The 121,149-nt window shown below is 37.8% G+C and overlaps 16 protein-coding genes and 1 long non-coding RNA gene across 37 annotated transcripts; 9 read left to right on the top strand and 8 right to left on the bottom strand.

Moving 5' to 3' along the window:
- Positions 1–210: 210 nt before the first annotated feature.
- On the bottom strand, positions 211–3,764 carry LOC113687838 (uncharacterized). 4 transcript variants are annotated; one of them, XR_011814636.1, is made up of 6 exons: positions 3,455–3,762; positions 1,725–1,874; positions 1,304–1,517; positions 930–1,042; positions 559–838; positions 211–454 (listed from the first exon to the last, which is right to left on the bottom strand). It is a non-coding gene; the product is annotated as an uncharacterized lncRNA (long non-coding RNA). The 4 variants fall into 4 exon arrangements; XR_003447795.2 differs by lacking the exon at positions 211–454 and adding an exon at positions 1,146–1,227 and having other exon boundaries at positions 514–838; positions 3,455–3,764; XR_011814634.1 differs by lacking the exon at positions 211–454 and having other exon boundaries at positions 514–838.
- Positions 3,765–4,303: 539 nt separating this feature from the next.
- On the top strand, positions 4,304–7,066 carry LOC113743452 (uncharacterized). The gene has a single exon (XM_027271459.2). The coding sequence runs from the start codon at positions 4,695–4,697 to the stop codon at positions 5,994–5,996; it is 1,302 nt and encodes a 433-aa protein (XP_027127260.1). The 5' UTR covers positions 4,304–4,694; the 3' UTR covers positions 5,997–7,066.
- Positions 7,067–17,090: 10,024 nt separating this feature from the next.
- On the top strand, positions 17,091–23,888 carry LOC113688573 (uncharacterized). Of its 3 annotated transcripts, XM_027206434.2 has the most exons (12): positions 17,091–17,140; positions 17,249–17,655; positions 17,779–17,862; positions 18,382–18,456; positions 19,045–19,125; positions 19,571–19,710; positions 20,247–20,504; positions 20,736–20,910; positions 21,002–21,085; positions 21,239–21,455; positions 21,766–21,962; positions 22,967–23,888. In XM_027206434.2, exons 2-12 carry the CDS (start codon positions 17,449–17,451, stop codon positions 23,159–23,161), a joined length of 1,713 nt encoding a protein of 570 aa, XP_027062235.2. In that variant the 5' UTR covers positions 17,091–17,140; positions 17,249–17,448; the 3' UTR covers positions 23,162–23,888. The 3 variants fall into 3 exon arrangements, with proteins under 3 accessions (XP_027062235.2, XP_071905524.1, XP_027062238.2); XM_072049423.1 differs by lacking the exon at positions 17,091–17,140 and having other exon boundaries at positions 17,378–17,644; positions 17,734–17,862; XM_027206437.2 differs by lacking the exon at positions 17,091–17,140 and having other exon boundaries at positions 17,379–17,644.
- A 6,672-nt stretch (positions 23,889–30,560) lies between these two features.
- On the top strand, positions 30,561–35,356 carry LOC113687905 (NAC domain-containing protein 21/22-like). Of its 2 annotated transcripts, none has more exons than XM_027205434.2 (3): positions 30,561–31,032; positions 33,269–33,543; positions 34,716–35,356. In XM_027205434.2, the coding sequence occupies exons 1-3, from the start codon at positions 30,861–30,863 to the stop codon at positions 35,217–35,219; spliced, it is 951 nt and encodes a 316-aa protein (XP_027061235.2). In that variant the 5' UTR covers positions 30,561–30,860; the 3' UTR covers positions 35,220–35,356. The 2 variants fall into 2 exon arrangements, with proteins under 2 accessions (XP_027061235.2, XP_027061236.2); XM_027205435.2 differs by having other exon boundaries at positions 30,566–31,032; positions 34,719–35,356.
- A 2,686-nt stretch (positions 35,357–38,042) lies between these two features.
- Positions 38,043–40,290, bottom strand: LOC113743531 (uncharacterized). Of its 3 annotated transcripts, none has more exons than XR_011814633.1 (4): positions 40,062–40,290; positions 39,541–39,705; positions 38,438–39,042; positions 38,043–38,268 (listed from the first exon to the last, which is right to left on the bottom strand). XR_011814633.1 is itself a non-coding variant. In XM_027271577.2 (4 exons), exons 1-3 carry the CDS (start codon positions 40,288–40,290, stop codon positions 39,307–39,309), a joined length of 438 nt encoding a protein of 145 aa, XP_027127378.1. In that variant the 3' UTR covers positions 38,043–38,268. The 3 variants fall into 3 exon arrangements, 2 of the variants coding, with proteins under 2 accessions (XP_027127378.1, XP_027127379.2); XM_027271577.2 differs by lacking the exon at positions 38,438–39,042 and adding an exon at positions 39,307–39,350; XM_027271578.2 differs by lacking the exon at positions 38,438–39,042.
- A 390-nt stretch (positions 40,291–40,680) lies between these two features.
- Positions 40,681–46,563, top strand: LOC113743530 (DNA repair protein recA homolog 1, chloroplastic-like). Of its 5 annotated transcripts, none has more exons than XR_003461122.2 (13): positions 40,681–40,926; positions 41,654–41,745; positions 41,864–41,939; positions 42,397–42,588; positions 42,799–42,928; positions 43,045–43,130; positions 43,216–43,341; positions 43,720–43,820; positions 43,900–43,956; positions 44,415–44,477; positions 44,555–44,631; positions 45,445–45,517; positions 46,061–46,179. XR_003461122.2 is itself a non-coding variant. In XM_027271575.2 (13 exons), exons 1-13 carry the CDS (start codon positions 40,681–40,683, stop codon positions 46,172–46,174), a joined length of 1,308 nt encoding a protein of 435 aa, XP_027127376.1. In that variant the 3' UTR covers positions 46,175–46,563. The 5 variants fall into 5 exon arrangements, 4 of the variants coding, with proteins under 4 accessions (XP_027127376.1, XP_027127375.1, XP_071905522.1 ...); XM_027271575.2 differs by having other exon boundaries at positions 42,397–42,459; positions 43,720–43,824; positions 46,061–46,563; XM_027271574.2 differs by having other exon boundaries at positions 43,720–43,824; positions 46,061–46,563.
- Positions 46,564–46,758: 195 nt separating this feature from the next.
- On the bottom strand, positions 46,759–48,133 carry LOC113743532 (photosystem II 10 kDa polypeptide, chloroplastic-like). The gene is made up of 5 exons (XM_027271580.2): positions 47,892–48,133; positions 47,658–47,716; positions 47,494–47,549; positions 47,251–47,303; positions 46,759–47,028 (listed from the first exon to the last, which is right to left on the bottom strand). Exons 1-5 carry the CDS (start codon positions 48,040–48,042, stop codon positions 46,934–46,936), a joined length of 414 nt encoding a protein of 137 aa, XP_027127381.1. The 5' UTR covers positions 48,043–48,133; the 3' UTR covers positions 46,759–46,933.
- A 316-nt stretch (positions 48,134–48,449) lies between these two features.
- On the bottom strand, positions 48,450–52,955 carry LOC113743434 (uncharacterized). 4 transcript variants are annotated; one of them, XM_027271438.2, is made up of 9 exons: positions 52,796–52,955; positions 52,534–52,633; positions 52,203–52,383; positions 51,417–51,489; positions 51,120–51,299; positions 50,118–50,215; positions 49,831–49,919; positions 49,541–49,714; positions 48,450–48,913 (listed from the first exon to the last, which is right to left on the bottom strand). In XM_027271438.2, exons 1-9 carry the CDS (start codon positions 52,845–52,847, stop codon positions 48,742–48,744), a joined length of 1,119 nt encoding a protein of 372 aa, XP_027127239.1. In that variant the 5' UTR covers positions 52,848–52,955; the 3' UTR covers positions 48,450–48,741. The 4 variants fall into 4 exon arrangements, with proteins under 4 accessions (XP_027127239.1, XP_027127240.1, XP_027127241.1 ...); XM_027271439.2 differs by having other exon boundaries at positions 50,118–50,197; XM_027271440.2 differs by having other exon boundaries at positions 52,534–52,658; positions 52,796–52,923.
- A 3,420-nt stretch (positions 52,956–56,375) lies between these two features.
- Positions 56,376–60,837, top strand: LOC113743402 (cold-responsive protein kinase 1). Its single transcript, XM_027271391.2, has 7 exons — positions 56,376–56,717; positions 57,573–57,704; positions 57,913–58,028; positions 58,122–58,332; positions 58,867–59,104; positions 59,387–59,537; positions 60,260–60,837. Exons 2-7 carry the CDS (start codon positions 57,632–57,634, stop codon positions 60,653–60,655), a joined length of 1,185 nt encoding a protein of 394 aa, XP_027127192.2. The 5' UTR covers positions 56,376–56,717; positions 57,573–57,631; the 3' UTR covers positions 60,656–60,837.
- A 1,594-nt stretch (positions 60,838–62,431) lies between these two features.
- On the top strand, positions 62,432–68,603 carry LOC113688028 (uncharacterized). Of its 2 annotated transcripts, none has more exons than XM_027205607.2 (9): positions 62,432–63,716; positions 64,456–64,585; positions 65,446–65,936; positions 66,258–66,338; positions 66,428–66,526; positions 67,059–67,172; positions 67,252–67,335; positions 67,480–67,551; positions 67,900–68,603. In XM_027205607.2, exons 1-9 carry the CDS (start codon positions 63,396–63,398, stop codon positions 68,158–68,160), a joined length of 1,653 nt encoding a protein of 550 aa, XP_027061408.1. In that variant the 5' UTR covers positions 62,432–63,395; the 3' UTR covers positions 68,161–68,603. The 2 variants fall into 2 exon arrangements, with proteins under 2 accessions (XP_027061408.1, XP_027061407.1); XM_027205606.2 differs by having other exon boundaries at positions 63,258–63,716; positions 67,056–67,172.
- Positions 68,604–70,477: 1,874 nt separating this feature from the next.
- Positions 70,478–72,852, bottom strand: LOC113743442 (uncharacterized). 3 transcript variants are annotated; one of them, XR_003461104.2, is made up of 3 exons: positions 71,788–72,852; positions 70,842–71,166; positions 70,551–70,752 (listed from the first exon to the last, which is right to left on the bottom strand). XR_003461104.2 is itself a non-coding variant. In XM_027271447.2 (2 exons), exons 1-2 carry the CDS (start codon positions 72,829–72,831, stop codon positions 70,618–70,620), a joined length of 1,179 nt encoding a protein of 392 aa, XP_027127248.1. In that variant the 5' UTR covers positions 72,832–72,852; the 3' UTR covers positions 70,478–70,617. The 3 variants fall into 3 exon arrangements, 1 of the variants encoding a protein (XP_027127248.1); XR_011814632.1 differs by having other exon boundaries at positions 70,870–71,166; XM_027271447.2 differs by lacking the exon at positions 70,842–71,166 and having other exon boundaries at positions 70,478–70,752.
- A 6,180-nt stretch (positions 72,853–79,032) lies between these two features.
- On the top strand, positions 79,033–82,770 carry LOC113688129 (probable protein phosphatase 2C 6). The gene is made up of 5 exons (XM_027205805.2): positions 79,033–79,689; positions 80,026–80,412; positions 81,151–81,268; positions 81,440–81,663; positions 81,908–82,770. Exons 1-5 carry the CDS (start codon positions 79,387–79,389, stop codon positions 82,445–82,447), a joined length of 1,572 nt encoding a protein of 523 aa, XP_027061606.2. The 5' UTR covers positions 79,033–79,386; the 3' UTR covers positions 82,448–82,770.
- A 5,430-nt stretch (positions 82,771–88,200) lies between these two features.
- Positions 88,201–90,315, top strand: LOC113688130 (scarecrow-like protein 18). Its single transcript, XM_027205806.2, has one exon. The coding sequence runs from the start codon at positions 88,432–88,434 to the stop codon at positions 89,824–89,826; it is 1,395 nt and encodes a 464-aa protein (XP_027061607.1). The 5' UTR covers positions 88,201–88,431; the 3' UTR covers positions 89,827–90,315.
- A 6,473-nt stretch (positions 90,316–96,788) lies between these two features.
- Positions 96,789–105,421, bottom strand: LOC113688128 (peroxisome biogenesis protein 5). Of its 2 annotated transcripts, XM_027205804.2 has the most exons (15): positions 104,852–105,421; positions 104,173–104,301; positions 103,962–104,088; positions 103,673–103,866; positions 102,931–103,179; positions 102,343–102,465; positions 101,907–102,074; positions 101,452–101,636; positions 100,747–100,993; positions 99,419–99,503; positions 99,091–99,200; positions 98,712–98,936; positions 97,958–98,023; positions 97,393–97,487; positions 96,789–97,314 (listed from the first exon to the last, which is right to left on the bottom strand). In XM_027205804.2, exons 1-15 carry the CDS (start codon positions 104,969–104,971, stop codon positions 97,236–97,238), a joined length of 2,202 nt encoding a protein of 733 aa, XP_027061605.2. In that variant the 5' UTR covers positions 104,972–105,421; the 3' UTR covers positions 96,789–97,235. The 2 variants fall into 2 exon arrangements, 1 of the variants encoding a protein (XP_027061605.2); XR_011814631.1 differs by lacking the exon at positions 96,789–97,314 and having other exon boundaries at positions 97,413–97,487; positions 97,958–98,043.
- An 837-nt stretch (positions 105,422–106,258) lies between these two features.
- On the top strand, positions 106,259–110,119 carry LOC113743245 (COP9 signalosome complex subunit 6a-like). The gene is made up of 9 exons (XM_027271208.2): positions 106,259–106,723; positions 106,867–106,955; positions 107,684–107,777; positions 108,447–108,508; positions 108,591–108,669; positions 108,802–108,894; positions 109,071–109,171; positions 109,377–109,432; positions 109,796–110,119. The coding sequence occupies exons 1-9, from the start codon at positions 106,414–106,416 to the stop codon at positions 109,875–109,877; spliced, it is 966 nt and encodes a 321-aa protein (XP_027127009.1). The 5' UTR covers positions 106,259–106,413; the 3' UTR covers positions 109,878–110,119.
- A 900-nt stretch (positions 110,120–111,019) lies between these two features.
- Positions 111,020–114,217, bottom strand: LOC113688607 (F-box protein At-B). Its single transcript, XM_027206481.2, has 4 exons — positions 113,936–114,217; positions 113,383–113,588; positions 112,731–112,821; positions 111,020–112,603 (listed from the first exon to the last, which is right to left on the bottom strand). Exons 1-4 carry the CDS (start codon positions 114,119–114,121, stop codon positions 111,224–111,226), a joined length of 1,863 nt encoding a protein of 620 aa, XP_027062282.1. The 5' UTR covers positions 114,122–114,217; the 3' UTR covers positions 111,020–111,223.
- A 431-nt stretch (positions 114,218–114,648) lies between these two features.
- On the bottom strand, positions 114,649–117,297 carry LOC113688513 (putative 4-hydroxy-4-methyl-2-oxoglutarate aldolase 3). Of its 2 annotated transcripts, none has more exons than XM_027206341.2 (2): positions 117,068–117,297; positions 114,649–115,278 (listed from the first exon to the last, which is right to left on the bottom strand). In XM_027206341.2, exon 2 carries the CDS (start codon positions 115,274–115,276, stop codon positions 114,776–114,778), a length of 501 nt encoding a protein of 166 aa, XP_027062142.1. In that variant the 5' UTR covers positions 115,277–115,278; positions 117,068–117,297; the 3' UTR covers positions 114,649–114,775. The 2 variants fall into 2 exon arrangements, with proteins under 2 accessions (XP_027062142.1, XP_027062141.1); XM_027206340.2 differs by having other exon boundaries at positions 114,649–115,284; positions 117,068–117,295.
- Positions 117,298–121,149: the final 3,852 nt, after the last annotated feature.

Below are 121,149 nucleotides of genomic sequence, written 5' to 3'. Positions count from 1 at the left end.
GTGATCGTATCTAATGTAGCGTAATCTTTTAAAATTATAGTAAATTTACCCATATATTAAGTTTCGTGAGTTTCAAATATATTTCGTATCATTCACAATATGGATTTACATGCACATTTTTTTATGAAACTTGCTTTTAATTGGCAAATAGTATGTAAATTATTATAAAATGTCATTTATGATAATCATAATTTTTATAGGTGAATGGAATAGGTGCAAGATCTTGATACTGTACTACAACACAAATTTGGGGATAAGTACAAGTTTCAGGCATCGTCATTTGAATTTGACGAATCTCCTAACATTCCTAAACAACCGAATGGGTAACTTTCATTAATGACGTTTTAAAGCCTAAAAAACCGTGTGCTGAGTATTGTATAACATGAGTATTTGAGTTGCTTTTCGAGTTCTGCTCATCAAGTAAGCCAGTCCAATTTGAAGTAAACAGCAAAATCTACATGCACAAGACATTTGATATGAAATTGGTATTTCAAAATAGGAGAAAACGGCTCATTTTGAGCATCAGAATGAATCTAACTTTTAATAATTGATACTTACGCATCAAAATTAAGCTGGCAGGACACTAGATATAGCTATCTAAGCATGACAAGATTACATGGCCAAGAACTGAATTTAGAGCACAAAGACTTTGGCTTCAGAAATCTGAAGCAATCAAAAGGCTAGTAACTTGATTTGAGAATTTGATCACCAGCATCAAGGGCTCTGATATCACTATCAAAAGCTTCAGTTTGGATTGACATTTCTGGTTTACAAACCCAAGAGCACTTGGATGCTAACAATATCTGAAATTTGATCACCAAACTTTTTTCCAAGCAAGCTGAAATTATTCACATTAAAACAAGTAAACACCAGAAATTGCAAACTAAGGAGATTATGTTCAGATTTACAATCAAAACGCATTAAACTACCTTCGAAGAAACTTAAATCATCCTAAAAGCTTTGAGCAAAGACGTGCAAAAACATTTGTACTCTCTCAAGAATAAAATTCCTTAATGGTTTTGGCTGAAATCTGGTTCATTCACTACAAAACCATCACAAGATTTGTATTAAAAAAAGGCCACAACAACACATAATCATAGCAAATAAATAACATAAAACTTAGGCGTGAAGAAGGAAAAATGTACCTGAATACTTTTCATCTCCTAACAAGCTAGTGTTTTGTACATGACTTTGGATTAATGAAGGATTGCATGCCCACATTAATGCCTATACAAATGCAAATAGAGCACCATTATATTTCATGCCTTCACACAAAAATAAATAAAAGCAAGCTATACATTACCTGACCAGGAGGAATGATCTGAAACCAATTACTATCCATTAATTCCTTATTGCATCCATGCTGTGAATCTGATTGCAATAGGCCATCGGATGATCCTATCAGATTCAAATTTACATTCTCAACATAATTGGGTGCCCCAACATGATCATAATTGTGAGTTTCATATGCATCTGTGCACACTTTAGTACATTTTCGTCTATCATGTCCAAATGACCTGCGGGAAAAAAATTGCCAAGCACAATCCATAAACAATAAGATTGAATTTATAAAGGCGTATATGAAGTGTACATATATAACTAACATTTTTTGCCTTCTAACATAAAGCCAATGAGTGGATGAAATTTAGCATTGCTCATTCATATCTGGTTTTGCAAAGCTATTCTAACCGTAGAATAAGTCAATTTTAAGAGTAGGTGATTACTTGCAATTTTTGCATCGTCTTCGCTTTCGCTTGTGAGTGGACTGTTTTGCCTTTTGTCCCTTTGTAGCAACAACAATTGGACCAAGAGAAAGTATGGACCAAAGTGGAAACCTTTGCCTGGGAATTCAATCGTATCGTTGGAATTGAGAACTAAATAAGAAAAAGACAGATGACTTTAAAGAGATAGGTGATACCCGAAAGTGTTTCAGGAACCCAAAACCGTTTTCAGCAACCCAAAATCATTTTTAGAAACCCGGTGATTTTTTCACTTAAATATGTACATTTTTTACTTTTAGTATTAGTAAGTTTAGTTTAAAGATAAGTAAATTTTGTCAAATAATAAGTAAATTAAATTACTCAAAGTGTAAATTTCTATTTCTGACTAAAACTTATCTTTCAGGCATATACTTACTAGTTTGAATTAAAAACTTACTTATCTTCTCGACTTGGCAACCCGTTTCTTTGCTAGGTATTTTATGATTAGAACTCCATTCTCTCTATATTACAAACCATCATCAAACTAATTGAAAACCTCAATTCTCATATAAACCATTCATCTGAATTTTGTTCCAATCAACCCATTCAACAGATTTATGTTCCAGTCTAATCCTAATAATATAGCAATGGCATTAACAAGCTATTTTGACTCTCCCGGTAAGGGTTTACGTATTAGTAATTTTTTAGGAGGAAGATGAGTTATTCACATGTCCAAAATATCGAAACAACCAGCATAATCTAATCCTTAGTTCAATAAAAGTCACAAATTTGCGGGTAGGTAGATTAGATTATGTTGAATGCCTTTGGCTCTTTACAATGAAATTCAAAATTTTTTCTCATGACAGAGCAAAGACGGTGATATAATTGATTGTGTCTATATGTATCAACAACCAGCATTTGACAATCCTTTCCTCAAAGACCACTGGATTCCGCAGGTTTGCCCCATGCAACACCATTCAAAAGAAAAATAAACAAAAAAATGCAAAAATATGAAGTATGTATAACACCATAATTGATTGATGGTCGGAAACTGTTCTATGAATTTTCTCTCCTTTCCTGACTGAAGAAAAGGGAAGATGTGATTCTACAAAATCTACATGTATCATAGGATGGTAATAAGAATTGCTTCTGCAACACAGATTTACAAGAGTAATAATGGCCAAATTTCCGTGGCATTGCAGACGTTACAATGGAGTAAAAAATTCAAGAGGCTGATAATAAATTTCCATAGAAACAACAGATTCGCAACAATGATTCTAGATCAGTTCAGTTCAATAACATATGCTCCATCAAGCGTATCAACTTAGAATTCCAAAACGGGAGAAACCTCTCTTGCCTGAAGAATTCAAGTTATAAAGCTCATGTTGAGTTACTAATATATTAGTAATTCTCACCCGCACAGAGTAGCAATCACAACATACAAATTTCTCTTTGACATTTCACCAAACATCTTATATGCATTCACAAATTAATCACATTTAACTTAAACGCCTGGTCTCAAGTCCTTTCCTAGATGTTTCACATGGCTATTAAACATATTTTACCCGTAGACAATCAAAACTACAACCATTTCCTAGATGTTTCAACGGACATTTTCGGGCCCAAAATTGCAATAAAATCTTCAAATTCTCAGCCTTGATTTCCCAAGAAAATCTTGACAAACAAAACAAATGAAATATAAATAAATTACAGCAATATAATCAAACGATTTCAAGAGAACATGATGATCTAACCTCGTCACTGCTATTTTTCATATGCTCTTTGGCTGGCTACCACCGTCGCTAACCCTTTTGTTGTGTTTGCATATGGCAGCACTCAAACCCAACCGAACGATGAGAAAGGATAGAAGCAAAGTGTGAACTAAAGATGAAAATTTTGAAGTGAGAAAATTTATTCAATTGTAACAAAGAGAAAGTGTGGATCAAAGTGGAAACCTTTGCCTGGGAATTCAATCGTATCATTGGAACTGGGAACTGAATAAGAAGAAGGTAGATAACTTTAAAGAGAAAGGTGATACCCAAAACCGATTTCAGGAACCCAAAACCGTTTTTTTACTTAAATATGTACATTTTTTACTTTTAGTATTGGTAAGTTTAATTTAAACATAAGTAAATTTTGTCAAATAATAAGTAAATTAAATTACTCAAAGTGTAAATTTCTATTTCTGACTAAATCTTATCTTTCAGGCATATACTTACTAGTTTTAATTAAAAACTTACTAAAGTTAATATTAATTATTTTAATATAATATTTAAAAAGTCACTAAAAGATTTGATCTGTCACTAAAGGTAATAGAAACCTATAATAGCAGGTTTCCCTAATATCGTTACCATAACTATAGGCACTGTAGCACTGTCCTATATATATATATATATATGTGTGTGTGTGTGTGTTTTATTATATTGTACAAAAAGCCAAGAGCAGGGAACACTTTTGTTTGGAGCGTAGCGGAGAGCCATATGCCACGTAGATATCAGTTTGACCGGATTCACCCCATTCGAACGAGACTAGGGACCCGCTGTACCCTCTTCCTATTTATTTTCATTCACTCGATAGTTATGTGACTCCTTCTCCAATAGACGGTAGACACTAGACACTAGACACTAGACACTAGACAGACAACTACGCCATTAAGATTAAGGGGGCATTACACAGTGACAGTAGCACTCCTGCCTGCGTTGCCCCATTTCACTATTATCACTGCTGCTGCGAGGCTAGCTAGCCAGTAGCAGCACCACCACCCAAACCCATATCAACTCCAACCCTAGCTCTCTACCCTCGTCTCCCTCCAGTCTCTCTCCCTCTCTCTACATTTAATATATTCCGCCTCTCTCTCTCTCTCTCTTCTTCTCCTTTCCCATTCTCCATTTATATGTGATTTGCGCGATCCTGCTTACTGTTCTCATTTCTCGGATTTTTTTTTTGGAGTAAGATATAGAATAGTAGTTGTACTTTGTTGCATGATCGCCGGAGATGGCGTCAGCATGCGTCAATAAGATTGGAATGTCGCCTGAGAAGAAATTCCTGGACTGTCCTCCGGTCAAGTATCCATCCTATGGTTGGCTAAGTCCGAGAATCTCATTTAGCCGAGAGTTTCCGGACGACGATCCCTCCGCCGGAGGAGCCAAGCCTCTTCCGGCGGACAAGGCTGGAGCGAATAAGGATAACGCCCAAGTATCAGATCCAGAACCTCCCTCCAATGATTTCGCTGATTTCGAGTTCCGACTCGAAGATCCGGTAAATATGCTCCCCGCTGACGAGCTGTTCTCCGACGGCAAGCTCGTGCCTCTGCAACTCTCCTCGATCCGCCCGTCGGAGGCCGCAACTCCGGCCGTGAGGTCGCCGGACACGCCGCAGCTTCGTCGGAGAGGCGAGATCTCTGCTACTGATCCATGCTTGTTCTCTCCTAAAGCTCCCAGGTGTTCGAGTCGTTGGAAAGAGCTTCTAGGCTTGAAGAAACTCTACCACAGCAGCACCGCGAATAGTAATGCTAATAATAGCAGACAGCAAGAGCATCACAAAGCGACGCCGTCAACTAGCAATGCTAACACTCACCGGTCTTTGAAACATTTTCTTCACCGAAGCTCCAAGTCATCGTTGTCGTCTTCTTTGGATTCATCCTCCTCCTTAAGCCTCCCATTGCTACGAGAAACTGATAGCGAGTCCGTTTCTCTATCCTCGTCGCGCTTGTCGCTCTCCTCCTCGTCTTCGGGTCACGAACACGATGATCTTCCCAGGCTTTCTCTAGACTCGGAAAAGCCTACGTCGTTCCGTTCATCAGCGCAAACTCAGAATGCTAATGGTAACGCTAACCCTCCTAGAGTACGAGTTGTTAAATCGAGAGCATTATCGGCTGAAAACGCGGTAGCAATGCGGGTCGGGCGAAGCCCCTTGCGGAGACCGCCTGAATCTACAATTCGTGGAGTTTCAGTTGATAGTCCCAGAATGAACTCCTCGGGAAAGATTGTGTTTCACAGCTTGGAGAGAAGCTCCAGCAGTCCAAGCAGTTTCAATGGTGGACATAGGTATAAGCATAGGGGAATGGAGAGGTCTTATTCTGCGAATGTCCGTGTTACTCCGGTTCTTAATGTTCCAGTGTGTTCGCTTAGGGGCTCCTCAAAATCTGGTGGTGTCTTCGGGTTCCCTTTGTTTTCTTCTTCCCAGCCGAAGAAAGAAGGAGGTGGTGGTGGTGGTTCCACGAATGGTGGAAATGGAACAGGGAATCGAGGACAGCTGAGTAATGCTAGTATTAAGAGCCGCCCGGATCGAACTTGAGGGATTTGGTTTGATCTTGTTGGGGTAAAATTTTTTTAAACCTTCTTTTTGTTGTTGCCTTTTTTGTTCTGAGTAATACTAGTTGCCTTTTTTAGCTTTTTAGCTTTCTGAGTTCGAGGGAGGATCCGCAATGACTTTTTTTGTAATGTTGTTGGGCCGATGATACCGCCACCATTTGCTTAGTGGGTTTCATCTGCGATTATAGACAGCTTGTAAGTTGTAAGACCAGACCAGATCACATGTACATATGGGGCGTGAGGAGGAGGGTGACGACGAGGGACCTGATTTGATTTGATTCTTTTCTTTTTTTTTTCTAGTCATGCTAACTCTCAAGCTGATGAACCAATCAAATATTGGGTTTTCTCGAATATTATAATGAGTCGTTAGCTTCTTCGTAGTATATTGTACTGAAACTGAAAGCCATGCGGAATCTCTCTGTTTCTTTTTACTTTTTCAAAAGGACCCCTTTTCCCCTTCTCAGTTTTCATTTCACTCGTGATGTGGGATTCGTTCACTACTTGGTTCTTTTGTGCTGCTGCTGCTGGTGGATGCGGTGAGGTGTTCAGCACGCGCTTCCCGAGCTGTTTGACTTGACTGACCATATGTTTAATCTCAAAAATTTTATTCTTGTTTCTCGTGTAACCCTGATGTGCGTTGCAGCATATGGCTAGGCTAGCCGGTTAATTTTCTCGAAGCAGCATTATGCTGGTGGTGCGTGCCGCTACTATCAATACTTATGGATGCAGATACATTATTCATATTCAAATAGCTTGCTAATTCAGAGGCTGCCAGCTTTGTTCATCATCTCTTTCCACGTCGTCGGTCTGATCCCCACTCCCTTATTTATTTTTATTATTAGCATTCTGAGAAACACACTACTTTAAATGCCCTGTAAATCGATTGAATGTGAATACCGGCCTTCGGCTTCTATATCTTTTCATGTTAAGGCAATTACTGTGCCAGGCACCAATGATCTAATGATTTAACACTACTACTACTGTCAGCTTAGTAATACGTACTACTGTGAAGTTCATTTATGCTAAAGAAATTTAGGTTGTGTTTGGATTGCATTTTTCGTTATTTTTCATGGAAAAATTACTGTAGCGATTTGATATATGTGAAGGAAAAAGGTGATAAGGAAATATGATCACGGAAAACGATTATATTTTCTGCTGCCTTTTTCTCATTTGACTGCTTTTTATCACATGTTAAAGGCAAAACGTATGAATTAAATGAATGGGCCTCTTTTGCTGAATCACTAATATATCACCTAAGACTCGCAAACCAGTCGGGAAGATATTACTTTACCGGTCTGGCGGATTTAATATGCAGATTCTCAATAAATATCGATCTATCATTTTCTCGATGATGCGTTTGGGCATTTATTTACTGGATTACTGGTTGGAGGAAGACGGATATTTATTGGAGCTTTTATTTTTATCTTTTTGGTTGGCATCTACCAAATGCTTTTCTTTGCGTATCATCTGCACTGCAAATTTTGTTGACATGGCTAAATTCCGATTATAATCGTTTCTTTCTTTAATACCGTAGGGTAGACATCTGAAAAGTGAAGGGTTTAACCCCAAAAAATATAAAAATAAAAAAAGGGAGTCTATTTTTTAATGAGCTTTTTTTTTTTTTTTTTCAACAATAGATAATAAACACACCTTTTGACGTATTAGTATTTGTTTTCTTTAGACATTGTCCGGTGATGAAGTAACGCACCCACTTTAATTTTGCTACGAGGATGTATGTTCGACCAAACTAAAACTTGTTTCCTGAGATGTATCCTCAAAACTTCTTTTCAGCATTAAATCTGCTTAATTCCCTCTTTTTTTATTTTTATTTTTCTAGCAAGGGAGTGGAACGTAAGAAGTGGGAAAGGGGAGGGGAAATTTAAACTCAAGTACCTCTGGTTCTTGTAACTTCAACTTTAATAACTGGATCAAGACTTTCTTGGCTAATCTGCTTAATTCTGTGTTTACAAAAACTATACGACCCTGTTTGACAAGTGAATTTTTTGGGTGCTTGTCTAAAATTTTATTGTAATTTACTGTAAAAATTGTAAAAAAAAATTATTTTTGAAGTGCGTAAATTTATGGATATTTTGAAGTGTATAGTTTAAAAATTTTGAGGAGTTTTTTGATGCTACTGTAGTTAAAGTTATTAAAAAACTTGTAGCAGATAAACTTGGTCAAAAACTTACTTGCCAAACAGGCCCTATATATATATATATATATATATATAATGGGGCATATTGTCGTGAGTTTGGCTAGCTACCGGGGCTTGGGAGGATGGGACTGCTCACCGTTAAGCTGGTATGGCGGCCCAGACTTAAATGGACCTTTCTTGTATCTCTCTTTTGACGGTTTTAAATTTGATGGGGTCATATCCATACTTACGGTGGAGGAGGGTATAATAGCTTTGTCCATGTGTAATAGAAGGAAGGCAATGAGAGCAACATCTGAATCAAAGGGGGCGGAGTGGTGGTTGGGGACTCGTGACTGGGGACTGTAGAGTGTGGACATCAACTTGTTCAATTGTCGTTGTCTCCCAGCTCCTCCGCTGTGTGCGTGCATGCCAAACATTTAGATGTGTGGTATGGCATCTCCCCTTCCCAAATAGATAAAACACTTGGCGGAGGAGAGAGCTGCCCAGTGGCCACTGCATTGGATATCTATCATCAGCAGCCCCCCCCCTTTTGATTTGATGTCTAACCGGTTATGTGCTATGCATTTCATTTTGTGTGTAGAATCTTTAGATTTAGAAAGGGCCCTTTTTTTTATTCCAAATAGTAGTACACGTTGAATCGTTTTGACATGTCTACTTCAGGTGGTTTTTTTTTTTTTTAAAAAAAAAAAAACTTCAGGTGGATTGGAAACATGTACGTACATCTTGAAACAGGAATATGTATCTAGACGAACACTTGATGATGAAAAGATAAATCTGTTTAGTAATGCTACTGATAATCATCATCAGATCCTAAATCAAATTTTCGCCTTCCTATTACTACTTACTATGCTGTCTTCGAGCGCTCCCGCACAATTGCCGTTACCGACGGATCCGACTAATACTCCATTTGTTTACCATTTGTCCGGAGTAATAAACGTATTTGTTCATCCATACCTCTCACAGTCCAGCAATCTGCTCATGATTTATTTGAATGATGAGTTTTTGGCCATTTCTTGGGGGCCGGACCTCTATTTGTTGTCCTTTTCTTATCCCATTTTGGGAACTGGCTTCGATTCTTCGACCACGGGGCGACGGGGCATCATCCTCTCTCGAGATGGTTTTATTTTTATTTTTATTTTTTAGTGCTGTGTCCGATATTTTGCTCCCTTCTTTCCTCTGCCCGCCGGTGGCCAATGTGGTCATTTCCCTTCTACTAGCATTTTCCTGATTAACTTTCAGGTGCTGCCGCTAAACATGTTCTTGAGTCTTTAAATTAGGAAATCATCATAGTCAGCACGATGATGACAGTGAGGTGGGATAGAATTTAAGGAGCGGACGAATCTATTGGAATTGCTATTTTTAGGATTTTTTATTTTTTATTTTTTAGAAAAAAAATGTACTGTAACGATTTGATATATGTGAGATAAAAAAGTGATTGAAAAGTGTGTTCACGAAGAAATTAAAAATTTTCAGCAAAAAATCACAATCCAAACAAGGTACAAAAAGATCCTTTGGAGATTATGCATGCCATTGCTATCCAATTGTGGAATAAAAGAATCATTTAATGGGGATGGAAGTGATCGATGGTGGAAGGAACAATATACTCCAACAAAGACAACCAAGTGATTGTGATCTTCTAATGGATGATATTGGCTGTTTAGGCTTTCAAAACAACAGCAGAGACCTAAAGGGGGAGAAAAAGTTGTGGAAATGATTGTGATCTAAGTAATACGAAGTTGTTTAATGCTGAGGTTTTGGAGACAGGCATGCAAAAATGTTGCTGGTGAAATGTGGAGGAATGGGATAGGATGCATGTTGAGTTGAAATTTCTCAAAAGCAGTAATTATTTGGAGAAAACAATAATTATGCTAATAGCATACAGTCCGGCGATCGTCTCAATTATGAAGCACAAATCCGGTACAGGGAAAGCAAAAGAAGCATCATCAACTGTGGAATATTTCTCTGTCTGATTTGTTTGGGTATGTCTCTTCTGGGTCCTCTCCCTTCCCTTGTGAGTTTGCCCATCTCCAACGCGGTTACTTGCTCCTGCAACGCTGATATTAAAGTATAGTAGTAGCAGTGATTTGTAGCAAGAGTAGTAGTTGTTGTTGTAAATTAATCATACTTAAAAAGTAGTGGAGTATTTAAGTATGTGTTGTAGGCGTGGGGCACAGGGATGTTGTCTTTATTTAACAAGAATAATCCAGCACCCAGTCAGCCTTATATTTACAGCATTCTCCTCTCCTTTCTATTTTTATTCTGCTATGTACAGTGATTGTCTCCGGCTCTAGGGCTGTAACCCCCCTTTCTTTTTTTGTTTTTTTTTTTAAGGATTTTTCACTGTGCTCTGTTTGGATCCAGACTTTTTTGAAAAACAATTTTTTCATCTACAATGTTATAGTAATACATAAACAAAAACAATTTCAAAAATACCATATACATACAATATATAAAAAAACAACTCCAAATAGATAAAAAAAATACACAACTACCCATCACTTTCCACCACCACGGTCACCACCTTATCGCCACCACCCCCACACCCACGACCCTTTCACTCTCCGTTCATCTTTCCTCCCTCTCTCCTCCTCCTCCTTTTTTCCTCTTCCTCTCTCTCCTTCTCCTTCCTCCTTTTTTCTTTCCCTTTCCCCGCTCCCCAATTTCCTTCTCCTCAACTGACCGCAACCTTCCTAGTCACGATCAAATCTGATCGCCACAAAGACGGTCATGGTTAGAGTGGTGGCTAAAGTCACAGCCACCACCCGCGAGCAGGAGAGGGTTTTGGGGTTGGGGGGGAAGGAGGGGAGGGGGAAGAAGGGAGAGGAAAGAAGGAGGAGGAGGAGGAGGAAATAGAGGGGAAGAGGAAAGGAAGAGAAATGAGAGAGGGGGAGGAAAAAGGAGGGGATAGTGGTGGGACGTGTAAAATTTTTAAAAAAAATATCCCAAAAAAATTGTAAATTATAAAAATATTCAAAAATATATTTTAAAAATACCTCTAAAAACAATTTAAAAATATCTACAGTAAAAATTTTTCATATACACAGTTACAGTAAAATGTTTTAAAAAATAGCTAATCCAAACAGAGCTTTATAGTTTTTGAATACTGATTGATTTATTTAAGTAGTACCTGTACGTAAAACGTAAACTCGCTAATGCGGAGGAGGATCTCGGAATCAGGGGCTCCAGAGGGCCAAAAAAAAAAAGGAGAGAGAGAGAGAGAGAGAGTGCTCGTGAACTGTCGACTCTTTTGCTCAGATTCCCAACAACCACAGGCCACACTATTGCTCTTTTACCGTAAGGCTCCTCTTTTTTTCTTTTTTCTTTTTTTAACAAATAACAAAAAAATGGAGAAAAATTACTTGTTTTTCTATATAATTTTTTTTTTTGTGTATAAGGATATTCATTGACTCACTCTTTTCCAATTCTCTATCATTATTGCTAACCTCAGGATACACAACCTGCATTTGCTATTGGCCTGACAGTTTCGAAACAAATGAAGGAGCCCTCAAATTTGCGAATAAATCCTTAATTTGGTTGCAATAATGTGTATGTGTGTACATGGAGGAGGAGGGAGACCAATAATAAGGTGTGTGTAGTCGGCAGTCCTATCAACTATTAAGTGAGCGAGCGAGCGAGCGATTGAATGAAGACAAATATATTCCAAAGCTACGGTACCTACTAGATCAAATCTCTCTCAATGTCTCTTTTCTTTCTTGTTATGGTCGTGACTCTTGACTGGACAGACACAGCCAGCTATCTCCTCTCAGGTCTCTTCCTAACCAAAACCAACTTTTACTATTTTCAGACTGGAATTCCTCAGATGCGAACGAATTAGATCTCCATCGTATCTACAGCATATCCCAACTAGCAGCACATATGCCCTTTATTTACTTGCATTCTTGCTACCAGATTAATCAATACCAATTTCTTTCTTTCTTGGCCACTTGTGCCTCTATGCGCCATTGGATTCTTTTGAGAATCGGATTTACAGCCTTTTAATTAATATAAAAAGGATTAATTTCATTTTGCATCCTTCAACTGTAACTTTATTCCCACTTTAATCTTTAAGATCCAAATTAGGACACTTTACTCCCATGACTATATCTTGATTCTAACTTTAGTTCTTGAACTCTGAGTTTGGGCATTTTAATCCCTAAACTATAGGCTGATTCTCACTAATTGTTTCCTAAACTCCTTTTTTTTTCTATAGTTTTATAATTTTTTGGTTATTGATCAATACGATTTTCTTTCTATACCCTTAGAACATGTTTCGTTAGTTTTGATGATTTCATTAACATTTGTTCGTAAGCGGGATTTTATAGTTCAGAAATTAAAGTGTCCTAATTATGATCTAAGGATCAAATTAATAATTGAGATATAGGCCCTATTTGGCAAAGCGAGTTTTTGCCAAATTTGTCTTCTATCCCTTTTTTTAACAACAGTAATTTCAAAAAACTTCTTCAAAATTTTAAATTACACACTTCAAAATACCCAAAATAAAAAAAAAATCCCTTGCTCCTTTCTTCTTCCACCTCAACCTACCACCAACTCCGTCGCTGGCCAAGATCAGCCAGCGCCCGGTTCCGGTGTCGACAACCACTTCCGGTGCCGGCCACCTCTTTTTTTTTCTCCCTCTCTCTCTCTCCCCCTCTCTCGCCACCTCTCTCCCCTTTTTCCCTCCTTCGCCACCCTCTCTTTCCCCCTCTACCCGATCTAGTCGCGAGACCAAATTGTAGCCAATGGAAGGGGGAGGAAAGGGGGAAAGGGAGAGAAAAAAGTTTTTCATTTAAAATTTTTTTTCTACAACTTTTACAGTAAGTTACAATAAAATTTTAGACAAACATCCAAAAAACTCATTTGCCAAACAAGGCCATAGTCGAAGGATGTAAAATAAAATTAACCCTAATACACATAAATGCAAGGAATTTACAGGTATTAGTAAGCCAACTTGCATTGCCAAAAAAGGAAAAAACATTTGCATTGCCAATGAGAGAATTACAGTTTTGGTCCCAAATATTTGAGACATGAGCACTTTTAATCGCTAAAGTTTGGATTAAAACAAATGTAGTCCCAAATATTTTAGTATGCAATTTAGTCTTAGTGGTGTATTTTTACCGATTATTATCAGAATTAGGTCAAGTGCTGGCATTTAATTTTATGAAAAAGTCGTAATCTATAATGAAAGAGACTAATTACTGAGATGTTGATCATGTGAATAATTAGCTTTTTAAGCCTAAATTTTTTTTTCTGTTAACCAATTTTTTGTATTTATAAGCTAAAGACTAATTACTTACATGATCATCATGTGAGTAATTAATCCTCTTATACTACAAATTATAGTCAGCGACATTCTTTTTTCCAAAAATTGATTGAACGTAATAGCACATGACCAAATCGATTAGCAATTAGAAAAAATCAGTTAATAGAACAAAATGCGTTTAGACATTGAAACTAACATTTGCTTTCATCTAAATTTTAGGGACTAAAAACGCTCACATTTCAAATATTTGGTACGAAAACTGCAATTGCTCTTGTAAAGATTCAGAGTTTTGATGTCCCGCTCGAATTCACTTGAATATTCTAGTGAAACAAGTGAATTTGTTGCAGAAGACAAAAGAGTTATGGACAGACAATTGGAACGTTTATGTTTTGTGGCGCATGCATTGGGTTAGAGGAGAAGGAGGAGGAGTGGCTTTGGCGGAGCTGTCTTTTGTTTGTCAATGGTCATGACTCATGTGCGTTACAGTAGCTAGCAGTAGCAGGAGGAGGCTACTGTGGCTCAGTAGAGGTCCCCTTGCTCTATATCTCTAGCCCACATCACTACAGTTGCGGTATCTCCCGCCCTCCACCCCTCTTCTTCTCTTCTCCTCACCTCTCAGTTTTCGTCTCAGGGCATTTGGAGTATTTATTTAGTTTGATTTTGAATGTGTCTCCATTTGGCCCTCCCTCGTATCGTACGTCTCCTGATTCCTCCTCTCAGTCAGTCGTCACGTGACCGCCCCTTTTGCATATAAGGCTGTCTCATCTCTCTCTTTTTTTGGCTCCATATTATTCCTAGTTCCTACAATGCAACCACAACTGGTATTAATGGTGACTAATCTCCCATTACTTCTTCGGCTGATGCATATATTTCCAGCGTAACTACTCCCTCCCTTTTTTTATAATTGACGTTTAAGAAATTTGCTCTTAAGTACTTTTATCTGTCTTTTTACTATCCCCATGCAGCATTAATTATTTTTTCACAATTTTACCCTTTTATCTCTCTTTTTCAATACAGGGTTCTTAATTACTACTCCTAGTAATTATTGCTTCTCTTTTGTAACAACCATTTAGTATTCTAGTGAGAGAAAACATTTGTGAATTGGACAATTAATGAGGGTACAAAAGGAAAGTAGTGTATAGATTTAAATAATGAAAAACTTTTCTTAATTGGTGTGCAAATCCTTAAACGTCAGTTATAAAAAAAAGGGAGGGAGTAGTTAGCATTATTGATGCGCACGAGATACCGGGTAAGATGAAGTCATGTGTTGGGTCTTTCCTATGGATCGTTTTAAAAGAACTTGAAAAGATACTTTGAACGTCTTGGGCAAAATGCATGAAAGTTGATTCAAAATATCTCATCTTGGCCATTGATCCATTTTTAGAGTTAACATATATATATTGTGCCAATCCTGTTAAATTTTACTTAGCTCTCTGTTAGGTTAGGGTGATACGTGCATACTCCTGATTTGCTTCACAGGCACGCTTTTGCTCATCAACACGACACATCTCTTGCTAAGAAGCAAAACAAAACTGTGTTGATGCCGATGGATGGCCTTTGAATTTGATGGAGCGGGCACGGATCGAAAGTGAAAGAAACACAAATACCACTCGTAAAGGTTGCTTCGGCTCGACACAACATTTTTTGCAACCTCGTATTTCTTTCTGTTGTTAGACTCCTAAATCATCCATACACAAGACGAAGAATGTCCAACAAAAAGTTTTGTTGGAATTTTTTTTTTTTGTTTTGTCGGCTCAATAAATAACGGGAAATATTTAACTCCACTGCTCTCAGTCTCCGCATGCATCAATCAATTCTTGAATTGACGATAATGAGAGAGGGAAGCCTCTATAAAAAAAAAAAAGGAGGGAGAAGGCCGAAGGGCGGGGTCCTCTTACCGTCCTATGTGCTTAGCAAGTACTAGTAGCATTAGATTAGAGCAGATCCCACCGTTAACGCAAACAGAAAAGCTTTTTAAGGACGAAGCTCTAGCGGCGGGGACGCCCTCCGAGGCGACGGCGGCATCAAAGCACCCAATGCTTTACCGAGAATCAAAGGCAAACATATAATAGAATCTGGCCCCTACCCCGAGTTTATTAAATAGAATCGGGCCACAACCGATTGGATGAAAGAGTTTATTATTATTTGCATAAAAAAATAGAAACAAAAGAAATAGCAGTACTTGTACTTGTTAAGTACTTGTGTACGTACCCAGCACAAATATTAATAAGTCTGTTACGAGTAGACTCATTCCACCTCATCTCTACGGTCTTTGTCGGGAAGTAGTAATACTGCTCTGTTTTTTGTTTTGAATGAACGAGTGCCAGTAGCATTACAATGCGAAATCTATTGGACTACGCTACTTTGTTCTTGATTACCACGTGCACGGTTCACATAGGCGTAATCTAGCTCCATCGTTCGTAGCCTCTTTTATTCTCTTTAATTTCTTTTTATTGTTGGGTCCATAAAAAAAAGGGGGAAACTATCCAGTTTGGATCCTCTATGCCACTATTCGGTGTCAAATTCAGTGTCAATCCCACTTATCACGTTATGGTAGAAGAAATTTAAATAAACAACACATGATAAATTAAATAAATAGGACACTTGGCACAAATATAGAAGTGGCACTGAATTGTCACTGAAAAAGTGGCACTGAGGATCCCGTGTGGAAACTATCTACCCAAGATCCCCGAAACTATTTCAATTGTACTCTTTTGACCCCTCAAGAATATATTATTACAAACATGTCCCTCAACAAAACTGTGTCACGTTTAAGGACTTTCATCAAATGTAACTGTTAGTGCTGATAGAACGAGGGATAAAATTTACCAAACACAAGAATTTCTTAAAAGTAAAGTATATAGAGAACCCTCAAACTATTCTGCTTGCCAAGTTCTGGTCTTAATCTAAATTTTATCTTGGAGTAGCTACCGAACAATTGATAAAAGTGTATACTTTCAATCATTTCGGTCGCTTCAGTACGAAGTGCAAGTCGGAACTAAAGAACATTTGCATCCACCCACTTAATGTAACTGTCATAACTAGAATCTAAAAGGGTTAAGAAGAAGAATCCAAAATGGTTAATGAAGTGAATTCTTCGTCGTAACCATTCTAATTCTATTTACATGGTTTTATTAAGTGTTTAGACAAAAATACCCTTTGGTTCTGACTGCACTTATGACTAAATTTGTTGGAAAGGTTGAAAGTACACACTTTTAATTGTTCAGGGGTTACTCTGAAACAAAGGGACCCAAACTTGGCAATAGAAATAGTTAAAGGACTTTGTATGCACTTTTATCCCTCGTTCTATTGGCATTGACGATTAAATTTGAAGGAAGTTCTTATTAAACATGACACTATATATAGTCAAAGGGTTCGTTTGCGACAATATATTGTTGATGGGTCAAAAGAGTACAATGAAAATAGTTTATAGGCCGGGCAAATAATTTATCCTGAAAAATGAAATAGCAATAAGAGTTTGACTTTTCCAAAGAGCTGATTATTGAGACACCAAATTACGATTATAGAAGTACAAAATAGAACAGAAAAAAAAAAAAAAAGTGACCATGAATGTGAGACCATTTAGTGTTGTTGATATAGCAAAATATGTTGGTACTACACCAATTCGTCACCCTATACATTTGTCTTGGGGATAAAATAGCAGTACAGCGGGGAAGGGATACACACCAATTCGTCACTGGGAACGACAGAAGTGAGGGCTTTTGACAATCAAATTACTAATTTCACTTCATGATCAATAGGTTAGTATGTCACTACCAATTAAGTTGAGATGAATTTTTTTTTTCTCGACATGTTGTAGGAAATTTTTCGAAAGGCTTGGTAATCTGTAGAAATGAAGCCCAATCACAGTGGAATGCGTTGTGGCCCAGGAATCAAATACATCAGCCCAACAGCCCAAAAAAACAAAGAACGGATCAAGCCGGATTTAGTTACTCATTTCTGGTTTCGCCGCAGCTGGTATGTCCGGCAGGGGACGGAGAAAACGGCAACGGCAAGAGCATGTTTTCGTGCAAGACAGCAAGTGAAACCCTAGAGTGGATTAACGCAGTCATAGAATTCATTGAGCCCTACAGATTCTTGATCGATGCCCACGTCGTTAATTTCTTCAAGGACGGCCTCTGGGAAGCAGTCCCCAAAGACTGGATGGATTGCCTTTCCAAGGATCCCATCCAAAATCTCCTCAGTATTCCCTCCGGTCTCGTTCACGTAACTCCCTCTATATCTTTATTTTTTCAGATTGAGCGAGCCTTTTCTTTTTTTCGTCTTTAAACTATTATTTAGCAGTTACGATGGAGTGAGTATATTGGTTGGCTGTGGACTTGTTGGCAGGATCACTGGCCGGCTTCCCTCAAGGAATTCGTGCTTACTTTAAAGTCTCTTTCTCTTCCTCGTGACCAAGCTAATTTGTTCCAGGTATCTTTATTATCTTGTGCTAATTGTTCCTTGCCTACTTACTACTACTATATTTTACCTTCACTAAATATGCATGCTACTTTTCTTGCTTTATTCATTCCGAAGCTAATATTTTTACTGCATTATATAGTTTTGGTGTTTCTTTAAGATTTTTTTTTTCAGCTGTGTTCAGGTTTTTGCATGTTTTAGCTGGTTTGCTTTTCATTTTCTCACATGTACTTTTATTGCACGTTACTTTTTTAGGGTACTTGTTGGAGTTAAATGTGACCTTTTGTTTTTGGTCAAAATAAATATGACTTCTTGGGATAGTAGATTTTGCTAGTGATGTACAAGGGAACATACTCCAACATGGAAATGGTTATCAAGAAAAGAGTTCTTCTAGATGCGAATGTACAATGCTAGCAGTGCTTCGTCATGGAGACTGAATTTAGGAACTTTTGTTACTCCTATTTGACAACCCTTGTAATTATTGTTTGGAGAAAACTATATGCTAAAGCATTATTTCTGTGTTTCTTGCAGGAATTTCCTGGTCTGGATATGACTTCATTGAATAATGTTCTAGCTCAAGGCATGAATCGTAAGAAAAAACATGAAGTAGGCAAATGCAGTTTTCAGTCTTTATCTCCAGTTTCTTTTTTTTTTTTCTATTTTAGTTGCATCCAGTTTTCTACCTATCAACTTCGTTCATCTTTAGGCATATCTAATGGTTATGTTTTATGGGGCTCTGTTCCTTCATTAACTCTTGTTTAGACTAATAGTGATGCTATAATTTTGACAAACTGTCTGGTCACTCTTCTGCTAAGAATGGTACTCTAGGAATTTGCTATACTTGAATTTTGCATAACATTTTCAGTATTATTGTGTATTTTGAAGAAGTACTGGAGCTTATTATTCATGATGAAGCTTCAAAACAAAGAATTTAATACTATTAGTTGAGGTTGAAATATTGTTTACTCAGTAGCTTGCAATTCAGAATGATTTTCTTTTAGGTAATTTTGTGTTACATATTTGATGCTGTTTAAAAACTTCAAATTTTACTCTTTATAGAAGTTGATTTAAAATTTCCATCTATATGCATATCTCATTTTCTCGTCTCTGTTTTTGCCAACTTTCTATGTGTTGCATCATTGTTTGGCTTGTAGAAGTTGGAGACTCATGGGTGATGTTATTTCTTGCGAGCAGATTGAAGCTGTTGCTGCAGTAGTTAGTTCAGTTGCAAGGAATATTGGATCCACTAGAGTAGTTGATGTTGGTGCTGGACAGGTGCCAATCCTTTTGTATTGTTATTGTTGTCCATGTCTGGAATATTGTCTAGCACGAGTAGAGAAGAAACATGCTTCGAAAAGTTAATATACTTTCCTGTTATTAATCTATTGGAGTCCGAAAGAATGAAAAATAAAAAATCTCTGGTAGCTGGATCTTTTTGTTCAAAACAACTAAGAACTAGATGCATATGTAATCATTGAAGTGAAAAGGCCAGTTTAGGATGTGTCATGACAGGTTATAGTTATGAAAATTAGTTCATTGCAATAAAAGGTGTGAACAAGTGTTTTTCTGAAGTCATACTCGATCTGGATTCTTTTGTTCAGCAGATGGAGGATTTTGTTTGATATTGTTTCTTGGAGCTATTTTTTAGATTCAAGATTATTAAAAAAGAAGTAATTGTCTGTAAACTACTTTTCTCACATATTAGTCATTCATTTGCTAGGGTTATCTGGCACAAGTACTTTCTTTCCAACACGGGCTTTCTGTGTATGCAATTGATGCCTGTTTGCATCACGGGAAAGTTACAGATGCAAGAGCTGAGCGAGTTAGAAAGTATTATGCTTCTAAGATGCGCAAATCAGGGTAGGTGGTCAAATTGTCTACATTTTCCATACCTGGTGTTGCATTTATGTATTATGTTGATAAGCTTTGGGTTTCCTCTTCATTTGCTTTCAGCCATATGTGAAGTTTTTCAGTGTCTTAAACAGCTCCATTTAACAAGTTCTTTTATAATGGATATACATCCTTATGCCAATATGAACCAGATACGATTCATGCGTCTTGGAGGTCACCAAGCATACAATTTTTTGTCCTGAGAATTTGTTTCCACCAAAAGTTGGTAATGAGCATCATCACTAAACACAACTTTGTCATTCTGTAGAAATGTTTCTGGAATAGGCTCTCAACTATCTAGCTAGTATGTGTTGATTTGTCTATGGATGTGGATGGTTAGGTCATGGTATGCCTGGTGCTCAACTTGGTTATATGTCATGCCTATTATGCTGACAGGCCTGCTGGGGAAAGGAGGTCTAGATAATAATAACATCTTAAAATCTGTCTGATGATTGAAAATAATTTGTCTGTACATTGCACTTCTCAAAGTTTCATTCTATTGCCAGATTGGAAAGCAGAGAGTTGAGCATCCCGAAGACAGTAACATGCCAGGTGCTGTCTGCTAATATGCTGAATAACTTGAGTAGCTCCTTTATTCAGGGGGAACATGCAAAGAAGCCAAATGTAGTAAGCGAGATTATGTCTGAACAACGTGAAGGACCTCATGAGAGTGAATTGCCTTCTACCTCTGATGTGTTTTGCAGCTCTTCGTTGATCCTTGCTGGACTTCATGCCTGTGGTGATCTTTCAGTGACAATGCTAAGGTGTGCCTCCTTTTTTTTTTTTCTTTCTTTTTCTGATATCAAAGATTTGAGGGAAAAAAGAATATGAAAGTGTTGACACTTAATTAGAGATGGAGCATTCTCCTTTCCTCTCTTGTTAGTCTTTTCCTGTAGGTTTTCATTGTGGGAAATCAGTCAGACTGAAGTTTGTTATGATCCTTGAGTATCTATATTATGTATGTTTTGCTTGACTTGATGTTTTTGTGTGATAAGGACATTCTTGGAGTCCGACCAAGTTAAATCTGTCATTAGCATTGGGTGTTGCTACAATTTATTGTCCGAGGATGATAGTGACAAAGCTTCTTCTGTCTGCGGGTTTCCAATGAGCAAAGGTGTTAAATTTACAGGCTTTGCACTGGGGAGAAGTGCGCGTGATCTTGCTTGTCAGGTTTGTGCTTATCATGTTTATAACTTCTGTGAAGTTGTTTTCTCCAATGTTCTGCATTATTCATACTTTTTAGTTTCAATTCCTTTATCAGAGTGCAGAAAGGTGGAAGTGTTTGGGAGAATTTGCTGGCCTTCATAATTTTGAGTTGCATGCTTTTCGTGCTGCTTTCCAGATGGTACTTTCTTTTAAAAAGTTTTCTTTTGTTTTTGCTTTTGCAGCAAGTGATCTAGTAATCCTCTAGTTTACTGTACCTAATATTGGTGGTGGCACTGTAAATCTCATATATTAGTTATTGAGTTCCATTGCTTATAGATATGTCATTTTGCAGGTTCTTTCACAATATTATCCAAAATTGTTGATGGAAAGTCCTTCCCTAGGGCGTCAAGGGAAAGCTTTACGCCGCCAACAGCACCAGAAGATCCTGGAGTCTAATTTGAGCTATGAAGAGCCTAAATTCTTCTCAGCTTCCTCATCTACAAACATCTCTAAGGAAGGAAGTCGGTTTGCCTTTGCTTGTACTGAAAGCAGAGATACTGAGAAAAAAGGTAAACTACGTTAGAGATACTCATTTTAAGCTTAACTCATTCTCCATTTTCCTTTTGAGAAATAGATCCTCTTACATGTGCATGCCTTCACCGCATACTATTGAAGCAGTCAGTGTGAGTATTCTAGTGCTTGTAGTGCCAAGCACTTGCTACATTAAGTAGAGTAGATTAATCATGGTATGCCTGAGCTGATTACAGTTTATCGTGGATGTAATTTTCACACCATAGAAGGTTTTGGGAGATTGAGCAAGAAATAGAAGGATGCTGGTTACATGCTTGTAGTTTCACTTGGTAATTGAATGATCTCCAGTTGCAGGTTCATGCTGTGATATTGATGGCCTTTCTTGTGAATCTTTTGGTGAGAGTTCCATGAATGAAGAGACTAGTTCTTTTGACAGATTCTCACTGTTTTTGGAATTTTGCCACTCTGGACTAAACCGTCTTGGCCTCCATTATTTGTCGGACATAGAACTTCACAAAGTGTGGGAGGAAACAGAACCATTTTCTGTAAGTTGCTCTTCTACCTTATCATATTTTCTTAATATCCTCTGATACGATAAAGATCTCAGAAACACAGTCACTGGAAAATTTTCTTTGTGTGAGATGACTAAGAACTTTAACTCCCAGGCAACTGTCACATTTTCTCCTGTACACATCACATATCTAAATCTGCTTAATAAAAGTTAAATGCAGTGGACATATATATATTTAAAAAAAATAGAAAAGGTAGAGGAAATTAGATATGTTTCCTATATACAGGCTAGGCATCACTGCTTGTAAATTCTCTGCTAGAGAAAGGATGTCTGGCACTTGGCTGTGTGCGAAAGATGCAACTTTTTGATTCCTGGTCAGTAGTTGAACAGCCATTTTTCTTTTTTTTTTTTTCCATCATGAATTCAAACTTTTTAAGCATGGAATTGGCTCATGTGGATCTTAGCCTCACCAAAAGACTGAGAAAGGCGTTGGCCATATGACTGATTTGCTACCATTAATTGAGGCATTGGTTATAATTTCTCTGATGGAGAAGTACCCGGGCTCGATCTTTGGCCAGAAACAACTAGAATAAACAGTATTCTCGGTGCATACTACATACACAAGCTGAACATTCGAGGCTGATTTTAAATGAAAATTTTGCCTAGAAATGAAAAATTTTTTGCCGTGAGGGATGAAGTTTGAAGATAAGAGGTTAAAGAAGGAGAAAGGGAAGTATCATCCTCATGGCATCAGGTTTAGAGCTTTAGTTTTGGACAGATAACTAGAAGTAATGCTTCCAAAACTTTACTGTGACTATAAATCTTGCACTTGCCTTCAGCAATGAGCATCATGTAAATGTTAGGAGAACTGTAGGGATCCTAAACCTAATAGGACCGATTCCTTCACCAAAACTACATTTAGCAGATATGGGAACCTATATTTGTCCAGTTAAACTTTGCAGTGAGGTTTTTTATGCCATTTGTTTCTGCCTGATGTGTAAGCTTATTCAAGTCTTGCAAACTGCGAATTTTATCCAGGTATTAATTGGACCTTACTGGTCTCTTCGTGCTGCTTTGGGACCCGTTCTGGAAACTATTATTCTGCTTGATAGATTGTTGTTCCTCCAGGAGCAAGGCAGTATCGTAGAAGCAGTCATGTTACCTATATTTGATCCTGTATTATCTCCAAGGAACGTCGCTATAATCGCAAAGAAAAGGACGACACCTGTGTAGATTGTAGGGAGTTAAACCACCAATTAGTTCCTTGAATCATCCTGGGCTAGTAGTGTTATATATACCTGTGGGGATAATGCACCATAAAGTTGTATATGTATCTTCTCGTGTAGGGCTGGAAATGAGGTTTTGCCCATAGGTGCCGCTTGAACATTTGGAAACCTAAATCGTGATTCTGAAATGTATGCTTTGCTTCTTAGGAGGTCGAATTGAAATCATTTGCTTTTGTGGAAGACAAGCTAAGCTGGTTTAAAGAGGAAAAGTAAACAGCAAAGATTTGCGTTTGTGTAGCCCGAGCGACCCCGGTTAAGTTAGTGTGTGGAATTGCCCGAGTCTCGTGTCATGCTATCAGAGCACTAAAGAAGTGGTTTTGGGGGTGACACTGACACTAGTATTAAATATCTTGTTGGCCGGCCTTTGATGACAGATTGAAGTTCATACAGGTGACATTCTTTGGTGAGATGCTTGCGGCTCCAGTCAACTGCTACCTCGACTTACCCTAATCTAAATAATTCGCATAAATTATATTTGCTTACATGTATTCAAACTTGACATTTGAGCACTCCTTTCCTCTCTTCTTCTTGCCTCTTTTATCTCTTGTATTTTCCCACTATATTCCGCGAGTATAGTTGTATTTTTCTATTATATTTCACAAGCAACTGTCACGAGCATGACTAAGGACCAAAAAAATTCAAACAAGTACCGTGATGCTTGGAACTTTACGTGAGATTTTGTTTGCTGCCTTCGCATATGGTTCATGCTGCTCTTTTTATTATTCTTTTTCCCCGTTAGGGTAGGTTCTTGAGGTGTTTGAATAGCCCCTAGTTTGCTGATCCTGACGCGGACTTTCCAAGAATTGAACCATACGAAGACTGTCTGGTTCCAGGAACCTATAATGTCTGCTCCAAGAATGCAAGTGACGTACATAAGAACTGAGCCCCATTTTAATAGCCTTGACTTCCTGATAATCGTTGAAACCGTAGTGCTTTCCTTTTCCGGATTAGGTCTCAATAGAGATGAAGTCGGCGGATAAAACGGTTGTTTGGAAGCAACTCTTGGAAAAGAGAGAAGGTTTCTGATGTCACCCTGATGCCATGGTGAAATAAAGGTTGGGAAGGAATAACAGCCGGGGACTTGGTCGCCGGATCTTGTTTCATGATTACTGACCCCTAATGCCTGAGGAACTATATATATATATATATATATATATATATATGAGCTTCTTTACGTCCTTAAATTATGAACTAGCAATTCCAAGTTCTACAACTGCTTAATGACTCGGCGCCGTACGTCGAAATCTAGTGCTCCACTCGCATTCATACCACGATGCGCTGCAGTCGTCGAGACGCAGTTGCTTATGTTCAATCCATCACCTAACAATTCTGATTCGTTCGTTCACAGGTTCTTCTTGTTCCAAACAATTTCTGAATGTTTGAGAAATGACTGACATTATTATTATCAACATTAATAGAAAAATAAATTTGACATGGTAAAAGAGCACGACGGTCATATGGTGGAGAGTACTAGTACTTTTTTTTATGTACTTCCGAGAATAGAAACTTCCTCGTTCAGGTCAATCTTGGTTAGACAGAAATGTCATCCAATGCCCCGATGCCCTCTTCGCTTCTTGTAATTGTACTTCCTCTTTTCAATTTCTTTTCTTCTTTCCTGAAAGTTTTCCGGTTCTCCTCGATCTCATCCTTAATGAAGATGAATTCGTGGGTTTGGGATGACATGCAATAGCAACAGATGTCAAGCAGTATTACGGTACACACGATGTTTATCGTTTTTGTAGGATAAATATTATCACTTGTTCAAAGTGGTGGCCCTGGGTGAAGATGACCGCTGAACCATCACTGCTAAAAATTCCAACATAAATTGCTGGATTCAAAGTACCCGGTACATGATACAAGAAAGAAAGGAAAAAAAAAAAAAAAAAGACGCATCACCTTCAGCTGATTATACATACACTCACTTAAATTGTCAAAACTAACCTTGATGTGTATGCGTAGCACCATACGTACTCACACGTCTTCAAAGTTACACTCGACATTTCATTGTCAGTAGTATTATTGCAATGGATGATAGCGGCCGCACTAGAAGAAAAATCTGAATTAGTGGCTCTCTCTCTCTCTCTCTCTATATATATATATATATACTGTAGTTTTGTTTGCGTGCAGTGCAACAAATCAAAATTAATCCGACAAAACTTAAAGGAAAACAGTTTCCTGCGTTTACGGAATGAGTCTTAACCACACAAGTGACCAGTTATTTAACTCGTTAGAATTAATAATGTAGTACTTACTGAGTATATCTCATGCTTTAAGTTTAAACTAAATAAATAAATAAAAAAAACTACTTGCAATTGGAAATCTGGAGGTTGGTGAATGTATGGTAACCTAATCATTACCTCAGACCTGAGCGGTTTCTTTCTCAGTACTTTTGTTTAAGACTATTTTGAGTGCCTTAGAAGTAACTGTTCCCGGTGTTGATATTTTGGATGATTTCTTCATTTTTGGAATTACTTATTCTGGAGATGTCAATAGCTGTAAGCTGTAGTATAGGCTTCTTGATTTGATAGTAGTTTTGGCGCGCGGGAAGTCAACCGAAGCAGCTGCACAAGCAACAGTGCCATCTCAACGGATATAAAAATTTCTTCCTTTTTTTTTTTTTTTTTTTCAAGTCGGGAGATTTTCTCACGCAGAGAGGGCATTTTCACAAATATATTTTTCTTCTTCTTTCCGAACAGACATTCAACCGGGCATGTTTTGATTGGAAAAGGAAAATAACAAGAAAAGTTTTGGCCCACGAAGGAACCCTAAAAAATCACACCTCCCACCATTTTGGCTGTAAAAGTCCTAGTATCCATAGTTGTTCATGAATTACTTGTACTTTACCACTTTAGTATGACAGGAACAAAGGGACTTACCTACAATCTATCTAGAGCTACCATCAAAATTTTGAGACAGATGATTTCTTAAGAAAATTAGAGCTGTCTCGTTGGAGCCCCGTTGGAGTGAGGGTGGGCAGTTATCCCCCTCAAATCTAATAAAACTATTTAACGCAAAAAAAAATATTTGCACCCTCTTAAAATTCTCTCCTTTAGTTGCACTGCCCCATTAGATTTAAGAAAATTCTTTTCTGTATATAGATTATCTTCTAAAGTTTTATATATTCCCTTTTCATTCTACATTGACCTCCTAAAAAAAATAAAAATTTTTATTAATTACTTCTAACAAAAATTTTGGACACATCTCAAAATCAAAATATGTAGTATATATATATTTTTATATAAATCTAAGAGCATGATTTATATTGAAATTGACAATTGCACCCCTTCAATATACGTCCTGGCTCTGCCACTCACCTCAATCCTCAATAATCAATATCGGGTCGTCATTCTTTGAATGAAGAAGTGGCGGTCAAGCCGATCACTCAAACTTTACACAAACAAAATCATGGGTGTCTTGTCCAAAAGCTGGGGTTTGTTTTGTAGTACCACATTTCCCGTTGCCGGTAAAATACGCAACTCAAAACGATCTAGTGGATTGACATCAGCCCATTTTTCCAGCTTTGCGATGTCTGAGTCAAACCGATAATTACTGACCCAATTGTTGGGCTGAATCCACCAAACAAACCCCATCCGCGGATCGTTTGTCCATTATCCACTATCTGTACACTGTTAAAATTTTGTTTACGAGGTGCTTGGGAGGTGGTTTTCAAGAGAAGAAATGAGTTTCAATTGTATATAGGGAAAATCGTGCAAAACGTCGTCATTCGCATTTCATTAAATGAACTTTTTTGTCCTTCAATTTTAAAGTGTTAAATTTATGTCCCTTGCAAATTCAAATTAGCAAAATTTGGTCCAAATCTAAGTTTTTGACCACCTTTTTTTTTGTCTAAAATTATCACATAACTTACATACAATCATTTTTCATCTAAAAAAGAGTTGGATTTCATTTTTTTAGTGGCAAAAATAAATATAGATTGGGTTAAATCTCACTTTTTTAGGAAAAAATGAATATAGTTCGGGTCAAATTCTACTTTTTGGAAGGCAAAAATGAATATGAATAGGGTCACTTGTTTAACTACAAATGAGATCTGACCTTTTTGTTCTAAAAAAATGATCATGTATGAGTCATGTGATTGATTCAGGGTAAAAAAAAAAAAAAATCTAGATTTAAACTAAATTTTATCGACTTGATTTTGTAAGGGACATAAAATTATCATTTTATAGGTGAAGGTGAGAAAATTCATTTGATAAAGTGTTATAGACCGTTTTAAATGATTTTTTTTCCTTATATCCATACGTAATGTTTATTTAAAGTCAATCAGAATCAATTAATGAGTGTCATATATTCCCTTCTATAGGTTTCATGATTAACTACTAAGGAGAACAGTTTCTCTTAATTATGACGGCTTCTTAATATATGAAGGGGATTCATTAAAGACAATCATATTGGTAATTAAACTCGTATAGTAACAACAAGTTTTAACAATAAAAGTACTCTATTTTTAATTATTTGATAGAATTTGAAGACGTATACCCAGTGGCAGGTTTTTACTTTACTTTTTTTTTTTTTTTTTTTTGGGGTTTTGTAGGTGTGAAATGCATGGTAGTTAAGTTACCGAAACTGATTAATCTTCTTTTCCAGAATGCATGCACGTCCGTCGTATCTATAGAAGTTGTGAAATGGTGCATTTGTCATCTGACCTCCGTCCGTGCGTTTGTCTTCAATCTCAGTAGTTTATACTTTATACCCTCCCTCCCCATGCCCATGGCCATGGTGGCCACCATCCTCAGCTTCATCTGCATTATTTTTATTTTTATTTTTTGTTTCAATTTTTTATTGGCCTCGTTTATCTTCTCTCCACGTGAAAAGTGAAACTGGGGGCTACCGTCTTCATAAGAATCCAAGAATCAGACATGCATGGTATATTGCACTTAATTAGCAGAGAAACTGAAGGGGCCGGGGACTGACTGACTCATGATTTGATACTAATAACTTGTATCTCTTCAAAGACGAATAATGAAATATGCAAGACGAGAAAGGTAGGAACAAATCAAGCTCCAACTGCCCACATTGGACAACAGATTCCCTCTGCACTCCTACAAATATTCAAATCATGCTCATCCGATTAAGACAACCACTGGCGTTGATTAATTATTCGAATGAGATAGTATATTGCATTTAGTCTTTGCACACAAGAACAATCAAATGGGCCTAATTGATTTCCATACAGGAGTAGGACTCCTGTTTATTTAACTGCATGCTGCAGATTAGTATGATGATGATATGGAGTACTGCTTCTAATGTTGCATAAACTTCCAAAATATATCCTCCAAAATGTCATCCTTCAAGATGGACGTATGGTCATACGTACAACAAACGGAGTAGTACGTGGGGCAATGTGTGTACATGGATGATAATGGATGGACAAAATAATAAGCACGCAGACTGCTTGTTTTATTGAAGTGCCAACTGCCAATTCTGTCCATCCCATGTTATTTTATATAGGGCTAGACACTTTTTTCTTTTTTTTTTTTGAAGAAATAGGGCCAGACACTTAAAAGCAGTACGTACGTTTAACCCGGTACAAATTAAAAATCTTTTCTGCCACTATAGTATATCCATTATGTACTTAATAGTTATGGTATTAAGAGCGGATGTGATTTTTGTCTACTAGTCAAAGATTGAAATCCAAAACCCTAAAAATCTTGGACTCAAAATTTTTTTTTTCTTTTAGTCGTAACGGCACATCTAACCTAACATAACCTACTCCTACTCCTAAGGGGGGAATCTACTCTATGGGATGGTCCAACTAAGTCGGAGAAACCTGACGGAGACTGAACTACCATCAGACCAGACGGGTGCACCACACACTCGTATGGATTTAGAACGAATCTCATATTGAGGCACATTGATGGGAGGTAAGGTTTGAACCCTTGACCTCTCACCCCACAATTAATGTGGTGCCAACTCCTCTAGAGGGTGTTGGTTTGGATAGGCCTATCAACGGGCCGGGTCCGGGCCGGAATTCATTATTCCGGACCCGGACCCGGCACACTATATCGGATCCGGATCCGACCCGTTTACCCGACGGGTCTTTTACTCTATGTTCCGGGTCTACTCGAAAAAAAACTAACAAAATTTATAATTCCTAACAAAAATGAGAAAAAAACATATATTTATAAACTAATTTCTAACTAATACAAAAAAAATCAAATAAGAAAAGAAATCAAATTAACCTTACTCAAATACATCACCCTAATCAAATTATGTTGATTAGGATCCGGGTCCAATTATATCGATTACTCAAATACATCATCCTAATCAAATTATATTAATAAATATTTATATTTTAAATTATTAATCCATTTATATCCAGATCCAGATCCAATACGGGTCGGAATACTATATTCCGTATCCGACCCATTTTTTTTTGTTTGACAAAACGGATCCGGATCCGGGTCCAGGTAACGGAATTAAATCCCTACCCATACCCGGATAAATTTGACGGATCCGGTCCGGGTCCGGGTCTAGACCCAGACCGTTGACAGCCCTAGGTTTGGACTCAAATCTTTACTGTAGGTGAATTTCTTCTATCTATATATATGTTGATTCTGCGATAAAATAGATAGGATAATTGAGAGTCCCTAAACTATGTCAATTATTAATTTTTGTTCCCTTATCTATTTTAAGTTTCGAATTAGTCCCTTGACAATAAAATGCGTTAAATTTTAATCCTTTTGCTTATCTCCACCGTTCGGAGCTGATCAATTTGTAGAGATATATCAAAAGATCAAAATTTAACAGTTTTTACTATTGAGGGCCTAATTTAAAATTTGAAATAGCTGAAAAGCCAAAAGTTGAGTATTAAAATTGTTTAAGAGGCTTCTAAGGTTGTTTAGCTAAATAGATATTGGATTGCGAGTGAAATCATCTCTTACAATAGAAATGTATGTGGCTCAGTTTGTACAAGATACCATATCAACTTTAACGTGGACAAGGAATTAACCAAACACACCCTGTGGAATTTGGATTAAAGTTTCAATACTCAATTTATCCAAATTTTAATTGACCTGAAATTAAAATAAAACCAAGGTTGCCTTTGCCTGAAGAGATGGAAACTGGAAAGCAGCAAGCAACCCTGGAATGCTCACTGCCCTGAGGAGGTACACCTCAGCAGGAAGGAGTTCTTAGGTCCAGCCACGTCATCAACCCACGTAGGAAGAGCATCCTCCTAGAAGTTCACGCACCTCGCTTACACGGGACGGAATAGCAGTTGACTCGTCCACTTGATCTTTTTTTTTTTTTTTCTCCCCTTTTAATTTGTGTATTAATAGCTGCTTAGGAAAGAAAGAAAAGAATGAAGTGGTGGGATTCTAGGCTTGGCTTATCCAAGTAGACATAGAATATTTTTGCAAAAAGTAACAAGACTATATATCCTGGTAATACTAATTAGGTCGCAGACTTGCCCACGAGCCACTGACAAAAGCCAGCCAGTGTGTTTATTTTATCTCTTAGATATCTGTATAAATATAGATGGTATCTTGCTAGAAATCCCGCATTCTTCTTCTACTAATATCTCACTATATTGGCACCGTCTTCTCTACTGAGAACCCCCTCTGTCTTTTTCTCTTTCTTCCATCTCCCTCTAAGGGGTTTTCAAAAAAAAAGAAAAAAGAAAAAAGACGATGATGATGAATCTAAGCATGGTGGAGGCAAAGTTGCCACCAGGGTTCAGGTTCCACCCAAGAGATGAAGAGCTGATATGTGATTACTTGATGAAAAGGGTAGCATGCTGTGATCAACCTCCGCTCATGATCGAGGTTGACCTCAACAAGTGTGAACCTTGGGATATTCCTGGTCAGTTCTATTCTTCACCCGCTGTCTCATTAATTACTCCTCATCATCTGATTCCTGTTTGATGATTCATGTTAAACAGTGTAAAGTAGGGTTTTGATTATTTCCATGATCAGCACTTTGAATTGTTATGGTCAGTTCTTTTTCTTGCCTCAGAAAGAGCCACTAATCTACTAGGACGACTATCATATGGTCTTTCCAACTTCTTTAGGATATGTTGAAGTTAGTGCTTTACGTTGGATTGTCCTCTTTGTGAAGATAATGAAAGCTACCTGGTTGGTCCAAGAAAAAACACGGAATAATACCAATAAATGTTCCGCACCTCGCGTGATAGCATAGCAGACCATCTTGTTTTGGGAGTTAAATATCCCGGCCAAATGACCTTGTTAAGAATAATGTCCGTCCAACAACATACTTGTAGTTGCACAAGGCAAATGAAGTTCCAGATACGACCATGTCTTTCCTGCTGCTTTTGCACCTTGTCATAACTTGTTATTCTTGTTTTGTTAGGCAGGCACATAGTAACATATCATTTTTTGGGATGCGTTTACAAATGGTACAAGCAACAGATCCCAACAGTAATAATTTTGCTGCCATGGTCTATAGTTTCTTCCACAAGAATAATAGGAAATTTAGTCAGACAACACATAACTGCATAAATTTGTATCAAATAAAAAGTACTAGTACAGTACGTGTTTCTGTGCTCTTCTCCACGTGCCCCAGCAAACTAATTGCGTCCAATGATATATGCCCATTTGCTTAGTCGCTTAGCGCTGCTTTCTCATTCAATCACCTTTTTGAGGAAATTGACAGTTATTTTGTATTGCATAATATGCGTTTATTCAACTCGACAAGCAGTACTGATACTTCCTAACCAATTCAAAAGATAGTGATGGTGACTGGAGATAAGAATTCAAAAGCCAAAGTCATGATATCTTCTACAATTTTCTACCTCCAGGGGTTTTCACTAACATGAAACACCAACCATACGCGTGTGCAGTGCCCACCAAAAATTAGCCACTTAATTATTCAGGTAGAGGAATAAGATTTCATGACCCTGAGATTGTGATGTTGGAGTAATTCTTTCCCCTACGTAGTACTGGGGTGATTTTAAAGAGGCTTGTCTTCCTCGAAGGCACACACCACTATTATCTTTAAGAATATTACTGTTTATCCATTTATTGTAACCATCTCTAAGATAGTTGACACTACATATCTTATGTGATGAAAAGTCAACGATTTAAATCTTACTTTCCATCAAAGTTGTTACTTAATGTAATTTCTCTTATATTCATATGGGTGCATAATGCACCCGTATAGCGGATCCGATAGTAATTCAGTTTCGGTCGGTTCTTCGTGACCCAACAAGGTTATCTCTCCGGAATAGGTTAGACTAAGAGTGGGAATAGGTTTATATGATGACAATCGATAAAAAAAAAGAAGAAGAAGTATTCCTAGTTATTTTTTCTAGCTACCCTCTTGTGCCAATAAAGGCTGCTGGTAGTACCTAGAGAGAGAGGAAGGACGAACACAAGAAGTGGGAATTGAAGTACAAATATTCGAGGACTAACATTTTTAAGAAGGTTAAACACACACACACACACACACACGTACACAAAACCTAAATACTTAGTTACAGATAAGAGGAAATCAAAGCCCTGTACTAACTAATCCCAGATATATCGCACAGTACTTACCGTATCTGGTCACGCCTGGCTATCTCATGCCGATAGGAACATCGGTGGATATGGGTAGAAAAATTTGATCATTTGAGCTAGCTAGCTATATGGCACTTCAAGCAAATTGCCATGTTTCTGTCGATAAAAAAGATATAGATAATCCCGCATTAATCATTCCACTTGCACATATGGCCTATGGAGGGATGCGTGGGGTGCGTTTTGGAGATTTTGACACTTTGGCTTCCACCCGTAATCACTGGAGTGGGCGAAGTTGAGAGATCATTTTCAGGGTTCATGTGGGTTTCTCAGCTCTCCGCCAAAAACAGTTAGTCGTCGTGATGCCATAGCTCCTTTTTCCGCCACTTACTGACGCGTCTTTTAGCAAGTGGTATTTTTCGTCCCCGTTACATCGTTGCCCCTGCTATGATGTCAGTGAATTTCTCTTTTTACCTGTCTTGATTCTCGCTTTTATATTTGATTCATGTCCACATTTTTTTTTTTTGCTTAGATGATTAATTTGCTTATATCTTTAATGGATGCATGGATTGGATTTGGAGCAGAAAATGCGTGTGTAGGGGGGAAGGAGTATTATTTCTACAGCCAGCGTGACCGGAAATATGCAACTGGATTGAGAACAAATAGAGCTACGTTATCGGGATATTGGAAGGCCACCGGAAAAGACAGGCCGGTGCTGCGCAAGGGTACCCTGGTGGGGATGAGGAAAACCTTGGTGTTCTATCAAGGGAGAGCACCAAAGGGAAGGAAAACTGATTGGGTGATGCATGAGTTCCGCCTGGAAGGTCCCTTTGGCCCTCCTAAACTCTCCTCTCCCAAGGTACTCTTCTTCCCCTTTCCTTAAATTTTTTTTACTGGAAAAAGGAAAAAAAAAAAGAGGTGAGAATTAGAAGTCCTTACTTTGACAATTTACCATACTGAGGTTAGTTAGTAATTTAGAATAATATTTTTTGTTGGGTTATCCGAGTTGTCAAAATTCTGGACCTAGGGCTTTGCCGGCTGTTAAATTTGTTGGTTTCGTGTGAGGTCGTCACTTCTTAGTAGCAGCGGGCCTACTGGCTTGCCCTTGTGGGGTTGACATCCCACATCGGTTCTTGGGAGGGGTTTGGGGTTGGATTTATAAGTCCCTGGGAGGACCTCAAAAGTTGCCGACTTTTGAGGTTTCTTCTGGGATTAGATTTATATATCGAACTTTCGTTAAAAAAAAAAAAAAAGGTCAATAGCCACCCTCTGATTTTATTACTAGTATATCTCGTCTTTTCTATGAAGTTGCTGACATCTGACTCGGAATCTTTTTTGCGCTAAAAAACAGTTCTGCAAATAGTTTTTGAGAATTTCTTATTGGCACAGCATCAAAATTTTGTCTCATCAGTTCTGACAAAGTCAAAGATCGATGCTAGACTTGCAAGTACATAATCCTTAGGAGTGCCCGTGTTTGTCTATTATTATTCTCTTACAATAATGCTCAAGATGCAAAACATTTTATAGTACGTACCCTGAAATTCCATTATGCTTCCCTAATCCTTATGCGCCGGAAAACTTTGGCTCTTTGCTTGCTCGAAGATTTCCCAACCCAAATAACCCATGATTAAGAAAGGGAAGAACGTACGCATTATGTATCCAAAAACGAATGGTAATTAAGTTCAACAAACTTGATAAAAGAATTTTTGTTTTGAACAAAGTGAAGATAATTTTGAAACATAAATGGGAATTTTTACGAGTCCATTAGACGGTGTTAAACTAAGTTGACGTAATTAAGCTTCATGATATGAATACAAAATCCTAAAGACGAGGAGGAATTGCTCAGGAGTCAAGGTGCTGAAATTTGCTTCAATTTGTTCATTTTCCTAAATTCCAGCTACCATATTTGTCCCTTTTTCTTCACGTCTCTCTTATTCTCTTTTGCATGCGTCTTTCTTTTCAATTAGTATAACATAATATTATAAATAGAGCTAAAATATACTCTATTTTTGCGTTCGTTTTGCATGAAAGCAGGAGGATTGGGTGTTATGTAGGGTTTTCTTCAAGAATAGAGACAATAATATTATTGCTGCCAAACAAGATATGGACATGAACAGCTACGATGGTGAGACTAGCCCTTCACCTTTGCCCCCATTAATGGATCCCTACTTCAAATTCGGCCAAACTCAGACCAATACCAACGAGCACGAGCAAGTGCCCTGCTTCTCCATTTTCTCATCCGACCAAGCCAACAACAACAGCCAGCCCTTCTCATACCTCACCCATATGGACCTTCCCAACTTTTCCACCAAGAATATGCCCACTTTTAATTTTGGAGGTATACCAGATTTTGGAGCATATTTCAGCTCCTCTTGCTGTGAACAAAAGGTCATAAAGGCTGTCTTGAACCAACTTACGAAGCTGGAAAATGCCTCCCCAAACGTCAAAGGCTCTCCAAGCTTTGGGGAAGCAAGTACCTCCGACAGTTTTTTATCTGAAGTGGCGCTTTCTACCATGTGGAATAACCAATACTGATTCACTCCAACGCTGCGGAGCTGGGCCGGGTCGTTCCGGGCCGGTGGGATTATTTTTTTACAAATTAAAATTAATTCCATTGCTCTAGGTTATGTACATACACACACATATATATATACTACCTGGTTTTTCTTCAAGTATTAATATCTGATATGTGTGGGACAATCGAAACAAAAAAAAAGAAGAAGATTGAAATGAAACAAAATCTGCAGATATTTTATCTTTGATCATCAATCAGACTATTTCATTAAATATAGAAACACCAACAAGAATTTTTTTCACGTCACCTGCAAATTTCATTATTGGTATATATATATATATACGTGTGTGTGTGTGTATATATTATGTGTATGTAATTTTTAATAAAAAAAAGTAATTATGTGTATATATATAATGTAGCACTAATTATCTATAGAATAGTTGATTATAAAAAACAATTGATTATGTATTTTGGAATAAGCAGACGCATAGGGTGTGCCAAAAGCACTAACATGTATAAATCTTGTCACCAAGTCTAAACTCACGATCAGTTTTCCAGAACTCTGATTCCTCTTGAGTTCTTATGATTTCGGAAACCTATTTGCTATCATTTCTTGGCAGTTGCGCCGGAAAAGATAACTACAAATTAATGCCAAAGCAGGTTGGATAAGAACTGAGACCTTCACCGGTCAACTTGCATGCACTCAGCTTGATATTGATAGCTTTGAAGAAGGCCTTTACGTGCGTTGCTCAACCCCGTTGACAGAGAGCAGCGATCGAGCACAAGCACACAACGAGTTTGAATTGGCAAGGTTTTGATAAATAATGGTCAATTAAAAGAAATAAGGCTGCATACAAAAATTTCGAATTAACAGAAATATATGCACTATACGTCTTGGGTGGCCGAAGCAGGCACGTAGGAGAAGCAAAGGATCCATTTTAGTTAGCGTTTGGGGATGAGAAGTCAACCGTACCCGAAAAACTCTCCCGGTACTATATCTTATTGCTCCATGATTCGATTCCCTAAAAGAAAATGCCAAAACATCAAAGCAGACAAAAAAAAAAGAAAGGAAGAAGAGGGAGAAAAACGTAAACAACTCCTGCATATAAAAAAAGTACAACTACTAAATGATGGATCACCAACCCCGCATATTTTTCTACGTTTTGATGGATGGCTTCAACTAAAATCTCTATGCTGCCAAACATAACATATACTACAATGCTAGATGAACACTAGGGTCAAAAGATCACAGAAATGTTTAGGACTGTCAACGTTAATTAGTAGTGGTATTGATTGATGTTTTCTTGATCGCCGGGGGAATAAAAGTCTAGCTAAGAGCCCTTTCAAAGAGGTCGGCTTGTTTCATTTTCACATGGATAAACCCAAGAATATGAATCCTTAATATGACCAGACGATCAAGGTAATTACCCCCATAATGTGGTCTGTGGTCTGTGGTGTCTTGGATCTCTTTTGTTTACGAATTCCACACGGGTGTCAGCCACTGAACATTAATTGATGTTTACTTTGAAATCGATAGTTGGAAGCTCAACTAAACGATGGGGACGGCTTGGTAAGTCTCAAGTCATCAGAAGAAGAAAATAATATAGTACTGTGTTTAAAATTAGTTAATGGAATTGATGGTGCATCAGCATTGCATATAATTATATTGTGACAAAGATATAAGTGATAGAATTAGGTTAAGGTTTGGAGCTAAAAGTCTACTTAGAACCTCAGTTTCCCATTTCATAAATACAACAGCCCCCGAGCGCAAGGGATTTGTGAAAGCAACTTATTACCAAACTCGCAGAATTATCGGATTGGATGCAAAGAAAGTGTTGTCCATTTTTCCTTTTCTTTAAAAAAAAAAAATTTATTTGGGCCCCCAGTTATCCTCCTAAGCAACAGGAAGATTGTTTCCACTTGATTGATTATTAGTGGATTTTCAACTAAACTCATGGCGAAGCCTCGACAAGTAATGTTCCTCAGTTTTCAACATCTTACGTTCTTGTGACCGAAAACCTTTCTTTTGCTAGCAAGTTATCCGCCCCCTTCCTCCCCCCTCCCCAACCAAAAAAAAAAAAACACACACAGTCGTTGGTATTTTGAAGGATTAAGAATGCGAGTGGCATTCAACCCGAGATTATGATGACTAATCTATGTTTAATTCAACAAGAAGAGGCGGGTGTGGGTACTCAGGTGACATCTGCATATTCAAATGTCAAGTTGAAATGCATCAGCAAGACAAGAAGGCAGGTTTTTTAGTTCATTTGGTTAAAGTCAAGGGCGTTCTGAAATGAAAGAAATAGTACTAAGAAACTACTTGTTCATGCATGAACTAAAAAGAAAGAAGCTTTTTTTTAAGTTGTTCTGCGATTTCAACATATATTTGGAACTAAACTTCTTGAACGTTTAGCTCAAGTAAATGACTTCAGTCCCACCAAAAAAAAAAAAAAGCGTGTTGATCGAGTTCTAATTATTTCTTGCTAAGCTGATCTTTTCCTAAGAATTGCGCATGTCATTTAATTTGTTCGACATCGAAATTTCCTGGTGATTGCGCTAATCATTAAAATTGTTGGGCTACTTAAGTTGTCCACAGGACCTGAGCTGACAGAATAATTTCGTCAGGGCTCGCAACATCTGGCCTCACCTGGGCCACGGGCCCAAGATTCTACGAAAGCACAGAACGTATACGATTCCCAATTTACGCGCCCTTGCGAATAAAGCCCATTAGCATCAGAGTTAAAGGAAAGTAGTAGCAGTTCGAGAGTCAAAGGGGGTATACCACGCATGGGCATTGCATTGCAGACCTCGGGAAAAAAGTCAGACACAGAACCATAAAGCAGTATAAAAAGACCCTGTGCATTCAAGAAACTAGGGGACAAATCTGAGGCCCTGTGCATTCAGATCATCAATTTCAGAAACAAGCCTACAAAAGCAATCTGCTCCAAATTTCTGAATTACATTAATTGTTTGTCCCACAAAGTATCCACCATGACAATGTAGCAGTGAGCGATGAACGTCAGATGTAGCTTACTTAATGTGATCCCCCGCTTTCTGTTAGCACTTTCTCTGCCAGATGCCATTGAGCAAAAAAGAAATTGAAACGTTGAGCAAGCTTTAACAGTTGATGCAAACAAAAGCTTCCAGTTAACAAGTGCAAAATGTAACAATTGGTACGTGTTTGAGAGAGCACAAGGTATTATGGAATTAAACTCTGTGAAAACAAACAGATGATTACCATGTACGAAAAGATAAGCAGAGTAAACTAGTCAACCTTTTCCCACCCTATAAGAGAGGTTAAGAAAAGCTTACCATCACATAAAGTTATTAAAAAAAAAAAAAAGCGTTCAGAAAAAGGCCCTTTTGGTGCAAGGATTCCTATTAGTGACACCTTTTGCTAAAGAATTTGAATGCCCACTATAGACCGCACCAACATATGAAACCGAGAACTGTCCCCCATACACTCCTCAAAGGGAAAAAAAAATTTTGAAGAAGGAATTATTCAGCATCCATCACAACCAGGTCAATATGAAGAACAAGAATCTGTCACAAAGGTGGTAGATAAATGCCTTTGGAGCCAGTGTGATCTTTCCTTGTTTGATGGAAGGAGAATGTAAATAGGAGAAAAGGTGAATGCATAGGAAAAAACGAAGAGAGAGCTTATCTCCTTATGCTTCAATTCTAAACTCTCCAACTTGGACGAGTGGGGGATAATTGACCTCCAATAACAAAACATCTCATGCAAAATAAGGCCTCTGTGTGGCAGTAAGATAAAATTGTGAGGGTTCCAATGTCCTTCTCCTCTCCATTCCCATCAATCACCTCTTCGTGCAACATGTTTTCCTAAGTAGAACAATTACGTCAGAAGCAGTGCTCAACCAATCTGAAGGAAATCTATCATATCGTTTCTACTTGTTTCTTTTAAGTCCAAATCTGCAAGTTTAATATTATCCAAACCTCACAGCCGACTTGCAACCAAAGTTATCCAATGCCACTCGAAGGAACCATTAACTAATGAACCAGACAAAAGAGACAATATAATGCAGAGAGTTCTGTGATCCATGGGTGCCAAAACAACTTGTAACATCCCATTGTTGAGAATCTCACCTATTCAATATTTGCACAATGGGCTGTAATGAACATCACAGAATCTATAAAAGCAAAAAAACATCATGTAAATCTGATAGGAGTGCTTAAAAGCTTGAAATGTCTAAAAGCACGAAGCTACAACAGTAAAATATGTTCCTCTGGTAAACGAATGAATCATGGCATTTCCAGATTGATGCATCTTAGCAAACAAATTAACATATAAAAGTGAGGTCCAGCAAGGAAGAACACTACCTTGGAGCGAGGCAGCTGACAAGGTTCGATCTATATTATCAATGCGGCGCTGTATGGACTTTAAAACTGAATTTAGAGATGTAAACCTTTTCCTAACACCAGAAATTCTGGCAGCATGCTGCATAACGAAAGGCAATGGTGCATCATCTAACAATTGATCAAGCTCTGAAAGTTCCCATTATATATAGTCAGTAAAATCAACTACTAAATTCCTATAACAATTTTAAGGAAAAAAAAAACCCACCAAAATACACGAAAAAGGGATAGAGTTCACAAACATGTACATAAAAACAAAAGCTAAATAGCCCAGATGCCGGTAACACTCCTCCAAGAAGTAGCATGAGCAATTTATTGCAATATGCCATAGTGAAACGAAAAAAATAAATAAATAAAAGGCAAAAGAGGTGCAAGCTGGGCAAAAAGATAATTAAGCTAAAACTAAGGGCAGAGGTGGGGTTGTTTTGGGGGAGAGAGATTTTGGAGAAATGGGGAAGGCGAGTAGAAAGAAAAAAAGAGTGAACCTGCAGTAAGACGATGGAGGGCGAAGGAGAGTTGATCTTGGCTGCGAAGAGTGTGTTCAGCTCTGTTATCGAAATCTTGAATTATCGTAGAGATCAAAGTAGAGAGACACCTTCCCAGTGAAGATTCTTCCGAACTTGTCCCTTCATTCCCATCATTCTTATTGGGTGAGGCCTCCTCCTCCGCCGACATGGACTCTACCAGGTGTCCTTCCGGCGTTTCTTCCGCCATTGTCTTCAGAGTTTTCTTGCAATTCCCAAAATTTACTTCCTAGTTTCTCTATTTCTTTTTCTATTACCATACGTGAACCTTTTACTCCCTCGTACCCCTTCGCTTTAATTGCATGAAAACCCTTATGGTTTCCTCCTTTTATGACTTTGCCCCATATATTCAGTGGAATCTCTCAACTCTGATACGATGATATCTTTCAAGGCCCCAAAGTCGAAAGGCTCCAAGCGCCTCTCCCCCGCTCTATAAACGTCGTCCTTCTCAACTTCAACGCTCAATGCTCTTCTTATGAACCCCCCTCTCTGTGTCAGTCCACTGGCAGAAAGAAAGAATCTTTACTAGGAGTATTATTTTTGATACGTAAAAGAAACCAGACTAAATTGGACTATTGTGATGGAGTTAACCTTTTACTCAATAAAACCCCAAGTTTTATCCTTGAGTGATACTAGTAAGAGGTATTATTCGTCACTTTACACTTTGTCTCGTAAGAGTTGTTCATCTCTTCAGGTATCTCAGAGCTCTTCTATCCTTCCCATGAAGCAGAAATTAACCCCCAGACCTTTAAGGGTTCGCTCCGAATATGATGCTAAAGTCAATGGAGCTCTTTCTGCTGACTCTGATCCTCGTTTTCTTGACCGGGTCTGTCTCAAAATTTCTTCTCTTTTACTACTTCATTTTTTTCTTTAAATGAAATGCTTTTACTTCTGTAATGTTAGTATGTTGCGGGTTGGAGGCAAAAGTTTCAAATAGGAAGTCTTTCGAGATAAAAAGACTATTCTTTGCTCAAGAAAAAAATTGATTTTTTCAGATGAATATCATAGTTCGTTTCTCATTTTTAAAGTGGCAACGTTTAAAAATGAAAGAGGGAGACTTTCTTGTTCCTTACAGCTGATGCTGCAAAATTGGGGGTACAAAGGAGTTCATTTTATATCTAAAAATTATCACAATTGTAAATGTACGGCAAAATGAGCTTCTTTTTGTGTTTGTTTGATACTCTGCTATTCTGTCTTTCTGAATGATTATTTTCTCTGCTTTCTTCTTGGTGAAGTGAAAGATACCTGCTTCACAGTCAAATGGCTTCTCTATTTTGGGCTAGGTTATTTTAGAAACATATGTCCTTTCTATAACCCATCTCATCATGCGTTTGGCTTCTCATCAGTGTTTATTACCTGATGGAATATTTCAAACTACTAAATTAGCATTACTTGGTCTCTGAGTAAGGTTGGCTTTGAAAACTAACGACTTAGGAGTGCTTAAACCTCATGCTGCCAATTCATCTTGACAAAGTATAGATGTAAACTGTTGCTGCACTATGTGGATTAATGACGGCTTGGTGCTAACTTGATTACTTAAAACATTTTTCCAGCAAAAAGCATTGGAAACAGCAATGAATGACATAAACAACTCATTTGGGAAAGGAAGTGTTACAAGACTTGGCGGTGCAGGCGGGGCCTTGGTGTATGTTCTTTTATTTCATAAACAAATCTTGATCTCACATTACCTGTACAAAGGAAGAGTCAAAATACTATGACTACTGCAAATATATAAGGATCTTGGTCTATTCCTTTGGCTGCAGTGAAACTTTTCCAAGTGGCTGCTTGACATTAGACATTGCTTTGGGTGGTGGCCTCCCCAAAGGGAGAATCGTGGAGGTCTTACATTTAGTACTTTTTTTTGCTGTTTTCCATCTAATATTGCTGTGGTAATTATTCGTGTATATGACTTATGTCAAGGATAACTGGTTACTTTCTTTTAGGGATGAAATCACTACCAAGTGTTCTTCTATGGTTATCAATATAAGTACTTATACTTGCCCAAAAAAAAATAAAAAGAAGAATCCATCACATGTAAATGACATCCACATGGATGTTGCTTCTACTTACCAAGAACATGTATGACACACCACTGCAATACAACCAGAATTTAATATAAGTATTAAGTGCAGTGTCGTGGTGACAATTGTAGAATTTCTCACATTAATTGCAGTAGAGAATGCATCCTGTATAACTTTCTATTTGGTAATTGATAGCAATTGTTGAGTCATTTCCATCTAATTAACTTAATCATTGTATTTTTGTTCTTGACATCTCTAATTATTTTGTATCTCAGATTTATGGACCGGAAAGTAGTGGAAAGACCACTCTTGCACTCCATGCAATTGCAGAAGTACAGGTACACTGTGTATCTAAATTGCTATTCTGTACGTACATGAACTATGCAGGGACAATCACAGATGTACATTCATTGCTGGTTTCTCCCTTTCCCTTTTTGGGTTGGGGTTGGGAATCAAGGCTGGAAAAGGCGAGTCATTTTACTATTTTCATATCTGAAGTGCCAGTTTAGTGAACTGGAAAACAATACAAGATTAAACAGCTGCTCAAAAAATCAAGTAGAGTGATTTAGTTGCCCTTGGAAGGTAGCTCTGGGGATGATTTTATTAGGTCATATTTCTATGTTGGGTTCTTTTCTGCCTTACGACCAAATGAAGTTATTTTGAAATTGAATATGCAGAAGCTAGGCGGTAATGCAATGCTTGTCGATGCTGAGCATGTTTTTGATCCAGCTTACTCAAAGGCATTGGGGGTAGATGTAGAAAATTTGATTGTCTGCCAACCTGATAATGGAGAGATGGCTCTAGAGAGTAATTTCTTTCCCTTGTTAACATTGGAAGAATGAAAACCTTTGCGAACATTTTCTGATGATTGAGCTTCAGCTGTGGAGATGCACTTACTTTAGTTGAAATATGTCTTGTCTCAGTTGCGGATCGCATGTGTAGATCTGGTGCTGTGGATCTCATTTGCATTGATTCAGTGTCAGCTCTTACCCCACGAGCTGAAATAGAAGTGAGAAACATGCTTCTCTTTTCAACTTTAGAACCTGATAATTTGTCACCAATGCCTTCTACTTAGTTCATTCTTCTCTGCATAGGGAGAAATTGGAATGCAACAAATGGGTTTGCAGGCAAGGCTTATGAGTCAAGCTTTGCGTAAAATGTCAGGCAATGCTTCAAAAGCTGGATGTACTCTTATTTTCCTGAATCAAATAAGATACAAGGTATTTCCTTTTCTTTATCCAAAAAGTTTAGGAGGTGGGGATGCTATCCCATTCCATAGCTACAGCACTTCACCGGGTTTGAGTATTACATCTCACCTTGATGTTTTCCTGACTTTCAGTAACCTTGGTCATAGACCTGGGATGATGGGGACCACCACAACTGCTGTCTTCTAGATAATTCATATAGTTGTTATCAGTATGGATAGCTGTTTTTCTCAAAGTTTAGGCATCCGTAGTATTACAAGCACCTAAAATATCCGTATCACTGGTTAATTCTAGTTCAGTTTCATATAGTGCTGCACTCATTATTTATTTGCAATCAGCATTTTGATTTATTCTGTGCATCTCCATTTTATCATCTCTTCTTGGTTTAATCAGATTGGTGTATACTATGGAAACCCTGAAGTCACTAGTGGAGGGATTGCTTTGAAGTTCTTTGCATCAGTTCGACTTGAGATACGGCCTATTGGGAAGATAAAGTCTGTAAGCACAAAATCTATTCAACTGATTTGTGCATTATCCTTGTCTATTCCAGTTCTTTCTGACTTATTGTTGCAGGTCAAGGGAGATGAAGAGATTGGTCTTAAGGTTCGTGTACGAGTTCAAAAGAGTAAGGTGAATATTTTTTGTTCTATTGCCTTAATCGAAGTGCATAATATTTGCTGTTGGATAAATGTCCTTCATAAGCCAGCGTTAGCATGATTTGCAGTTCTGCTGATTTGAGTAAAATCTTTGTATTCAGATTATATGTTTACATTCTCGCAATTAAGTTTGTTAGAGAACTGATAAACTTCGGAGTTGGAAAAGTTTGTTCGAATTTTGGTCCTCCATATGGTTGTAATGTGTGCTTGGTTATGGAACTTAAAGTTATAATGTAGCTAAGGAATGATGCTTTACTTGGTTTAACATGTAGCTAAGGCATAGTGCTTTACTTATGTTCAACCTGCTTAATTTCTTCTCGAGGTAATATTGACAATTGAAATAGTTTTCCGAATCTATATGAACTGCCGCATTGCTCAGGATTTCCAGCTCTGAAATGTGCTTGTCATTTAGCTGAGTAGTCATTTTTGTAGGTTTCGAGGCCTTACAAGCAAGCTGAATTTGAAATCATATTCGGAGAGGGTGTTAGCAAGTTGGTATGCCTTGCAGCACACTGCACTTAAATTATATGTGTAAGATTTTCTCTTCCTTCTGATCTTCAATTTATCTGCAGGGTTGTGTTTTGGATTGTGCTGAAATAATGGATATTGTGCTAAAGAAGGGCTCATGGTATAGCTATGCGGATCAGAGGTATGTACTTTGCATCCATCAAGGGCATCACTTCTGCAAAAATTTTTTTTTTGGGGGGGGGGGGTGTATTCTTGCATGAATTTTGCTGTCTCTAAGTGCCATAGGAACAAAAGTCTTTTCTAGTATCTGCGTTTTATGTCTACTCTGACATTCTGGCAATTGATTTCTGTTTGAGTTCTAGATAGGCTGGATAGGTGGTATATGATCAATCACGGCAGATCCATTGCTTATTTTTTCATGGTGTTGCGATGATGCATTTTAGATGTATGCATTACATGATTGCTTTTAATGATCCCTTCTGTTTCTTTACTGGCTAGAGTATATATTTTGGGACATCCTACTATCTTGGTTAGAAAAGTCTGGAAGTTTTGAATTCAATTAAAAGCAGTGTAGTGACTCTTTCTGTCACCATATTCGATGCCTATCATTTACTAGATAGCACTATGGTCCGCCAATCTTACTAATAGTTTTAGTAATATAGTGGGTAGACTTTGACATTTAGTGAGATCACCTTCTGGCCCTTCAATTCTCATCTTGAAGTTGGCTGTCAGCTCATGTTAGTCTTTAGGACAATCAGATTATCAGATTTAAACATATACCGTGTTTTTGTTATTGTTTTCAACTGTGTCTTGTACAATGGTTTCAATAGTACTGTATCAGTAAGCGCTTGGGCTCAATATTGAGCTCAGTTTGTCTGATTTTGAGTGCATTAAAGTTTTGCATTCTCAAAGAGCTTAACTGGATCTTGTTATTTAACGGGCTTCATTTTTGTATTGTGGCTCACCGCAATTTTCTGTTCTATAATTAACGAAGGTTGGGGCAAGGAAGAGACAGAGCATTACAGTACTTAAAAGAAAACCCCTTACTGAGTGAAGAAGTAGAGAAGGTGATGTACTCTCCTCACACAATGTGGATATTATTCTGGAGAAAAGTGCAGATTATTCAAAATGTCTAATCAAACAATGTATTGGTTTATTGTTACGCTTGAGTGCTATGTCAAGTAATAAAACTTAAAAAGCGTTTGTAGTATTTATTAGCTCATAAGATGAAATAGATATACAAATATATGGGATGTTGTGCCTAAGATGATTGTTTCCCTGTTTGGGCTTTGCGGCAGTAATATGATGAACAATAAAAAGTAAACAGCACTGCAGATCATCATTTGTCCATGCAAAATGAAAAGGGAAGCAGCTTTATAACTTTTTCTTGCAGAGAGCAAGGATGCACCAGCTTGGATTGGGAGTTGATCTAATGACCTTGCTTTCACAATAAAGCCTATTCAATATCAGCCTTGCCTTTGGGTCTAAATGAACCTAAAAATTGCCAATGCACATTTCCTTTTGAGCTTCTAAGGATACCATTATTTGTATCCATTTTCCATGCATTTATTAGAACTCTGATGTTATGAACTTTCATTTTTCGAGTGCAGATGGTTCGCTCTGCCATGGCAGAGGGAGTTGGACACGTAGGCTCATCTTACATGAAATTGACACCTCCACAGCATGAAGATGAAGATATTTTCCATGAGATGCAACGACAATGATGAAATGCTTCACGTTACTGAGATCTGGATGATTGGATGGAAGAATTGAGAGCATAGGTTACATTGTTCCATGACAAAACAATGTGAATTGGTGCGGTTCACGTCAGTCGGTAAAGGCTTACAGGTGACGGGGAGAGTAACAACTTGGAGTTCATGCTCATATGAGATTTGTTTGACAATGTAGACGTATTTTGTCATCAATTTTGGGGAAGAACAAGTTCATTTAGTTTAGTACCCTAATGAGGAATGTACAGTTTACTGGGACTTGGAGGGCATTGAGGGGGTGCTGGGAGGGTTACATGTTGTAATATTCATATCCTCTTTCCAAAGACAGTTTGAACATTCGCATAAAATTTTTAATGATATTGAGTGAGCAAGTTTTCTTTACAGTCTCGTCTTCCTTCTACCCTCATTGGAGTTTGGAAATGCATTGAGCTGTTGTTGTGTTATATAATCCCTATATGCAACTGAATGGAGCAATGAGAAGAGGGCCTAACGAAATTGCGGCAAGAGATCATTTAGATTTTATGTCAATCATTAATCAAAAGTTGGTAAACTCAGCTGAAGTATGCCATCTGAACCAATTAGGAAAAGATGCTAATCACACATCAGAAATATCATGGTAAAAAAAAGTATGCTTACATTTAACATGACACAAGCTGAAAACGAGTTTTGATCCCACAAAATATATGATCCATGTTTTTGGGAACAATTCCTGGATACAAGCTATAATGTCACATGGATTACAGGGGCAATTGTCTACTGTACCAAAGCACTGGTGTTGTAAACCAGTAGAGCACCTCCTGCCAGAATGCCAGCCAGGGTAACTGCCCAGATTGCCAGGCCAGTGCTACCTGTATTATATTTCAAAATGGATCATCACATCTCATCATCAGAATATTCTTTGTTTTTCCAAAGAAAGGGAAGAGGATCAATGAGGATTAAGAAGGGGAATGATCATAATATGTTCTTGTCTACGAGGTTATAATAAATTCTCAAAAATCAAGAGTCGTATTCTCTACTCTCCTCCACCTCCTTCACTATAGGATTCATGTAAAATTGGTAGCTAATCTTACCGCCAACATAGACGTCACCGCTTGGAGACCAGTCCTTCGTGTCGTAGATTGGACTGCATTTTGTTCAAACGTAAAACATGTTAGTATCTCTATAGTGAAATATCGTGGTTGGATAAACTAGTTGTTTGTTATTAAAAAGAAAGAAAAAAACAACAACAATTAAATCGTTAGTATCATCATAAACGCGTTTTTCAATCACTTTTTTATCTTACATCATCATATGCCAAGAAATTTGACCCTCACCTGTATCCGTCAACATTGGCACCATACTTGTCAACAAATTGGTAAACGCCCTTTCCCTGAACAAATGCCCGAATATCAAATCAAAGGAAGAGATGCATATGCAGGTTGTAAAGAAGGACAGACCACTGATTTTTAGACCAGTTAGTAATAATAATAATGTTTACCTTTCCTTTCCTGCCAGAAGCATCGAGTCCATCCCTCAAAGTCATACCTCCGCTAATTCCTATTATTATAACATTCCGAATACCATCTCAATCAACCACTTGACATAATAATGATGAAACCATTTGTTCAGAAACAATTACACTACTGTTTACTATCTTTTCGTGAAGCAACTAGAGGGGGCTTGTAGTAATTCTTTAATCGCCTGATTCAGTTGTAGTGAGATTAAGACTGACCATAAGGTGTGTCGGTCTTGATCTTCCTGCCTTTGGCTTGCACTCGGAAAGCTGAGGTTCTTGCAAGTGAAGGGAGGCCTCTAACTGCTGATTTCTCAGCTGTGAAAACAGCGGGCTTAAGGCTCAACGAACTCATCACTGTGGTTGCCATTTCTTTTGCTGCTGCTGCTGCTGCCGCCTCTGCCTATAAATTCCTTACAAGTTATGACAAGATCTCTCCTGCCTTCAAGCGCAAGAGTTGGCTGAAATATGCGCTTGTGGAAGAATCTTGCTGGCTTTGGTGATTGCTATGTTCACACGTGGCATAGCTCTTATGGATTGGTTTTGGATATGGCATTACAGCATTATCAAAATGGAAGCCCTCTGCACCAACCAAAAAAAAAAAAATCTATATATATATATATATATGTGTGTGTGTGTCTATATACATATATAATTCAAAAATTGAGGTGTCTCTTTCAATGTGTTCACTTCCAAAGTACACAGCAACCACCAGATTTGTCAATCAGCCATTGGTTGTCGGAAAGATTATTATGTTACTTCCAACTGGAAGGATCGGAAAAAGAAAATTAATGTTTTGCATTTTTCCTAATTTTCAGTTATCTTTCTAGTTTAAACCCAGAATACAGAACAAAAAATCAGCAATATTTACCCAAAAATCCATTTATTGACTATTACAACAAGAGTACGGGAATTACTGCTGCTGATCTTCTGTGGGATCAATCAGATACATGAACAATCTTTCCAATAAATATTCTTCTCCTGCCTCAGCCATATAAGACATATGTCGATGATGATGATGAGCGGAGTTTATGTTGTTATTGCAACAGCCAGTCAAGTCATGTTTAACTCACAAGGAACCGAGCAGTTCAGTAAACTTTGCAGCCGCAGCTATGCCACTCAGTATTGCACCTTCAACGTTAGGGCTAACACAGAAGTCACCGCACACTGCTAATCTCCTGTTTCCGTTCCAGAGACACTTCTCCTCTGCTGCTATGCTTTTTGCAGGAAATGCACTTCCCCTGTCAAGTAATAGCACGCAGCCACTCTTGGAATGTAAACATTCTGATGAGAAGTAGAAACAAAACAAACTAAAATATGCTTATTTTTCGTCAATCGGGTCAATGGAGTAATCCCAGAACATTCACACTCCCAACAACCATTTGATCACTCACACGGATTTTAATTAATGCATCTAAAAGAGAAGTTTCCCTTCCCTCCTGAAAGGTCACATAAAGAGATCTCAAAATCTATGCCATTGCAAGAAATACGAGTTTGGAGCAGTTACTACGACTAGATTAGACGCATCAAAATCATTTTCTCCGCCCGCTAGGGAGAAAAATTACTAAGTGCATTGCACACATTATAGCCTGTATTCAAAATTTTGCCTCTGAAGACATCATCTCAAGTTTTTTTAAAAAAAATAAACTGAAAGAACAAGATCTCCTGTTCAAATCCATAAATTTTTTTTTTTTTGGGTAGCAAAAAGTGAAAAGACAAATTTACCTTTAATTTAAACATTATTCTGCTCGTTTTGAAAAGAGGGGAGTGAGATTGCAGCCACATGCCATATCTTATGCAGCAAAAGCTGCCATTTTTTAAAAAAAAAAAAAAAAATCATCAATTTAAAATTGAGTTTGAATACCAACCATCGGTGAGCTTTCTTGAAAAACAGCTGAGATATATCAAGTCCAGTGCCTTTAAATTCTTGAACAAGTTCTTCAGCTACTTTTGCTAGTATTGCATTAGTAGGCCTTTGAAGCCCTGTTTGAGCAATGATGTTCTCTGCATACTGTGCTGTTGAATGCAGCACCCAACGTTCACTTCATATAAAGACAGAATGAAAGAGAAAGAAAACGTTAAAAGCACAGTAGTAATGGATTTTGAAACTCAATCACTGTTATATTCGTAATCTTCTCACATTTAAACTCACACGTACCTAGTGATTGAACGCCCAGGCTTGCTACTGTCACAAAAAGCCCAGCTTAAGTTTTCTGAATTCTTGAATGAAAAGCCCTTAACTGGAATCTGAAAGTCAGTAGAGAAAACGATCAATGATCCAGAAGTTATAAATAAGTTCCAGCAGATATGGTAGGTTTGGACTTGTGAAATGTTCTAATAGGAGTCGAACCAGACAAAAAGAATAGGGGAAGAGGACAAATAAATATTTGTATTGCATCAGCAAAAGCCTGAAGAATACCATCAAGGCGGAAAAGAAATTCTCACCGATTGCAAAGGCCGTTCAAATGCCAGCATCAGAGCAAAGCATGAAACAACAGGAATTTCTTTGACCTTCCAAGCTATTTCTGGTACCATGCTCAAGTCTTAGAAGGTAAGGGAGAGAATAGAGGGGAAAGGTCAAAGTATTTGGTTAATCTTTGACAGAAAACTACCTTCCAGTTAAAGCAGACATTTTATCTAGGGAAAAAATCACAAACACAAAGCACCCACATGTAAATAGAAATGACATGCATAATGCAACCAATGGAAAGTTTAAATAGCCACAACGCAACCATCATTCAACAAATAAGGTGTAATGAGCTAGTTGAACCCTGCTAGACACAAAATTCCCAGGCTAAAAACCAACAAAACTTCAAATTAGTCAACTAAGTGGAAACCACAGATTAGCTTGATAGTCTACCAATAATAAAATTGAAGATTCAGGAATGTATAACATATATCTTAAGGAAAAATTCTAGACTTTCCTTTCCTTGATGCCTAGTAATAGCACAATGTAGTTAAACGTTCCAAGCATCAGAATACAACGCATACATTACATTTTGGGAACAAAGTATGTTTAATTATATATAATTTGTAAGGCATCAAGTACATGAAATATCAACGCCATCAGAAGACATCGAATAGGTTATATCACCAATTTTTCTGGATCTAATTAGAACAACAAATTCACTGAAGGAATATAAATTTCGCTTTACAGTCTACAGTACTTAAAGAAAACGGAGTCAGTAAAGTAAAAGAAAAACTACTCTGCTCCTAACTCTATGCTGTTTTCTATTATTTTTTTCTCTTTGACAATTGAATTGAGTCACTACTTGATGTTCAATGAGAAGTTCATCATAATTAGAGAAACAAGAAAACAAAAAGCATCACAAAAAAAGAATCATAAGACATTTTGACAAGTACGTTCACACATTATTACCAACAACATTTGGTTCAATACATACCTTAAATCATGAAATATGTTTAACTAAAAGGAGGAAGACATACCTAAAGGAGGTTTTCTTCCAGTTGCTGTTGTGAATCTGGAAGAAAACATATTCTTATCTGATGTCACCACTCCCTTAAATTGACCAAGATCTTGTCCATCCAAACTGGTCAATGACCACAAATCCTCATACTCTAACCATTCAACCTTCCCAACACCCAATCCAAAACAACTCCTCACTCCTACACATTAAGTCTGTTCAGTTTGAAACAAAATGATTTACTTTTTTAGTTAATGTCATTTTTTTTTTTGACAAGTATAGTATTTCAGTATGAAACAAGTTGCATCTTATCCATTACCAGGTTCTGAGGATAAAGCTCGGCAGATGGAGTTCATTCCTGGGATTCCAACATATTTCTGATTTGATTCTTCCTACATTAAACTAAAAGATTTAAGAACATTAATTTTTGAGCTATGATAACAGGACTTTTACTTCCTAGGCATTCATGCAATCTGCAACTGTATGAAGTTTAGATGGATACACAAGAAGTTAATAATCACAATGCCTCAAGCTTGTAAATGCTTGCAATTCGCGATAAGAAATTTACACAGCCTATGAGTTTGATGATGTAAAAACCCTAGGGAAAAAATGATCTTAATGTGACTAATCAAAGAAGGAAAATTTAAAGAAATACTTGTACTGAAAACCACATTGGAGAAATGAGCGAATCAGCAGAGGGTACTCCAGATCACTACTTTATGTAGTTTGAAGTATTCTGGGAGGATTTATATAGGATCTTAATTAAAAAAAAACCAGTTCCTAAAGACTTGATTCCCTGGGCAAGAGATATGTCAATTATGTGGTGTTCTTCTATCATGTTGACATTTAGTTAGCTAAAACATGCACTCACGTGAGAAAAAACAAAGACTAGATCAACTCCAATGTTTAGCTCACATGTTAATATTGTCTTAATTAAATAAATCCAACAACAACAATCATAGAGAGCCAGAGAACACAATTATATGAAACACATTTAATAAAGACAATACAAATGCAGATAAAGTATATGTTGAAGAAATAGACAAGTGCAGATAAAGTGGTCTCGGGAAGCACAATAGGAAAGTGATTAAACAGAGTGAGAGACCTCATTGCTAACGAGAAATTTCTTGGAAGTGCAATCAAAAGATCCAAACTTTTCATTCCAGGGAGCAACAAAGCCTCTCGATTCCCAGTCCTGAACAAGACCCACGACCTCAGGATTGGTGACAGTGAAGTAAGGAGCACCATGGTCGAATAATAGCTCCCTCCCATCTTCGGCCGTTTCTCTATCGGGTGTTGATAATTGACCCATCACCCGAAAAAAAAAAAAAAACACTTCTTGTTTTATGTGAAGTAAAACATTACATTTGCTAATGGAAAGCAATGGATGGTGGTAAGAAAGGAAAAAAAATATATATATATATATATAATTCCACCTTCTTTGAGACATTCGGCCACCTGGGCCTCTACCAGACTCGAAAATGGTGACTGAAATTCCATTCTTGGCCAGCGCCGATGCACATACCGCACCTGAGACTGCAAGACATCTATCCACTTACTTCTGAATTCAACAATTATTACACTAATTCAATGCAAATTAGTAGTGCAAAAAAAGAAAAGAAAAGAAGCATGTTTTATTGGTTAGTAGCGTAGTAGGCTAGTGATTTCAATATGGAAGAGAGGAGGGGAGATGCCTACTTCCGCTTCCGATGACAGCAACCTTGGTAGCAACACTGGGACTAGTGGTCATAACGGCAAGCCAGGAGCCGGTGTTGTTCCAGTAACAGGAGGATCGTAGCAGCCTCTTCTACACCCACGTGTCTACTTATACACCTTAATACACTCACTCACATCTTAAAAGCAAATTTATTACGAGGATTGAGTGTACTTGGACTGTAAATTATTTCGATTAGTTTCTGAAAAAAGTACTATAATGTGATGTATTGAAAAGTAAGGGGAGTACCGTGCATCGCGCGGCGTTTGGTCACTGTGGTAGAGATAATTTTTTATTGAACAAATAATAATACATTTCAAAAAAGAAAAAACATCAAATATGATAAAACTAATGATAGTGTACACAGTTGTACACTTTATTTTATCAATGCTTTTACAATTTTATAATTTCTAAAAGATCCTTACCAATGTCAGTTGAAAATTACCCAAGTTGTTTCAAATAAATGAATATCCTTCAATTGTTAGTTATAACAACGTGTTAATAAGTTTTGTGTTAATTGCATAATAAAAGCCACATTTCAATTAAATGTGTCTATAACACTATTTTAATAATTATACTAACATATAAATTTATATGAGTTATACTCGATGCAAAAACAGTTGCAAAATAATTTCATATTTCAGAAATATCCAAATGTTTCCATAATTCAAAACTTTTAAATGTATCAAAATGAAGGTATTTTGGTAAATATACCTAAACACGTGTTGCTCTCAATTGTACAAAAAGTTAAAAAAAAACTACACAATATTCTACATTCTCAAAAAATTCCTATGAATGCCGTTGAAATTCAAACCTATTTCGACCACAACTCATTCTTATATAATATAAGGAAATAATTAAAAAAATTGTGTTGATACTGTAATCAAAATTAATTTTGACAAACAAATCCACTATCGCCCATGTCTCTTTTTTTTTCCCCCTTTATTTGTGGGTTCATCTACTTGACACCTTGAAAAAGGCACCTCTTGGTTGGTGCTGTTAGTAATAATGATATATGTATATTGACTTCCTTCTCTTGCTATTTGTTTATTTATTTATAGATCAATACAGTCTTAATTATCTATTAGTTATGAATCAAGAAATTTATTTCTTATTTAGGTTACTGATGTAGTGATGTTACAGACTTTAATTACTATTCGTCCAGAAGCTTAACGACCATTCTTTGGTTAATTGCCGTGAAAAAAAGAATCTTCCTAATTCAACATGACAACAACGTCAGTTTATTTGCAGCTTGGAACATGAAATGGAGTTTTCACACCATATTATTCTTATTTTTCAAATGATCAAGTCTACCAGTCAAAAAAGTTGTGTCTCTATTTAATAATTATCCTTATCAGGGTGACCAAATTATTTTGAAAATGTCTTTACACACCAAAACCAAAAAAAACAAAAAACACGCGCTGCGCGCACACACACAATAATTGTTGACTTATCTGCATGTCATTTCTAATAAAAAATGTGACGGAGGGAGTAATTTTGATTTTCTACGGAACTAGAGGAATGTTTACTTGGCATCCCATTCACTTATCATTCCAATTTGCTGAAATCTCTCTATTTAAATTGTTAACATTCAAGTTTCGTTTCGTTCCGTCCCCCAACAGTTCAGTCGGTCACGCTTTTCTCTTTAGGGGCGTTGTCCGGCCTTGAGCAACCAAGATTCGAGTTTGCCTGGAGTTACCGTGTTCGGAGTGGAGTGGGACCTCCTCTCTCGGACCGCAGGGAATTAGTCGGGCCCCGTAAGAATTGACCCGGACACCCTTGCGTCGAAAAAAAAAAGAAAAGTTCCGTTCCTCTTTTTCACACTTAGCAGTTAGCAGTGACCTTAAAATAATTTGACCAAAATGAAAATGCCTCGTCCAACTCCAAAGATGTACAATATTTATTGGTGACTAAATAAAAAACACAAACTGGGATTTATTCGAAATTCCGATGGATTTAGCATGTCTTGCCGCTCATTCTGGGCTGTAAATTCCATTATTGACAGAAAGAAATAGAGTGCTTTCCCCGCGATCTTACAGGTCTCATGCAGCTCTCTTTTTTTTTTTTTTTTCTTTCTTTTCTGGGCCATGCTTTCCTGCCAGAAATTTCCGTGACACCTCATAGGGCTGCGAATTCAATATCTGTCTGCCATCCCGGTCAACTGTGATCCGTACCTTTTCCCTTTCATAACTCACAGTTTTTTGTATGAGTGTTTCGATAAATGGACTCTGCGAAGACACTTCAAAAGCCGGCAACTTTTGAAGTGCTCCGCAGCACTTAACTACTAAACCCCCCAAACCCCCCCAAGCGATGTGGGAACTTAACCCCAAGTGATCCGTACCTTTTCCCATTGAAACTTTTCTTAAATGTCCACCTCCTGGAACGTGACGAAATGGCCACGTATACGGAGGGGCAAACGGGGCCGCCTCGTGTGTATTGTCATTTTTCTACAATTTTTTTTAACATATTTTTTTAATTCTTTTTTTTTTTTTATCTCCCATGCATCAAAATCACTGCAATATGTTTTTATATTAAAACTTCAAAAAATTGCATTTCAAACGGACATCTTTTATCTTATCTTTCCTCTTTTCTTTTGTAATCTGCCTGCCTCCTTTAAACTATCTATTTTGCTGGATGATTTGAGAATGCTGTAATGAACTGAGGCTAATAAGTAATAGTTAATTAAAATATATGTTATTAGATCTTTTACTTACCCAAAAAAAATCATGACGAAATTTTTTTTGTTTTTGTTTTCAGTTCAAGTAGAAGAGTTTGATTTCAAGACCTTCCCTCTCCGCTTTCTCTTCTGAACAATCCAGTTCATCTTTTCCTCGTATCAAGATATGATGATTGTGTCTAACATCATACAGCTACAGTACAAAATCTTTCTCAGCATTTAATGTTCCATATAGAAAAACCAACCTTAAAATTTGGTGATACTGATTGAATTTACATGAAAATGGGGCAGGACGGTTGTCAGAGACAATCGTTCCTGCAGTGGACGGCCATGATTTGATCTCAAAATTTTATGCGGCTCAGATCACATCTGGTAACTCGATTTTCACGTCAAGTGTGAGGTTCACAAAAATTTGTTCTAAAATTACGTTGTGTGCAAAGAAAGCTACATCGTGTATAATTGATGTTATTTACAATGCAAAATACACAACGGGCACAAACGATTGCCCCTTGTCCGAATTTACATGTATGTATTATAGTAGTAGTAGTGCCATTTAACACGGGCATAGGCAACAAATTCCAAAGGATGCTTGTCCGAGGCTGTACAATTCGAGTCTCTCTCACTACCATTTCCATCTGGAGAATTACTGCGTACTGCCACGTCCTAGTGTGGATTGGTGAGTTGCGTGGCAGAAATTAGAGGGGACTTTGACCGGGTGTACAAGAATCAAATCAATAGGGAAGCATGCAAGCACTTTAACTTGGAAAGTTGGGAGTGACGCCTGAGTTGACTTCTTACGCGCTACTCTTCCGTACAGTTACGCGCCTCTCTTCTTTGTAGCCCCCCCATCCCCCTCTTCCACCCTGTTTTCATCGCTCCTCTTTAACAGCAACTGATAGTTTGATTCTGATGCGACGGAAACCAATCGTCGTCCTCCACCACCTCCTCGGCTCCTTCCTTCTACTACTGTACTTCTGGTCTATGGTCTTTGTATTTGTGTGGGTGCACGTACAAGCGTGACAGCCTGAAGTACCAACACGCACATTCCCGACATATATTGTATGGTAGAAAGCAAAGTTCAGGAATCAGACGGAACCTTAGAGGGCTTTAGGAAGACTTTCGATTTCTGATATTTCAGGATCTCCCTGCTGCTTCTTTTGGATTTTAACCTCGTGTCGCGGCATTTGGGCCCCAAGTTCTTTCCTTTGCTCTTTTTCTCAGCTTATCAGGTACTTGTCTCATCTGGGCTTCATTTACTCATTTTTTTTAAAACTTTGGTAGTGAATCCAGGGGGTTTCTTTCTGTATGCCTTAGTTGGAATTCATCTAGATTTTACTTGATGCTTGCCAGTAACAACTGCTACTACCGAGTAGAAATGATTCTGGGGTATAGGTGGTAATATGGGTACGATCAATGTATAGGTGCCTGATTTTTCAACTTTTGTTAGTTGATCGTTCGCCTTTATTTTGGCGAGAACACTTGAATTCTAATTTATTCTTGAATTGCAACTATTTTCGGGGATCGTGGGTTTGGTGTTTCTCCTATTAAAGGGACCCCATTACATTTCTCTTTCTATGGCATAATCTCTATAGAGGTGGATTTAGTAGAAACCTGGTCTTTTAATACCATGGAAAATGTTTTGGGGCACCATTTTATTAGCAGAAGTTCTCCCATATAAATATGCTGAAAAGCTGCGGCTGTCCATCTCAGACTTGATCGTTTTGTTGTCTTTGGATTTTCTGTGGCTATAAGTTATGATCCTTCAGCATTTTGATACCTATCCATACTAAGGATCATGCAAAATCAAACTAACCAATGGTTAATTTTATCTGGATTAACCAACTAGCCAATGGTTGTTACTGTGTGATTTCTTTGCAGCATAAAATTTTTCGGCTAGTGTTTATAAAACATTACTTGCATCTAAATGTTTACTGTCTAAGAACAGTTTAAAACAAGTATTCTTATGTCCATAAGCATAAGGGAGTATACAAGAGAAGTTTATGCAATACATTGTTAGTTTGCTAACCTTCCAAGTGCCCTTTGCGTGATTTCCTGTATTCTGATTTGACTGGCTTTGAATACAGTTTCTTCTGGAGCAGCTATATTTTACAGAGAAGGCAGATAATTGGCCAATCATACAGTCATGACTTGCTTCCCCTGTTTATTTGGTAGAAAGTTGGATTCAGCAACACACCGCTCGGTTGAGCTAGATGATGGTAAACAAAGTACTCTTATTCAGATAAACTGTCCGGGACTTTCAAACAGATTGTGTTCTTCCATCCTCCACCTTAATTTATGGACAAGCTAGAAACTCTTTTCTAGTAGCTGTGCCTGCATAAACTAGCAATGCCATGCAACACCTTAATTTATGTTTCTTGCTTGTCCATTTATGAATGAACCTAATAAGAGTGGACTCATGAACAGAGCTCTCTGGCATCCAGAACGTCACTCTTTACACGTACAAGGCGATGAGAATTGCCACTGATGATTTTAGTCCAACCAATAAAATAGGGGAGGGTGGATTTGGTTCTGTCTACAAGGTAGAGAAACTCCTTTTGATGTGAATATATGTATGTACTTTTCCTTTTCGAGCCCCCGTGTCACAGTTTTACTGATATATCCTCACTTTGTAGGGAAAGCTCAGAAGCGGCCAGATGGCTGCCATAAAGGTTCTTTCTACTGAATCGAGGCAAGGAGTACGTGAGTTCTTGACTGAAATTCAAGTGATTTCGGAAATACAGCACGAAAATCTAGTGAAACTTTACGGTTGTTGTGTGGAAGGCAATCACAGAATTTTGGTGTACAACTACCTAGAGAAGAATAGTCTTGCAAAAACACTTCTTGGTAATGTTACTTTTCTGTTTCTGACCTTCAAGATCTTGTGCTTGCAATAGGAACAATTAATTCCCATCTGTTGACTTATAAAAAGCAGTTTTAACAAGGCTTATCCTTTTTGAAATGTTCTTATTTTACGGAGTACAAGTTTATTTCTGGCCAACCATTCATGAGTCCAAGAAAAGAGCTTCTTTGCCCATCTCTCACCTATTAACAGTATGCTCCAATATGCTTGCGATGATATATCCTCATTCGGTACCAAAAGGACCCGTAATTTGATTGCGTTCAAGTCTGTAACCTGTGTATTTAAAAATAGTTTTTCATTCTTGGGCAGCAAAATGAAGTTTACTTAAAGCCAAAGGACAAATTTAGAGATTTCAAATTCTTCAAAACTTTTGAACACGTGCATCTAAAGCATGGAGCACTGAATTATTGAAACTTTGAGCAATGAATATCTTACACCGGTAATTAAAAATTGTTTTCTTCAGTCTAATTTTCTCTGAAGCAGGATTGGATCTAAAGGTCTTGAATGTTCGTTTCCAGATGGAGATTACAATAACATCCAGTTTACTTGGCGAATAAGGACAAAAATTTGCATCGGAGTTGCTAGAGGACTTGCCTACCTTCATGAGGAAGTGAGACCTCATATTGTCCACCGGGATATCAAAGCAAGCAATATACTTCTAGACAAGGATCTAACACCTAAAATTTCAGATTTTGGTCTTGCAAAACTGATCCCTCCCAACATGACTCATGTCAGTACACGAGTGGCAGGGACCATGTAAGTTTTGAAACAATCTCTTCATCCTTGTACTGGACCTATGAAGGTTCTCTTTTTGAGGATGTCAATCCTGGTTTAACTCTTATGCATGAACATCTAGTTTTGTGAGGATTTGCTCCCCCTCTAAACCTCTAAGTGGATAAAGATGCCTAGATTTATGGGTTTTGATTAGTTATCCTAGTTTAAACCATAAGACTTTGAATGTTATTATCCTTCTTAGTGAAATCGGGAACCATTTTTTATGACACTGAGTTATTAATGTCAGCTATATTGTCGTTGCAGTGGTTATTTGGCGCCTGAATATGCAATAAGAGGCCAGTTGACACGTAAAGCAGACATTTACGGCTTTGGAGTTCTGTTAATTGAAATAGTTAGTGGAAGATGCAACACCAACACAAGACTTCCTATTGAAGAACAGTATCTTCTTGAAAGGGTATGGTTGTTGAGTCACTTCACCTTTAGGTGATCTTTTACACTTTCATAATTGCCATGTATGTTAAAGTTATGAGCAAATAGCATCAGCAATGGGTTGCTGCTTGATTCTCAATTTCATTGATTCCTATTTTTGCAAGTTTTTGAGCATTCTTAGAAGTGAAAACAATCTGATAGGAGCATAAAATCTGCTCATGGACAAGTTTATAGTTAGCTATTTTAAATCGTCAATCAACCTTAATTCCTTTTCTTTTTCTTTTTCCCATGGAGAAACATCATTAATATTTCTTTAAGCAGAGGAAACATAGGGAGATTGGATTTATAGTTAACAGAGTATGTCTGTGATTGAAGCCAGATGAAGAGAAAGGATATATATTGGCAAGAAAATTTGTAGGGTCGCTTTATTAATGCTTTATTTTGTTCCTTGCGATTGAGGGAACAGAATTGGAGTTGAGTGGCCCGGATCCAAATCCCTTGTGTGGTTCTGAGTTAAACAAGTAGAAGCAGAACTCTTCTGCAAGTTTGTAGGGCCCCTTAAACTGTCAACAATTTGTTGCAATCCAAACCCTGTATTTGTGTAATTCAGTCGAGTTCTATTTTTCCAAAACCAGTAAGTTCAGTGCTTCAGAAGTAGAAGTCTCCATTTACAGGGTTATTTAGTATTTTCATGTTCAATTTGAGTTCAAGCTGTTTCTCAAGTTCAACATTGGATCTGTTTTGCAGACCTGGAAACTATATGAAAGAAGGGAACTAGTTGGGCTCGTAGATACAGCACTAAACGGGAATTTTGATGCCGAACAAGCATGCAGATACCTGAAGATTGGGCTTCTGTGCACTCAGGATGATCCGAAGCTTCGACCATCCATGTCCAGTGTTGTCAAGATGCTAACAGGTAAATTAGATGTTGATGAGCATAAGATCACGAAACCAGGCTTAATCTCCGACTTCATGGACCTCAAGGTCAGAAGCAACGCCCCTAAAGCTAAGCCTGGAAGGGATCATACCCCCGGCAATTATGCATCCTCTGGCTCCGACAATCTGGATACCACAAGATTAACTTCAGCAGCTTCTTCTCAAGCAACCATGACGTTTACTTTTCCATGCACCCAAAGCATGTAAGCTTAGGGTAACCAAATTGAAGAGGTCGTTGCATTTTCTTTCTTTATTCTTTTACCATATTGGGTGAGTGAATTTTATTCGTTACCTCGTCAAGATGTGTATTGCAGTGGCAATTAGATGATTATTAGATTCCACCCCCACCTGTTTCATGTATGTACATATAATACGAATTTTTGGAGTCAGCTCCTGCCAATGCCAAACGCATATTAAAGGAAGAGGAAAGCACTGAGTCGTTTCAAAGCAGAGTTAGAGAGTAGCCCATTGTGGAAGACATGGACATGTTCTCATTTTGGCATGGGCCTTCCCAATTTATAGCTTAATAATAAGAAGAGATGGTTGGCAAAAAGTCGTGTGTTCGATTTCGCTACTGATGCAAGAATTGTGTTGGCGGGCAAGTGATTTATGATTTCAAGAGTATGTCCTGACCTACGTAACGATGATCAGAGCTAAATTCACTTAAATTTTTATTTATCTAAAAAAAATCCTCTACCAGACTAGGTTGTATGTGAGAATACGAACTTCCTAGAGCAAGGGTTAGGTTTAGGAGATAAAACAAAAAAAGAGGTGTTGAGAACCGTTTTGCAACACTGTCAAGGAAACATTTCAAATCTAGAATATGAAACCTGCAAGTAAGGTGCATACGGAGCGAAAATGGTGAGAAAAACAAAATGAAAGGACGAGAGTACAAAAAACTGGCCTATGGGCATCTCGGAAGTCCTTTCGGTTGTTTCAGATACACGCTACTCCACAATCAAAGGAACGACTGCAAATCCCTAGTAGTAGTGGTAAGCCGAGCCCGGCAGGTAAGTGCATATAAAAAAAAAACCCCACCGGATTATACAACTGATGAAGAAGATGAAGATCGATCGATTGAGATGACAAATTCTTCAACAGCACGAGGCTATTACCGTCATCATATCAGAAAAATTTAACTGAGTTGTTACCTGCAAAGTGTAAATTGCCTTGAATATATTAACAGTCTCGTCTTGTTGAATGGTTTGAATGTGTGATTTAATCCGAGTCGTGGAGTCGGGTCGAATGGTTAAACCATTTATTACCCAAACGAGAAACCCACCCACCCCAGTCTACAGCTGGGATCTTTGGGAAGGAATAGTGGAACACCTAACATAACTTACTCAAGGGGGAAGAACTACCGGCCTATATTTAATGGACCCCACCAAAAAAAGTTGCTCTTTCTTTTTTCCTTTTAAATTATTAAAAAATTATAAAGGGCAAAGCGAGAACTGGGCCCCACCTTCTCCCCATTTGGATTATCATTATCCATCATTAATTTCTCTCCCAGAATAAACTAAAACAAAAAGACGGTGGATGAAAGAAATAGAGTATATTACTGCTACTGCCATCTTGCGAGTATATTCTCCGCTTGTATCTTCTTCTTCATTCTAGTGCGACCCTGCCTGATTTAGTTGCTACTCATTCTTCATCACTTCTTTCTCTAATTTCTCTCTCTCTCTCTCTCTCTCTCTTTTTTTCATTATTTGGGCATTTTGGTTGTCTTCTTTAGCAAACCATTTCTTTTTTGCTGTGAGTTCCAGTTTAGCTGTTCTCTTGGTGAGGATGAAATCATTTGAAGTTCATTTCACTTTTCTACGTTCCGTCCTGTACAACCCAAAAATTTACAGTACTAAATAAACAGATTATGCTGGTAAAAACTCTTTGTTTAATGTGAACCAATCCCAAATGCTCTCTCTGTTTTTTCCTTTTTCCCTTTTTGATGGACTTATTAGTGCTGAAGAAACGAAACAAGCTTACATTATAGTGTCACTGGCTCATTCCCCCCCCCCCCCTTCTCTCTCTCTCTCTCTCACACACACACACACTCAAAAAACCACAGTGGGGAGTGGGGTATCTTTTCTCTTTGAAGCTTTTTAGCGTTTGTCTCGTGTTATTGGGTACTTTCTTTTTCACAAGCATTCTCTGATAAATAAAGCTAGGGTTTTCTGATTTCTCACAGGTAAGAAGGGGCAAAAATCAGGTCAATAAAGCCTCAAGAATCAAGCTTAGCTTTAGGGCTCCTTCCCGTCCAAAAAGAAATTTCTTTTCCCCTTTTCTCTCACCTCATTGTCTCTCTCACATCACCCCTCTTTCCGTCGCTGCTCCATCTTTCACATGCAGATTAATTAGTATGTGGAACTGTGTGTAGGTTTGCATGCAGATGTGGGCTGTCTGATCCGTTGTCTAAGATTTTTGGTGTTTGAGGCTCTTGATGATGAAATTGTGTTGTGGCTGTGAAGGAGTTTTCTGTTCAGGGTCAATACTGTTTAGAAGATACTGATAGTGAAAATGTGCCGGTAAAGTACATGGTAGAATATTGGGGTCTATAATTTGCCTTTTGGGAAACGTAGAGGTGAAGCAAGTTGAGTGTTTTGCTGGCCTATTTTTAGTCTTTCAACACTTGACTGCGTTAAATGCTTCCTTTATCTGCTTGAACATCGTATATTGTGGATTTTTTCAGAAAATATTGTGAATTCTGAACTGGGTGCTGCTGTAGTTTGTCGGGATCACAGTCTACTTTATAGTCCCATGGGTAATTTTGCTGCAACAGCAGAGCAGTTCTGCAAGGGTAAACAACCATTTATGGATTTCAAGTTTTCTGGGTTTTGACTAGTAAGACATCTGGATTACAGTTTGACCCTTTTTTGGGGATTTAAGTACAGGATTTGGTCTTTACTACTTCTGTCTGTAGAAAGTAGCATTGGTTGAAGATTTTCTATTTAGAATGGAGGATATTGGGCTGTTTAAACAAGTTTGGAAATGGTTGCAATCCAAGAAAATTTGTTACTCTGTTGTGAGAACAACAGCCAGCTGTTTCCGAGACAAGATTGGGATATTTATAGAGAGGCATTGGCCAATGGTTTGTTGTGCGTGTGCAAGGCTGGGGAGACTGATGTTGCTTTTGTTGATTCGATGGAAGGATTGTGGAGTCAGAGGATTTCGGTCGTTTATCGGGCTTGGTTCGGCAGCTTTGCTTGTTATCATGTGGAGTTGTTTTCTTAGTTTGACATCATTATCGTGTCTTGTATATGTCCTTCTTAGTATGGTATATCTCCACTTCTTGAAACTTCTTTTCAATTGCTCAGTTTCATTTCGGATCTTCTGGTTTTTGGCGAAGATTAGCAAATTTTCCTTTTCACACACACACACACATACCTTCGATGGGCTTGCTCATTACTAAGAGTTTGTTGTTCTAGATTGCAGTCATGTAGTAGCAGTTGCTGGATATGTGAGATTTGTGTTATCTGTATTGTAGTGTATGCTAATTGGGGTGTGACACGATGAAATGGGATTGAAATTAATGATTTGATACTGATACAATCTTTTGATTCAAATAAGGAAGAATTTGACCATCTCAATGGAAGAATTTTGTTGACTTCGATCGTGTCTGTAGAATAAAAAGGAAGGTTTGGAATATTGCAAGTACATGGGAATAGTGCATTTCTTCTATTTTAGGATGACTTGAGTTCACTTAGCTATAGATTTACATTGATATGTTTAGCTACTAAATTTACCCAAATTTCTCATATTGGCACCTTTTTAATTAATAAAGATCCTTTGACCAATTTTTATTTGTAATTATGAGCGAAATTTTCTAGGAGTATTTTATCTGGATGTAGATTTAACTTATCTTCCTTAAATCACTGATAGTCTTTTGTTGCCAGCTGGAGTGTGGACTTTTTATTTCCTTGTAACTGTGATGAAATGCCTGGGTAACAAATTTTATGGATTCTCTTTTGGAAAGACTCAGAAGCAGATACTAACAGTTGCTTATGTATTTTCAGGGAGCTGCTGGGATTGCTGTACAATACTTGGGATATACTCCTGGGCTTTTCATTGTAGGGCTTTTTGCCATCTTAATTTTGTGGATGTATGCAAACTTTTGGATAACGGGTACATTGTTCATTGTTGGAGGTATGTCGTGAATGAATGATCAAAGAATCCTAGTAAAATGGGCATACATCCATGGTACCATATGCATATGAATATTTCATTCTCTTTTCTTGTGTTCCCGTTGTGCCCCTAATTCTGCTTGTGTCTGTAGAGAAAATTGGATCTCTTCCTCAGATTTTGGGAAAGACCAAATGATGTATACATAATGAATGTGGAACCTCTATGTTGACTCCACTATCTGATTCATTGTTGATCTGTCCTGTAAATAAGTTCAATTTTACTATTGGAAGGAGCAAGTAAAGCTATGTTTTTGTAGGTTAAAAAAAATATGTACATACTGTTCTACTGTACATGAACTGAGTTTTTAGCGTGTTAGTTTAATTTTTACATGGTATGGATGATTTTTTAACTCAAAATACATGTCTTGGGGCCATACTGAGGGAGGGTGTGGCAAGTTATTTAAGTCGTATTCTGGCTTCTTACCTCTCTTTTTTAGTGTGGAAATGATGTATAGGAATTGCCTCTTCAGAGGTAGCAGACAAGCGTGTATGTGAAGCTTGGAAAGTATGCTTTTGTCGTTTATTGATTTTCTATGGTCTGTGCATGCTTCCGGGACATTAATATGGGTATAGCTTTAAGGAATTCCATAGAAAATATAATGGAACAATATCTTGTTTTCCACCTTGGATCTAGTGGTCATAGCGTTGTTCAACAATACCTCTGGGTTGTGGTCTTAATAAGGCAGCTCTGCTTTTGAGAGTACAAATATGGCTTTTAGCTCATGGTTAAATTATTCCAGCGAGTGTTTACATGTATTTGTATGGTTTCTCCCGTCTCTTCTCTGCATTATGTTGATCTAAGCGTCTTTTTGGAAAATGCAGGTTATCTGTTTTCTCTGAATCATGCTCGGCTGGTGGTGTTGATGGCTATGATATATGCTATGTATTGTGTGAAAGTTCGCGTTGGATGGTTTGGAGTCTTTCTCTCAATTAATCTTGCATTCTTGTCAAATGATGTGTTAAATTACGTGCTTCAGTGTTGTGATAATTTGAGTGAAAGTGTGCCCATTGAGGAGCAAACAAAATCTGAGTCATTCACAGAGGATGGCTTCTCTACAGAGTGTGAGTATTCTGTGCCTGCTGATGAACCAGAAAAGGTGCAGTCTTGTAAATCATCCAGCAAACCTGCTGTGGCATCATCTTTGGTCAACAAACAAAAAGAATCTATGGCCAAGCAAGTTATCAGAGAAGATGAAAATTCCATTATTGAGATGAAGCGGATTTTAGGTAGTAACAATCACTATGAAGCACTTGAGTTTCCTCGCAACAAGAAAGTTGACTCTATTTTGTTGAGGAAGGAATACAGGAAAAAGGTAAGGTGCTCTAATTACTCGAAGTTACTTTTTGCTCTTTGTTGCCTCTTTCTTTTACTTCTTGCTGGATGTATAGTAATTCGAATTCTGCTGATATGGCACACTGTAGTAGAATTAAAAGTGCAACACTAAAATTCATTTGTAGGAATAAAATAATGATTTATATGCGATTGAGTGAAGAGTCTTAGAAGAGGCAGACAGGGAGTTGTTGTTCATGTACATTGTTTGATCATCATTTCTTTACTTTGTTGATTTTAGATCCCTTGTCTCATCAGCAATTCTTTCTTGTCTTTTTTTATTTTTCTGGGATATTCTGCACAGGCAATGCTTGTTCATCCTGACAAAAATATGGGAAGTACACTTGCAAGTGAATCCTTTAAGAAGCTTCAGTGCGCCTATGAGGTTATTATTGAGCATGAAATTTGGTATCAAAGATAAAAAATTTTATTGGTTGGTTTTCCTTGCTGCTCACCCATGGCCATTATGTGCAGGTTCTTTCTGATGCTGTGAAGAAGAGGGACTATGATGAACAACTTAAAAAGGAAGAATCGAAGAGTGTCATACAGAGATCATCTAGCACTTCTCGTCAGGTATAAAGTTATTGTAATCTTCCCTATGCCTTTTAGAGTTTTTATTTTTATTTATTTGTATAGTTTTTGTGGGAACTGAACAGTCTGAAGTTATCTACAAAAGAAACTGCAAAATAAGAACATATCGACTATAGATGAGATAAAGATGAATGATTTATAAGTGCTATTAGTAAGGCCATACGCTGTTGATGCTACTTTCTCTTTGCTGTATAATCTATACTTGCTGAGCTCTAGACTTTGGCTTCATTTACTGTCTGTTTGGTCCGTGTCTTGGAGGCAGAGGGGATCCAAGCAATTAGTTTTGAATGCCTACAAATTAAGTCAGAGACACACAGTAACCCACGTAATGAGACACATACAGAAAGGCACTTACTGTTATTATTCATTTCAAGGGCGACTCTTAGGAGCAGCTTCCTGGTTGATTTTTTATGCAGCCAGCTAATTAAACTGTAGCAGCTTTTTAATTTTTGCATTTGCAAACTTCAATCTCAAATTAGTGAAAAGCATTCTAATCATGTTTGGCAATTAGCAGGATAGCTCTGATTACTGCTTGGAAGAGTCAAGACGTATACAGTGCACAAAATGTGGCAATTCACACATTTGGGTCTGCACAAATAGGACTAAGGCCAAGGCCAGATGGTGCCAGGTTGGGCTGTTACAAGCAATAAATATTATGATCCTTGTGTTTCTTGTACATGTATAACATGGTAGTATTTTGTATGCAGGATTGCTGTCAATATCATCAAGCCAAAGATGGCGATGGATGGGTGGAGTACAAAGGATCATTGATATTTGATCAGCCTCGAAAGGTATTTATCATCTAAGGACAACTTTTATCTCCCGTACTTTAAATCTGATCTGATGATAACATTTTGATAGGCTTTTTTTTTTGGCCTAACTGTTAAAAGCAACAATTTGTGCTAAGCTTGGCATGTGATTTCTTGATCTTTCAGGTGGAAATACCGCGAGCTTTTGTCTGTGCTGAGAGCAAGATCTTTGATGTATCAGAATGGGCCATATGTCAGGTCAGCGTCTAGTTTTACATGCATGTATATAAATCCAGGCTGAAACATCATATTCATATGTACGTCCTTTGTAATGTTTCAGTTTCTACTTTTAAATTTTTTCCATTTTCCAGACACAGCTCATCTCAAATGAACTTCCAGTTTTAAATGGTAGTGTACTCTTAGTGGTGCAACATAACCTTAACCTCAATTTTTGTAAGATCCAATCTATATGTTTCTTACTTAGTGTAAGGCTTGACTGCTGATTTCTGTATATTCCTGTATTATTGTGTAATGCAATTACCTTAAATGTTAAGATTACAGTGATATTGCATTATGAATATATAAAAAGCATTATATGACATACAGGGAATGGCTTGTAGACCCAATACACATCGGCCAAGCTTCCATGTCAACATGGTTGGTTTGGACAAGTCATCTCAGAGATCCAATTCTAGCAGATACCCATGGGATCTGGATGCCGAGGTGATGGACGAAGATGAAGATTTTGAGCTGTGGCTTCAACAAGCCCTGGCTTCTGGACTATTTTGTGAAACTTCCAAGCGCAGAAAGAGCTGGAGTCCCTTTAAGTTGCATCACAGAAAGAAAAGTTGGCGAAGATCATCATGAATGGGAGCTCTAAAATTGTTATTAACCCCTAACTTCCTGCAACAATGGCCAAGCACCACCAGCAACAATCTCCACCTTCAGCGCTAGATTTAGGAGTTAGAATGGGAGTAGGATATTGCAGGTATTTTAATTGCAGTGCAGAGAGCTGCCAGAGAATCTTAGTGGAGAAGATGACAACAGCTGTTGGTGGCAAGGAAAAGTCTGAACAACTTGTTTTGCACGATCATTTATGTAAATAATTGATAACTTTGTTGCGGGATTTCTTCTGTTGGAGATGTCAGTTTTGGGAAGATACAATTGAGCTGACAAGGAATTGATTCCAAAGGGCAAAATGAAAGGGATGCTTTCTTTGTACATGTAAATGCAACCTGATAGCTTTGTACACTGCCAGTGAAATAAAAACATGAAAAAAGAAAAGAAAGTTGACTGAGATTAATCTCAAACTGGGATGGTTGCATTTTAACTACGTTTGAGATTTGTCATATATCTCTCTATCTCAAAAGTGCCCAGGCACTCACTGATCTGCTCACAAAAAATTACTGTATTTGGTCAGCTTGCAAAAAGCTGCGATGTCGTATTCTTACTGTCTGTGTAATGCTAATAGATTTGCATTTCTAAGCTTTTGCAATAAAATTTGTGCAGTGGTTTGCTTCTTTGGCTATATATACTTTAAAAAAAAAAAAATTGCAATCTTTAAGTAACCTGTGTATTTCCTGGCTCTTGAAACAGCACAAGGATGAAGGCTTTGCTTCTTACAAGAACGTATATTTATATCCAAACAGGCAACACAAAGTGGAATGTAAAGGTCAAAAGTGATTGCAGGTAGGAAAAGATCACAGAGGCAGCATTCGTGGAGTGAATCCTTCTAAGCTTCTCGAGGGATGGAGCAAACGCCTAGGTTAACGTTGAACAACTTGTGGTTTTACGTTAATCTCTTTACAAGACAATGGTACCCTTGGAATGCTGCCCATGCTTTAGCATATTAGCGCTTGTATCGTTGCATGGTTTTAGTGATAGAAACGCTTAGAAGGGGTCTATCTGTGAATATTCACTCAGATAGCTTAGGTGACCGCCGGGCATCGATAGTTATTGAATAATCTGGCAAACAGGCAAAGGTCGTACCTACCTGTACGAGTCTAGTTACCGCTAGTTGACAGTTGCATTTTTTTCAGTCTGTCATCAACCCTCTATGGGGTATGGTGGCTAAAGTTGAATGGCGATCATCGATATCTCCGGAGGTTGTTTAACGAACGACTCCGCGTCCAACCAACAACAACCATCATCTAACTGCAGCAATTCCATGCAAACCACTTGAATGCATGCTACGCTCTCAAATTCAAGATTAAACTGCTCGGACAATATTATTGTTATCCTATAGCGAATATGGTCATCTAACAAAAACGATTGACTGCCACGTACTGAATTTTCTAAACAACTGATTGAAGTCATAATCAAACTCCACATATGTTTAGTATGCACGGGAACCCCTCTATATATTCTTGAACCCAATTGTCTTGCTACATCATCCATCAAAGTTGCATATGTTGCATCCCTGAATAAGTTCTTCAAGGCTCCATTAGAAATACAGGCAACAATGGCAAGGATATACTCTTGCATTTTCGTGCTTGCTGTTTTGCTCTTCTCTGGCAGCCAAAGCTCCGAGGCTGCTCGTCAACTGCTGCAGACAACACCAGCAATTCCAGGTCTACCCGCTATACCATCACTTCCCACCATCCCAATACCAGGCTCAATTCCACCACTCCCATCCATCCCCAACCAACCTTCCATTCCAACAATCCCCGTTTCACTGCCACCGCTGCCTTCTTCAATCCCAAGTATTCTCCCAAAGACTCCTTCCATTCCCGGCTTCCCATTTCCATCTCCACCACCTTCAAAGTAAGCTGTGGCAAGAACATTTCATCCTGGTTGACGTGCAGAATTGCAGCACTCATTTGTTTTCGAAAAATATATTGCCGGAGAAAGAGTCACTTATATAGTTGTCCTTTACCTTTTGTTTGTGGGCAATAAACTTAGGTGGTTGTGCCCTAGTCCTATTAATCGTCTTTTATGTTTTCTCTGTGTTCTCTCGTCATTATGGTTCAGTGATGTCCATGATTTTATTGTGGTCTGCCATTGTACTGCCTTTTCTTCCTAATACATGCCTATGACAGTTTCATAATTTTAGCTTTATGCATTTTGATTCCTTTACATTTACCCGAAGTTATTCAACTTGTATACAACGAGTGCATTAAACTTGTCTAACTTTACATTTAAAACTGAGCATAACTTTACTTAGAGAACTAATGAGCCAAAGTGATTCCAAGTCAACTTCGAAATGAAATCATTAAATGGGTAGACGCTAAACATGGTCCTATTCACACGGATCAAAGTTATCTGAAGAGGCTTTCAATAAAAAGATCCTAGAAACTTATCACAGACAAGTGCTTGTATCAAAACTTATCCTGCTCTATAGCCAGTCACAAATCTCTTGATCCCCGCAAAATCTGATGCAACTTTAACATCACAGAATCTCCCTTCTGATTGACTTCCTATGCAGTCCACGAGAAAGTTGCTCTGTTTTTCACCATTTGTCTGCAGAACAGCAACAAGGTTAAGGGTCAGCAACGAACAACATGACTGTTAAGTGTAGCAGACAAAAGTTCTGGACAAGACATGTGTACATCGTGTATCATTAGGATCCATACTGACTTGTATTCTCCACTCAAATAGTTTATTAGACAATGCCACAAGAGGAAACAGCATTCCGGAACTTCCAGACACGATAACCATCAAAATTATTTGTAAATTCTTTTCACTCTTTCATACTCCTCAGGTAAGGATACATTTCCTACTGCAGGTATTAAGTTGCGTCCGATATAAAAGTTCTTGAAACAGGTGTCTCACAGCAAGCCATGTTAGAGAAAACAAATCTGGAAATCAGAGCAGAGAAGCAACAAAAGGTAGTTCAAAGGATTGCAATAACCCCTTCAAAATGAGTCCGTCTTCCTGAAATTAGCAAGAGCATTGGATTCGTCATGAGTCTCAAATGAAAGTTATAAGAATCTGCATTTTCCATTCCAAAGGAGAAACCTCAAGACCTCGCACAGACATTGAGCACTCCATGACCCGAAATAAGCAAGCCCTTCTAGTTCTCATCCTGCCGGAGGTGCCTATAGGAAATCTAAGCAACGGTCCTATCTGGTAACCAGGCATTTCAGGCAAATATGAGTTGCAACAAGATGAACCTATGCTAATTAACCACACCTACTTGTCTGAATGGATTCAATCCGCTAGAACATTTCTGTAGACCGATTAAAACACCTAACACAGATATATAACAACTATCTGTCTGAAAGAGGTCAAAAAAAAAAAAAAAAAGTTGTCCAGTAGCAATAAGTGGACGCATACATGAGGCACACAGTAGTAAAAGAGAAGAATGCAACTAATAACTAGAAAGTCTGTTAAAGTGCATGTACAGGCAAACACAGACTAAGCACACGGAAAGAGAACTGGCAGACAAGTCAATGACCACGAGGCCTCTGCTCCGTACGAGTACAACAGGAAAGTGCAAGATTTGCTGATATCAGAGCATGGTAATTCTAAGACGCAAAGGATGAGAATTGGTACCTCAAAAGCGAAAAATCCACCAGGTCTTAGCATAGAAGCAGCGCCATTACATATATGGAGAAGGTCATTCATGCCATCAGCACCACCATCAAGCGCAAGTTTTGGTTCGTGTCTACCTACTTCAGCTTGTAGTCGTCCAATATCTTCACTGGGAATATATGGTGGATTACTAACAATTCCGGCAAATTTTCCTTCATCATCCTTCAGAGGTTCAAACCAAGATCCTTGCTTTATTGCAACTCTATCCTGCAAAGAGTACCTCTGCACATTATAAGAAGCAACTGCTACAGAAACAGGGCTTAAATCAGTGGCAATGACTCCTCCACAAGAACCCAAAATTCTCCCAATCCCAATCGCAAGCGCTCCGCTCCCGGTCCCCAAATCAGCCCACAACCCTTCCCTCAACACCTCATTCTCTTTTGTCACATCACTGACAAAGTCCACAATCAGCTCAGTCTCAGGCCTTGGAATCAAAACCCCTTCTTGAACACTCAAAACCAAATCCCTCCAATGCTCACACCCAACCAAATACTGGAATGGCCTTCTCCCCTCAATCCTTTGATTCCACAACATATAAAGATCATCCAAACATGCCCTCAATGGCACCACTAAGCTATCATCGCTATTATCCGATAGAAGTGTAATGGGGTCCTCGAGCGAATCCTCAATGAGCCAGTTGAGCTCCCTGTGCAAGAGGGCCGAGTCAGGGCCGTTGTCTAGGTCCAAGAATTTTGTCCCAACCGAGGAGGCTAAGCCTCTTGCCCAAAGATGCCATTTTTTGAGGTCTGATAAGGTGGCCCTGTAATCTGCTGGGTTGAGGAAGAGGGGAGTCTGAAGCCTAACCGGAGTGGGTGCAGATGAAATATTGGAAAACTTGAGGGGTTGATTTGGAAGACTGGGTTTCAATCTGGAGGACAGAGACGCCCGCACGGAGCTCACCCTCATCTTCTTCCGCTGCGCATAGGCGCACACGCACACCCGGTCATATTCAGCTCCAGCATCGAGTCTATGGGCGGTCGATAATTGGGCCAGCCCATACTTCATGAGACGCAACTATTGACATTGTACTTGGGCTTTGGTAGAGGCCCAATTATTGAACAGCAAATATCAACCTATGCAATAGCCAATATTTGTTGTACATTGGCAGTTAAAATAAAGAGAAAATGACATGTTTCATCCCTCACTTTTCGTAAAAATATTCTTTTCGTCTCTCACATTTAAAACGAAACAAATTGGCCCTTCACATTTAAAAATCCAAACTTTTACATTATCGAAATAAACTCTCAGTTGTGAATCAAACCATCTAACAACCCGGTTACAAATTTTGGGGATAGAATTGATAGATTACTTGCAAAAACATATTTCCAACAAATAAATTAAAACAATTTAAAAATCTTAATTAATACCCATTTGCTTCTTCAAAAGAACGAAACATTGCTAAAGCTCTCAACTACTAAACCCTTAGTGCAACAAAACTGAGGAACATGTCTGAGGGTTCAGTGCTTGAGAGCTTTAGCACTATTTTGTTCTGACGAACATTTGTGTACATTGGCGGTTAAAATAAATTCCCAACATGTTGTATTTGCAGCAGCGCTAGCTAGTTTTTTCCGCCTCATCCTCGATCTCGATGCCGCTGCCATAATATAATCCTTTGTTGTTGGCTGTCTACTATAATAATTGCTCACTTCACTGAAAACGACGGTTACAAATATTCATCAAAATCCTTCTTAAGACTATTTCAACTGTTTAGTTTGCCTTTTACGTAGATTTTGTTAGGAGGTCGACCTCGGCCCGGTATTATAAGCTACATACCCAACTTCGACCTTATTAAATTACGATTGACGTTAATTTTTGAGGCGTGGGAGCAACAGTGGACAGAAACATGAAAAAAAAAAAAAAATTTATTGCCCCAAATCATATCATAATTCGTCGGTTATTGATAGTTTTTTGTGGTTAAGAATAAAACTTGAGTAGGTCGATCACCACAAGCTTATTGATGCGGTGCTAGTATATTATTTCATGAAGATCTCAATAGTGTTTGTCAAATCTGTCTTGCCAGTTTTATACGATGACATTTCTCATCTAACTCTCAATGTAATTAGCCTGGTAATTAATTATACTTCTATTATGGCATTTAAAATAGGGCCACAGCCACAGCGCATGATGTAGCATGCGTCAACCAATTGAGAGCAAAATTGAAGAGAACCACGTCCACATGTTCATTGCTTCTACTATATACTATTATTTTTATTTTTATGTTTTGCAAATTCCCCTCATGCTTGTTAGTATGGAAAAATGTTCAAAATCTTCTTCACATTTTGCAAAATAACTTTTTTCGTCTCTCAATTTTAAAAGTGCACTTTTACATCCCTTGCAAATTCATATTGATCAAATTTGATCCCTATCTAGATTTCCGACTAGTTTTTTGTTGGAATTCATCACCTGCCTTGCACTTGATCATTTTTTAAGGAAAAATTTATCAAATCAAAATTTACATAATCTGATCTATAGTCCCTCATATTTCATAAAATGAATTTTTTTATCCCTCACATTTCACATTTCATAAAATGAAAATTTTTCATCTCTCATTGATCATGTATATGAATAACTTTTTTTTAAACTCGTGTATATATCTATTTACTTTCACTTGAATAATACGAATAGCATGTAATATATCTTTATTTGATTTCGTCTGAACGTACTGTTCAGGTGAAATCAAATACATATATATATATGAGTTTAAAAAAATTGTTAGTTTTCACTCATGTTCATTTCTTTTTACTCAAAAATTGAAAATGAAGAAGACATTCAATCCTAAACATTATCAAGTATTTATATCAAATTAAATTTGGATAGAAAAAATTAACAAAAGAAAAGTATGACAAAGAGAAGTAAGTAATTGACACTTTCAAATTTTAAAACAATCACAATGTAAGAAATTCAACTATTGGTCTTAAAAGTGGCGAGTAAAAATTTCAAATTTAAACTGTAATTTGTTAGCATGACTATAGAATTCAAATTATGACCGATTAATTAGATGGCCTTATTACATAACTCAATAAATTAATTATTATCAAAAGAGAAATGTTACAAATATTGAATAGATTCACATGGTAAAATCAAATATATATATATATATGGGTTTAACACAAAATTATTAGATTTATACCTATGTATATATCTATTGAATAGCATATGCACAATTACAATTAGTCTATTTAGGTGAAATCAAATAGAAATATATTACATGCTATTCGTACTGTTCAGGTGATATCAAATAGATATATACATGGATTTTAAAAAAAAATATTTGTATTCATGGTCAATGAAAAAATTCATTTTGTGAAATGTGAAGGATTAAAAATTTTATTTTGTAAAATGTGAGGGACGAAACAATTCATTTTGTGAAATGTAAGGGATTATAGATCGGACTATATAAATTTTAATTTGACAATTTTACTTCTAAAAAATGATCACATGTAAGGCATGTGATGAATTCCGACCAAAAACTAGTCGAAAATCCAGATAGGAATCAAAATTGATTAATGTAAATTTGTAAGAGATGTAAAAATAAATTTTTAAAAATGAAGGACAAAAAAAATTATTGAATAAAATATGAGCTACGTTTTAAACGATTTTCCGTATTAGTATTATCTTATCATTTCTCTCCAATCAGCAACTAATGAATGGTCTTGAATCTCGATTACCTGCCACGGGACAAGGCACGGGTCGTTGGTTGCAAGCAACGAGTAACGACCCTATTTATTTATATATTGGCGGTCCTGGGAAAACCAATTAGAACTGGATTTGTAGTATTTTTAGCAAACTTCTTTGCACAAAATGGTGTGTTATGCACAGAATTAACGACGATAGAATCCTTGCATACTGGAGAAGGAGTTCTGGTGTTATATTTTTAAACAAGTGAGATTAAACCGGCAAAGTATCTAATTGTAATTGTGTACTTTAAAATATACTAAACTAATTGTAATCGTGTACTTTGATATAAACAAGGTATATTAACTGGAGCCCATCCTTTCACTCGCCTAGAAGAGCAACAACTTATACTGCTGTATAGAAATTGCGAATTCTTCAATGTCAGCTGAAAACAAAAAACATTTTGATATAATCACAGTTAAGACAAGTTTGAAGGTTGAGATACAGTAGCAACTTATGTCCCGTGCGTTGTTTTTTTTTTTTTTTTTTTTTTTGTTGACACAGGGGTGTCCGGATCAATCCTTACAGGATCCGACTAATCTCCTGCGACCCGAGCCCGGCGCTCCAACCCGACCAAGGTACGATAAGTGCATAGGCGTCCCCATAGCGCAGTTTCGAACCCGGAACCTGAAGGTCCCAAAAGAACGCTGTTACCATGTGGCTAAACCCGCTGGGGCATGTCCGGTGCGGTGCGTTGTTGTACTTTTTTTTTTTTTTACATTATTCTCTTTCCACCACGTTTCGGGTTTGTGGGGTTTCTATTTGAGAGTTTCTTGTCCGAAGAGATCATATTAAAAAAAAAAAAAAAATCATTCCTAGAGAGTAATGAATATGGGTTTAGCTGAGCATTGGATTCCGTCGTTGTTTTCGGGTGGGGAAGTGTGGGATCTTGGATACAAGTGAGGTGGACGTTGGCGGATCATTTATTTTGACTCCCCACCCAGCTGTTTAGTTTTATATATTTGTCTTCGTCATTCAAATTACTATTCCAACTCCCAATTTCTCAACATCATCAACGTAGCCATTGTCTCTTTCTAGCGTCAAAGGATAACAAATAGATTTTTTCTTTTGTTCTTCTTGTTGTATAGGGAAGAGGGGGTGAAAGGGAAGTAGGAAGATTGATATCAAAATCAAATGCCCTTCTTGAACGAGGAACCACGATCTTAATTACAGTGCACGGAACATGAAATGCACCCAATTGACCCTATCTGGATAGTGCACACTACAAATGAGAAGTTGTATGGTCAGTTGTTCACATCTGTTTTTTTTTTAAAAAAAAAAAAAATTCTTTTTCGTACAGGTGCAGGGAAGGATATGATTTAAGAAGTAGAAAGGGGAAAAGGAAGTAATCCGTTGTCCACATGCTAATATTCATAGAATAAAATAATTTAGAGTATATTAGCGAGCGAGAAAAGATTAAGTGAAACCTTCAATTAAATTTTCGGATATAGAAGAACGGAACTAGTCTCCTTCTTGTCATATTACGGGTTTTGCCCTTTTTTCTTTGAATACGAATGCCTAGTCTTGTCTATTCATTCTTCTTTGTAACAGAAAATTTTAATCTATTATACACTCATGATTTATACACTATCGCAGTCGAATACCACTGGACATATATGTAACATTTGGATGAAATTCAAATTTAAATTAATTATCATGTATTCAACCGTGATAATATGTATACTATTAGTACATAGAAGATTATCTTACAAGGATTTTTTCCTTGAATAAATGAAGAAAAAGTGAATATTTAATATCATGCTAGTGAATTTGTTTGGATGAAAATTATTTTGTCAAAATTTATTTGCTTGCATCATCAACATATTTTTTAACTACTTTTTTACCTCGCATAAATCACATTAAAAAATTGATACGCTTTTTTTTTTTTTATAAAAAAAAATCATACTATCTAAGCACACTCGTTTAACTCTGGGTAAATCATTAATCACATCCCAAAGTTTAATGGTGCGTATTAATTTATTGCATGGTGGAAACGAAATTAAAGTGGTTAAATAAATAGAGGAACAAGTGGGGACACAAACAACAAAGGTGGTTGGGATCATTTACATCTTTTCCAACAAGAAGATGAAAAACAAACATCACCATTCACCACCTCACAAGTCACAACGACAAAACAAAGGCTAAAGCAACGGTTGACCCATGCAACCCCTCCTACTTCAATCTCCCCTTCATGCGCGGAAAGACTTTAGTCGCACAACAACGTAAATATTTATATATTATCACGTGTAGCCCCGCTGACCAGGGTCCCCCACTATAAATTACTAGTAGTACAATAAAGAAAGACGCAATAATAAAATTACAATTACATCCCTAAATTTAGTTCTTCTTTATAACTATGGGGATCCCTGTATGCACTAGCCTTTTTAATTGCAATTGCCACTTCTCAAACTTGGTATGGTATGCAGTGCATAAAATGTCATCATGAAATGAGCCCGAGTTCATTATATGACGTATGAAGAAGAGGAGGCCATTTTTATAACAGAAAACTTCAAGACAGTATATTAGTTATTGGTCCTTAGAGAGCAAGAAATGAATAAATTGAAGTTGAATTGAGCTAGAACATGCTCGTTCGTTCAAAATTTGGTTCAATCAATCAAACTAAGAGAAGACCAAATTTCAATGTAGGGTAACTTGTCAAGTTTAACTTAAACTTCATACTAAACATAGTGAATTGAGTCAAAAGGGAAAAGAGACTGAGTAGGTAAATCTCAAATAGAACCTTAAAAGTGGAGACCAATAGAAGAACGTCCCCCTCCTCCTCTTTAAAAAATAAAAATAAAAAAAAAATGCATATACACACACATCGGATCAATTTACCTAGTTGACGTTGGTATAAATTAAAAATCATGCTAGTAATATTGTAGTGATAGGAAAGTCATCGTAATTGACTAAAAGCTCTGGGAACCACTGGATTTGGCTCAGTGGCCACCAAGTGGGACTTAAGTCCCTTTTTAAGCTGTAAGTGAAGGTTCAAATTTCACATGCAGTGAAAAAAATTCAAGGGTAGTGCTAGAGCACCCCTTTGATTTAGTAAGGTCTGTGTGCCTGCTAGTCCCTAATACATAGATTATATAACAGTTATCGTCTTAATAAAAAAAAAAAAAAAGACTAAAAGCTATGGGTGATCGGCGTAATTAATCCTTTTTATTTATATTACTAGTAATTACAAATCGAACTGCAGTTGTTCAAACTGTAAAGAAGATCAGAGACAGAACCACACGGGCCCCGCTCACCCACACACACGAGGACGAGGGGCCATCTCCATTTTCAAATCGACCAAAGCTACAGAGTACAGAGCATCCTAAATTCCTCAACAATTTTAATTCAAGTTCAACAATAAACACCACCCCGCTCTCACCGTTACCACTCCAATTACTCAACACACACTGACACACTATAACACGCCAAAAACAAAAATAAATCTGATTTGCAAAGCCAAAAAAAAAAAAAAAAGTCTTACTTTAGTAGTAGTAGTAGACTGACTACCAATGGCAAAATCCACACCTACTCAGCCCTCACCTTTTTTTTCTACTCAGCCCTCACCTGATCCTTGCAAATCCCACCTCCTCCTGCTCTCTCTCTCTCTCTCTCTCTCTCTCTCTCTCTCTCTCTCCCCCTCCCGCCCGCCTCCTCCTTTATCTATCTGGCATCCCCTGTAGCTCATCATTTTTCTTTCCCTTTTTTTTTTTTTATCCTTCTTTGATGACTAGATATTCCTCAATGTCAAATCTTTCAGGGTTTTCCAAACAGCTCTTATCACGCTTTATATGATCAATCAACAATAGAACTGCCCCTAAACAAAGGAGGCATATTTATACATATATGTACGTTTATTTTTTCGTTATTTAGAAGAGAAAAATAAAAATGGGAATTTGTTATTCATCAATCGGGAAAAAGAGTCGGGAGAGGGAGTGGAAGAGTAAGAATGATGATGCTGCCAAGATTGATTTGATGTTGAGGAAAGCTAACAGTGGGTCCACTGATTTCGTCTCTTTTATTAGCAAGATTAGTGGTGGTGGTGGTGGAGGAACTGCTTCGGCGGCGGAGGAGCGTGCCCTTCATCAGATTCCGGGGAGGTTATTTGCCAACGGTGCCAGCTCCGTCGCCAGCTTATACACCCAGCAAGGCAAGAAAGGGACCAATCAGGATGCCATGATCGTTTGGGAGGTCTGTTCCGGTCTTCTTCACTCCCATTCATCGCTGCCTTTAGCTTCTTTCCATCTCTTTTCCCATACCCAATGATTATACTCCCACCCCATACATACATACATACATACATACATACATACAAAGAAGGAAACTTTATTTATTTATTCTAAGAGAGGAAACTTCATTCACGCATTGCGTTATAAATTGGTAGGAATTACATTTTCAGAGAGAGTTGTTGATGGGTTCTGGTTTTTATTATTGGTTTCTAGTTCAGAAACAGAGGTGTATTAATTATCATGATCGATTTTTTCTTGTCGGTCATTTTATGACTTGCTTGGAATGTTTCTGCAATAGAATTTTTGTTCGAAAACCGGCACGATCTTTTGCGGGGTATTTGATGGTCATGGTCCGTATGGACATGTGGTCGCGAGGAAAGTTAGGGACTGTCTACCCCTATTGCTGCGGAAGGAGTGGGAGTCTACTACTGCCAGCACTGCTGATCAAGGTTCTGGCAAGATCGAGAATGGAGACTCTACAGGAAGCACTCACTTTGATGAAATCTTGGATGATGAATGCTGTGAATTGCCAGATAATGAGGCTACTGAGAAATTCCCCGAAATTCATCAGCTGCTCAGGAAGTCCTTCTTAAAGGCTTTCAGGCTAATGGATAAGGAACTAAAGTTGCATCCCACAGTTGACTGTTTTTGCAGTGGAACAACTGCTGTTACCTTGGTAATGCAGGTAGTCCAAGTTCCCAGTTTTGATGTTCGTATCTGACTTTATTGACGAAGCGTTTGCTATATTGAATTGCTGAAGGAGAAACACATATGCCCTGTTTTGCATAATTGCTGAGATCCAATGTAATTTGGATAAACAGCCAAGTATGTATGTAAATAAGGCAGTGACAGGAAAAGGGTTAGAACCATTATTTTTGTATTTACAGGGCAAAATTAAGTTCTGTCTCTACTGGTTCAGTTCTTAATTAGACACAATATTGAAATTTGATTGTTTAAACATGTATTCAATAACTATGCACTACTTTTCCCTGACATGAGCCCCCTTACTTTTGCTTGTCATTGCATATGTTTTTTGACCTAAATCAATGTTCTTCCTCATGTGAGCTGGACCTTTGTCGAAGTCCAGGTTATATTTCTTTTCCTCATTCTTTTGGTCGAGGTGGATACAAGGCAGTTTGCAGCTAGTGAAATAACGTACATGATTATAGTGAATTTTGTGGGGTCAGTCAATCTAGCAATCTTATGCAATTTATCATTGCTTATTCCTCAGAGACTATCTTACTAAAAAATTGTTGTTCTGGGACTTACTTTCTTGCCCTCAAACTATATATTGCAAAAGGCATGACAAAGAGGCTGTAAAATTGTCTATTTCCCTTTATGACATGATATCTTTTCGGTGATTGCTTTTACAGTCTGTAAGAAACTCAGGCTAATCAAATACGTATTGCAATTTGATTCTTAGGGCCAAGATCTAGTACTCGGAAATGTTGGTGACTCAAGAGCAGTATTGGCTACCAGAGATAAAGACAACTCATTGATGGCTGTACAGTTAACTGTAGATTTGAAACCCAATCTTCCTAGTATCTCTCTCTCTCTCTCTCTCTCTCTCTCTCTCTCTCTCCATGTTAATTGAAGAATTTCACAAACATCAAGTTAATGTTGATGAAATTTAAGTCAAAACTTGTCGAGACTTGTTCCATAAACTTGGAAATTTCTGCAGACTTGAAATTTTGTCTTCCATTTTCAATCAGGAGAAGCTGCTAGGATCCAGAAATATAAAGGGAGAGTTTTCGCCCTGCAAGATGAGCCAGAGGTGGCCCGCGTATGGCTGCCCAATAGTGATTCACCTGGTTTGGCAATGGCAAGAGCTTTTGGAGATTTCTGTCTGAAGGATTTCGGTTTAATTTCTGTCCCGGATGTTTATTACCACCAGATAACTGAGAAGGATGAGTTTGTGGTTCTCGCCACTGATGGGGTACCTCTCTCTTATCGCCTTAAACTGAAAGGGAATTTGTTAACACCAAACTTACTGAACCTGTGAAGTTAGAATCTTAGAATTCTCTCTTTCTTGTTCATTGTTGTGTGGAATTTTGATTGGTTGCCTGGTTTTTTAAGGTTTCCCTTTATGTTTTTTTTTTCTTTTCCTTGTCTATTATCACTCAGTGCATCATGTTATTTATGGTGATAAACCCTTGTATCGGTAATTTGTTTTGATGAAGGTCTGGGATGTCCTTTCTAACAAGGAGGCTGTGGATGTTGTTGCTTCTGCCCCTAGTCATGCTACAGCAGCAAGAGCTCTTGTTGACTGTGCTACTAGAGCGTGGAGGCTCAAATACCCCACATCAAAGAATGATGACTGTGCTGTTGCCTGCCTTTTCCTCGAACATGTAGTTTCCTCTAATGCAGCTCAGGCACAAAATGGCTTGATAAAAGAACCTGAAGAGGAAGCAACAATATTAGCCGGCACTGGTGATTCAAGGATTTGTAATGTCACTGATGTTTCATCAGCATCTCAGGAAAATCCAATTGAAACTTCAAATGCCGTGGGAGAGATAGAGCAAATTGTCGAGTCGACAGAGGAAAAGCCTCCAGAAAAGAATCTAGGTCAGTCTAAAAGGAGCCTAGCTGAGTGCCTTTCGACTGCGGAGGATGAGGAATGGTCAGCCCTTGAAGGCATTACCAGGGTTAATAGTCTTCTCAGTCTTCCAAGGTTCTTGTCCATGGATAAGAGATCAGCCAGTTGGCGAAAGTGGTTATGAAATATCTCTCAGGTGTTTGATCAAAATGAAATGTTTCGGTGGCATGGTAATTCTATTGCAGCTAGTTTTATTCTATAGTACAAGGTACATGTGTGATCGGATAGGGGTAAGAGTACACCTTTTTGAGCAGCCAATGCAACTCAAATGTATCGTAAAAGATTGGATGGCTGGATCTCACGAGTTCAGGTTCCCAAAAAACTAGTGTGTTGTGTAATTGCTTTTTAGTGTTGAATTTACAGTGAATTGGTAGGAAATTTTTGTACTTAATGCTGATTTTTTTTTTTAGTTATTGCAGAAACAGTGTATATAATCTCTTTTCTGAAGACTTTTTTTTTTTTTTTTTTTTTTTACATTTGACATCTTCAATCTTGCCCTCTATAGGTATGCAGTAAACTTTGCACTGCACGTGGTCAGTCCACGTTAAGACAATATTGGAACGAGATTGATTAATTTACTTCTCCTTTTGCCTCGCCTCTCACTTCTCCAAAGTTCCAACTTTGGATTAAATAGAATGCAAAAACAGTTGAAGATTAGATATCTGGCTCTCTCGTTCGTTTGCTACATATGAATTTGTGGCTTGAAGTAAATCCTTGTCCTCCGAATTAAGGTGTTTCAACAACTCCGAGTAGAAAGAAGGATGAATTGGGTGACACGGGAAAAGGAAGGGGGTGCAAGTGAGAGATTTCTATTTCGATACCTCCCACTTCAAGGGAAAAAAAAATTAGGGATGGTATTGTGATTATTCCTTTGTACCGGGGTCTGCCCGAGATATAAGCTGGTAAAGAGGCCCAAAATCATTCGGACTCATCGAAGGGACTCGTTGTTGTGGACTTGTGGGGATTCATTTTTTTTTTTGAGAGAATTGTGCACAATTTCAAGCCCTTGCAGTTGAAGGTCGGGAGTGGTAAAGACAGGTGTGTAATTATTCAGTGAAATAGTGCCAAGATCCAGCTTACGACTATAAAATTTTAAGCCTTCTCTTGAACGGAAAGTTGATAAAAAAAAAAAAAAAAGTATATCCAGAGAACTTAGGTTAGTTGCCGTTACGAGCAACATTAACTTAATTCTAATAATGTCCCTTAGCCCCTTTAAATTCTCACTTGCCCCTTTAAATTCTTCTAAAATATCAAGCGGGGGGAGTCGGTGATCATTTATCCACCATAAAGACAAAAATGACGTGACAGAGATTTTAAGGGGACCCTGATGTCTCCCTCGTACTAATTAGTTTTGTGTATATCAATTCAGGACTCGCTACAATAAAAATGACTTTTCCTGACATGTCAATAAGGACACTTTCTAATTTGTGTCATTATAGCAATCCTATCATGACACTTATTATTAATTTGAAAAATGTAAAGGTGAGATGGTACCGTGTTTAGGTCGAAGGATGATGAATAACATTTGCTTAAACCAAAAATTGAGTACGATGGTATCAAAGCAGTAGCTGAGGCCAATAGACAGATGATCTGAAATTAGAATTTTCGTTGCATAAAGTCGCTTACGAATCCAATGAGCCAAGAAAGAGGCGGTGAATGTGATCGCTGTAATATTCTACTAGCAACTAGCTATATATCTATATATATATGCGTATCCCTTAAACATAAGTTTGTTTACCGGTAAACTGAAAACCTCGTATCTTGCTTGGTGTGTGTGTATATATATATATATAGAGAGAGAGAGAGAGTGCTAATGGTAGTTGTGAATGTATTCTTCCCTTGACAAGAATTTGGTTGAAAGCTGCATGTAACCACTATGCACAGACTATGACAAAATGCGTAACCATCATCATGTCTTGAAGAAAGAAAATAGATAGTAGTGTATTATTAGATTTACTTTGTCTTTTATGAAGCCCGCATATACCTACTATGACTATTGTATATATACAATACCTTCCTATTGTCTTGGCTGAGATTTTACTACTTTGATAACATATCTTTTCTAACTTCTTCGTTGATCGGCACCGTTCCCATTCCCATTCCCTCTCTCTCCCTCAGGGTTAAGAACAAGAACGGATTTTGCAAGTTAGGTAATTTGCTGAAGCAAATATACACAGTGGTAATAAATGCTCTTGAAACACAAGAGAGGTAAAAAACGGTGGACTTGTGAAAATGTCAAGTCCAGTGAGTGCAGCTTTTCTATGCTTGCACTCCAAATTTATGAAGGGACAGGACACTCGCTATTTTGCTTTGATGAAGGAAGGGCAATAAGGTCAAGGCCGCCCAACACAATAGAGACTGCATGCGTGATTTCTCCACCTGCAATTTTCTTATTTCAATTTGTTTACAACATATATATCACATCGAGTCGATCGGTATACAAATATATCTCCTTCTTCTTCTTCTTTTTGGCTTGGGTTCATACTCAAATTACCAACTTAAATCGAAGAATTTGACAACATGAAAGTTGGTTTTAAACAAGTAAATGTGGTCCCCGGATTATTCGTATCTTTCCTTGATAACATAATACTACAAATTTTGTTGAAAAAGAAGCGAAACTACAAGATACTACTCTTTGTCATGTTACTCATATATGAACCAGGCAAAAAGGATCTGTCCTTGGAACCTGAAGGGTTTTCCCCATGTTACTACTCACTACTACAAGTGGGATGTAGGGGTGAAACACCAAGCTGCTTTCCTTTGGACCAATGACTTCACTCTCACTGCTATCATTTTAATAGTATAATTTTCATTTATTAGACTATATAATAAAACAAATGGTGAAAACTGTTTCCAAAAATGAAGCTGGGCACCTTCATTTTTTTTTTTTTTTTTTTTTTTTTGCGTCTGATCCCAAGTAAGAAGAACTTAAATGCTTGCAAATGGCTACATCAATGAGGTTGGATTTTGAGACTATCAATGATCTTCAGTGTCTGATCAAGGTTCAAGAAAGCATGAGCACAAGACAAGGACGGGCGGCTAAATTTTGTACACAGCAAAAGAGTTGAGCAGCAAAAAGGCTTGCTTGTGACATTAATCAAACAACTCCCATAGACAAATAAGAAAGCACGCAAAGTACGTACATACATACCTATATACCTATATATATATATATATAGTAGTAGTAGTAGTTTTGTAGCTGATACTGGGCAAAATTGTGCACGTATATACGAGAGTAAAAATTGCGCGCGGTCATAGGTAGGTGAAGATGATCAGTGAAGAAAGACTTGTATTGTCACAAAGTAGACTACTTTGTTTCTTTCCTGCTGCGGGTGCAAAATGCTTTGGGAGTGAGGTGTGAGGTATTGCAGGTTCCTAACCCACGTGAGTAAGGCAGTCATTTTTCCAATATACAATCCTATCTGCAAACCTATCTATCTATCTATCTATCTGGAGATTGAAATGAAAAGCAAAAGCTATAGATATCCAGGCAGAATCCAACTATGAGACAAATACGGAAAACTAGAGAGTACGTGTGTGTGTGTGTGTGAATAAGGTCGGGGGTGGTGGGTGGGATCGTAGCATGTAACTTTCGACACATTTAAGGCTTTGCGTGTGGATTGCTTGCTGTAGAGTATAGATAGTTGTTGTTGGGTGTGGAAAACTGTCCAACAGGGCCAAGTGGCTGGTGTTTTGGGAACCAATAATTATTATATCTTTAAGGTTTTACTAGAATTTAGATGAGTGCATGGAGACAAATGAGAATACAATTATATGACATTTTAAAAATTAAAATGAAAAAAGAGGCCATCAACATACACAATAATTACTCACCAGGCAAATATATATTGAATGAAAAAAATGAAATGCTTTTAGCTAGCAATAATGGTTTTGCTTGACACACAGCTGAATTTGTATATTTGACCCCGGAGGTTCTCTGAATTCAAAGAAACCTTTTTATTCGGTTTCGACGGTTACCTTTCTTTCTTTTTTTTCTATAAAGAACCCGCAACTGCTACTATCCGAGAAAGAAAGAGAGTGAGAAAGAGTACGCGCAGCACTGATTAATTAATAAAATGTTTCCTTTCAGTACATAAAATGTGTTATCCCGAGGGAGGATGATGACTTCATAGAAAGTGTAATGACCAGCAGCATTCCCAGTTACTTGACACTAGCTATGCCATCTTTTTGGTTTTCCCAAATAATTCCTCCATCTTCAGATTTCTGCTTCGCCAAAGCCCTTCAGCCCTGCCCGTCCTTGGACCACCGCTTGAGCTCAACTGTACCACGCACACTAACTAGTTTAATTCGATCTCCTCTTTCGGAAGGTGATCTGATCGATGTTATCTTGCGCGCTGGTCGTTCTAATATTCAATATGTTAAGTAGATTTAGAGGTACGCAGTCCAAATTAATGATCGGATGATTAATTCCGTACTTTATGTTTTACCAAAACCTTTGTTTATTTATTTATTTATTTTTCTTGTTCAAAGAAGGCTCCGAGTCTCACCAAGAGAAAGAGAAAAGGAATGGTTGAAAATATTTTATGGTCATTTAGCTAATTAATGCAAGTGAGTTGGTTTTTAAGAACAAATTTTTTTTTTTTTTAATTTGAAAAGATGCTCTTCGTTCTTACAACGCTCAACTAGCTAGCTATGAAAATGCTGGATCGACATCTCATCTCATGTCATACCAACTAAAATACATTAGCATTTGAGAAATTAATAATGTGAAATGGAGATTCACTTCGAAAAATTTCAAGAAACTCTTTTGAAAATGAAGTTCGAATTTTTTTTTTTTTTTTTTTAGAAAAAAAACCCCCAAAAGGTTTGTGGTCGGAGTTGACGCCCTTAGGAAATTAAGTGGAGATTATGACAAGAAATTGCAACAATAATAAATTTATGCTTATTAACAAATACTATAGGATTTCGAAAGTAGTGGGATATGACAAAACAAGAGAGTGGCATGTAATTAATTTGGACGGATATGGCAATAATGCTTCCATTTTAGATCAAAGCGTGTCCCCTATTTGACTTGAATCTATTTTTTAAGAAAAAAAATTTTACATTACTAGTAGTGTAAAACCAAAAGCATATATTTAAGAAACGTGTATAGATTAACAGAGACGACAGTCACTTGTAATGGACCGAGTGACGCATGCTGTTAACAAGAAAAAAAAATGTAATTTTCGTTTCCTTTTTTCCCTATTATTTTGCAATTTTTTTTTTTTTAGATCTGAGGAAAACTGAAAAAAGGAACAGATAAGATAATATTGAGCAGAAAAAAGTATAGAGACACCGTCTGAGAGTACAGTATCAACCTTGAGATATTTATTCTTAATTGAGGTACGTAATCAACTATGCGTTTAAATAATCACATTTGCGAACATCTCAATATAAAATATCAGATAAATTGTTTTTCCTCTCATAATTTTAGGCCTAAAACTAGGGTTAGGGGAAAAAAAATATCAGATGGAAAGGAGCTCCTTCATCAGTTTGTACTTAACATTAATTGGCTTGCCTTTTTTCTGTTTTGTAAATGGAACATATATAGATGTCTAATAATTTGATGACATTTTAGCTTTGGGAAGCAACCTGCATGTTTGTTGACGGGGAGTCTTGGGGATTTCCTGTTTCTTCTTGAAGATAAATCTTTTGTACGATACATAGATAGATACTGTTAATGGCTTCCCTTTTTTTTTCTTTAAAAAAAAAAATAAAGCAGCACCATCTCTCTCATCATCATATCATTTCATATGTTTGTTTACACTAACTTAAGACAAGAATTAAAAAAAAAAAAAAAAAAACTAGTCCCAAAGTCCAACCCCCCCCCCCCCCCCCCCCCCCTCCCCAAAAAACAACACACAACCAAAAAAACAAATAAACCCCTCTCCTCCTCCTCCTACTACTGTTTAGCATTAAAGTTTGAGATGCCAAATCAAGAATCAACCCTTTACCCTCTTCTCTCTCCTCCTCCGACTCTATCCCCACCAGAAATATACACCCTTGTGGTGCTATATAAGTTGCTACCTTCTTTTCTCTGTCCAGGGTTTCTTTGTAAAATCGTAGTCCTAGATATTGCGTTGATCTACTTGTTTTTCTTGGTCAGTTATGTTAGGCTCATTTGGTTCTTCTTCCCATGAGGTTGAAGAAGATGAGCCTTCTCCACCAGAGCACCATCATGTCCACTACCATCAGATTCAACAGTACCGGAGCTTCACTTCTCCAACATTAGTCCATATGCGCCAATTGCTCATCAGCTGTGCTGAGCTGATGTCCAGCAGTTCTGATTCCTCATCAGCTCACCGCCTTATCACCATTTTGATGGCTAACTCAAACCCTTATGGTGATTCCACTGAAAGATTGATCCATCAGTTTACCAGAGCCCTTTCTCTCCGCCTTAACCGCTATGCTACCACCACTCTCCTAAATACTCTTCCCAACACACAACAACATCTAGGTCATCCTCTCAATAACACATTTTTTCTAACTCATCGTCACCACCATCATCCCACCACCTCATTTAACTCCTCTCCCGTCAACTCTGCTAATGCCGCCTCGTTTTCAGCGGCCTCTATCAATCACATCCCTCAAGTAGTTGAATCAGATGAACAAGCTCTTCTTCAAACTGCATACTTATCTCTTAATCAAGTAACCCCATTCATCAGGTTTAGTCAGCTCACTGCTAATCAGGCAATCTTGGATGCCATTGATCAAGGCCAAGAAGCCATTCACATCCTCGATTTCAACATAATGCATGGCTTGCAATGGCCTCCTTTTATGCAGGCCATAGTGGAACGGTATCCTCGGCCAAGTCTCCGCATCACAGGCACTGGAAATGATCTGGAAACCCTGCGTAGAACAGGTGACCGCCTTGCAAAATTCGCTCATTCATTAGGCCTAAGGTTTCAGTTCCACCCCCTTCATCTCCACAATGAGGACGACCCTATTGCTGTGTTATCCTCTGCAGTTGTTCTCCTGCCAGGTGAAAGTCTAGCGGTGAACTGTGTGCACTATCTCCACCGGCTACTCAAAGACCGTGATGGGCTTCGGCTTTTCCTTCATAGAATAAAGGTGATGAACCCCAGAGTGGTGACCATGGCCGAGAGGGAGGCAAACCATAACCACCCGCTTTTCTTGCAAAGGTTTGTGGAGGCTTTAGACCACTATGCAGCTGTGTTTGATTCCCTTGAGGCCACTTTACCGCCCAACAGCAGGGAAAGGCTGAACGTTGAACAGGTATGGTTCGGAAGAGAGATTGTTGATATTGTGGCTGCAGACGGAGATCACAGGAGAGAAAGGCATGAAAGGTTCAGGTCTTGGGAATTAATGCTTAGAAGCTGTGGATTCAACAATGTCCCCTTAAGCCCCTTTGCACTTTCCCAAGCTAAGCTGTTGTTGAGGCTTCATTACCCTTCTGAGGGCTACCAACTTCACATACTCAACGATTCTTTCTTCTTAGGTTGGCAAAACCAACTCCTTTATTCGGTCTCTTCTTGGCGCTAGTTGATTAAAGCAGCAATCCGTGGACCATAGATAATGTTCAGAAACCCTAACCCTAGCTAGTTATTTACGGAAGAAGGACTAGCTGCATGAACTGATTGAATCTTCACTTTACATGCAAGAATTGGGACGGCAGTAACTCTCCGGCTGATCAGAGAAATCCTGGCTCCCAAGTGCCTCCTGGCTTTCATTAACTGCACTAAGGTTTTTCTTGGGATGCTGAAACTGATGAATGTTTTGCTTGTTTTTATACTTAGTACTACTTTTAATTACTTTGGTATAGTATTACAAATATATATTTTTTGACTTTAATTAATCCTTTTTGTTTTTAATGATTAAGATTCGTGTACCAAATGCTCGATCTAGACACATCACTTTTACAAGAGGCCACTAGTTCGATATGGGCATAATTAATTGAATTCGGTTTATGTTATTCCGTTGAAAGTGTACTAACCACCGTTTACTTGTGGAAATTCTATTTGTCAGTTTGCACGATTGGTGGGTTTGTTTGATTTCTTTTCTTTTATTTTTCTTTGTGCTAATAATGCTTCACTTTCTGATGGGTGCAAACGTACTAATTTATTTACGTACAACTATTCTTTTTGAAGCCATCTTCTTGTTTTTACTAAATTTGTTATAGTAAAACGGATATAGGCAGGTGACGAGTGAATGATGGTCACAGAGAAACCAGGTATATGCTGCCTTAGCCTAGTGTCCGGGCACCAAGTTGACAGTCCTTGAAAAGAAGATGCCAGTTGATGGGGTTTCCCTCAAACTCCATTGATCCTATGTTTTAATTTTGTTATATTCTAAACAAGAGAGGAGAAAACTAGTTATACTAAGAATATACGAAGATGCATGGGTTTATTTTTTATTTATTTTTTTTGGGGGTTGGTGTTCTTGTTTTCTGCACCAGAAAAGAGTACCCATATATATCTGTTGGCTGTCTTTTAGAATGCACTGTTTATTGCCCTAAATCCTGCCTTTTGTTCCCTCAACAAAACCATGAAATTTCTCAAATAGAGCTTACTTTGCTTCCCACCTTGCCCCCCCTTCCCTACAACTACAAGGGTGAGGTCTCTCGTGTCTTGTGGTTTTTCAATATCGTTCTTTGTTCATGTCAATGGCTTCCCCCTAGAGTCCATTACTTTAACTAATATTTAGTAGTACTTAGCAGCACTTTCGCTCCTATTCTCCTCTATCCCGCTCCATTTGCTTCCTTCCTTGTCCTTCCATCATCTTAATTCTCAGGCAGCTAGCATTTGCGTCAGTCTTTATTTTTGGGTAAATGCCTGTGTGCCTTCTCTTGTATACCGGTACTAGCTAGTTTATTGGAACTGTCTACCGTGTGATCCAGAAACTTTATCATGATCATAGAATTCAGGTCCCCAAGCAAAACAAGGATCTTAGATAAAAAATGATAAAACTTGTTATTCTGTCACTTATTCTGACTAGGGAAAAGAGAGAGAGAGAGAGAGAGAGGGTTTCTAGCTAGGTATACAGGTTTGATATAAATTAAGGCTAGTAGCATAGCATAGCTGTGAGAGTGAAAGGGTGTCTGAGAGTGATAAGATGGTTTATATTGGTGTTAGCACACACCTACGCAAGATCACCACGCACCACTAGTATTTTGGTGATAGAATATGGATGATGATGAGAACAGAGATGGTGCACGTACGCCTAGCTTCTGTTCAGTGAACATCATACAACATCCCTCCATCCATCCATCCATCCATCTTTCTTATGACCTCATACCTAACATTTTGGCCTGCCCTTGGCTTGGGAGGAAACCCGTGGATTCACTGATTTTGCTGATGGATTCCCACGTCTGATATAAGGAGTAAGAGGCAACAGATATGAAATGAAGATGGGAGGTAATTCTTCATTTTGTTTAGTTTAACAGCCTGAAACTGAAACTGTAAGTTGAAAAAGTTCTATGTACAAATCATGATTCATGATAGGGCATGAGGAGCTAATTGCAAGACGACATGATACTTGTTTATAGGCTAGCATTTTCTTTTCCTTCCTGCGACGAATAGTTTGGTCTCGTAGTAAGTGGTGAGGAACTAAAAAAATACGCTTGCCTTTTGGAAAATCGACCCACAAGGGTCGTTATGCAAAGGAATCTAGGGGGGCAATTTTGAAGCAAAAAGTTGGGCACTCCAAGATCCCTGCTTCCTCAAATGTATTCTTCCATTCGTCGTTTTGCATCCCCTAATGATCAATATAATAAAAGATCAGAGGCATAGTGGATATGATAATACACTTGCACTCGTGGAATCTAACTTGCCCGAACTTCGCCATTAACATTTTTTCTCGCTTCTTTAGTAATTCAATGATGATTAAGAAAGATCAGGTTGATGCTCATTGGCCACAACAGGGATATGCTTTTATATTTTGATGGTGGCAAAGTGGTGAGTGGGCATCTTCCACCCCAATCTGCTGCCTTTACATCAACTCCACATATCCCGAAACCATTTATCAATGCAATATTATATGTACGTCTGTAGCTGTACACTCCTTCCAAATTCGTGTGCATTGTCTATATATGTGTGCTGTAAGGAAGGCAGAAAGCATAAATCGCGTGGCCGGAACTTGTGATCATATTCATATTTATATTTCTTTGCCTCAAACCAGTGGCAGGTCGTGGTTACTTGAGGACTGGACTTCTGCCTAAGCAGTCTTAACTGTTGCTTGCTCTTCTGTTTCAATATGTTAGTTAGTTACTCTTTTCGACAGTTGCTCTCTCCAAGAAAACATAGTTGCAACACCTAAGCGACATGGAATCAATATTATTTGATATATATATATATATATATATATATATATTCTCACAATCTCGTGGTCGAATTTCTGCACCATTGTGATGCCCAAAACAATACCATCCATAATATCTGGGGTTTAAATAAATTCGTGCTTCACACTAACGCCAAAAATCAGGTTGGAGGCCTGATTTCCGTTTTAACAGGTAAGGAGCCAGCGCATGCCCACAAAAAGAGTGAAAAGAATCCAAAATTGAGGTTTTTGTCTTTAAGGGTTGGGGGGGGGGGGGGAAGCTAATCAGTACCCCAAACTTTCATGGAAGAAGTAGGCCATGCATTACTGTGTCTCTTTTTTTTTTTGGTTTTTGGAGAAGAGAGAGAGGAAAAAAGGATTGGGGGGGGGGGGGAGGGTGGTTGGGTTAACCAGAAAGCGGTAGAAAACGCTATGCAGATGGACGCAGAATATGACGGATTGTGATTTGAGGAGAATCTGAGGAGGAAAACAGGAAATTGTGCTACAGTGGGAGAAAAGATGGTCAAGTTCAGGCAGGAAGACAGAAAACTCACCCAAAAAAAAAAAAAAAAAAGTGCTACAGTGGGAGAAGGCAGTAGTAGTGTAAGTCCACGTCCAACTCACACGAACGAGACTAATCAATGGCGGAAATAGTATTGAAACTTGATCTTTCTGTTGCATAGTCTTTTTCTTGACAAGGGTATGCCTGATAATTGTATGCCATCACACATGGGAGGGAATAGATACGAGAGGGAAATCATCAACCCTTTACATACTACCATCAATCATTCAATTAAAGTCGAAGTGATAGATAGATCCAGAGAGCCAAAAAGAGAGAGAGAGAGAGAGAGAGAGAGAACAGAACAGAACAGCATCGATTGTAGTAGTACTTGATCACGAACGGACAGCTGATCCTCCTTCCTATATACCACCAAAGACCATCATGGATCAAGGATATCCATCTATAATTGCACTGTGCACTGGAAACGCTAGCAGCAGAATAAATGTAGACATAAAAATAAGTTACAAATATAGATGCTGACACAATTTTTAGATACAAATCTCAACCAGCGAAAATAATAATAATAATATTTGTTATGTTTTTTTTTTCACATGTTATTATTGTCTGTGTATGCACTAATTATCAATCGTAGAACCGACCATGCTAAGTGAGATCATGCCTTACAGTTACAGTCCCTCAAATCAAAGAGAAGGTATCTAGGAGTTGATGTATTTTGTTGCACGTTAATTAATGGCTTATTACAGTAGTTTGCACCACCAGAAGATAAGTAAATTGCGTGAAAAAGAAAAAAAAGTAGTACGTAATACATATATATACTGCTGCTACTAATAGCTTCAAATTCCTAAGGTCGGGACTCGGGCGGAACAAAAAGCATCTCACTCCTATAATTGAAAGAATATATCCAACAGTCATATAAACAAATGCTACAGTACTGCGTCTTATTCATTCCCACAGTAGAAACAGTTGATAAAATTAATGATGGCGGATGAGGGGGGCATCAAATGGACAAAAGGCCACGACCAACATTAGGACCTTCGGGCCCAGCAGCATTCGAAATTGAACCGATGCTTCCAAGATTCAGATGATGAGCGGTCCTGTCCTCCTGTCTCATACTATAATTCTTCTTGTGTTGTGGGCTATTATATACATAGCTCCTGTGCTACGCTTGAGTGACTCTAATGGAACTGGAAAAAAAAATAAATTTTTTTTTTTGTTGCTTCATTGAAATCACAAATTAATGAAGAAGTTTCATGCAACAATCATTGAAATTAAATGCTTTTCTGCCTCTCAATGAAATACACGGTTCGATGATCAGGACGCATATTACCGCACCTAGGCTATGAATGATGATCACAGTTGGTGGTGTAAAGTGTAAACTGTTAGGGATCAGACAATAATGTTACTCTGATTCTGTGTCTGTGGTTTGAAATGTTACTACCAGAAGAAGAGAAAGTAATGAAAAGGATGCAGGAGGAGGAGGAGGAGGAGGGTAAAGGATCTATTAGGTCTGTACAAGAATGATTTGCTGCTGATTTCATCCATGTATAAATATATAATGCTGATACATGCAAGAAAAGAGTGGTACGAAATACCATAAATATGCCACCACTACTATTATGCTGCAGTAACCAGTACTACTACTACTACTACTACATCACGTATGCTGCAAAATGAATTGGCTCTGGGCATATAACCTATAGGTAGGTATGTGGTAGTGATATAGGGGCATGCATGTCTAAACCCTACCCTAGAGGGGATGTGGAGGGGCCGTGCGGTAGAAGTAATAGAAGCAGCAGCAGCAGCAGCTTAGGGCCGGCCGGTGGTGCGTGTGTGTGTGTGTGTGAGAGAGAGAGAGAGAGCAGGCCGGGCAGCAAGTAAGTAAGTGTGTATTTACTCCTTTCTCTTTAGTGCACATCGTACCATTTTCTCTCCACATTATCCTACCCCTACCCCTACCCCAATCATTTTAAGAGAGAGAACAAACGAGGCACCACCTATTTTAATAAGCTTCAACAACAAACACCTTTAAAATTATTTATATTCTGAAAAAAATAAAAAAAAAAAGAGAGGAGAGAAACTTTTGTGTCGTGCATCCTTTTTTTTTTGGGATGAAAGTGCATCCTTTAAGTTTATATCATCATGCATCTTTTTTTCTTTTTTTTTTTTTCCAACAAACGATCGTGCATCTTTTTTTCTCACATTCCTCTAATGATCTCCTTCTTGTTACTTCCACTCGACAAAAAACAACTCAGATAATAAATACAACTAACCTGGCTGCAGAGCTAAAAAGAACGATTTTACCATCACATTTCCCTTTGTCTTTTTATGTTTCCTATCAACACACTTTTTTGTTCTTCCTTTTATACTATATGCATTAGTATCATCTACTTAATTTTCTGTGCCATAATTGATTAATACAATACGTTCATGCAAGAAGTTTTTAGGACATGATGAAGCAAAGCCCAATAATATACAGTAGTCGTGACTGCAGAGGCGTTGATTTAATGACCACCCTGAGATTTAGAAATGAGAGATGTGAGATGCATTTTCCGAATTAACATAGTACTATATTTGTTGTTACTTATGGGGGCCACCTGTTCGGACATTTGCTTGTATGGCATTTCTTTCACATAACGTTGTACCTCTGCAGGCAATCAGCTAAATCTTGCTCACCAATCCAGCCATCACCATACATAACTGTTATTCATACATACTTGAGACCACCACTAGCAGAAGCAGTTTGGGGCGTATGACGAATATGAATATGAATGCTGATGCCTGAACCCTCTGATGGGAGATGGATGGCAAATCAACCACATTTCAAATATGAATTGTTTTTTTTTTAAATTTTCTGCTGCTGTCTGATATGCGTCATGTGTGTGTGTGTGTTTCGGTGGTGGGGGAGTTGGTGGTGCATATCTGACCAGAGAGGAGGTGGGCTCGCTGGATAACTTGAGCAGTTGGACAAGTTATTGCAATCAAATACATATGAGGTGAGTTTTCTGCTAAAAGAAAAAGCAACAAAATGTTCCTAAGAAGGAAAAGAACACACGCATACCATACCATTCAAGATCGTTTTCTTGGACTTGTTGCTTTCTTTTCAACCTCTAGGCAACAGGCAAATCCCATATTTAACCTTAGATGCCTTTTGCACATGCCTTTGGAGATGATGGTGAATTGACCATCCTACAGTAATTACCGGGCAATCAAGCGTTGCGAGTAGCATACAGATAAAGACACAAGCGCTTCTCTATCAGATCACTCTCACAGTAGCATTAACATGTCCGAAACATTTTGACTACTAGTAACAAACTGTGATCCTTTACTCTAATGGTGAATATACAATCCAAAGGAATCATCAAAGTGTACATATATATATATATATATATATATATATATCAAACTTCCATTTATCGACAGCTGAAACACAAGTACGCTCAAGACTCGTGTGGATCGAGAGCTTTTAATTCAAGGGGAATAAAATAAATGCAGCTGCCCCCGTTCCCATGATGCAAGCAAGTCTAACCAATCCAAGAGACGGAAATGAATTGGCTGGATTGAGAGCATCCGAGTAAAAGACAGGTGGTAAAGGCAATAAACATATTATAATCAATCAAAATGAGCAAGGGAAGAAAATGAGGATATGTTACCAGACAACTCAAAAAAGTGCTTGAGAATGTGTCCCATCTCATTTAGCACCTCATAGTTACAGTGTCAAATAGTACATAATCAGCCCCCAGAACAGCAGCTTTATCAGTCAATCTCAATGTGATTTCTTTTTTTTTAAACAAAAAAAAAAACCCAGTATTTCGCTTCCATATGTCTAACTGTTCTTGTAATCTGAAAAGCATTTGCAATCGGCTTTACTTATTCTATTCATGCTCCTAGTGTACAATAACTATACCTTCAACATGCATTCCGCAACCCATGACAAGTAAAACACTGTTTACGAAAACAAAATCATAGTTTACTCCCCGGATTCCTGGGCCAGCAGAACACGATGAATTGTGGACTGTAAGGTTCCAAACATGCAATGTTGGCAGAAGCTACAAAGTCCAACTAGCGAAAGTTTCACCGCTTATACTTCACACCAGCAGCTAAGAATTTAAGTTGTTCAAAGTGGGAACTCTTTCTGAAGGAAATCAAGATTTCGTGAGTCACAGGCTTCCAGCATATCATTCCGTGAGGCACAGCTGCAAAGCGAAAGGAATATATGAGCTCAAAGTTGAGTACAGTAGAGACAACAAGAGGGTGTTTCTCAAACTGCCTACCTCAAAGAGATTCTCAAATATTGCCAAGCATTATCAGCCTTGGGATTCATTGCGAGAGCCCGGACATAGTAACGAATGGATTCCTCATACATGCCCTGAAGAAAACCATGCAGACATTCTAGATTACCTAAAGGCAATATAACTAACAACACGGTCTAATGCTTCCACATATTTCCTAGAATCTAACTCAACCTCACATGCACCGTGGGGAAACACGAGATCAAACTACAGGTTATGAAGATTCAAAACAAAAAAAAATAATCAGCAACTCGAAACAGGGGTAATTCCAAGTAAATGCGCTCAGGCAAATTCCTTTTTTCTTTTTTATCCTTTAAATGGCGCAGAAACAAAAACAAAAAAAAAAAACCAGAAAAGTCCTTTTGCATCATTACAATTCCAGTTCCCATCTTGTTGCACTTGAATACATAATCAGAAAGAGTCTTGCTGCACCAAATATTTTCTTACATCTAAGTAAAGCACATGTTGCTAGCAAAGTGATGCTCCTCAAAAGAGATTAGAACTATATACCACCAAAAGACTTAACATGAACTGGTAAAGAGATTACCTGGTTGGCATAGCTGATTCCCATGTTTGCCCAAGCACGCACGTAGTTGGGCTTTAAATCTAGAGCCTGTCAAGAAGAGATTAAACCTGAAGTTTGAAATTTCATTGAGAGAAAGAGCGAGAGAGCTATTTCAAGTAAACCAACAAATCATCGAAATTTTTAAGGATAAACCATGGTTCTGAACCAGCAACGCCTGTTGTCCACATCAAACTAAACATATGCATCCCAAGCCTAAAAGTACGATTCATGACGTCCCTTTATTTGCCAATACATTACCATAATATATATATATATATATATATATATAGAGAGAGAGAGAGAGAGCGAGGGAAAGGGGGGGGGGGAGGTGAGAGGACAACCAATTAAATCTTAGTAATGCAGTCTACAGGTTCCACTCTCCCCTCAAGCAAACAGTAGAAGCAAGATGACAGATTTGAAAGCACGACGATCCATTTGTATTGCACTTTTTGACCAAAAACATCATACTTGCACCAATATCTCAGTCCATCGGAATGCTGCAATAACTTGAGAGCCAATAAGATCTCTACTACATTTCATGCATAATACTCAATGACGCATGCCTGTAACCTAATATGTATAATATAAGAACTATAAATTCAAAAATGCATTGAATATTAATACATCCAATCTGAGGAGTCACTGTCACCTAGGTATTTTTATGCTGAAGCCCCAGCTTAACTGTCACAATTGACATCACAAACACAAGCAAAAGGGAACTGGAACGGACAGTTACCTGTTGGTAAGCCAATATAGCATCAGCACTCTGCACGCTATTAGCCTGTGTTGCTCCAAGCTTGTTCCAGAGTGAGTAATCCCGTGGTTTCAGCTTCAAAGCTGTCTGAAAGGATTCAATGGCTTTGTCATATTCTCTGGATAAGTTGTACAAAACTCCAAGTACAATGTGCACATCAGCATCATCAGGTGACATTCTAGCCGCATCACTGAAGTATGTGGCAACCTGAGTGAACAATCAAACCAGTATCTCAAATGAAGACTATTTTGCAGGTATACTTGGAAAAGTGCTAAGACTGCATCTCTACGCTATAACGAGGTAGCAGATCAAGTTATTCATCAATGACCAGGCAGAGACAAGCAATTATGTCAACCCTTACATCACCGTAATAGAGAGAATCAGGCTGATTTGGAGGGACAACTGTTCCATACTTTGGGTGATGGCTTAGCCAACTGTACAAATACTTCAATGCAGCTGCTTGTTCCAGTTCTGAGAATTTTAAAGACGTGTGTTAGATATCATTCTACAGCATCACATTTACAGTTTTAGGATTAGTGTGTGTAATTGGTCCTTCAGTTCAACATTATACTGCACATAAAACACATAGACAACAAAATTATGAGGAAATGATTGCTAGAATTAGTTAGGCAAAATCTATTCATCACAAAGTAAAAATTTTCTAAATACATGGTAAAGTACATACTGACCATTTGTGTGACTCACACCAAGTGCAAGAAGAACCTCCAGATTTGTAGGATCAACCTCCTGTGCACGCATCATTGCTGCAATAGCCTGTAAGCCACAAAGAATACCATAAAAAAACTAATAAGATATCCAATTATACATAACACCAGCATTTAGTTTGAAAAGGCAAATGAAAAAATCTGCTAGAGAATACAAATGATAACAAACAAATATTGTCTAAGCAGCAAGCATTTAGGTTGAAAAGGCCAACAAATATTGTCTAAGCAGCATTTAGTTTGAAAGGGCAATTGATTTCAACCACAAAAAGGGGCCAAATATAGTCTAAGCAGCTGCGGAAACGTCCAAATTCTCCTAAACTATGATATGTGATTGTACAGTATACCTACCAAGCACATATTTCCAGAAAAAAAAAAAAAAGACCTTCCTAGCCATCAGACGTAAATAGTCAACCAAGTAGTTCCATGTAATGAGCTCCTCACTTCCAGCTTGGCAAAGCAAACTCCGAAGCAGTCACTTGACCTTCCAAACGCAACTTGGCAAAGGAAAGTACGTTAAAGAGCCTATGGAATTCTTGTCAACCATGTCCATGTATAATTACCTGATCATAGCTCTTTTTTTTTTTTTTTCAAGTTAAAGCTGTTTCAAGGTGTTCGGCTTTTGCCTTCTGCATTTAGCTTATTTCAAGCTGAAAAAGAAAAAGGCCAACTCTAAAAAGCAGTTCTTAAGGTACTTTTGAAAACAGCTTTTAGCTTTTCAGAACATTTAATCCCAAGAACTGGTTTCAGTTTTTTCAACAAATTTTGAAAAATCAGCTTAAGAAATAGTAGTAGCTGGTGAGTATAAGCCCATCGAAAACTTTCGATGTTCAAAAGTAGCAAAAAGAATGAACTTTAGAATCTGCACAGAAAGATGAATTTCTGTTTAAGATGGATAGGAAAAACCAAAATGTAGTTTAATTGCACCATCCACGAGTTCCATAAAGAATAAAAGATCGCCTAGAACAGAACCTAATGCAAAATCTTCTTAAACAGTGCTTTTGCTGATGACAATTAATCCGAGCTTCACTTTTCGTACTCATGACTAAAAGATCCCGAAAGAGCTGAGAACCAAATTAGCCAAGAATATCACACAAACCAAAATGCACTAATCATTATACACATGCAGCAGAAAATTTTAAAAGAAAAAAAGAGAAGTTTCAGACACTGGGAAACATCAACAATAGCTCCAAACATTTCCAGACACTGAATAAACCAAATTAATAAGACTAACAATGCAGCAAAGCAAAGATTAAAGAGGAAACCAGTAAAATAGAGAAGAAACAATTTATAACCTGTTGATCATCATCATTTTCAGCATGGGCAATGCCCAGCAACCTCCAACCCTCAGCATTATCAGGATTTTTCAAAACCTCAGCCTCCAAAGCAAGAACTGCTTCACTTAAAAGACCCTTACGGAACAGTTCCTGGCCTTCTTTCAAAGGATTAGGATGACCAACATAAGGATTTAAATCAGAAAACACATACACTCCCCGTGATGATTCTGATTGTTGCTTGAGAGCAGTTTGTTCATTCAAATACCTAAGCATCAGTGCAACATGTTTTTTAAAGTTCAAAAAACCAAAAGATACCAACCTATTCAAGTTACCAAAAAACCTCCAATAAATGACAGACAAAGCTAGAAAAGGGCAGAAAGCAAAGAAGCACCACTAGCCTTGCTTTAATACTAAAATCACAGGGCTGCAAGAAATAAAGATAAAAAGAAACACAACATGTTGCAATGTTGCAGGGGAAAGAAAGAATGAGAGAATGACAGGTCAGAAGTAAACAAGAATGGTTCTTTAATGACACAGCAAAACTCGAATAAGATTACAGCAACAGACAGAAAGTGAAAACGTTCAATGCAAGTACAGAAAGAACTATGGTGTTTGCTGCATAAAAAACAGAAAGAAGCAGCACACAGAAAATTATTACAACTTGAACATCAATTATTTAGAGGGTTTGCTTTTACATTTCATTTTGATAGTAAGAGGACTTACTCATCGTAAGCACTAGCCCAGTTATCAGCCGAACTATCTCCAAATGTTCCTTCACCAACCTGACGCCCAAACTCTTCTGCCCAGTCGTTGACATGCAATTTAGAAAATTCATTCACCCACCCATCATCAACATGCCCACGTTCTGAAGCAAACTCATCCACCCATCCATTAGGTCCCTTAGAAAGCTGAAAAAAGTAAAGCATTATTAACCAAAAAAAAAAATTCATTTATTGATAGCAGCATTCAAAACTTAATTGATATACTGCTCGCCTAAATAAATAAAGTTTAATGCATTAAAATTAGAACTTCTGCATCCCACTGACAAAAGTGCAGCAAGAGAGTAAAGAATAGCACCAATTGAGAAGCTTCGAACCAAATAAAAAACAGATTCATGAACTTTTTCACAAGAAAGATAAAATGCACAAAGTCCATGATGACTAACTATGTTTACTTGCCTCTTCATGCACAAATTGATCAGCCCATGTCTGGCCTCCACTATATTGCTGTTGATATTCAGTTGCCCAATCCCCAGGTGCAGACAATGTAGCTGGTTTGATTTGATTGTCCTCAACAGTGATTTCACCACGACTCATCTTTGACACAAACTGAAAAAATTTTGAATTCTACAGGCCCAAAGAAGTTACAGTTAGTAACCAAAGCAGAAGTGCAGAGAGCACAAACTACTGTTAAAACCACTTTGCATTTACAAGAATTTTGACTTTTTCCTCACTGACTCTATAAGTAAGCAATCTTCTATCTGGTGACTTTTGTATTTGCTCAATGTGCTGTTACTGTGATTACTACTTAACTTTGACAGCAATAATTATTTACATAACTAAATAAATACTTCATTACACATTAAGATCAGAATGCCAACGCAACAAATATAACCTGAAATTTTGGATCATTGTTTTGAGCTAAAGTGTTTGCCAGCATACGAGTCTGCTCCATGGCAGCTAAATGAGGCATAGTTGCACCTCTTATATGATCCATTGATGCCAGCTGCGCATGCTCCTGCAAAAGTGTGATGAATTACACTACCATACAACATGGAAGACAAAGAATCCTAAAAAGAACCTCAAGAGAGAAGAAACCTTTTACATATCAAGAAGGGAGAGACACAGCTTCAGGCAAGTTGTCAAGAGCTGAGAATAATTAATTCTTGGAATACAGGGCAAAAATCTTAAGTGCTTAGACAGAGACCAAATTGTTTTCTTTCCCTTGAATTTGTATACCCTCATTTTACTTCCAGTCCGACACCTTAAGAGTACAAATTTCATAGATACACATTAAAGAATGGAAGTTGTGATTAGCAGAAATACAAGCAATTAGTGTTCTACATTGCCATCATTCTATGACAAAGTGGATAAGATGGAATATTTTTCTGAGAAACATTAAAGTTGAGGAACTTCTGTCATGACTTCAGCATTTAAAATAAATAGTATTGGTCATCAAATATGAGGAACATTATCTTCTTACATGCTCAAACTCAGAGGCCCAGCCATTAGCACCATGTTCTTGTTCAAATGACTGAACCCAAGTACTCGGATCACCATGTCCAACTGGATGCTGTGCAAACTCGGCAACCCATCCATCTGCTGGATTAGGTCCAGGTCTCATACCATGAGTCTCATGCCAATACTTCTCCAACTCCTTATATCTTTTAAATGCAGGGCCAGGGGCCCTGATATCATTGTCGATTTCTAAGGAAGATAACAATGCATTAACCTGAGAAGAACCAGGAGACATTTTTACTCATCAAAACTGCTCAAGTAACATATAAAGGATAAGACAGAATGCCACAGAGGACATAGTGTTGAAGCAAGTAATGGCATTACTCCACCCAAAAAAAAAAATTTAAGTTTCACAAATTCCTGATGTTAAATTTTGAATTTCAAGTGGCAAAATCATAAAATCTCTTAGAACGTGCAAGCTGATTGAAATAAATGACGTGTAAAGATCATAACACCATATACAAGCTTTCCAACAGTAACCGAACCAATCGATCAACATGAATTGCTTATATGGTAAGGGTAACATTTCATAAATTACTGAGCAGTTAGCCTCCTAAAGTGCGCACATGACCAAACCAAAGCTGTAATGTAATAGATAGAAAAGGATAAAGCATTGTGACAATTTAGAAGTAAATTTAAATAAACCTACGCAGACCTTCAGAGGGAAAACTTCATGCAATTTTCCCAAAAATGTGTACGAATCAAACCTGTGCATTGATGAAGTCTTCACTCTTATCAGCAAAAAAGTGTCGAGCCATTATACTACTCCGATCACGTATACATTGTTTATCACCCGCAGACAGTCCCAACACTGGAAGTGTGGCAGGACAAAAAGGAATGCCACCATGGCTACTGTTCACAAATGAGTGCAGAAAGCTTGACAATACTCTTTGAGGTGGCCCTGCAGCAGATGAAACAAAGGAGATAAAACCTAGAAGAATGTTAAAAAAAGTGCTATGTCACATTAATCCTACTCATCGAATAGTTATGCATTACCATTCGTATCTGGCTGACGCAGCATATGCTCAGGAGGAAAATTGACTTGAGGTCTCTGTATGTCATCCCAAACATCAGCAAGCCCATGCTGATCTGCAGAGCGGAACCCTCTAAGGAATTCTGAGCCCTGACGAATTCAAGAAGATGACAAGAATGATCCATCATAAACAAAAAATGAAAAAGTGAAAACTCCAAGAGGAAGAATAATAACCTGGGCATTAGGTTGCAGAGGGTGATCAAGTTCTGACCCAGGAAGGCCTGACAATGGCTCACCAGTCCCTACAGAGGCACTGCCATCAGATGGAATAGCCGTTGATGTAGGAATCTCTCGAAGCCTTTCCTGCTTAGACAAGAAATACCATTAATTAGCATTCACAACTAATTCAGGATGAACCAGTAAGACAGTATACTCGAACAGAAGTACTGTCACGAGTAAAATAATTTATCTTGAAACTATAAGCTGTAGTTACCCAAATGAAACAACAACAATCTAACCGTCCAAAATAAACAGCAACCCCGACAAGGGGGGGAAAATGTTCAATTTTTTACATAATTAAGAACGTGCTACAAAACCCAGAAACTGGAGCTGAATTGCTCAAGTAAAAGATAGCAATGCTATCCAAATTCAAGTAAGCATAAAAGCCCGATTTCTTTTTTGCTTTCCTTTTTATTTTTGGGGGCGGGAGAAAGGGGGTTGGATAAGTTCTGAGCGGAAAATGCAAGACAAGCCAGAAAACACTTCTTTTTAACCCCAATTCACAGAAGGGTCACGGAAGATCCACCTGATATGGCAGTTAAAATTCGTGATTAAACACGAAAAGTTTATAGCATGAAGTACTGACTTGAATATAGAACAGTAAAATTCAAGTAAAGAAGAAGTAATTGCCGACCTGGGTTTTAGAGGAAGAGCCAAGGAGGGCGTTAGCTAGAGAACCGAGCGGATTCGACGAAGAAGAAGACCCCGAGGTGGCACACGCCGCTCCGCCGGAGACCAGCTCCCTCATCGCCATACTTGAAGACTGCTCTCCTGTCTATTTCTCCCTCTATTGCTTCAGTTTACTCGCTTCCAGCTCCCCAAATCAATCTCCAGTAGTATTATAGCGATTAATTTTGTTCAGTTCTGATACTTTACAATCTTTTTAGATTATCTACCTAGGAGTAGGAGGATATTGGGATGGTTTTTCTGCCGTTTTGGTTGTAAAAATAGTTTTTCCTTCGTTTTGTCCTTCTTTTGAAGGACGAAGAAATGAAAATTAGAGAGAGAGGAAAGGTTTATCGTTATTTTTTAGAGAGGAATTGAACTATCAGAGGAGGAGGAGGACGGAGGAGGCAGGCAACGTTGTGCGTGGGGACAAAGATAAGGACGGATGAATACTGCTACTAATTCTATTTTTTTCCTAAGAAAAATACCATGAAAACGTAGCTCCGCATATTCACATTTATCATCTCATCATCATCATCATCGGCTGCTGTGGTTCAATCTGTATTAGTACTATTAAGTTTACATATATCTTAAATAATAATAATAATAATAATGATGTATATTTTCGCCAAATTTTACCATTAAACGGCAAGTTTTCGTATGGCTAACATAAAATTTTTGCTAAAAAAACAAAGACAATAATATAAAAAGTTTTAACAATCAATGGGATTGTGTATTATACCGACTACTATTTATTTTATTTTTTTTAATCTATTCATTAAAGGAAATTCTTTTTTATCACTAACCTTCTCACTTTGAAATTTTAATTTAGCCATTATTTTTTTCTTCAAAAAAGAAAGATAACAAAAAATTTTGGCAAATGAGTCTAAATAGTCATGTGCGCAACGAAAACTATGCGAAAATGCAAGAGAAGGCTTTCAAAATTGAAGGCTGTTTGAATTGATATTTCATGTAAAAAAAAAAAAATTACGCCTTCTATGAATATTTGTATTATCAATTTATAAATTATCATTTTTATTGAATTGCTATTTTATGCAAGAAAGAAAAGTTGCTCCTTTTATGAATATTTGTATTATAAATTTATAAATTATTATTTTTATTTTACATATATCACTTTTTTTTTCAAAATACTCTTAAAAATGACAATCCAAGCTAAATTTTTTATAATTGAACATATATGAGTAAATAAATCAGTTATTATAATAAATTTTCATATTTTAATCTACTAATAATTTTAAGTTTATGAGGTATTTATTCATTCAGAACAGGGAAAAAAAAGTTTTATGTTGCTATTAGAAAAAAAAAAAAAAGAAGCAAAATAAGTTAAATACACGAGCAGAACAATAACTAAAGCGAGTTTAATGGAATCGAAACGCAGGACAAATATAACAGAGTGTAGTTAACCTCAAATCACAAAGGCCTAAAACCCTGCTTCATCATCGTCCTCCTCCTAGTCCTCGAAAGAAAATTCCGGAATCCAACGACCAAGAAATCGACGGGAAGTAGAGAATGGCGTCGTCGTCGAGCAGCGGGTTAACGTTCAAGCTCCATCCGTTAGTGATCCTCAACATCTCCGATCACTACACTCGGGTCAAGTCCCAATCCCAACTCCCCCTGCTTTCTTCCGCTCACGCCTCCAACGGCGATGATTCCGCCCCCGCTTCCTCCGTACTCGCCTCCGCCCCTCCTCGGGTCTTCGGCTGCGTCATAGGGGTTCAAAGAGGCCGCACCGTCGAGATCTTCAACAGCTTCGAGCTTCTCTATGATCCCTCCACCCATTCCTTGGACCGCACCTTCCTTGAAAAGAAGCAAGAGCTCTGTACGATTGCCCCTCTACCTCTCCTGCCCTCCCCTCCTCTCCCAAAAAAAAATAAAAAAAATAGAGGAAGATTTATTGTTCAAGTAAACTGTGCTCGTGCTACTTTTCTTATCAGTATTGTTATTTTGGGAAATTTGTTGCAGATAAGAAAGTTTTCCCTAACTTTTATATACTGGGATGGTATTCTACCGGAAGCGATGCTCATGAATCGGATATGCATATTCACAAAGCTGTAAGTTTGCCTTCTTCAACGTATGTACATGTACCAGCTATTTAAGGGGGGCAAAAAAAAAAAAAAAGAAATATCTGGTTTGATTTTATTTCTCCCTTAATAGGGATATATTGCGTATGATTAATTTTGCGTTAAATTATGCTAAAGTGGAAGAGTCCCTTATGTCTAACTTCCTACTTTTGTTGCTGGTGTTTCTTTGGTCGTTATGCATCTTGGGGATGGCCTTTTTTATTTAGGGATGTTGAAGGCGCGTAGTACAACTGTGCAATGACATGTTAGGCATTTTCTATGAGTTTATATACTTAGCATTGAGCTGAGCTTATGCTTCATTTGGGGTGCAGATACTGTGAATTCCAGAATTATTGGGGATTATTTATTGGAATAGTACCATATGCATATGATATAATTTTTCACTTTGTATTGGGCCAGTACAAGTGTAGCTTATGCTTTTAAAAAAATGTCCGTATAGTGTGTTCAAGAAGCAGAGAATATTAAGGAAATCAAGCAAGTTTAGAACATTTTTGGCTGCTCTGAATATACGTCTCTTTCAGTTGTGAGTGCTGATTTTAAAAGCCTTATTATTGGTGATCATTCTGAATAGTGGTAGATACTTAAGGTTTGTAGAATTGTTTGCTGAGTTTTGATGTTAAATTTTTCGAATTGAATTTCTCGTATGTATATTCTGGTAAGCTAATGTGATCTGTCATTTATGTTTCCCCTTCAAACAGTTGATGGATATCAATGAAAGCCCGGTCTATGTTCTTCTCAACCCTTCAATCAATCATGCACAGAAGGATCTGCCAGTTACCATATATGAGAGTGGTAAGTTGTTAATATCCAGTAAAATAAGCCCTCATTAAATTCCGCTGTTTTCTTAAGATATGCCAGGTAGGTGATATATTTTCAATTGAGAAGGCCTGTAAGATCAAGTGTCTATTAAGGGCAATTTTAGATAGTTTTCCTGTTGCTGATGTCTTGATGTATGTTCTGGTGTTAATGGAGTTAGAGGAATCAAATTCATATTAAAGCTACTTTTTGAGTAAAGTGTTCCATTAAATGTATTGGGAAACCACACTATCTGTTGGAATTCTAGATGCTCGATTACTTGTTGAGGCAACATTATGTGAATTTCCTCCTGAATGTTGGTTTCCCAGCTCAGCCATGGCCTTATTTAAAATTCCCCATTGGTTTCCTGGAATAGATCCTTAATCATATGTTTCAGAACCTATAGGCTGTTCCTCTTGTCCGTCTAGATGCTTAGTTACTTTCACCGAGTCAGCATTATGTGAATTCCCTCTTAGAATACGTTAGTTTCTCACCTCAGCTATGGCCGCCTTTATAATTTTCAATGGCTTCCAGGACAGACCCTTAATCATATGTTTCAGAAACATTTCTATCATGAGAAACCACTTTAGGTACTTTCTTTGAGTTGATTATTGCACTGATTTTCTGATCCTTTTGTGCTATATGTGACTTGTTTACCTGTCAAAGAGCTGCATGTCATTGATGGGATTCCACAGCTTATATTTGTCCAAGCTAGCTACACCATTGAGGTATTTCACTTATCATTTATTCTTGAGATCATATCAAATGCAAGTGCCTGAGGTGACTAATTTAGTTGTAATTGCTATTAAGACTGTTGAAGCAGAAAGGATCTCGGTTGATCATGTCGCACATCTCAAACCATCTGATGGGGGTTCTGCTGCAACTCAGTGTGAGCTTTCCTTGCTTCCGTAACAACTTATGAAACTCACATTTATGATTGCTTCTGCTGATGTTCTGATTAGTTCTGCCCGTAGGAAGGCTAGGACATAACTTCCCGTTTCTTTTATTTTGGGTTGTTCAGTGGCTGCTCATCTGACTGGCATACATAGCGCCATCAAGATGCTAAATAGCAGAATCAGAGTGCTGCATCAGCATCTTCTTGGCATGCAGAAAGGTGGTTGTTTTTGCTTTTTTCCTGTGTCTGTAGACCACATTATATTAGGTGATGTGGAGTTTTTCCCATTGTTATTGACGACTAAAAGTTTCAATCTCCAATTAAGATGCATTTCTGGAAGAAATAATTTACACAGATCCAGAACTTCATTTGTTGCATTGGTACTCCAAATATAGGTGATATTCCATGTGAGAACTCCCTATTACGTCAAGTGTCAAGTCTATTGAGAAGATTACCTGCAATAGAGTCAGAAAAGTTTCAAGATGATTTCTTGATGGTGAGTGATCTCAATTCTTTGCCATATTTTGTGTAAAAGTTTCTAGCTTCATGGGGAGGGGATTATTTTCACTGCTATTGTTTTCTCTTTGTTTTTGCTGATGTGGAAGTAGTAGTACAAAAGTTTTAAATTAAATTCAAATTATTTTGTTGATCATGTTACTTGACTTTGTGGTTGAGTTACTCTTTTCACACTAATTTTGCAGGAGTACAGCGACACTTTATTGGTTACATACCTGGCCATGCTCACCAACTGTTCTAGGTATGATGTAATGCTTAATGAAATACATTTTCTCCATGTACTGCACTATAAAGTGTTTCAGGATATTTGATGAAGATTTTATATAACAAGTCCTGGATGTGTTCTATACATTGGCAATTCTGTTTCTTATCCATTATGTCAAAGCTCATTAGGATGGGTGGTTCGTTTCTGAGCCTTGTTAAATGGTTTGAAAACGTTTGAGAACTTATTGGTGGTAGGTTCTTTTAAGGAGGAATTATGGAAAAGTTGATTGGCACCATGAGCGAGATATAAGTTGGATCATTCTTTTCGAAATGAGAACTTCTGTCTTCAAGTTGACTCTATTGCTTGCGATGTCTAATATTTCATTCATCTGTGTGACAGTACAACAAATGAACTGGTCGAGAAATTTAACACAGCATATGACAGACATAGTCGAAGGGGTGGACGAACCGCATTTATCTGAGATGTGATTGAGCTTTAGAGTGACCATCCTGTATTTGATCCTCTTTAGTAGCTTTATAGAAATTAGGGACAATGTTTATTTTGAGCTTATTATGCATCTCTGTTTCATTTTCCTCTTGGTTGTAACTCTCTGGTATTCCAGAGTTTGAGAAGACGAAAAGGTATTGGGTTAGCTGGCTTTTGTTCTGGGGATTGTAGCAGAGGATTTTTTTCTAGTACAGAAGCTGTTTGCTTGTTTTGGTATTTACGGTATCCTCGGATTAGGGATGTTATATATATCTACACACAAATTAGGGTGCGTGGGTGTTTGGTGCCTGTGGTTAGAGAGGATTTTTCATTGGACAAATAATAGTACATTTCGGAAAGAAATACGTCGTCAAATATGACAAAGCTAATAATAGTACATTCTAATTGCAACACACACTTGTATAATTTATTTTATCAATGTTTTTACAATTTTATCATTTTCAAGTGATTCCTATAGATATCAGTTGAAAATCGCTGAAAATCAGACATAAGTTCTTTAATATCCTTCAACGGCTAGTTATAGTAATATGTTAATTGCACAACATGTTATTATATTTTCGTGTTAATTGTACAAGAAAAGTCACATGTCAATTAAATGTGTGTATAACATTATTTCAGTAATTATATCAACGCATAAGTTTATATGAATTGTATTCAATGCAAAAGTGGTTGTAAAATAATTTCATATTTCAAAAATACTCAAATGTGTTCATAAATCAAAGTTTTAAATGTAGCAAAATAAGGGCATTTTAATAAATATATTTAAACATATGTTGTTTTTAATTGTATCAAAAGTTTTAAAAAAACTATATAATATTTCACATTTTTAAAAAGTCTCTATCCATGCGATTGAAATTCGAACTTCCTTTATTCACAAGTCATTCTTATATAAACCTTCTTTACTCATAACTCATTCTTATATTATATAAGGGTATATCGGATTGTGATCTCATGCGTGTGGAAATTTTCTTTACGTGATGACGAGTCAATGGAGCGTCTCTCCGCACTTGAGCAGGAGTTTAACGCCAACAGAAGTGGAGTCTTTTTTTATTATTATTATTTTTTGAGTGCAAGAATGACCGGGATTATGGCCTTCAGTTTTGATGAAGCATATAGTTTAAAAAGGGATTGCAATTCACCGCTTAGACTAGAAGTTTAAGAAAAAAAAACGCATAAAAGTCTACTATTTAATACATGCTAAATCTTTAGGTTATATTACCAAAAAGCCAAAAGAAAAGAAAAACTTTGTATAAAGTTCCTATGCATGAACCAGACTTGACATTGGCCGCGAATGTACAAAAAATGAACGCACATTGGATGTCAGCCACCATGAGGCCTGTGAAATTGCCATCCATCATGACATCCTATTTCACAACCATCAAAACAAAGGGTCAGCCACGCTCGTTCTTTGCAAATTTGAGCAAAGTCATCTTTTCTGGAAGCTGCGGCAGTGAGGCCAACGCCGAGCCACCTCAAATTAAGGAATGATGGCTTCCTCAAAAATCCCACCAATTCGATAGCAGACAATCTAGGGCAGTGAAAAACATCGAGCCTTTTGAGAGGTGAAGTTCCATCAAGCGGCCTTCTCTTTAAAGCTAATGCTTTTAATGAAGCATCTGTCACAAAGAAGCAATACCTCATACATAACTCAGTAACCGCTTGAGCGGATGAAGCAATGGTATAAATAGCTTCATCCGATATTCCTGGCATGTAACCAACATCCAGAGATGCAAGTGTCTTGCTAATTGTCCCTCTACCCAGCAATAGAAGAGAAATTCCTTTATCAGTTATTCTCCGACAGCCCCTAAGACGTAAACGTGCAATGGGAGAATGTCCACCGCCAAGAACAGCAAGACCATTGTCAGTCACATCAGCCCCACTAAGGTTTAATGTTGCAAGTTTATTGAAAAATGTCAAGCAGCTAAGGCATGTATCTGCTATGCTCCTGCATCCACACAAATCGAGCACCTCTAACCTAGTACAAGATGCCAGTTGCAATACAGCTTCACTAGTTATAAGGTTGCATGAAAACATCTTCATCTCAACAAGGGTATCTGCAGCGCCTGCCATACTGTGAAAGGTCAAGTCTGATAGCAGAGATGCATTACGAATTTCAAATCGTTTCAAATTTCGGCAAGAGTGCAAAATTGCTGAAAAGCCGGCATCAGTAACTGTGGAAAATCCACCAAAGGTAACAGATTCCAGGCCTCTACAATTCTCAGAAAGAAGAAACATTGCCAAGTCGTTTATCCGTTTGAAACATACAGGATAATTCTGTCTACTACGTACAATTGAGAGAGCAGTTAGACGCCGACAAGACCCCAAGGACTGTATCCCATTATTGGTCAGGTCATGAGGCATGAGTGGCTCCTTGTACGTTCTGTCTTCAAGATTCAGCTCAACTATAAGGGGAAGTGCATTGACGATGCAGATAACAAGTTCATCACTGATAATGTCCAATACGAGTGATAAATGCTGTAGCTCAGTCGGCGGATGAAGAAGAGCAGCTGGGATAGAGCTAAAAGTGGATGTGATTTCTAATGAATTACCAACATTTAAATGTTCTTGTAGTAATTGAATTGCACTCTGTTCACCCACTTGCTGAAGCTTTAAAAATCTGAGACTTCTTGGCAAAAACGGCTGAATGGATTTTATACTGTACACATCATGTTCTATTTCTCGTATTTTAAGAGATAAAGACTGTAGGAAAAAGAATTTTAAATCAGTGACCAAACTCTTTTCTGCTAGATGTCAATATTGCTAAGTAGCATGCTTTAGTGATCACGAATAATAAAACGAACAAAATGGACTAGGGATTGCAGTTTACCTCCAACTGTATAAGATTTTTAAGCATCTCAACAAGATTTTTCTCGAAGAGTTCAGGTAACTGTTCCCCAACTAATTCCAGCGCGAGAACCCTGATGTAATATCAGAAAGAGCACAAAGTAAGTATACAAATTAAAAAGCTTCTAGAGGGACAATTCATTGCAGACAAGTTCATGTAGCATTTAGCATGTCCATTCAGCAGCATTGCTTGTACCACCCCAAATTTCTCAGATACATCCAGGGAACTCTTCAACAAATGAACTAGCTTTGTGATCGACAATATGATCGAGTTTAGAACTGACTTAACGTTGGCGGTCTTTCAATTGAAAAGCATAAACATATTATGGCCCAAAAATGATGAAAATTAATTACAATGGAGTCTTAAAACCACTATGGTAAAAATATAACAGCGAGATGCATGTATAGCAGGGACGAAAAAAAAAACAAAAAAAAGTGGCGCACTCACTTGCTTATCAGTTATCACTAAAGTATCCATTTACACAGGCAATTCTGACAGCTGCTTTTTTTGAACCATAATCCTAAAGCAAGTTTTCTCTACAGCTATGAAAGTTCAGGACATAGTCTGCATCAGGCTCCATTTAATATGAAAGAAAAATCTGTTAGGTAATCTAGGAAAAAACGAAAAGTAGTACCTCAAATTAGGGCAACTCCTCCCAATTGAAGTGAAAAGAGAATAAGACAGCAAGCAACCCTTCAACAAATTTAATTCTTGGATATTAGCTCCAAGAATACCTATGACTGAAGAGGTCTCCAGGCGGAGGCAGTCAATAGTGACACTCCTGACACCACTGAACCTATGAAGAATGTGATTCAGAGTCTGAGCATTCGGAGCAAAAACCTGCCATGTTGTTCGGTTCATTGATATTTGCATAACTCAAAAAAAAAAGAAGAAAATATATAACAACAACAAGGGAAATGAAAAAAAAAGGAACAAAATTGCGATCCTACGGGTAGAAAAATGTGCACTTATATTTGCTAATCAAGCTATAATAAATGAAGTGAACAAATCCAATTTCTACAGGTTTCTGTACAGCATTATAGCAAGCAATTTTACGGGTACTATCATAAACAGTTAGCAAAAGCCATCTTTCTTAAAGTTTCACAAAGAATCAACAATTCGGAAAACAAAAATTAGATTTTGTTCCCGACGAAAATTGTCAATTTGGGCAGTGAAGTCGACTTAACAGAAAGATCAAGCGAGGGAAGAGTGGAAAGATGTTGAGCGACAGAGGAGCGGAAGGCCCTGGAAGCACACGCCGTGGAGCAAAGCGATTCCAAGTCTAACTTTTCCAGAATTTCAGTGATTAGGGTGTCCGGTAGCCCCTCCAGTGAACGGCCGCCGCCCGCTGCAACCTTGTTGCCGCCCTTCATTGATTTTAATTTTTTTTTTTAAACTTTTTGGGCTAGTGGTGATCTTGAGTACCCAATCCGTACAGTTAACGTTTACAAGGGTTTAAGCCAAAAGAAACCACTTACTACAGCATATGCTTCGTGCCTCTTATCTCCGAGTAACTGCTGAAAGCGTGTTTTTTATTACCTGCTGCTCTATGAAAAAGGCTCAACGGGTGCAAGTCAACAGAGCTACTTAGAGTGGCTTGGTACTCAGCTCTGGCTCAATAAAAATTTAGATCGAATTCAAACTTGAATAGCTTGTTTTAGAAATTGAGCTTTAACTCCAAAATTATCTTCGGAAGTACTCAACTCGACTAGATAAAAATTTAGATCGAATTCAAGCTCGAATGAGTTGTTTTAGAAATGAGTCGAGCTCGAACTCAAAAACTATTTTCGGAAAACAAAATTTTGAACAGAGGCTATGATGTGGGAAGTTGCAATGGAAATTCGTGCAGACCTTTGCTCTCACAGAAATCTAAAGTGTAACTTTTGAGATACACCACTAATAAGCTGAACTTGTCAAATAATTCATCATCAATTCAATAATGTCAATGTTCATGGTACAAATGCTCTTATTACATTTCATGAATCAAAATCTTCCTTAGCAACTGATTCCAGCGCCACAGGCTTCGGTCAAACCGAAAGCTCAGTTTTTGATACAAGGATGCCGTCACTATCTGCATACAGCCATTCCCCATTGCGGATCAAGGTTCCTGCAACAACAACTGGGATGTGCTTTTCACCAATACCCTTTTTGTTAGATTTCTGGGGGTGGGATGCCAAGGCTCTAATTCCAACATCGCAGGAATTTATCTCATCCACGTCTCGAATGCACCCATTGACTACAATTCCAGCCCAACCCATATTTTGGGCTAGCTGTCCCAAGTTTCCTCCTACCAAGGCGCACCTCATGCTTCCTCCACCATCTATTACAAGTACTCTGCCTTCGCCTCTAGTTTCAAGAGTCTCCCTAACCAGCACGTTGTCCTCAAAGACCTTAAGAGTGACTATGGTCCCTGAGAATGCTCGACACTGACCATAAATCTGGAAAACGGGTTGCAGTACCCGCAGGTCACCACTAGCCAGAAGTGCTGCATTTGTATCACAAGCTTCAGCTGTCGCTAAAGACGCCATGTCTGCCCCTTCATTGCAACACACCTTAAAATTAGCAAAACTCACAGCAAAGTCATATGCAACCACAAATCTTCGGATGCTTTTTACTTGTACCGAGTATTCAACTCATGCTGCAACCTTTTTAGTTTGTTTGTGGACAAATTCAACAACCAAAACCAAAATTGCTCATTTTTAGGTGCTGTTTTCAATTCATCCGAGATGTCTCCAAGTAACTGTAGAGGACATGACAGATGCAGATGGCTTCACTAAAGAGGACGGAAGGAATATTTTATTCATGTTCATGCTGTGTTAAGGAAGGATGCAGCTGCAAATCTTGAACCCAAGAAAGTAAAGTGGAAATTTTTCTCATCTCATATATCCCTGATAATTTTTGGTGATGCAATGCTAATACGCATCGGAGACTACTTCTTGCAAATCCTTTACAAGCATGACACTCAGCTACTTATATCAATGACAATGCATTATATCTGGCTTATGAGCTCAAAGTTAACAGAGAATCTTGGAAAGTGTTTAGCAGCAGTGTCTATGAAAGCTTAGAGGATGAATGGGATAGTTGCACACTCAAGGCACTAACCAAAACAATCTCTTGTCTACTTTAAACGACCTTTCATCCCCTTAAGAGGGGCCAGGAAGTGATCTGATTTCTTCCAGCACCTAACATGTGCAGTTCAAATTTACCACATTCCTCTGCCCACATCACAACCTTCAAGCAAAATTGAAGAGTTGGTTGGGAATTCTAAAAGATCCGGTCGTGATGATAATTGATAACTACTCCATTTTCTAATGCGAAATGAAAAAGTAGAATAAATTTTGCGTCTGAGTCTTGTAACGTAAAGGACTATGAACTACATCAGCAAAAATCCTTTGCATCCTATTGCCAAGAAATTCAAAATTGTCAGAGGTGCAAACCTTTGTAAAGGATCAAGTAAGTACATAGATTCAGTGCATAAGAAGAGCACGGCAAGCTTGGGTGAAGTTATGAAACAGATTTATCTTCGCATTAGGGATTGCCACAGTAGTTCTAGGAGACTAATTAGAGTTGATCATTATCCCTGGCAGTCATAGAGTTGTAGGTTATTGACTTGTGAGATAGCATATCTTGGGCCAGATTTGCTAGGATTATCCTTTATTCCCACTTTCTTTCTCTTAATAGCTACTGCTACTTCATACGCATGCAAAGTACAAACCGGATTTGAAGCTTTCTTAAGCACCTTGCAGTGCCCCAAATTGCTTAAAAAGTACTTTAATCGGATTACTAGAACAATTAATTATCATTAGCAAAACCCAAGAAAGCTGGTTGTCGTGACATTTCTCCCGAGTTGCGGAGCAAGGCAATAAGATACAGCAAACTGAAACTAGCAACACATTACTAATTATCAGGACAACAAATTATTAACTGACGAACCCCAAAACACTTGCCCACCCCGGAAACCCGGCATGCGGATTAGTTAAAGAATTGACCTCCCTCTTTCTTTTTCTTTTTTTTTTTTTAAAAAAAAAACTTTTCCACTGCACCCTTCCTAACCCTAACAGATCCACAGAAACATAAATTAATTGACAAAACACCAACAAGTCAGGCGATCTAGTCCCTCGACAAGGTCTATCCCAGCATTTAAATCAAATCAAATCAATACAATTTCCTGCACAAAACAGAACCCGTTTTTATAATTATACTACTAGTTCCAAGCTAACAAACACCCTTTTTTTAGTTCATAGCCAAGAACCCAACCCAACAAACCCTTTGCATAGAATACCGAAACAAAAGCAGGAAGATTCTAATTTTAATCTTACCTGGTTGAGGAAAACTGAAAGTAAACAAAGCTAATAAGCTGAAGAAGTGGCGGCGATTCGCGAGTCAGGGTAAGTGATTATCCCCAGCTTGCAATTGCTCAGACCATTTTTTTTTTTTAAAAAAAAAAAAAAAAAAAACAAGGCCGCTCATCATCTTCATGGCGTAGGCGTGGGTGCCACAGAACGCAAGACGGCTGATTCCGTTTCGCGTGCTCGACTAGTTGTCTAATGAAAAACAGAAATTACGCGTACTATTTTAATTGGTATTTATTGTTTAAACCCCTCAAAATGTACATATTGTCCTTAGGGTGTCGATAAAACTAAACTATTATGTTTTCAACTGGGAAATTCCAGCTAAAGGTTTTGATTCCTTCCCTTCCAATTTTCACCTTATTATACTCGTACGCTCTGAAATTTATATATGTTGTATCGAGTTAGTAGTGTGTGTCATCTGACTAAAAACTCTTCTAAAAAAGGTTAGATTTGGAAATTTTTGTTCACATTTTTTTTCAAATGCTTTTAGAAATAGCAACCCCTGCTGTAAATGAAGCGATGGGCTCGTGATGATAGTAGTGATTTGAATCAGTCAAAATAACCATCACGAGAGAAATCAGAGCTAGAATCTCTTGCCCAATATCCATCATATACACACGAGCTTTTTTGAAAATTCCTGGTCTCTAAATTCATGTTTGGAATTCCTTTTTCAAAATTTAAAGGTCAATTGCCCAATAATTGCTTGTCCAATTTGGACGGACGTCAAATCACATTACTGATTTTATTACTACTACTGCTACGACTAGACGATACCAGTATGGCTGTTCATAATTGACATGGTCGGCTGGAAATGTCAAAAGCGAAGAAAAATGAGTTCCCGCCATCAAAGCGGAAAATCTGAGCGCCCGAAAAGGATCTTCATCCTTCAAAAAGAAACGTGGATATCACGACCCTCTTTTTCTTTCTTTTTTTAAAAAAAAAAAAAAATATACTAGTACGTGTTCGTTCCGGAACTGTAGTAATCCCAGCTAACTGTTGTATTTTAACATACTACTAGTAATCAGCCAATTATCAAGCAATAGCCTCAATCAAATCAACTCTTCGGGATCATGTCTGAATAATGAGAGGTTGGCTCCCGTATTTATGTAACATGACAGCCACTAGCGCCAAGCAGTATCCTTTTTGCACATAAAGTCCCACTTGAAAGAGCTTTTCTTTCAAGAGAAAAGTTAAAGCAGCTATCATTTGATCAAAAAGTTCATGCAAGCAGATAGGACAGCAACAGACAAGTAGTACTGTACCCAATTAAATCTTGCGTGAAATGGCTTTTTGAAGGAGGTTAGTAACGTGATTGAAAGTCATAAACCATTCTAATTGTGTATTTGCAGGCTCCTTTTAATCGGATACATACATGCAAATAGGACAGGAGGCGAAACAAACCCATGACAAATAATTCAAATTTGATTTTGAATGAACTCGAACTCGAATTTGAATTAGTATTTTGATTCAATTAAAATCTTGGATTGAATCCAAACTAATACATATTCGGCTCGTTAAAGCTCGCTTAGATTCAAATTAATGTTTTAAAATTTTAAAATTCAGTTTTGATTATATTCGATTTGCGGCCATGCACGCAAGCCCCTTCTTTCCCAATCTCCTAGCTGTCTTGTTTGTTTCGATTTTGACAAGGGCGATGGAAAATAATTACGAGCAGTGGATAAAAGGGGACATGAACTGACACATCAAACGGAGATTGCACCTATTACGAGCATATGTATGGATGAGGAGAGAACCTTTGTTCCTCCTTAAGTGTCATGGTACACTTGGTAAAGTTAGTCGAGTCGTTGCTCAAATATTGTAAAGTCTCAAATTTATATGAAGTATTATCTATCATTTCCGGAAAAAAAAAAAAAAAAGAGTCTCAAGGAACAAAATAATCAAATTCGAAAATCAACTTCACCATACATAAATATATATATATATAATCCCTCTGTCATATCTACCGAGACATGTGTGATCTTTTTTTTACATAATTTAAGAAAAATTATTGAAAAAATAAATTTAGTTTACTCTCTTTCTTTCTAACATACTTTTACATAATAATATGACTAATTAGTTTTACATTAAATAAATTAGGTTACACTGAATAACAACCTATATTAAATAAAAATATTTTAAAGAATTTACAAGTTAACAATAATACTTTTCAATTGAAAAGTGAACCATAATTTAACAAACATATTAAAAAGGAAAACTAACCCATTTAAAGTGCGATGAAGGCAATTAATATCTTTCAATCATTTTTACCCCATGCCGCTTTGCAACATCAATTGGTAGCTAAAAAGGAAGAACAATAAATGAATAAATAAACGTAGTACTGAAAGTGAATTGATCTTTGGTTAGCGTAGCCTTTGTTATAGATTAAAAGATGCACCTACAAAAGAACAAGAGATGGACAATTAATGAATTGGTTTGGATGTCACAGCCCACAGCTGCTGCTGGACGTAGTTACTTAAAAGAAGAAGCAGTCCTTCAAAAAAAAGAAAATAAATGGAGAAAATAAACTCATTCAGTCATGGCGCATGACAATAACCATCACAGGATCACCTAATTCTCTCAAAGCACAAAGCCACGCCTGGTTTTACTAGCAGTTGAGATTGGATACACAGAGCCCCGTTTCAACTTGTAAACCGGGCCGCCGCGACTCCCCTCCCCGGTCGGAAAACGCAAAGCTGCATACCAAAGTCAACCTCTTGTTCTTATTTTTGATAAAAGTTGACAATGAGACGGCCTGGCCCGACCCCACCACCCGCTCGTGCGATGACCAACGCACCTTCCAGATGACTGCGTGGCGTCCTCTGATTTATCAATCTTTCAATTCAACAAACTACTGCTGTTGGGTTTCTCCTCTTATCTTACGTACCTTTTCCTATTTTCTTTCCCCCGCCAAAAAGGGGGGCGGGGGGTGGCAAGTACCAAATCAAGTGGTAGTACGTGTATGACTACTGCTGCTGTTGCCATCCCTAAGTTCATCATAAGTTTAGTCGTTCTCTTGCAGTATTAAAGATGGTTCATTCACCAACTGGGGTTGGGCCAAGTGGTAAGCAGCTTGGTTCCGCTTAAGCAGGTCTCGGGTTCGAAACCTGGCGTATGCAGCTATCCTTGTTGGGAGACTCACCCACCACACCCAGGTGTGCGACCCGGGTCGACCAACGGATTAGTCAGGGCAAAGCCCTGGATACCGTGGCAGGCAACCAAAAAAAAAGATGGTTCATTCTTCCTTCAAAATTTTTTTTAAAAAAAAAGGATGGTTCATTCTTTGTCATCAGCGAGTGAAGAAAAATAAAAGACACCACAGTTGTTTATTATTATTATTATTGGACAGCACATATAAATATACAATTACGTGTAGCAGTGCGTCGAAAAAAAATAATAATAAAGAAGAGAGAATTAGGGTCCCATGTTAATTGTATAGTACTACTACTTTAAACAGGTGATTTGTCAACAGCCAAAAAAGAAGAGACAATTGTAAAGAACGGTCCAAAATACCAACCTGGTTTCTTTGCGAGGATTCCGGTGGTGTTCGTAGCGAAACATATATTATTAGTATTATATTGTCCAAAAAAAAATTACTAGTATTATGATAATACCGGACTAGGGTCAGTTCACATTGCAATCATAAAACTTTGGTCCTAGATGAGCATTAACAAGAACGAAAAGGGCTTTTTTATTCGTTTCTTTTTTTTCTTTTTTTTTTTGGAGGGGGTTTTGGTTCAATTACCGCACAGCACCATATGGCTTACTATTGTAAAAGTTAAAGTTTTAAGAGTCCGATGCTTACATGTAATTAATTGGCATCCAATCCAGTGACAGGAGGGAAAAGGCGTCTCAGTCTCACTCACTCTCTCAAACAAAGAGAATAGGATTCACAATCACTCGTGTGCATGCTGACGGAGTGTCCCCCACAACACGGACAAAGTTTCACAAAATTTGGATTAGGAGTATTTTATTTTATTTATGAATAAAATACACTACTAATTTTTACTAGTACCGTGAAATATGAACGATGAAGCAGCACGGCAGGCAGA

The sequence above is a fragment of the Coffea arabica genome, chromosome 5e (assembly GCF_036785885.1).
Source record: "Coffea arabica cultivar ET-39 chromosome 5e, Coffea Arabica ET-39 HiFi, whole genome shotgun sequence".
NCBI classification, from domain to species: Eukaryota; Viridiplantae; Streptophyta; class Magnoliopsida; order Gentianales; family Rubiaceae; genus Coffea; species Coffea arabica.
Note: the sequence above shows the minus strand (reverse complement) of the source record. Positions and strands in the feature narration are given on the sequence as shown.

What these genes read in the sequence shown, in the direction of transcription:
- LOC113743452 (XM_027271459.2), top strand. Translation starts at nt 4,695, where the DNA reads ATGGCGTCAGCATGCGTCAATAAGATTGGAATGTCGCCTGAGAAGAAA.
- LOC113688573 (XM_027206434.2), top strand. Translation starts at nt 17,449, where the DNA reads ATGTTTTCGTGCAAGACAGCAAGTGAAACCCTAGAGTGGATTAACGCA. An exon ending in ACCAAGCTAATTTGTTCCAG is followed by an intron (nt 17,863 to 18,381) that starts GTATCTTTATTA and finishes TGTTTCTTGCAG; the next exon opens with GAATTTCCTGGTCTGGATAT. An exon ending in TTCGTGCTGCTTTCCAGATG is followed by an intron (nt 21,086 to 21,238) that starts GTACTTTCTTTT and finishes GTCATTTTGCAG; the next exon opens with GTTCTTTCACAATATTATCC.
- LOC113687905 (XM_027205434.2), top strand. Translation starts at nt 30,861, where the DNA reads ATGATGATGAATCTAAGCATGGTGGAGGCAAAGTTGCCACCAGGGTTC. An exon ending in TGAACCTTGGGATATTCCTG is followed by an intron (nt 31,033 to 33,268) that starts GTCAGTTCTATT and finishes GATTTGGAGCAG; the next exon opens with AAAATGCGTGTGTAGGGGGG. An exon ending in CTAAACTCTCCTCTCCCAAG is followed by an intron (nt 33,544 to 34,715) that starts GTACTCTTCTTC and finishes TTTGCATGAAAG; the next exon opens with CAGGAGGATTGGGTGTTATG.
- LOC113743531 (XM_027271577.2), bottom strand. Translation starts at nt 40,290, where the DNA reads ATGGCGGAAGAAACGCCGGAAGGACACCTGGTAGAGTCCATGTCGGCG. An exon ending in CCTCCATCGTCTTACTGCAG is followed by an intron (nt 39,706 to 40,061) that starts GTTCACTCTTTT and finishes GGGAACTTTCAG; the next exon opens with AGCTTGATCAATTGTTAGAT. An exon ending in GTCAGCTGCCTCGCTCCAAG is followed by an intron (nt 39,351 to 39,540) that starts GTAGTGTTCTTC and finishes TTGCTTTTATAG; the next exon opens with ATTCTGTGATGTTCATTACA.
- LOC113743530 (XM_027271574.2), top strand. Translation starts at nt 40,681, where the DNA reads ATGGAGTTAACCTTTTACTCAATAAAACCCCAAGTTTTATCCTTGAGT. An exon ending in GGTGCAGGCGGGGCCTTGGT is followed by an intron (nt 41,746 to 41,863) that starts GTATGTTCTTTT and finishes CTTTGGCTGCAG; the next exon opens with TGAAACTTTTCCAAGTGGCT. An exon ending in TGAGTGAAGAAGTAGAGAAG is followed by an intron (nt 45,518 to 46,060) that starts GTGATGTACTCT and finishes TTTCGAGTGCAG; the next exon opens with ATGGTTCGCTCTGCCATGGC.
- LOC113743532 (XM_027271580.2), bottom strand. Translation starts at nt 48,042, where the DNA reads ATGGCAACCACAGTGATGAGTTCGTTGAGCCTTAAGCCCGCTGTTTTC. An exon ending in CAAGACCGACACACCTTATG is followed by an intron (nt 47,717 to 47,891) that starts GTCAGTCTTAAT and finishes TTATAATAATAG; the next exon opens with GAATTAGCGGAGGTATGACT. An exon ending in CTTCTGGCAGGAAAGGAAAG is followed by an intron (nt 47,550 to 47,657) that starts GTAAACATTATT and finishes GCATTTGTTCAG; the next exon opens with GGAAAGGGCGTTTACCAATT.
- LOC113743434 (XM_027271438.2), bottom strand. Translation starts at nt 52,847, where the DNA reads ATGACCACTAGTCCCAGTGTTGCTACCAAGGTTGCTGTCATCGGAAGC. An exon ending in TGCTGTCATCGGAAGCGGAA is followed by an intron (nt 52,634 to 52,795) that starts GTAGGCATCTCC and finishes GATGTCTTGCAG; the next exon opens with TCTCAGGTGCGGTATGTGCA. An exon ending in GGCCGAATGTCTCAAAGAAG is followed by an intron (nt 52,384 to 52,533) that starts GTGGAATTATAT and finishes AACACCCGATAG; the next exon opens with AGAAACGGCCGAAGATGGGA.
- LOC113743402 (XM_027271391.2), top strand. Translation starts at nt 57,632, where the DNA reads ATGACTTGCTTCCCCTGTTTATTTGGTAGAAAGTTGGATTCAGCAACA. An exon ending in CTCGGTTGAGCTAGATGATG is followed by an intron (nt 57,705 to 57,912) that starts GTAAACAAAGTA and finishes ACTCATGAACAG; the next exon opens with AGCTCTCTGGCATCCAGAAC. An exon ending in GATTTGGTTCTGTCTACAAG is followed by an intron (nt 58,029 to 58,121) that starts GTAGAGAAACTC and finishes CTCACTTTGTAG; the next exon opens with GGAAAGCTCAGAAGCGGCCA.
- LOC113688028 (XM_027205606.2), top strand. Translation starts at nt 63,396, where the DNA reads ATGGAGGATATTGGGCTGTTTAAACAAGTTTGGAAATGGTTGCAATCC. An exon ending in CCAAGGCCAGATGGTGCCAG is followed by an intron (nt 67,173 to 67,251) that starts GTTGGGCTGTTA and finishes TTTTGTATGCAG; the next exon opens with GATTGCTGTCAATATCATCA. An exon ending in TATTTGATCAGCCTCGAAAG is followed by an intron (nt 67,336 to 67,479) that starts GTATTTATCATC and finishes TTGATCTTTCAG; the next exon opens with GTGGAAATACCGCGAGCTTT.
- LOC113743442 (XM_027271447.2), bottom strand. Translation starts at nt 72,831, where the DNA reads ATGAAGTATGGGCTGGCCCAATTATCGACCGCCCATAGACTCGATGCT. An exon ending in GTGGATTTTTCGCTTTTGAG is followed by an intron (nt 70,753 to 71,787) that starts GTACCAATTCTC and finishes GCTGTTCTGCAG; the next exon opens with ACAAATGGTGAAAAACAGAG.
- LOC113688129 (XM_027205805.2), top strand. Translation starts at nt 79,387, where the DNA reads ATGGGAATTTGTTATTCATCAATCGGGAAAAAGAGTCGGGAGAGGGAG. An exon ending in TTTGAAACCCAATCTTCCTA is followed by an intron (nt 81,269 to 81,439) that starts GTATCTCTCTCT and finishes ATTTTCAATCAG; the next exon opens with GAGAAGCTGCTAGGATCCAG. An exon ending in TGGTTCTCGCCACTGATGGG is followed by an intron (nt 81,664 to 81,907) that starts GTACCTCTCTCT and finishes GTTTTGATGAAG; the next exon opens with GTCTGGGATGTCCTTTCTAA.
- LOC113688130 (XM_027205806.2), top strand. Translation starts at nt 88,432, where the DNA reads ATGTTAGGCTCATTTGGTTCTTCTTCCCATGAGGTTGAAGAAGATGAG.
- LOC113688128 (XM_027205804.2), bottom strand. Translation starts at nt 104,971, where the DNA reads ATGGCGATGAGGGAGCTGGTCTCCGGCGGAGCGGCGTGTGCCACCTCG. An exon ending in GCTCTTCCTCTAAAACCCAG is followed by an intron (nt 104,302 to 104,851) that starts GTCGGCAATTAC and finishes TTGTCTAAGCAG; the next exon opens with GAAAGGCTTCGAGAGATTCC. An exon ending in TATTTGAGAATCTCTTTGAG is followed by an intron (nt 97,315 to 97,392) that starts GTAGGCAGTTTG and finishes TTCGCTTTGCAG; the next exon opens with CTGTGCCTCACGGAATGATA.
- LOC113743245 (XM_027271208.2), top strand. Translation starts at nt 106,414, where the DNA reads ATGGCGTCGTCGTCGAGCAGCGGGTTAACGTTCAAGCTCCATCCGTTA. An exon ending in AGTTACCATATATGAGAGTG is followed by an intron (nt 107,778 to 108,446) that starts GTAAGTTGTTAA and finishes TACCTGTCAAAG; the next exon opens with AGCTGCATGTCATTGATGGG. An exon ending in TTCAAGATGATTTCTTGATG is followed by an intron (nt 109,172 to 109,376) that starts GTGAGTGATCTC and finishes CTAATTTTGCAG; the next exon opens with GAGTACAGCGACACTTTATT.
- LOC113688607 (XM_027206481.2), bottom strand. Translation starts at nt 114,121, where the DNA reads ATGAAGGGCGGCAACAAGGTTGCAGCGGGCGGCGGCCGTTCACTGGAG. An exon ending in TTCCCTCGCTTGATCTTTCT is followed by an intron (nt 113,589 to 113,935) that starts GTTAAGTCGACT and finishes ACAACATGGCAG; the next exon opens with GTTTTTGCTCCGAATGCTCA. An exon ending in AGGAGTTGCCCTAATTTGAG is followed by an intron (nt 112,822 to 113,382) that starts GTACTACTTTTC and finishes ATATTACATCAG; the next exon opens with GGTTCTCGCGCTGGAATTAG.
- LOC113688513 (XM_027206341.2), bottom strand. Translation starts at nt 115,276, where the DNA reads ATGGCGTCTTTAGCGACAGCTGAAGCTTGTGATACAAATGCAGCACTT.